We start from the raw sequence: 143,618 nt of genomic DNA on the forward strand, positions 1-143,618 counted from the left end.
ATTCTGATAGCCTGGTTCTTCGGACAAGACGTCAAGACAGGTGAGTGCATCCAAGCACCAAAAACTGTGACGAAAACAGGGAGATCCAAAATTAGTTCAAAGTTCAAAAACGAAAAAACTCACAAGCTGGTTTTCAGGAGTTGGGTCAGAGGCCACGTCGTACCACGACTGGTTAAGGCTCTGGCGTCTTCCATCTGTCAGCGCTCTGCTTAAGAAGCCAGAGGAAGCCGCCTGCAACGAGCTGCAGGTGGGGGCCACGCCCCCTCAGCCAACTAGGCACACCTGAGGAGTAGAGTTAGAGCAGGACAACACAGAGAACCCTGACAGGAACATGATGTACAATGACAATAATAAACATTGTGATTCTGATATATTATTCATCTAGAGTGTGCAAAACAATGTTCTTCCATGTTTATAGTGAAAAAAGGCATTAATATGAAAAGTTCAGTGCAGTGCAAAATAAAAATGTTCAGTTGTATACTATTTAAAGGCATACTATGCAACATTTTTCAGTTAATTAATGTGTTCCATGCCGTTTTGGATGATTAAATGAGTCATCTCAGGTCGAACAAAGGTTTTCTCGGCCGCCCTGGTGGTCTGTGGGGGAAATACCGTACTTGCAATTGCAGGAGCCCTTGGCCCGCACCCACAGGCTCAGAAGTCTGTGCATCGCGAGAGTCGGTCTTGCTTTACGGCGAGAACTGCTACAAGCCCGCAGTGAAAGGCATGCTCGTTGCTAGCGCAGTGGAGATATTTGGGTAGTTATCATGGCGGAACCAGCGAGAAAACAGCGATAGCCCATGTCAGAGCAGGCAAGAAAGAGGAAAATGGCTCTGGACAGAGAGAGGAGTCGTACACGGGTGAACATCGGGCAAGCTTTTTCTGAATGGCGAGAGCTAAAAGAAAAAGAAGGCTGCAAGGCTGACGCGGACCTCGCGTTTCTGCTGATGTGATTGTAAGTAACATTGTAGGGTTTCCCTCACGCTACCGCCTCGCAAACATTCCAAAAATAAAAAATAAAAATAAAAAAATAACTCGATATGCGCGCAAAGCTTGTCTCCCCCCCCCCCCCCCCCCCCCCGCTACACCAGTGGCGCAAAGCTTGTCTCCCCCGCTCCGCCGGTCGCGCCAAGCTTGTCTCCCGCCCGCTCCGCCTGTGGCGCAAAGCTTGTCTCTCTCATCGCACCACCCCCACCCCCCCACCCCGCCGCTCGGCCGGTCGACCGCTAAGCAAATTCCTAGGGGAAACACTGTATTGGAATGGTTTCTCTCTCTCTGTGTGCATGTTCATACTTTCACTGTGTTAGTCATTGTTTGTACTGCCGTTTTTTCGACTTTTGTATTCGTTGCGTTCGCCTGTCTGCTAAGCTCAAAACAACTGTGCCTGGCTTGACTGAGAAACCAGGAGAACAGCTGATTTACGACAGTGCACTGTTACTTTCGCCCTCTGGAGGGAGCCTCGCTGGAAAATCAACCCCGGTTGCATAGTGTTCCTTTAAATGGATTATAAAAAGTTGGGCGACGTTGGTAGTGCAAAATAATGATGCAAGTGTGAGTCCAGTTTAGAGTTCAACAGTCTGATGGTAACAGGAAAAAAGCTACTCCCATAACCAGGACCCACTGTTTTTAATGGTGAAGTTTCTTGTTTGGGCTTGACTTTCTTTCTGAGTGAAACCCTTTAATTATCTCTCAGTTTCCCACAATAAAGCAGAATATTAGTGGTAGATAGGTTGTCCTTTCCATGTCCCAGTTTCCTGGTCATCACATCCACCAGAGTTGACTCAGCACATCCCAAACACATGCAGGCCAGAGCCCAGAGTTACAGGGAAACTAGTGATGAGACAACAAGAGAATGAGATGCAGTACGTGGGGAAAATATGGGGAAAAGTTTAATAAAGAGTGGAAGAAAGATAAAACTGAAAGACTGGATCTGACCTCAGATGGGAGATTTCTCAAAGACATTCTGCTGATTCTGCAAGTGTGAAATATGTACTCACCATACACTGCTAATGCCACTGATCCAAACCACTGCTTTATTCTTTATCTCAGCTTCCATTCTTGACTCCATCAATGAGATTAAAGCGATTTAAACACCAGAACAATGGTTCTACTGGGATCACCAGTTTATTTTTTGGTATTTTAGGTTCAGTTTAAAGCCAGAACCTTCTGCAGAGTTTGTATCAATTTGCAGAGTTTCCATCTCAGTGGAGCTCTAGTCAGGATTCATTTGTTTAAATGTGTCAGATATTACTTTTTTATTACCTAGTGAAAAAAATCAGTTTGATTTCTAGTTTATATTTATTAGAACCAGCTGGGCAGCAGCTTCTTGAGCTCTACCTTCTCATGTTAACATCATGTGTTGAATTGTGTGTCTGCAGCTTGTCAGGCTGTCTGGTCTCAGAGGAAGGCTGTGCTTCTCTGGTCTCTGCTCTGAGCTCCAACCCCTCCCGTCTGAAAGAGTTGGACCTGAGCTACAATCATCCAGGAGACTCAGGAGTGAAGCTGCTGTCGGCTGGACTGAAGGATCCACACTGGCGACTGGAAGCTCTCAGGTATGAAGAAATAAAGCTATGATTGATCAGACTGATCAACCATTGCAGCCATCTGCAGCCACTGGTATGATCCAGTTCCTATCTAACTCAACTCCTCTCTGCGTGCTTAGATGTGGAAACACAGTAAATCTGTAAGCATGATAGCTTCTTTATCACAGGAAAGTTACACACGTGCATCCAGACCAGATATGTCGGAAAAATTTAGAAATACAAAGATCACTAATCATAATCTGAGGATCTGTAAATAAAACTAGCTGCTATAGACAAGTGATGTTCAGAAGGCAGGACTGTGGTGCAGTTTCCAGGCTTACCACCAGGGTGAGCCTGGTGGTGAGTCTGGAACGTTTTGAGTCATGTTAGAAGAGATGTAAAAATGGTGTTTCTGGAAGCAGTGAGGATCTTTACAAGCTGAGTTTTGGAAGCAGTCTATGTGGTATTTCCTTACAGTGTGCATCCTTAAGACTGCTGAGTTTTGTTTTTGTCCAATCAGAATAATTTGTTAAGCAGGTTTATTGTTCTGGATCTTTTCTATCAGCTCATTTAGCTGACAGCAGATATGGCTAACTAAGCTAACTTGTTCCCTTCAGTTGGTGATTCTGATCATGTTTAGTTTCGTTGTTTGCTTGATTTCCACATTATCAGAGATGTAAGCACACGACTGGAAGAAGATAAAACAGTTTTCATTTGTTCTCAGATCTGGTTTTGGCTCCAGGAGTGATGCTGAAAAACTGGTTCATGCATTTGTTACTAGACAGCATGTGGCTGTAATGATTTGTGTGATCTACTAATATGAGGTTGTGATTACATCAGATTATAATTTGTGTTTTTATTTGTTTTTTATAGTTTGTAGGACCACACACATAGAGAGACCTAAATCTGCTCATTACAGAAACCAGAAAGCATCACTTGGCCTGGTCATTGGATCTGGAGTCATCCAGGCATTTAACCAGAGCTCACACTGAGATCACCACCATAGTGAGACTGATATTAATTTTAGAAATTATCATTACAAGTGGAGTAGGGGATCCAGATTTTAGCTGTGTAAACATGAACTAAGATACCTGATGTTAGAACAGACACTGAGGTGGAAATGATGGTGATGGTAAGAGGACTTCCAGCCTGCAGGACTCTGAGCTCCAAAAACAAATGTCAGAATAACATTAGAAAGATGCAAAAAACTGCTCAGCACTAATTATATGGGTTCCAGTGCTTTAAAATCAGTACAACTGTTGACATTCGTTATCAAAAAGTCAACATGCCATTCTAATAAAATATTTACATATTTATTTTGAAAGCTAACTGCCTCATTTCCTTCCTACTTCTTGGTTGAATGAAAATCTCTTTAAATCTAGATCAGCCAGAGTTAAGAATCATTTTGGTCGTAACTTTATTCAGTTTTTATTTTATCACATTTGTGGAGCTAAATCTGGAGCTGCTGAGATTTGGTTCCCTTCTTTCCCTTTGACTCCAGACTAGATGATCCAGGTACGGAGCTGAAACCAGCAGCTCAGAGTTCATGTGTGATTATGGAGAAAATGTCACATCATTCAAGGTGACTTTTCCTCCAAGAAGACAGAAGGTTGTTGTGATGAGATGTGAAAACATGTTGAATGTGTTTAAAAAAGCACAGATGGTTAAAATGTGTAAAAGACAAAATAAATCTGTAACTAGTTTTCTGAATAAGTGAAGATGTTTCAGTGACAGGAAGGAAGAAACAGGAGGAGGATGTTCAATATTTAGAAAAGGTAATCTAACATGCAGAGAAATAAGCAGAGGAACTGATCTAGAATATGTAGTAATAGAGAGAATAATAAATGAGGTTAATTCATTATATTTATCTATTATAATCCTTGTAAAAAAGATAGATCTGCATCAGTTAATGCAGATTAATGGTGGAGATCATCAGTAATATGTGGTGACTTTAGTGCACATGGAATATTATGGGGAGGAAACAGAACAGATGGAAATGGAGAAATAGTAGAAGACCATTTAGAGGATAATAATTTATTCTGCTGAATGATGGAAGATGGACCAGAACAGATGTTCATCCAGGAAATGGATCAGTCCTTGATTTAACACTAGTGTCCAGGAATATTTCAGCTGGTTGTGAAATGGGATTTATTAGACGACTCGTCTGCAGGCAGAGATCATTTAACAGTTTTCTGTAATATTCTCCTCACTAAGAACGGCTCACAAGGAAAATTAAAGGGCCGAGGGTGTTTAATGGTGCTGAATAGGAACTCTAAATATATTTGTGAAAGAGAAGTTCACCAGTTAGATTCACATGATATAACACTTTAAACACACTTTAAATTTCATTTTATTCAGTTTTTAATTTTCTAAACAACAAAAAAATAAAAAGAACAACAACCAGATCATCAAACAGTCTTGGGTCAGAGCTGTGTTGTCATAAAGTCTCAGATCCTCCATCTAACAGTGATCCAATTACTTATTACTACGTTTAGTTTTATTGCATCAGTAACATAACTGCAGGTTCCCAATGCCTATAGAACACATTCATTTAAAGTCTGGTCAGGTTGGTTCTTCTCTCCATTTGGTACCTGGCCCAAACTTTCAGCACCACCAGTTGTAGGATGGAGGTTCTGCCTTCAACCAATCAGTTGATCTGCATTTCAAGGCTGCAGTGAGCAGCAGATTGAAGAGGTAGAACTTTGTTGGTCCCTCTGACCGTCTGAGGTGAGACCCAACAATGCAGAACTGGGTTCTGGTGATGTGTTGGCTTTAAAAGCTGCTTTGAAGCCTCAGATACATCCATTCGGAACACATCCAGCTTGGATCAGGACCATGTAGCCTAGATCAGTGGTTTTCAATAGGTGAGGCATGCCTCCCCTGGGGGGCGCCAAAGAGTCGCAGGAGAGTCGTGAAGAAATATAAGACAGCGCTGCCACTGAACTCTGTGAAACTGGTCATCGGCATCTGAACGGGCTGCATGATCAGTTCTGAGAGTATTTTGGAGAGGAGCCACTTGGAAACCAGTGGGTCAGAAACCCCTTCTCTTTCCCACCCACAGTCTGCGATGAACTGAGCATCCGAGAGGAGGAGGCTCTTGTTGAGCTCAGCTCAAATGTGGACTTAAAACAGAGACTGGTGGAAATGCCGATTACGCGATTGTCGAGAGCGAGTTTCTCCATGTGTCCACCAAAGTCATGAGTCCTGATGCCCTTCACCTCCACTTACCTGTGTGAATGTGGGTTTTCCACTCTCACCCTGATCAGAAACTAATACCGGTCAAGGCTACAAATGCGGGATGACTTGCTGCTGTTTCTTTCTTCTCTACAACCCAACATAGAACAGCTTTGCACATCAAAGTTGCGTCCTCATTGTTCACATTGAGAATGTTTGTTAAAACATGACCCTTATGAACTGTATATGACCTTTTTATTTATGACACCTGTCACCCCCCCTCCTTCCAAAAAATATGATTTATGATTTCCGGACCCCCCCCCCTTTCTTCCTTCCTGACCCCCTCCCCTTTTTATGAGACCTCTCACCCCTATGTGAACTCCCCCTTCCTGACCCCCACCCTGCACACACACACATACACACACACACACTTCCGGCAGAAGCCCCACCCCCGGAAGTCCCCTTCAACCCCGCCCACGACCGCTTCTCTCATGATATAAACCCCTTTTCTCCAGCGTCTATAGTGAATGAATACTTTTCAACATGGCGTCCGGAAGAAGCACCTATGAACCCGTTATCGCCCGTCACGATTTGCCATGATCAGAGCGATTTTTGGCGAGCTCAGCATACTCCTCACAAGGCTACGCTGTTTTTATGCAGAACTCAGATGCCTCCGAGCCATCGTCTGCAAGAACAATAGTCTTTGGAGCCCTATGGAACCCGCGGTAAATGGGGGTACGTCTTCAAATATGAATCTGGGGAAATGTACCTCTATCAAATGGATGATGAAGGTGACGAGCTGCAAACTATCCACTCCTTGGGGATGCTGACATCAAACGATTGGGCTGTTCTGAAACTCATTATGCTTCGGAGACTAGGCCCTGAAGAAGCGAATGCGGCAGCAGGGCCTTCGGTGAGACGAAAAACCAGCTTCATTCGACTAAATCCCCAAGAACCTATTCCTGCAGGGTTCTCTGTGAGAGAAGAAGCCGAGGATGGAATCAAGGATTCCCCCGTAGCTAGACGGGGCAAACGGTCACATCAGCAAGCCGAGGATGGAATCACGGATTCACCCCCTGCTAAACGAGGCAAATGGTCACATCAGCAAGCTGATGACGGAATCAAGGCCTCACCCGCAGCTAAACAGGGCAAGAGGGCGCGTCAACAAGTTGAGGAAGGAATCAATGATTCACCCGCCGCTAAGCGCTGCAAACGAGTGCTGACCGACCTGAATGAAATTGACAATGATTCAGGAAATAGGATCTTCTCAGCTACTTGGCAGTCGAAGACGGGGGTTAACGGTCGATGGTTTTTCCGTGCAAGTCTCAAAAAGGCTCAAGATAAAACACAGACGGTTATGTTCATGCTGGATTATTATAATTCAGAATGTGGGGTCTTCAGGACATTGCTAACCATCCCCTTTGATGCCTGGCGTGACAAGATGATCGGAATAGCAGACTGGATTTCAACGCTGTTTCGCGACTGCCGCAACTGGAAAGACATTTTGGGGGTCAAAAAAGCGCTTGCTTTTCAGACCCGCCCCTCACAACTGCTAATACCACCCCCTTCAACGTTAACCACACCCTTCTCAGTATATAAATACAACCAGCCAGACCGATCGGGACTCCGTGCAACTTCGCTGACAGGACTTCTTACCAGAGAAAGCATCCTCACATCGCTAAAGAGAAACACCATGATCTGGACCGGATCTTGCCCTGAAGGCCTCAACCTACACCAAGAGATCTTTGTTTTAAGGAGTGACAATTCCGAGTTTACTCCCTCACCACCTCAGACGGCGACCCAGGATGAAGATTCACAAGCGGTGGATCTTCCTGCCTCCCCACCGCTTTTCCAAGACTCAGAGCTCCCCTGCAGCCAAGGAGATCCAGCCTCCGCGGTGGAGCACATCCCTGAGAGCCAGACAGATCAGGCCTCAGCGCCACCTGAGGATGACTCAGAGCTCCCCTGCGGCCAGGGAGATCCAGCCTCACCGCCCGCATCGCCATCTGAGAGCCAGATGGATGCGACCTCAGCACCCCCATCGCAACCTAAGGACACCCAGCCAGATGGTGAGAGCGGTGCCGATGAAAACGATGGGTGGATTCGCTTCGGTTTCATCAGAGCGGTGAAAACTGTGGTGTACCATCTTTTGTACCAAGCCATCAACAAGTTCATGCATGATAAATGTTATGGGTGTGCTCACGATCGTCCTAGTCAAAAAGAGCATGAATGCTTAGACAATACTGAGGATGGATTCTTTGAAAGCAACTACTATCGTATAATGCCGCTGCTTTGTAATGAGCGTTTCATCGGAGCCATTCAACACTTTCTAGCCGCACGCAACATTCATCAAAACAACAATGTGTCAGGGTTCTCTGTGTCTTGCTGCTCTAACTCTACTCCTCAGGTGTGTCTAGTTGGCTGAGGAGGCGTGGCCCACACCTGCAGCTCGTTGCAGGCGGCTTCCTCTGGCTTCTTAAGCAGAGCACTGACAGATGGAAGACGCCAGAGCCTTAACCAGTCGTGATTTTGGTGCTTGGATGCACTCACCTGTCTTGACGTCTCGTCCGAAGAAACAGACCAGCAGAACCTATCTGCTCAGATTTTGCTCTGGCGCTCCCCTCATACTTCCTGGATGTTACCCAGCGAGGCCTGAGATCCCCTCTCCCGGGTTCTGTTGGTTCTGTGTTCACTCTGGTCAATCCATCTGTCAACCGTTGCCGATGAGGCTCGCTCAGGATCCCTCGGCAGTTACATCAGCCGTCCTCAGCCACTAGCCGCCTATCTCCAGCAGAGTAAAGTCATAGAGTTCTCCTGACGCTACTTCTCCCCGGTTAGGTCCGCCCAGCCCAATGGTAAGCAGCGCCACTTCTAGCAATTCTCCGGGTTCTCCTTTCAGAGTTACTCACTCCCCCTCTCTTGCAGACTCTCCAGCCGTGACGTTCTGACCCAGCCGAATCACCTGTAGTTCCGTCCGTAGATCTGCCTGTTTCCAAAATAAACATCTTAAAACTGTGCATTGCCTCCCGTTCGTATCTGCATGTGGACTCGTCACCTGAAAACCATGACACAATGCAGTTAATGCTGTCGCACAGGCATATCTGTATGAATTGACGCTTGTCAAGCAGGTGTATGTCCCCATCAATGTTGCATTTGGTCACGCCGTTGAAGAAAGCTCAGAATATAGAGATCAGCTTCTAGCCGCCTTTGATTACTGGCGAGGGTCTTGTTTCATTAGAGTCAGATATCTCTGCAGCAGAGCGTTGTACCTTTTAATTTGTTCATAAGAACTCAGTCCCGGTTCATTCAGTATCTCTCTCATTTTAGAATCCAAATCCTCTTCAGCGGTCTGTCTGATGGAATGGTCCGACGGGGTCAAACGTTTGAACTGATGCGGTGAAACCAGATACAGCTTTTGCGCAGTCCTAAGAGACATTTTTTCTCATCTCCTGATGAGACCTCCCACCAGCTCTCCGATTAAAGGAGCCACAACACTTAACAAGGGCAGAATGAATCCACCTGTTTGATTTTTCAGAACCGACTGCTTGCGTTTTACGTTACCTTTTAAGATGTTCAGAGCTATTTCACACAAGGCTTTGAGAAAGTCGGGTGAGCAGTGAGGAAGAATGTCTTTACGCTTCTTTGCTGTGGCTTGATATAGCGCTCTGAATAAGGGAATGTTCCTTCTTATGCGAGCTGACATGATAAAATTAATTTAATTTCGATACATAGATAGCCGGCCACTGACCTGGGAGCATTCCTGTTCTCAGTCTGAAACGATCTGGGCAAGTGGGAGTCAGATCCACGATTAAATATCCGTGGGGATCTCTGGTGGCGTCTTGAAAACTCTCCATGAAAAAAATTTTCTCTGACGGGAATATTTGACGGGCTAATATATTCAGCTGCAGTTTATCTCTGGGATTCTTAAACAGCACTATATAATTAGCGTTTAAACTAATGGTTCGGCTATACTTCCCTTTATGAAAAATATTATGGGTTAACAAGATAACACTCATATTTTTATGATATCTGTATTGAGTGAAAATTTTCACCACTTCCGGATGGTCTGAAGCCTGGAAAATCACATCGTCTAAAATAACCAAATTATTTTGATCAGGAGGAAACAGATTTTCATCATCAAAAGAATCAGGTAGTCCTTCGATGAATTTAATCTTTTTATTCATTTTTTGCAATTCAGAATACATACTTTGAAAACAGGTGTAAATCCAAACGATATTTACAGGAACAACATCCATAACATGGTTACAATTCTGCAAAACACTTTTAACAAAAAAAGATTTACCACAACCACTCGGCCCTACTATTAGAAGTGAAAAGGGAGTTTTGAATCTAGGATCAAATTCGACCTCCTGTGTTTCACGGGAGAGAGACATTTTATTTAGATTTTTTATTTTTTCTCAGTTAACCTTTAATAACCAAATGGAATAGTTGTACCGTCAGAAAAAAGCCTTCTCTTGTCATATACCACACAGAGCGTTTTCTGAAATGTGGCATTTTGAAGCTGGAAGTTTCTTTTATGCCTTCTGATGGTGTGCTGTGGAGCTTGTAAAACATCCCCTGTAGAACCTTGCAAATAACCTTCAACCAGCTCTTTTACACTGTCAAAATTCACTCTCTCACAGCATTCACGAGTCAGAGTGATACCTTTAAACTTCATCACAACCCGTTTCTGGCTTCTGGTCCAGTAGGCGTAGCTTTTGGGACCTGTGGAAACATATTCGTCTATCGAGTCACCTGAAAGTTCATCAGTCAAGTCACCAAGTAAGTGTCCGAGCTCGAGGGAGGTCTGACCCGGTTTAACCACGTAGATCAGACTGTCCGTGTCAATGTACAGAACTCGCTCTTTAAGTCTTTCGAGACAGGTGTACAATTTCAGACGCGCGTGGGCAGTTGTAAAGGCAGCGATGAAGATATTATTCACCTTGTTGGGTGGAGAGACGCATCGTTTGTTGTATTTCCACTGAACCATACACATTTCATCGTTCAGGAAGTGAAAGTAGCTTACTGTGTATTTACCGGAAAATAGAAAGTTAAAAAACTCTTCGGGCTCGCTGACAATGCTTGTCTGAGCCAAATAATTTCTCTGTGCAAATTTGCCCCAAAAACTGTTCAGACACAATTTTGCCACCTGCCTTTTGGCCGGATTCACCTCAATCTTCCGTACATCTAGCTGGATGCCTTGCTCACATTTGTAGTCTGCCACATATTTCATACGACTTTCCTCATCCGTAGCTTCAGCCGGGAAACCTGAAGCCTCCTGTTTACCCTTGAGAAATGTGTGGATATACGGTTTAAAGATTGAACTGCTCTGTTTTTCAAAATGCCAAACCTCAGTGATATTAGCAAGCTGATATCCCTGCTCAAGAGCCTTGTTGAATTCCACACTTACCCATACACCTGTTAACGCTCTCTCTTCGTCAGAGTGAGTGCAAGGACCCGACTGGTAGTTCATCTCGGCGCAAGCCCGGCATAGTGTGAACACCAGTTTACCGTTAGATGTCTTGTATGGTAGAACGGGGAAAAACAGACCATGAGGCGGGTACACGGTCACCCTGATGAAGCCGAAATAGTTATGAGGATCATCAAAATCTTTGCAAATGATTTTGGGATGGCCTAACGGATAGCTGCAGTTGGCATTCACAAATGGATACAAAGATGTGAAATCTACATAACGTACAGATTCATTCTCTCCGGCCGTGTACCTGAGCCTAAGAGCACAAGTTCGACCCCCAAACAAACCATATCGAGGGCGAAGAGGTACAGGGGTGCTGAAACAGTCCAGAAACCTTTTGAGACCAGAGTGTGACGCCTTCATCAAACTCCAAGTATGTTCCCACATCATCTCCACATGTACCCCATAAACCGATTCCAACACCCTGGCTCTCTCCATGGTAGCATAATGGAAAGTCTCAAAACAGACTCCTCTGAGCGGGCATTTCTGGTCAGCTGGAAAACAGGTGGGACAACCATGATAAAAACATCCATTGAACTCAAACGCAGTTTTTACTCCTCGAATCTCTGCAAATCCATCCACATAATAAGGCCCCACTTTATTTTCACCTCGATAAGAGAATGTTGAATGAAAATGCCCCGTTCAGCAGCTACCCACTCTAGCCACTGAATGGACGCATCCGAAAAAGTCTTGCACTGCCAGCGGTAATCCACGGGGGAAGGTATGGCTAACGTGTTAGGGAGCAGGAAATTTGAAGTAAAAGCTTTAATACAAGCAGATGCTATTGTTATGGACTTTAATGGATCCACATTTGTCACTTTAAAGAACTCTTCTCTGAATTTCACACAAGCCCTGAAAAGAATCTCCACGTCATTTTTGCAATAATAAAGAGCCTCTTTCTGAAAGTCAAAGGGGTGCTTACAGGCCAAGTTGTAACAGCTGGAAAAACGTTCCTGCTCGGCGGGGTTCATGTGTTCCACAGCGTAGAAACTAGGTGGAGGAAGCAGACCTACGTAGTCTAAAGTCTTCTCAGAGGAGAACAAGTGGGGAAAAAACCTTTAGAGTGATCAGTGAAGCCTAATGCTTTTGGCATCTGGCTGAGTTTCATAGTAAGGAATGAGAGACTGTCTATGAATTTAAGACTGTAGTCCCGCTCGGTAAAACAGAGAACTTTACTTCCCTGCGTAATTAAATGTGGTTTAATACCCAACTTAACCATCACACTCAGAATCAAGTAAGAGTCAAATCCTCAGCTGTTGTGAGCTAGAAAAGTATAACCTCTATAACAAGGTCTGCGAAAATGGAGCAGAAGCTCCTTGACACAGTTCAATCCATAGGAATACCAAGTTTCCCCCTTCAAAGTTTTTGCACAAGCAAGATATGGAATGTGTGAACCATACTTATCTGTAAAAGTTTTGAGATCGAGAATTTGTCATTAAGTTCAGCATCAGTCAGACTTGGCTGAATATAACACTGATGACCGTTTAGCGTTACATCAGCACCGGCAGGCACTTTCTCATGACAGATCGGACATTTTATGCAACCCTCGTGAGGTTTGCTCTCTTTGCCGGCTGACAAATCATATAGCTTTTTACAAACAGGACAGAATTTAGTGGTGTCACAGCTACTCACATGCTTGTTGAGTTTGGGCTTCAATCTGGGCACCTTGTTGCTATTAAAACATTGCAGATTACGACATATACGCTTACAGTCTATGCATTGCACAGAACTGTACGGCTGCATCGTACAGTTCGGATCAAGGCAAACCGCACAGTGACCTTCACAGTTATGTCTGTTGATGTTTTGGAAGCCGCTAAAGCAGTAGCTGCAGATGTAATTAGAGCCTGTGAATGCTGTGAGACTTTTAATTCCATAGTAATGATTTTTGAACAGAAACAAAAAAATTGGATTTGAACGATCTGAAAAGTCAGTCTGGAAATTACGAAGCAGTGCATCCTTGCTGTCTTTATAGAAAACGACAATTTTCCTGTTGAGAATATTTTCAAATTTGTGCACATCACCGAAAGTTACTGGAGTCTGCTCGGTCAGACCTGCCATATGCTGCCAAATTGTCCCTTGGTGGACGGCTTCACTGTCTGTAAAAGCCGGATTAAAGAGATGTGCTAGACTTGTTGCAAAACAAAGTTGATTAGAAGAATTTTCAACAATATATAGATGCCGCCGTTTTTTATGGATCAGTTCACAGTCTAACGTTTTAACAACCTTACGTTTTGCACCCCCGCTTGGCGTTCTTACAACCTGAAGGACAATTTCTACGTTGTCGGTTAATTCCTCGTTAGATTGTGTTAAGTCGTCTAAAAATTCCTGAAATGCAGGCAAAATTGAATCGCCTTCGTCATCGACTTGTACGATGGTATGATGAGAAAACCCCTGCCCGCTTAATTCAAGTTGAATAATGTCGTTATGGGAGGTAAGAGGTATAACAGATTCTGCCAAGTCAGCCAGAACATCATAAACCTGTGTGTAAAATTCTACGGGATTAGGAATCTCACCAGGCTGCAAAGCGGTGATGTTTAAAGAGCGTCTTATTTCTGTGACATTGTAGCGGTCACGCTGGATGCTGGATGTAGAGGACTGCTGATTGTGCTCAGAGCTGTTTACAGCTGACTGGCTGGTGCAGGGTTGATCCTGCAGGCCCTGCATGTCTGGCAGTTGATGCGTGCTGGAGGTGGGGTTTTGCAAAACTGTATTAGAAGAACCAGACGGATTATGATTTAAACTACCCCCATGCTGCTGCAGGTGGTGATGAGGAGACTGTTCGCCTGCAGGATTAGGGTTAAATGGCTGAGAGGAGGATGCGTTTAATTGATGGAGGGCTTCTTCTAGCAACGATAAACGTTCAAAATTCCAACCCTGGCCGGCGTGAACCTGTTGTCTATCCGGTGAACCATTACCTTCATGTAAATTAGCAGCCCCAGAGGTATCCTGAACAGGTATATTTTGAAGCTCGTTAACCATTTGCGTGATTTGATTTAAAACATCTGTAACTTGCATCTCAAAGTGTAACGAATCATTTTCCGGGGAGGAGGGTTGAGAGAATGAAACGTTTAATTGTTGGAGGGCTTGTTCTAACTGAGAGGGTGAAGCATTAGGTAGATTCAGAACCCCAGACGTATCATGAACAGGTATATTTTGTAATTCGTTTACAGCTTTCAACATTTCATTTAACGCATTTCTCATTTGCTGGCTACCCATGTTTACAGAGGTCACAATTTTACTTGATTACACTGAGTGGAGTCTTGATGACTGGAACAGCTATTCGAGCTGGATCTGGCAGGATCTCACAAGTTCTCCAGCCTGCATGCAGTAGAGCTGTGCTGCGTCTCCTGACGACGGAATTTGCTCAATAATCGTTGAGGTTTCTGTGATACAAATAAAAAATAGAATATAATTAGATTTTTTAACGTAATCGGGGTTGAATACATTTAATATATCACAAACTAATTCTATGAAAGCTTTGAAATGAAATAATACCCAGAATAATCGTTTTCACTGCACGAGCTTTGATGAATATTCGACCGATGTCTTGTTGCAGCTTCAGGACAGATGAACGGAGGCTGATCAAGCAAGGATGTCTCTGTTCACTTGCTGTACGATGCAATGCAGGCGGCCGGAACAGTTGATCCAGCTGGATCTGGCAGGATCTCACAAGTTCTCCAGCCAGCATGCAGTAGAGCTGTGCTCCGTCTCCTGACGGCGGAATTTGCTCAATAACCGTTGAGGTTTCTGTGATACAAATAAAAAATAGAATATCATTAAGATTTTTAACGTAATCAGGATTGAATACAATTAATATATCACAAACTAACTCTATGAACGCTTTGAAATTAAATAATACCCAGAATAATTCTTTTCAGAGCACAAGCTTTGGTGATTATCCGACGGATGTCTTGTTGCAGCTTCAGGACAGATGAACGGAGGCTGATCAAGCTAGGGGTGGCTCGAGTTACTGCAAACATGAGCATAAAGAATAAATTAATAAATAAATAAAATATAACTACAGAATAAAAATAACAATGACCAACTGAGGGCTTAGCTTACAGCTGGACTAAGGAGCTTCTGCTGCTGGTGGTGGTGTCTGCTCTGGTATGCTTGCCCTGGAAGCTGCTCGCTGAGGGGTGTGACCCTCTAATGGCTCACTGGCTGCGTCTGCATGGGCTGCTGTTACAAACAAACAAATAAATAAAATAAAAAAAATATAACTACAGAATAAAAATGACAATGACCAATTGAGGGCTTAGCTTACAGCTGGACTGAGGAGCTTCTGCTGCTGGTGGTGGTGTCTGCTCTGGTATGCTTGCCCTGGAAGCTGCTCGCGGAGGGGTGAGATACTCTGCACGGGCTACAGCTGAAGAAATTTTATTTATAAAGTTAAATATAAATACTGGATAAAATAGTAATAAACTGCTATTCATTTACCTTCTGGCTGAGGGGTTGAGGTGTGGGAAGGAACGTCTGCAACTAACAGAGATTCAGCCGGTGTATTCTGGGGTACTGAAAGAATCATAAACATACAAAGAGATACTTTTTTTTTTTTTTTTTTTTTCCCAGTGTCCTGTCTAGCAATATGGCAATAGGAATTGATATCTCAATGCCAGATAGAGCTCGACAGATTTTGCTTTTACAAGTGGGGCAAACAGCAACAGATACACTCGAATAACACCTAGATGCCATTACTAAATCATATATATTATTATGTAAGCTGACATGTGTAATGTGATATTTGAAAAAAGAAAGTGAAAAAACATAAATAAATAAATAAATAAATTATAAGATTACTGTATATAAGTGAACACTTAATACCTGGGACCCAGCACCTGTGGGAGATGTGAAAGTGCACTAGTTTAGGTGAAGATTATCCAGAAATAGCTTGATAGTGATTGTGGAGAACCGAAGACCCACCTTCCCCGAGCACAGAGGCAGGCGTCAGGGGACCCGTAACCCCGGACTCCCAAAGGGGTCCCTAAAGCAGGTCGCCCAGGAGGGGCCGACACAGGATATCTGCAACCCCCCCCCCCCAAGGGAGGAGCAGAGACGACCCCGAGGAAATCCCCCAGCCACCGCAATGCCGACGCCCTCAAGAGCCGCGGAGACGAGCCCGTGGGCTCCGCCGGCAGCTAGCCCCGCTGAAGTGGTCCCGGCCATGGGCCCTGAGGGCCAGAGGCCCCAGGGGCGCCCCGCCCCCGCGACGAGGGCCCCGGCCGCCCCCCGGGGGGCCAGGCCCCGCGAAGAGGCCGCCGGGAGTGGGCCGGCGCACGCCCGGGAACCCGCCCCAAACCCGAAGCCAACCAATGCGCCAGGGGGCCAAGGCGCCCGCCAAAGAGATACTTTAAAAACATTCTCTACACGAGGGGGAGGAAAAAAAAAAAAAAAAAAAAAAAACTTCATTTACCGTCCGGCCTGTTAAATTCGGCTAAGGGTAGCTGAATTTGCGCTGTAAACGCTGCTTCAACGAGAATGTCTCGGTGGTTTGTTACTGTCGGGTAAATAAGCAAATACAGTAAACGAACCGAGATACTTTGGAAATGTACAATCAGGGTTAGATTCAGAGTTAAAATAGTTAACTTACGCGTCGTGTGTGAGTCCTGGACGGTTCGATCCGGTGAATTCACAACGTTTCGAACGGGAGACTCAGGCGGGCTGATCACAATGTATGTAGCTTCAAATTGTCCGATCCTCTGACGCGCAGAGCCCGAGGCGTTGTGAAACCCTATTTCACGTCTCCTCTGGCGGCGCAGTCGATTTTGACGTTGCGTTCGCTGTCTGTCCGGTTGAGGCTGAATGCCCGCTAATTCTCCGTGGTACACATTAGGATTGACCTGGTTCGAAGAGCTGGGATATTCGTCTATATAATCATGACCGTTAAAATCTGAAATACAGGAAATAAAATGAAAAAAAAAAATTGTTACATATATAGTGTCAGGGTTATAATAAAATCAACATAAACTTGAAAGATATCTCACCATAGTCGGTCTGAGTAAATTGTATTCCTTCCAACTCTCGAGGCGTAGGCCCTGAAAAATATTATTTTTAAATATATTGTACTAATGCAGACGGAACAGATATTGCTCTATGTAACGTTGGAAAGCTTGGTAAACTCCAGCGCTCCTGAACGTCTCACCGGTAAAAACCCCTGCGTCATTTCGCTAGTGTCACAGGGAAACCCGGAAACAGTCTACAGAGAACTGAACTAGCAAGCTTGCATTCTAAGAGCTAAAAAGTAGCTATTGGTTGTAGATAAAAATAAAACATTTAAACGTTTACTCACGGGGGAAAATGCGGTTATACTCCTGGGATTCAGTCACTCCATCGCGATGTATCTCCGCTGTCGCTGCGTATGTTGAAGATCCGTGAGACATGTTGTAGCAATCAGCTATGCCTCGCGTTGAGACTAGATTGAGACTGAAAGTTTTTAAAACGTTCTTTAAAGGTAAACCCGCCCGCCTCCTAAGGGGGTGTCGCGTCCAGAATTGTAGATCAACGGCGCCTGTATGCTTTGTTAAAGAGGTGAAACGCAGCAGGGGCCGGGTGGAAACCGTTTGATCCTTACCATGGCGGATGTTTCGCCTTGCGTCTAAAAAGTCTGATCTTATTTTATTTCCTGGGCGCATAGTATGCTGATATGCAGATTGATACGCAGCGCGGTGGGACGCAGTCTATTCTCCCACCTCGTCCTATTGTAGGATCCGGTGCTGTATGCCTAAAAGGTGTCAGCAGAGTCGCGTCTCGGCGCCACGCTATTGTGTGACTCAATTTTATTGCTAGAACCGCTGTTTCTAGCAAACACCTGGCCTGGTTGCGGTGGGGTGGAAACAGTTTGATTCTAAGAACACGGTGAAGTGTCCTGCAGGGTTTTACAGATCTGATTGAATAAAGTTCAGACACATTCACGCCTCGAACAGGCGCAATGAGGCTTTAACAAACTGCCCCCATAGACAGAGAGAAAGAGAGAGAGAGAGAGAGAGAGAGAGAGACCTGCTCAAACTTACATAGAGGAGGGAGAAGCAATTGAAGAGAAACCCAATAATTTTATTTATTTAGTCTCATTTTTCTTTTCCGTTGTTCTGTATGAGCTACAGATTTATGTGTATAATCTGTTTATTGTCATCAACCACAGCCCTTCAGTGTCAAGAGCAAAGATTCCTATCCTGCAAATGCAGACTATAAATCTGAAGGTTTATACAACTAAAGTTACACATTTGATAATAAGTAACCCTACAATAAGCACATTTCTTGACCAACCCCATATGCAATAAAGAATAATTAAATAAATAGGCAAATAAATACTTGAAGTAATGTGTGTGTGTGTGTGTGTGGCCTGGCGGCAGGAATGTGTGTGTGTGTGTTCTTACGCACCTATACAACAATGGACCTTGGCGTGGTTACACAGTCACAAAGAGGGGACTACAAAGCAAACAGGGGACATTTTTCAGGTCCCCTGTTTGACATGCTTTAAATCAGGTCCAAATCATCTCTAAATCCCTTTCGGACATTTTTTTAATTTTTGCAAAGAGTGGACCTGAAAGTGTGTGAGTGTTAACGACTATACTCAGCAGTGCCTCTGCTGGATAAGGCATAGTTTAACAACTTATTCACACATGTCGTTTACACACACACACCATTATAATATGAATGGGTTGTGGCCCAAAGGAGTCTTGTAGACTGTAGAGGGTCAATTATGCAAATTACTTAAGAAGGAAGTCTCTTGAAACATAGTTTGATCTTTTTTTTTCTTTTCTTGTGTTTTAGCTAAACTTTGTATTAAAATAAAGCATTCAAAATCAGAAAAGTAAAATTGATTTTGATTCTAAAAATGTCAACAACAAGAAATAGAAACACGACGAGGATAGAATCAGAGATAAAATATTCAGTGAATACCTTTTGTATTAACTAATTATTCAAGAATAATGGCACATCTGACTTTGGCCACAGCTTTAAACCTGCATTTAGAAATGCACATTTTAGATATTGATTCCAATTCCAAAAACAGAGATCACCTTGTCCTGTGTGGAATAATAGAAGTCCACTGTTTGCTGGTACACAATGACACAAGTTCCCTTTTAGATAGCATGGGGTGATACTGACTCTACCAATTGTGTGAAAATAAAAAGAAGCTAACCTACCCCTATAAAACACTATACTTTATTTGCAAAAAGGCATTTTTTACACAATATAAAGGCTGAGTTTTAGTAAATGAGAATTAAGTAAGATACTTTGTTACTTTTTATTATTACAAGTATTTGGCATCTGTCTTTACAGCTTTAAACATGTTTAGTCCTACAGTACTAAAATGACAAGTTTTCACAAGGACTTGATGTCAATATTTTTTTTAATTGTATTTGTGTACTTTGGTATACATGTAGGTTTTTTGGGTTCCTAGCATTGATGCTCAAAATGTCCAGTATAATTCTCAGTACTTTTGATTTTCATCTATGCATCTCTGACAGTGCACTTTTCCAGGCATCTTCATTTCTTTCAGGAAGTATTTGAAATGGCTTTCAACAATGTCTCCCTCAGTCTTTGACCAGGGCCTTCTGGATTTTCCTGTAAACAAATCATTAAAGTTACTAAAGGTATGGATAAATGAAAGTGACATATTATGTCAACAAATGTAAAGAGATTACATATGTACATTTTTCTTTAGTCAATGATTTAACATACCTTTTTTAATTGATTGCAATGAGGATTTATTAATGCCACCCATTTTGTTTTTAGAAATGGCTGCCCCTTCTTCAGGAGGTTCTTCCTCTGAGTGTACTGGAATAACAAATATGGCAATATTTATAATTGACTGAAGTGGTTTGATTTTTATTTAACCAGGATATGGTTCCATTGAGACAACATTTTTCCAATAGTCCTGGCCAAGAGGCATCAATAATTATATACAGAAAAAGTTATATTGTTGAAAGAAAACAACAAACTATAAAACAGGTACATTTTATTTAAATTAGCCTCAAAACCTTGTTGCTTTGAACTAAGAAAGGTTCAGTTAATTTTAATGAAGGAAGTTCTATTAGGAGTGTGCTGAATGATCAAGAGTCTTCTTGCCCAACTCAGTCTGGGCAAGGGACAGAAAAAAGCAGCAAACTGTTAATGAAAATTATACTAGTCGGAATTTCTCAGTGCAATTGGAGTACAGATATAGGATGGCAGAAGTACAAGAAATGCTTTGTAAATGATTGTTATCCAGTGGGAATTACTACCACCAGACAAATCAGGCCATCTTCACGCTGAATATAAATCACAAAGGGGTATTGTCATTTTTCAGTTTGTGTTGAACCTTAGAGAAGAGAGATAAAGGGACTCTAGCATCCTAAGACATTGAGATCTATAAAAGATCTCCATAGTCCAACACAGACATACAAATTACAGTAAAAACTTCCTGTTTATCCACACTAAAAATTATTTCTAGGGGCTCGGCTACCAAGTCAGCTGACATTAAATACAAAGACTCTATTAAATGACATCCCTTAGATTTTCTATTTTCCAAAAATTTGAGTGCTTCAAGTACATCAACAGCAGGGAAAGGTGCCAAATTTTAATCCTCACCAAACAAAACTGGATAGGTTTTCTTTTGTTATGATGCAGCAGAAACAGTCCATTTGGAATAAAATAAAAATCCAAATTGTATAAAATGCCTGTGAAAGAAGCAGAAGGGGTCCTATATCACCCAACAGTTAAGATAAGATAAGATAAGATAAGCTTTATTGATCTCACAATGGAGAATTATTTTTGCCACTAAAGGAGCTGCTCAGCTCCTCTACAGTCTGGTTCAGGGGGTGGAAGGTGTTGTCCATGATGGATGTGAGGTTGGACAACACCCTCCTCTCAGCCACTTCCTCCACAGAGTCCAGAGCGCAGCCCAGGACAGAAGTGGCCTTCCTCACCAGCTTATTCAGCCTCATTCTGTCCCGCTCTGTGCTGCCAGGAGCCCAGCAGACGACAGTGTAGAGAAGAGCTGAGGCCACCACAGAGTCATAAAAAGTTTTTAGCAGGGGCCTGCTCACACCTAAGGACCTCAGCCTCCTCAGGAGGTAGAGGCGGCTCTGGCCCTTCTTGTATAGAGCGTCGTTGTTATGAGTCCAGCCCAGTTTATTGTTGACGTGAACACCCAGGTATTTGAAACTCTCCACAGTTTCTATGTCCTGCCCCTGAATGTTCACAGGTGAGTGAGGTGGGGGTCTTCTCCTGAAGTTGATTACCATCTCCTTGGTTTTGCTGGTGTTTAGACACAGATGGTTCTTCTCCCACCAGTCCACAAAGTCCCTGATTACCGACCGGTCTTCAGCAGCCTGGGGGGTGGGATGCCGTCCGGTCCAGAGGCTTTCCTCTGTTTCAGCCTCGTCAGCTGACCTCTCACCTGCATTGGCGTGATTGTGAGGGGGGAGGCAGGCAGGGCCGAAGGTGTGGATGGGTCGGTCGTTGATAAGAATGGCGGTGGGGGGGGGGGTGGTAGATCTCTGGAGGGCTGGTGGTTGGAGACGTGTGGGGAGTTGATGGCAGGAAGGGGGCCAGTGAGGGGGGAGACAAACCGGGTGAAGAATGTGTTCAACTCATCAGGTAGACGAGGTTGTGATCTGAGCGTCCCAGTGGGGAGAGGGCGGCGGAGGTCTAGGTGTTTTTAACATTGGTATAAAAAAGGTCCAGGGTTTTATTGTCCCTTGTTGTACACGTCACGTACTGGGTGAGCGTGCAGAGGGTGGAACGGAGGGAGGCATGGTTGAGGGAGTTATGCAACATTAATGTAAAAAAGTTTGGAAATTTCTACATAATAAGATTATTGATAAAGGATCATGAAAGTATCAACTCTTGACAATTTTTTTGAATATATTATTACATGCAGTGGAAAATATTAGACATATAACATACCGTTTTGAACTGATGGCAATGAGGGTTTCTTTGTGCCACAAATTTTCTTTGTTAAAGTAGATGCGTTTTCTTCAGAATGTGCTTCCTCCAAGTGTCCTTAAAAAACAGAGGGGAAAAATATTGTGGTTGAAAGTGATTTATTTTCTAATATTCCTCACTACATGCAATGAAATTTTTAGAGTGATATCATTCATACTCATGTCAACTGATGGCAGTGATGATTTCTAGCCAACAATTTTTTTGTTGAATTGGATGCCTTTTCTTCAGAATTTGGTCGCGCTGAAATAACACAGACAGCAATTTTTCGCAATACTCCTCTTGAGCTGCAACATGTTTATAAATACTCATCCCTCAGGTTAGTGCCAGTCATTTCTTGGTGAATACTGAGTATACTCTCTAAGTTATCCATCTCATCTGTTGTTTGTGTACTGGTATATGATGAACAGAGTATGTCCTGTGAAAACATTGGAAGAATTCATAAATATTAGGGAGGCTGGTATTTAACAGGTTCTTGCAATATCTCTCACATTTCTCTCCATGTATCACTGACTAACTGTTAAATAAGTGTTATTAATAGGTGGCAAATAGGTCCTAATAATTTATATTATATATATATACTGTATGCATTTATATCAGAATGTGTAGTTATAAATATATTTTTCCACATGGTAATCCAAAGTATCTGATAATTTTATTTTTATGCATCCATAAAGATTTGTATTTAAAAAGTAATTTGACAAGCTACAAACAATTTGATAAGTTCCAATTTTTTTCACACAATTTACAATTTTTGTGTTCTCTAATTACAGATATGAGTTAAAATTCTGCTGTGTGTCTATCCAAATGCCCTTATTGAGTAGGTACACTTTAGCCAAAACAGAAGTGCATCAGTGGTTACCATGATACGTTCTGCTCAAATAGTGCAGTCAGTAAGGAAGAAGATAGGAAAAGGAGCCTGAATACTTTGTGGCTAGTCTAGCCTAGGAACCTAGGTTCCTAGGCTTGACTAGTCTGACTAGTCTGCCAGTCTGTCGCAGGGCAACACAGAGACAAACAGGACCAACCATTCTCGCACACACTCACACCTAAGGAGAATTTAGAGGAGCCAATTAACCTAACTGTCATGTTTTTGGACTGTGGTAAGAAGCCAGAGTACCCGGAAAGAACCCACGCATGCACAGGGAGAACATGCAAACTCCATTCAGAAAGACCCAGGGTTGGATTTGAACCCAGAACCTTCTTGCTGCAAGGCAACAGTGCTAATCTCAGCACCACTGTGCAGCCCAGATTTTATACAAGATTATACAAAAATCCTTTATACAGACACAAATTCCTATCTATAAACACATAAAGATAAAATTATCACATAGTTTGGTTCACAATGTGGAAAAACTGCAACTACATATTTAAATTTAGAAAGCACAAAATATGAGTGAACTTTGGTCCCTAAGAGTCATATTCAATAAACATGAGCAATTTATACATTACAGTCAAATCTCTGCCAATGATAAGTATTGTCATACAGTAAATAGACGTAATTGTACACACCACTACTTGGGACTTGAAAAAACTTACTGTATGTGTATCTTGTCCTTGGTTTTTTACTTCATGGTGTTGTTCTGTTTGTTCTCCTGGAACATTTTTCTGCTCTGACTGGATCTGGAATGAAAAACACACATTATCCATAGTATTGCAGCAAACAAGAAAAGCACAGCAAAACATTTTATATAAAACCATGCATGAATGCATCCTTACCATTTCACCAATGCATAATTCCTCTGGAGTGTGACTCAGGTGAGTGTCAGTCATTTCTGGGTAAACACAGATAACACTCTGTGAGATGTCTGTGAGATCTTTTCTGGTAGTTGTGGACTGCTATGCGATGAATGGAGTTGGTCCTGTAAAAACATTGGTAGAAATCAAAGTACATACTATTTACCAAATACCATTTAGGCCCCTGACTGCTTTGTGTAATTATCAGTTGTATTTTCTGTGAAAAAATACCCTGTAAATATCAAGTCTGCTATATATTATGTGATGTTACTTTAAAATGTGTTTATTTTTTATTTACAGTAATTTCACCATGGTAACACATTGTGACAGCAAAGTTTTCTTGATTCAGGATTCCTGACATGCTGTGTTTAAAGACATTTTTAAAATCTAGCATTTAAAATATTTTTTTAGTTCATTACAGGTTTCTACTTAGAACATTGATACCACATCTCTGTGTTGAAGGGGGTGGTCACAGTTCTGTAGCAGCACAGCCATTAATCACATTTGCATCAGAACAACAGGCCTGCAAACATGTTTGCACCTCACCCCTCCCCCTTCCCATTCCAGCATGCTTTCAGCTCGAAACAGAAAATAAGTATTGGCACAATGGAAGTATACCATTGTAAGTTTCTGTAAAACAAAAATTTACAAACTAGAGATAAAAACCCCTGGATGGAAAAAAAAACTTTTATGGTCTAATGTATATAATTAACAAATTGCAAAATTATGTTTCCTGACACTCCTAAAAAATTCAGGTGAAAACTAATATTAAATAGGTCCTCTGAATGCATTTGTCTTTATTGAAATGTTTTATCTCTTTTCCAAGACACTTCTTACGTCTGTGGGGTTATTGATAAACCCAGCCTTGTAAGCAGTGGCTTTGATTTCAACAAAGTTTCAACAAAGAAGAACCCATCCAGAGGACCTAATCCTTGTAATTTTACTCACAAATGAAGGTACACAAATACTGGAAATCCTATAAAGCATTAACTTACATTTTTCCACAGTGTTATCCAAAATGTCAGAGGATTTTATCTTTCTACATATATACAGACCTGTACTACCATGACAAACTATGTCTTTAGAACATTTTGGGCAAAACCTTACATGGCAATATATCACATACTGTAATACTAAGCTGGTGTACAAGGGCTGAATTGAAATGTTATACCTGTATAACACAGAAAACTCCAGAGAGTCTGATATACTAATTTAACCAACATACCTTTTTTCCTTGTTGATGAATCTTTTGTAAAATGTGTCTTTATCCCTCCCAGAAGAAGTGAAATGCAAAGCTTCTGTTTCTGGACAAACCCTTTTATGTCTCATTTTTCTCTGAAATATTTAGGAACAATCACATGGCAAGTGGTTAACTAGGGAGAGTTTGTAAAAGATAACAAAGCGATGTATATATGATAAAAACATTCATTAGAAGTTAGTTAAAATGTGAACCTTACCTTGTTGTGGTTTGACAGATGTAGATAAAAAGTTTCAAAAGTAACCTAGGTAAATTTGCCTACCTATTGGAAGGCAAGATGTATACATAATAAGATTAAAATGGCTGCAAAAGGAGAAAAAACTCTCAATTGTGACTTTTGTCGCAACTGTTTCACAAGCCTCAAAAGAAGAAATTCGTCTTCTGCCCTGAATATATACCCACAATCCTGACAACTTGCCTGGACAAGGATTGGTTTTTAGAAATGTGATGTGGATGACCATGACTGGGAACCTGAAACAGAGGGCTCCAATTATGAGGAGTTATAAATTAATATCTAATATATTTGTAGTACATAACATTTCAATTTTTTAATCGAATATCTCTAAAATTTCAAATCCTAAAAAAAACCTAGAAAAACAGAAATTCCAAACCCATTAGGCCCGTTTACACTACACTTTTTTAACCGAGCCGAGACCAGTCCCAGCTCGGTAACCGAGATAACTCTTGTGTGTAAACGGTCAGCAGACTGAACCAGACCGCGCTAACGATAACCGGACCGCGCTAACTGCAGACCAGTTCATCAGCAGGTCTCGGACTGGTTTTTTTGGCCCGGTTCCCTGATAACGAGGAGCGCATGAGCAGACCGCGTCATGCCCTTACAGTCAGCTGACTGTCAGCGGGTTTCCCGGCGTGTCTGGCTGCACGTCCCGATTCACACTCCATTCAGACAAATTTCAGACATTCATAATAATACTAGCTTCCTTACCGTGCCACACGGTTTCCAGTGATGACTCTGCTTATGAACCTCAGCGTCTGTTGTTGTTTCCTGCGTCTGTAAATCCTTATTAGACGTTCATTTGTCTTATCCACGTCCCAAAAGCCGACTGTCTAACAATAACATCCTGAATATTACGGGTGCCGCCATTTTGATTTGCTCGGTCCCGCCTTCAACCCCAGAGAGCGGTAGTACCGCAGATCGCCACTAGGAGGCGAGGAGGAACTGGGATAACCGAGGTTTAACTCTTGTGTGTAAACGGCTGCATTTATCTCAGTTAACTGGACCAAGCTCGGACCGGTCTCGGCATGGCTTGGTTTTTAGGTGTAGTGTAAACGGGCCTATAATTACCAACTGTTAGTGAATCTGCTTGTCTGGATTGGTTTCTAAAAGCTTTAGTCTTGTAAATGTTTCTTCTTTGGGATGGATGTATGGATTGGAATGAAAACACCAGCACATTCCCCCTGTGTTTGGACGTAAAGAGTTGTCTTTTAATTCAGGAATGGTCCTTCGGCACATCAACATTAACATGCCAATTAAAGTACCCTACCTAAAGGTTGCTATTGTTCAGCTGGAGTACTGTAACGGAGGTTGTGGTCACCTTTACCAGAGTGTGAATTGCTTAGAAACTGACTTGATTTTAGACTCTATGCATTGAAAGCTCAAGTCTTAAGCCTCTTCCAAACCTTTTGTTTGGAGTTTTAAACAGTTTGGTCTATATCGCAGTACTGACAAGCAAATCTAAACTTATATTCTTATTTTGTAGTGACCTTGAAAATGTGGCAAATCTTTGCTCATTAGCTCAACAGAAGTTTATCATTTCTGAAAGTTGCTTGAGAACCCTGTTTGCAATTTGTGTTGTGTTTAGGAGCCAGCATAGTGACAATGAAGCAGGTTAGGGGTACTGTAAGAAGGCAAGGCAAGGCAAGGCAAGGCAAATTTATTTATATAGCACAATTCAGTACAAAGACAATGCAAAGTGCTTTACATGATTAAAATATAGCAAAATAAAACAGAATAAAAGCAAGTAGGAATAAAATATAGATAGAGAATAGAACAAAAAAGTGGTGATTCAGTTAACTAGGACAGTTGAAGGCAATTTTAAACAAATGTGTTTTTAATCTTGATTTAAAAGAACTCAGGCTTTCCGCACTTTTACAGTTTTCTGGAAGTTTGTTCCAGATAATTGGAGCATAGGAACTAAATGCTGCTTCTCCATGTTTGGTTCTGGTTCTAGGTATGCAGAGTAGGCTGGAGCCAGAAGACCTGAGTGGTCTGGAGGGTTTATACGCTGATAACAAGTCAGTGATGTATTTAGGAGCTAAGCCATTTAAGGATTTATAGACTAACAGAAGTATTTTAAAGTCAATCCCTGAGATACAGGGAGCCAGTGTAAGGACTTTAGAACTGGGGTTATGTGCTCTACTTTCTTAGTCTTAGTGAGGACGCGGGCAGCAGCGTTCTGGATCAGCTGCAGCTGTCTGATCCACTTTTTAGGCAGACCTGTGAAGACACCGTTGCAGTAATCAATTCGGCTAAAAATAAACGCATGGATTAGTTTTTCTAGATCCTGCTGAGACATCAGTCCTTTAATCCTAGAAATGTTCTTCAGGTGATAGAAAGCCGAACTTGTAACTGTCTTTAGATGCTTAGTGTCTGTAAGAACACAGAGGCAACTTGATGGTCGCGGCTGCCACCATGCTCAATGGGTGTTACCCAAAAACTGCCATGAACCTTTTCTGGCATATAAATATCTCCATTTATAAGATGAAGACATATTTTATTCTGTAGCACAGCTATTTGATAACTGCCATCCAAAAACTTTGGAGCATCAAGCAACAGGTCTTGATAAAGGCATAAATCAAAGTATGGCAGCTACTCCTTAAAGGATATTAGGATAGGATAATATAATAATATGGTCATGACTTCAACAACACATCTAGCACACTTTGAGCATTGCCTGCCATGAAAAACAAGTTTAATTAAAATTGCCTATTTTCTAGCCATCTACAAGAAGCTTGCTGTGGTGGCTAGGAAGCCAAAGAGTACTTTTATGATGCTGTGGGCTTGCTCTATTTTGGACCACCTGAAGAGTCCCCGCTTCATTCTGGAGATCAAGCTGTAGATTCAGGTTCAAACTGGTAAGGTTAAACACCCATTCCTCCCACATAATCTTTTAGCATTTCTTTGTAATAGGGCGTGGGCGTCATGACGTAATGGCGTACCGTGCACGTGACCTCACCATCTCAAGAGCAACGCCCCTTGCCGCTTTGGTAGGACAAACAGGTAGAGAGCGCCCGTAGCCACCAGCCATTACACGCGCAACAGAAACAGCGATATGACCGACTTTGCAGCCGTTAAACTTTCGTAAGACGATGTCCCAGGCGCACGGTTTACTGGTCGAACTGTCGAAGAACACACCAACCTTCAGCTCAAACTTTTGCTTGAGTGTCGAGGGCTTAAAAAGACTGGAAAACGGGCCGAGTTGATCGAACGGTAAGTCGTTGTTGTTTTTTTTCCTGCTCTGCGTTCATGGTGGCGTCTGCCGTTTTTTTTCTGTTTGTAATCACTGTCCAGGAATCGGTATATGTTGCCAATAGGTAGCTACAAAACAACTGTTTACATCTCAGAATCTTTCCCTTAAGAAATTCCAGCTGTACCTCTCCAGCTGAAATGATGACAAAACAAACAATCATGGTCAATTTAGGGACCTAAACCAATATCGCGAGGCAGGATAGACACGCAGACATGACAAAAGTGTAACAAAGGATGGCTCATTTCGTCGTGAGCTGTTCGACGTATGATAAGATTTAAGCTTCAATAAAACACCAAAAAACTCTTACCTGTTCACTACTTGATGTTGCTGGAATTGGGTCAGGATGTTCTTCGGTTGGGCCCTTTCCTCCAACAAAATGCTTGCTACATATGTACGTCAATTTGGTAACTTTTTCCGGGTTGAACTGTTGTGTAGGCCGACCGCACCGGTGTACCCAGCGCACACATTTCTCCTTGGCAGTCTTGAATTTCGGGAAATTAATGGAGAAAACATCCTTCATATGCGGCCGATCAGCGTACCTCGAGTCGCTGTTGCACGTTCCATAGCAACAATGTTTAAAAACCATGGTCTTAGACTTGGAAAAAGCAGTCGTTTTACCGAGTAAAACCAAGGGTAACGCACAGCTCTTTTACAGCGAAACAGCAGAGGACACATCAAGTTTGCCCTACCGCTTACCACGTGATATGACGTCTCGTGATGTCACGTTCTAAAAATAGCATTACTTTGCGTGGCCGCCATGTAGATTGCCTCCTTTACCGCTACTCAGACTGCTGGCTATGACTACCGCGTACTGTACTCCCTTTGCTGTATTGTGGGCTGTAACAGCGCAACACATGATCGCCATGGGAAAAACATAGAAAATGGGTTAACTTTCCACCGCTTTCCTGCCTGGAGGCGCAACCACGGAGTCGTCAGCTCGCTTGGATCGTGGCTTTAAGACGACCGAACATAACTTTCCACAGTATCCCAATGTCAATGAGAGTGTGTTCCCTGCATTTTCATTCTGGTAAGTTAAAGATGCACGGTTTTATTTTATAGCCTACATTGTTTCTTTCCTTCAACCGCGACACCACATACATGCACATAAATACTAAAACGGCAGCGGGAAAAGGCTCAAATATATGAGAAACCCGGAGGGTTTAGGGAGGGTTGGCAGTTAACGTTACTAACTACACCTTTGAAACACATAGCAGCTAGTTAAAAGTACATTACATGCGTGAGTGGTTGTTAGCACTAACGGTTAGCAGTTACTAAACTAGCAGGTGCCAGAGCCTGTCAGAGCACAGCTTACCTTTGTACGAGTTACTGTGTTCCCACTGTTTGCTGGCTTTATGATCTGCAGCTCCTGAACCCATCCATTCGTGAACTGCACATGAGACTCCAAGGACTTGTAGCTTCGGAACTGTTCTGAAGTATAGGCGCTCACACCACAACCAAGGTCAAAATTCCAGTCCCTGGCTTCTCTATTTAATGTGTCCCGGTAAATTCCAGATCCTTTTCAGGATTTAAACATCTTTTTTTTTATCTATTCTTTCTCAACTCTACTTCTACGTCTCTTCGTTCAACGTTGTCAGAGTTATGTTAACGTTCGCGTAGCCATCAACATGGCCGCCACGTGCCACAATGCAATGCGGAACCCAAGCCCTATAGATATGAGAAGTGCTGTCATTCACTGCTTGACTGCTACTCTTGCTAGGGGTGGAGCAGCTGATATAATTATCTCCACCCACAGAAAGATGCACTATTGAACTTTTTGACAAAAATTTAAAAAAGAGGCAATCTTGTTTCAGGCTTTGGAAATCAATCCCAATAATGTTCATTTTATGCTCTTCCTGGTAGCTCAATATTTTCAAATTTGATTTAAATTCTTCCTTAAGAGAAAACATGTTTCATTATGTACCGGTGAACAATATTTCTGTACTGCAGATTGATGAAAAAATACATTGTAAAACTGATTTTTTTTATATTAATAAAATACTATACAATGAATCGTGTGGCTGACCATTTTATTCAAAATATTTATTTAGTACAAAATACTTTTGGCTCGGGGTTATGTTTTTCGCTGTAAAAAATAACAGGTCATATAGAATAGTTATATAAATTTAGGATTTTGGCTGGATTGTAGCATGTGGCTATCGCTGTAGACCATTTAAATGGGGACTTATATCATTATGTGCCAGCCAACAGTGGACTCCTGTCATTTAATGCCATACAAGAGGAGACTGTCTATTCTGTAGGCCTAAAGGAAATTTTAATGACAGCTTGACAGTACAGTAATGCCTCATATATTTATTTGGGTAGCACTTTATTTGAACCTTAATACTAGTAATAGAATATACTACAGCTGTGTGTGAAGAGAGTGCTTTATTGAATGAAATTTCTTATGTTATTGTCTTCACTTTTTTCATTCATGCTATAGTTTGAATGGCAAATAAACTTCTTACTGAAAGGATACCTACTTAACTATTTCCTGAAATTACTATATAAATAAATCACTTTAAAATCAGTACCTTAAACATGGCCAAATACCCTCAAGAAAGTGTTATGGCAATGTGGTTAAAAATAGTAAAGAGGATCTATTCAAAATGTTTACATCAGCATTCCACACATACAAATGGCAAATGAAAGCTGGGACTTTATATTTTACTGCAAAAAAAAAACGGGTTTGTGTAATAATTATAAGTATTATTGGCTGGATTGTGACATGCGACTGTCGCTGTAGACCATTTAAAAGGGGACTTATATCATTATGTGCCAACCAACAGTGGACTCCTGTCATTTAATACCATACAAGAGGAGACTGTCTATTCTGTAGGCCTAAATGAAATTTTAATGACAGCTTGACAGTACATTAATGCCTCATATATTTATTTGGGTAGCACTTTATTTGAACCTTAATACTAGTAACAGAATATACTACACTTGAGCCTATACATTTATTATAGACATATATTATCAAGTTGTGTGTGAAGAGTGTGCTTTATTGAATGACATTTCTTATGTTATTGTTTTCACTTTTTTCATTCATGCTATAGTTTGAATGACAAATAAACTTCTTACTGAAAGGATAACTACTTAACTATTTTCTGAAACTACTATATCAATAAATCACTTTAAAATCAGTACCTTAAACATGTCCAAATACCCTCAAGAAAGTGTTATGGCAATGTGGTTAAAAATAGTAAAGAGGATCTATTCAAAATGTTTACATCATCATTCCACACATACAAATGGCAAATGAAAGCTGGGACTTTATATTTTACTGCAAAAAAAACGGGTTTGCGTAATAATTATAAATATTATTGGCTGGATTTTTGCATGTGAATGTCGCTGTAGACCATTTAAAAGGGGACTTATATCATTATGTGCCAACCAACAGTGGACTCCTGTCATTTACTGCCATACAAGAGGAGACTGTCTAAACTCTAGGCCTAAAGGACATTTTAAAGACAGCTTGACAGTACATTAATGCCTCATATCTTTATTTGGGTGGCACTTTATTTGAACCTTAATACTAGTAACAGAATATACTACACTTGAGCCTATACATTATTATAGACATATATTATCAAGTTGTGTGTGAAGAGAGTGCTTTATTGAATGACATTTCTTATGTTATTGTTTTCACTTTTTTCATTCATGCTATAGTTTGAATGACAAATAAACTTCTTACTGAAAGGATAACTACTTAACTATTTTCTGAAATTACTATATCAACAAATCACTTTAAAATCAGTAACTTAAACATGTCCAAATACCCTCAAGAAAGTGTTATGGCAATGTGGTTAAAAATAGTAAAGAGGATCTATTCAAAATGTTTACATCAGCATTCCACACATACAAATGGCAAATGAAAGCTGGGACTTTATATTTTACTGCAAAAAAACGGGTTTGTGTAATAATTATAAGTATTATTGGCTGGATTTTGACATGCGACTGTCGCTGTAGACCATTTAAAAGGGGACTTATATCATTATGTGCCAACCAACAGTGGACTCCTGTCATTTAATGCCATACAAGAGGAGACTGTCTAAACTCTAGCTTGACAGTATATTAATGCATAATATATTTATTTGGGTAGCACTTTATTTGAACCTTAATACTAGTAACAGAATATACTACAGCTGAGCCTTTGAAGTTATTACAGACATATATTGACAACTTGTGTTATAACAGAGTGCTTTATTGAGATATTTTAAAACAATAAGTTATTGTTTTCACCTTTTACCTCCATGCTATAGTTTGAATGATACATTATATTTATTAGACAAAAAGATAACTATTTTCTGACTTGACTACATCCATGAATTACTTTAAAATTAGTACCCTAAATATGTCCAAATAGCCTTAAGAAAGTATTATAGTCCTTGCTTAAAATTAAAATAAGCACACTGGTTTTATAAAATGTTATATATTTGAAAGACATTATTTTGTTGGTAATACTGCAGCCCTTGATATCAATGCCAAATTACTTCTGAATTACAGTTTAAGCTTTATTTATTTGAAGTGATAGTGTTTTTTTATAAAATGCTTGGATCACAGAGAAAGGTAATCATTCAATAGAAGAAACTGGTGCACAGACAGATCCACTGCATTACAACAGAGGCCCCCTCTTGGATAAGTAGATGTCGTTTAAGAATCTCTTTGTCCCCTCTTTGCAATTTCTCTAAAAAGTAAAAAAAAAAAATTTGAAGGTAATATAGTGTGAAAAGATCTTACAAGAAAATTTTGTATGATATTTATTTTACAATTAAATAACTTGAAACACATGTCCCCACTTGACAGTTTACACTGACAGTGCACTGTTTGCTAGATAGACGTGTATGTGTGTGTGTGTGTGTGTGTGAGGTGGGGGTAAGGAGGGGGGAGTTCACATAGGGGTGAGAGATCTCATAAAAAGGGGAAGGGGTCAGGAAGGAAGGACATTAACTCACTGATCCACTGTGAGTGCCACAATCCAGCCAAAATCCTAAATTCATATAACTATTCTATATGACCTGTTAAAGTACCCACAACTTTTCAAATAATACTGATTAAATTGAAACAGTTTTAATTTATTGACCGTATTTATTACACTGTGACACATTAATCTTTGGGTTTGTTTATCAGTGTAGATCTATAACCTCGTTGGTGAATCAGGCTGAGTTTCATCAAGCCTGTATGGTCTGACATTTCCCCCTCAGCAGGAACACTTAAAGCACTCAGAGGTTCACGCTGCGTCTTTATGCTGATCCAGCTGCTGTTTCCCTCTTTTCAGCTCCATAAACTTCTAGCCTGTTACAGTTTATAACCATCATCACCTTTCACAGCGACAGGTTTCTCATCTCAGTCTCTGCTCTGACCAGACAAATCTCCTCTATTGCTCTCATCAGGGCGCTCTGGTGCGTAATTACCAAGCTGAAGGCTCAGTTTGAAGTTGTTCTCTGAGCGTTTTGTTTGTGGTCAGAGCGGATGGAATAATGACTTTCTGCTTCGCTTTTAGCCCACTTATAGTCTTTATTGGGGAATCCTACAGGAAATATAGCGCTTTTTATACATGGCAGCCCCAGAGTTGATGAGTAAAGATGCAGCTTTTCAAGCTCTGCGTCTCTCTGGTTCCTAAGTGACTGTAGAAAAAAACACTTTTTTTGGTAACGTCTGGTATCAGCATAATTTATACTAATGATATCAGGTTGAGGCGGTGAGGTGGGCAGATTTTACCCCCATTGGTGCTCTGCATGCGAGGAATAAACAGTGGGAAAAATGCATAAATAAATAGTGTAAAGGGCTCCTTTAGAGGGAAGAGGAGGAATAATGGGTCTGAGCTGAAGCCCCTGATGTTACAAGTTCCTTAAAATGACCCTTAAAAGTCCACACCTAAATTACATTTAACGTAATTATGCTCACCTGAATTAAAGAGCAAGGCAGCACTCCATTGAAGCACCGCTGGTTCTGTGTCGTTAAAAACAAAATGGCATGAAACACAGCTACTGACTCTCCTATTGACTTTAATTGGGACATTTTGGTACGAGTGGAAGGACATTAAACGTAGTGATTCACGTTTTGAAGGCTGGCCGCTGATAAAAGCACCTGAGTCTGAGGGAATGGAGGAGAGAGGAGCAGTAAGAGCGTTGAGGCACAGAAATACAGCGCATGTAGTTAAAATAATGCAGAATTAATAAAAACAAACTTATAAAGCAGGTGGCCTAGTATTGGAGTCAGAGCCGTGACTGTGGGAGCTGAGTTTTTTCCACAGGAGAGGAGGACTAAACGGAGCAGAGCGTTTCTGTTAGGATTATTATTCATCTGGCACAAGGAACCTTTTTAGTTTATTATTTGCTCTTTGAGTGAAGCGACCACTGAGTTTGGTCTCCATATTCACAAACATGGAAACAGGCCTGCAACGTAGGGTTAGCTTGGTGTTTGCTGGCTTTAGCTTTAATTAATCAGCATTTAAGCAAATATTATTGAACTGTGATTTTAGATTGACACCCTGAGTGTTTTTATTTTAGTGTTTTATGCAGAGAAGCATTTGTTACCTGTCTTTATTTCATTTAAAGGTCCTAAAGTAGATTTATTTTATTCACCTTTTTTATTTTCCTAAATAAAAGGGGGAACATTAACACTTTATACCAGGGGTGTCCAAACTTTTTTAGTGAGGGCCAAATCCAGAAAACTAACCAAAGGGCCACACTAGAGGTGCCATATTGCCACATGAATACTGTGTGTATTTCTAAGTCAGCTATTAATGTGAAGAACATTGCAGTCAGTGGGAGCAGTGATGCTGTCCTTTGATTGAAGGATGGCTGACATGTCAGCAGAAAGTTTGGTGGTTGAGACACGAAGGACTTCACAGAGATGCTGTCAGTCATTCTGCTTCTCAGTCTGCTTTTGTTCTGATTTAACAGAGAAAATCTTTGTTCACATATGGATGTTGAGCCCAACAGGCTCATCATTGTTTCTGCGTGGCGTCTCATCAGAGGAAACTTGGCATTATCCAAACTCTGAAAGAATTCAGGGAGGGAGAGAAGCTGATGTTGACTCTGCAGAGAATCATCACATTGCATTTCAATCAGTTCTAACTGCAGACTCTCTTCCACTTCTTCTGCATCCACCAGGAAGGAGGTGGAGAACAGCTGGATTTGTTTTTCAGTGACAGAAAAGTCTTGGACACTCTGGTTGAATTCTGTCAGCAGAGATGCAATCACAGACACATATTTCTCCTTTTTAGCAGAAAGGTCGGCCTTTGGAAAAGCAGACGTGATTTCAGACAGAGCAGGGAAGTGTGCAGCATTAAAGCCTCGTAGTTGTGTCTCAAAGAGGCGGAGCTTTACCCAGAAGGCTTTCAGGTGTGCATACAGTTGTGGCACCAGCTGTTCTTTGCCTTGTAGCTTCTTGTTCAGTGTATTCAGACGATGTGTAAGATCAACTAAAGATGCCAGGTCTGCCAGCCACAGAGGGTCACTTAGTTCATGAAGAGGTCGGCCCTTCTCTTTTAAAACCTGCTCCCTTTCTGATCTCAGCCAATCAGAGCGCTGCAGCACAGAGCCGCCCAGCGCACATCAGAGTGGTAGAGTACATCCCCGTATTCAGCATCCACATCAGACAGGAAAGCCTGAAATTATCCGTGCTACAGTCCTCTAGCTCCAGTTATGGTGACAGTTTCTGTGGCTCCATCTAGTGGTGAATCTGAGAAGTGCAGCAGAGCTGAGCTCAAGCTTCTTGTACGGCCATATTGTTATATTTTCAGAATTTGCTACGGGCCAATAAAAAGTGGACCGAGGGCCACAGTTGGCCCGCGGGCCGTAGGTTGGACAGCCCTGCTTTCTACCTTGTGTCAAGTGGTGATTTAGTCTGTGCCTCATTTTTCCAGTGTTCAGTGTTTAGAGCTAAAACCTGATACCGTGCAGAGATCCCAGATAATACTTTGAAGGAAACATTGAAGAGATTGATAGAACCCAGAGCCCACTCACTTCATTTGTGAGGATTAAAGGGCTACAACCAGAACCCATCCAGCTTGGCTCAGAACCAGAACACATGGCTGTGATCTGCTAAGGTCCTCACTAAGACTAAGAAAGTAGAGCACATCACCCCAGTTCTAAAGTCCTTACACTGGCTCCCTGTATCTCAGAGAATAGACTTTAAAATACTTCTGTTAGTTTATAAATCCCTAAATGGCTTAGCACCTAAATACATCACAGACTTGTTATCAGCGTATCAACCCTCCAGACCACTCAGGTCTTCTGGCTCCAGCCTGCTCTGCAGAACCAGAACCAGACATGGAGAAGCAGCATTTAGTTCCTATGCTCCGCTTATCTGGAACAAACTTCCAGAAAACTGTAAAAGTGCGGAAAGTCTAAGTTCTTTTAAATCAAGATTAAAAACACATCTGTTTAAAATTGCCTTTGACTGTTCTAGTTAAACAGTTTTACTGTTTTTAATGTTCTTTTTTGTTACTACATTCTATCCCTACTTGCTTTTATTCTATTTTCTATCTACATTTTATTATTTTGCTATATCTTAATCATGTAAAGCACTTTGTATTGTCTTGTACTGAATTGTGCTATATAAATAAATTTGCCTTGCCTTGCCTTGCCTTATGTGGGTTCTGCAGGTTCTCCAACATAAGATGGGTTATTTAGGTCCATCTTTGCTGTAATTCCTGGAGTTCTGTAGAACCTCCTCCTTATTCTCCACTTAAACTCCCTCTATGTGTCTGAATTTGTAGTCTGATGAGCTTCAGTGCAGATTGTCTCCCAGTCGTCTTCAGAACAAACTGGGCCCGGTTCTTCCTCCCATCTCTGCTGAATTGCTCTATAGTTCTGCTGCTTCATGGACCAAAAAATCCTGTAGAAGATCCAAGATATTTCTTTGCTGCTCTTCCTACCTGGACATCAATCAGAGCTTCTCAATGGGAGATGGAGCTCTGATTTTACTCCTGGTGTGACATCAGGGAGGATCTGAGCTGAGAGCATCTAAAATGATCAGTGTTGGCAGTTTATCTTCACTTTTAAGTCCTTTAAATGTTTTAAACTGGCCGTTAGCAAATAGTTGATAAATGTAATGAAGTTTATATTCTGCCCATTTTAAACTAATATCCAGGTTATTTGGAGCAAAGGACTTCATGTATACCGTAGATGACAGGGAGAGATGGAGGTTGATGTTCCAACGTTTTCTGGATCTTGGTCCATAGTTGAAGTGTTCTGCTTGTCCGTTCTGTTGTTTCCTTAAACTGATAGTCTAGAACCAGCAGGATGTGCAGGGGTAGGTACCTGAGCTCTGCTCAATATGAAGCCAGAGCGTATCTCCATTATTCATGATCCAAGTCATGATGGATTTCATTCATGCAGCAACAATTCAACTCTTTCTGAAAACTAATGAGACATAAAACAATGGAGGTTTTTACCATCCAGACCTTCAGAACCAGTTCAGCTCAATAATTCAGTTGTTTCTATGGAAGATGAACAGATTGGATCTGAAATGATGAAATTCTTCACTTCTAACTGATGTTCCAGCATATCTCTAGAAATTGTAGCTGCAGCTCTCAGATATTTTAGTCTTCATGTCTTCTATCAATGAATCCACTGATTAAAGCAGTAATCTCAGAGACATGTGCTACTCCAGAGGTTCCCAAGGTTTGTTCCTGGAAGCTCCTACTTGGACCTCCAATCCAGGCTCCGCCCCCTTTAGAGAAGATCTTTCTATAGATGAAGCTAAGAGTCACCTTGATGCTGCAGACCTTTGTTCAGGGAGGAGATGTCAGGATGTTTGTGACAGTCTGTTCCAGGCTTTAGTTGTTCTCCTCATGAGGAGCTAAAGTCTCTGACAGGAACGTAGAGCTGAACAGGAGAAGAACTTGAAGCTTTCTTCTTGGTCTGTCTGCTTGCAGCAGCGTGACAATCCAACATTTTAGCCTGACTTCATCTGGAAATATTTCTCTGAGCCTAAATCAGTTTGAAGGTAGGCGAGCTCCTCATCAGAGCTGAGATCTTTTTGTCCTCCATGCTGGAAATGTAGAAGTCCAGCAGCTCCTGATCTGTGATATCAGAGCGTGTCATCATCAGTAGAACGGGACTTCATTTCCCTCTCAAAGCACGTTGGAAATCTGTGTGGAAAGATGCAAACAAAGACTCTCTGGACTGTTTTATCTGCTGGGGGCCTTGTTCCAGAGGCTCCTTGGACACTTTCACAAGCCATTACTGCAGCTGCTGGATTCAGGAAGCTGCATCTTCTTCTTGGTCTCATTGTAAATGTGAGCAGCGCCACCTGGTGGTGCTGATTGGTAGAGGAAGAGCTGAAAGGTTGGAGGTGTTTGTCGGAGGTCTGTGATGATGGAAGCCTCTCCCTGGTTTGTGAGTCTGAGCTCAGAGATCAGATCTTCGATTCTTGGTGAACTCTTTGTTGAATGTGATGCAGCTTCTCCTTTTTAATGTTTGTATTTCTGGATCTTCCAGTGTGGCCACAGCAGATTTCCACAGGGCTCTTTAGTCTTTCATTCCTCCATCTGTGTGTGGGAGTGTGGATGGAACAGGGATCCAGAGTTGGTGTTAGTGTTTAGATTGATTGTATTTTAATGCTGATTATTAAATCAGTTGGAGCTTCCAGAAATGTTGACTTAGTTTCCTGATGTCCTTTTAGGCTTCAGGCTGTTTCTTTAGGTTGTTACTGAGGGATTTCCTTTCTCCTATCTGTTGGAGCTTTTCCTCTGTTTGGACAAATGAGTTGTGCTACAGCGCCACCAACTGTCCTCACTACATCCACTGCAGGTTGTAATGTTTCATCATCATCATCATCATCATCATCATCATCATCAGAGCCCAGGTGTCTGTCTGCTCTCAGCTCTTCTTTCTTTCTCTGGATTTTTACAACAAGTGGACGTGTCCAAATGTTGGACTGGTCTTTTCTCAGTGGAGGACAATGTGTGTCTGAGAGACATGTAATGTCCATGTTTGCTGCTGAAAGAGACTGATGGTCTGACCCCCCTCCTCCTTTCAGGGTGGAGCCTGCTGGAGTCCGATGGTTGACACCAGGTCTGAGGAAGTGTAAGTGTGTTTTTCATTTGATTCATGACAACAAAGCAGCTCACATTCAACCATCTTCAAACTGTCCATCACTCATTCAGGAGTCATCATCAAAGTGTCAATAAATGATCAATAACTGCAGCTGGATTGTCTTTGTTCTCTCCATCAGATTCCTGTCAACTCACAATCGACACAAACACAGTGAGCAGAAAACTCAAACTGTCTGAAGACAGCAGGAAGGTGACATTTGTGGAGGAGCTTCAGTCATATCCTGGTCATCCAGACAGATTTGATGTTCATTATAAGAATCTTCCATTTAAAACAGTTCATCCAAGCAGATTAGGTGATGATCATGTTCCTCAGCTGCTGTGTAGAACTGGTCTGACTGGTCGATGTTACTGGGAGGTCGAGTGGAGAGGAGATGTTTATATATCAGTGAGTTACAGAAGAATCAGGAGGAAAGGAGACAGTAGAGAGTGTTGGTTTGGATTTAATGATCAGTCCTGGTGTCTGAGCTGCTCTGATGTTGATGGTTACCATGTTTATCACAATAACAGAAAAACATCTATCTCCTCCTCCTCCGTCTCCAACAGAGTAGCAGTGTATGTGGACTGTCCTGCTGGTATTCTGTCCTTCTACAGAGTCTCCTCTGACTCACTGATCCACCTCCACACCTTCAACACCACATTCACTGAACCTCTGCTTCCTGGCTTTGGGTTCTGGAGGTCCAGTTCTGGTTCCTCAGTGTTTCTGTGCTGATTGAGTCTAAAGAGTCTCCTCCTGTCAGAGAAAGCCTCTCCCTGTTGAACAGATAGTTCAGTCTGTTCATGTCTGTCTCTTTCACTCAGAAACACGTTTTCACATTCATGGATTCAATCTGTTTCTTTGTGAAACTCTTCTAAATGATTCCTTGGAAACTTCTTCCTCTTCCAGTCCTTTAAAGATGGAAGCTGGGATTATTCCAGGATCCACATGTTGTTTTTCTGCCTGTTTCCAGTCAAAGCTTCATTCTGAATATCAGCATGTTGACTTTCTCTCTTGGTTTTTTACTTTCATTCATCAGTCAGATTTCATTGAAATGTTGGCCAGTTTTTCTCAATCTCTGGACATTATCTGTTTCTGTCGGCTCCTATTTTTCTAAACACTTTTTAGATTCACATGTTAAATCTTCCTTTTGTGTATTTGCTGCAGTTCTACTTCATGTGTTTTAATGTGAAATAAACAGATTTTCTTCTTCTGTGTTTGATTCATTTGCTGCTCATTCTCTTCTGTTCCTCTGATCAATTTTAATATTTCAATAAAACTCTGTCATGATTTGTTCTTGGATGAACAAATCATGAAGACAGAGCGCGCACACACAGAGCTAAAATAGAGAGTTTATTGTAAGAAACATGAATAATGGTATGTGGAACCAGAGATGCAGAACTGAACTGGAGCAGAGGTGTTGTTGTGTGCAGGAGCTGGCAAGCAGGACCAGAAACACGGCAGAGAGGGAACCTTGCTGGTCAGAGTCACAGCAGGATTACAGCAAGGCAGGGTGAATACTAGTGATGGGTCGGGCAACACTGATGCGTCGGTCTCATAGAGCGAAACCCGTGTCGATGTGTGTGTCTCTACGGAAAAGTCACGTGACCGATACAGGCACTGTTTCGAACTGATTGATGAGCCAAACTGTGTTTATAAGGAAGTGCATCTGTCAACGGGATGCATCTCCCAAAACAATCTTGCGTGTTTTGCGAATATACAACTCATCAAAAATTATGGAACTTCCTCAACCAAAAAGAAAGGTTTCTGCTGTGTGGGACCACTTTGATGTCATTTCGGAAAATAAGGTATTTGTTTTAATTTCCTTGTTTCATCCTGTTCCTCTGAGTTTCCACTTGATTTTCTGAATAGAAATTAATTTCAAAGTGACCTTTAGTTTACTGTTCGTGTTATTTTCTGCAGGTTAAATGTCGCAATTGCTCAACAGAGCTTGCATATTTGAATAACAGCACCTCCTCAATGCTGAGGACCAAGCATGAGAACGAAATCCATGATACACCCATGATAAACTCAGGTATACAGGTATTTTACAACTTACTGACTTTGTTTTATTGATAATTCTGATTAATTTATACTTTCTCAATTTTAACCATCAAGCTTCTAGGAAGCAGATGCTAGATGAGGCTGTGCTTGATTTCATTGTGAAGGACTGCCAGCCGCTCACCGTTGTGGAGAATGAAGGGTTCAGGGAGCTGGTTCAGCTCCTTGAGCCCTCATATGTTTTGCCAACCAGAAAGGTTTGTGTGGAAATTATCTAAAGTGGTAGTTTATTTATCAAATTTATTTTAAATATATTGATTTTCTTCTGGTTTGACTTGGTGTAGTTTTCAGACCATCAAACAAATGTTGGGCAAAAAGTACGAGGAGGAACGGGAACGAGTGAAAATGGAAGTACAGCAAGCTGTGGCAGTGAGTATAACCGCTGTGAACATGGAGGCTTACTTAGCTCTAACCTGTCACTACATTAATGAAAATTTGCAGCTGTGTACATCTGTGTTGGGTGTGCAATACTTTCCACAAAGTCACACTGCTGACAATTTGGCCAAAGTAAAAAGGGCCATGATGGAGGACTGGGCCATAACAAAGAAAGTAAAGTGTCTTGTGACCGACGCAGCACCAAACATGATTGCATGCGCTAGACAGCTCCAAATTCGGCACTAAATTTGGATTGCACATAGTCTCAATTTATTAGTTAGAAAATCATGTGATCAGATCCCAACTCTTACATCCATCAGACACAAAGCCAGGCACGTTGTCACATACTTCAGATCAAGCACTACAGCCAAGGAGAAGCTTGCTCAAGAGCAGCAACAGATGGGGCGACCAACCCTGAAACTTATCAATGAGGTGCCAACACGCTGGAACAGCACGTATGAAATGCTGCCAAGGCTGCATGATGAGAAGGAAGCAGTGTGGGTATCTCTGGCCACTCTAAAAACAGATTTGACTCCACTTACAGCTGATGAGTTTACCATCATAGGAGAAACACTTCTTGTGCTTGCTCCTTTCCATCAAGCTACAGTGGAGTTGTCTGCAGAGAGGCGAGTGTCAGGGTCAAAGGTCATCCCAATGATGAAAATGCTCTATATGGCACTTGAGCGTAATGCTTCAACCTCACACACTGACACAGCACGACACCTACATGAACACCTGAAGCTTGGAGTTACAGACACTGCTTCAAACCTGGAGTCATTAGGTGTGTTGACCCCAGATTTAAATCACTTGGGTTCCTCAGTTCCTCTAAGCGCAATGAGGCCCTCTGCAGACTGCGGACAGAATGTGCCTCAATAACTGGAAGCACAAATGAGCCCCAGCCAGGAACATCTTCACAACAGCTGTCTGCCCCACTTCAGGCATGATATTGAGCATTATTTCTTTGTTGTTTGTAAATCATGTACTAAAATGACAATTTGGTTTTGTTGGTGTTTTTTTTTAGATAACCTTTGGAAACATCCCATCCTAGATCCCAGACTCCTATTATATACTGGAAAAACTAAAGACAGTTTATCCAAACCTCTTCCGACAGTCCTTAAAATTTCTCTGCAGTGATCTCAAAAAAGTGTAATAGACTGAATTTCAAAATATTGGAACAAATTTTTTTGAAAAAAAAAAATCTGTAAAGAAAAAATGCCAGTCCACAAGCATCCTCATTCACAACATGTTTACTTAGAGGTTATTACATTATGATACAGGTTCACATTATTTGACTGTATCTAAAATATCAATGATCTTTTAAATTGAAATGAAAATATGAAATAGTACAATGCACCATACAATAAATTAAATTATATTAGTGTATAATAGGTCATCAAATCAGTGTCAGTTAACTCTGTCAACTAGGTTGCCTGTAGTGATTTTTAATGTCCAGCAGGTGTCAGTATTCAGTGACACAGTATGGATACAGTTTGGTAAAAAAGGAAAATGTAATTTTAAAACTAAACTAGTTGAACTGTGAAGCTGATCAGTCCCACTGAGTGGACATCAGTAGTGCAGCTACTAAAACAGCCAGACTTCTGAGCTGCTGCTTAATAGAGTAAATGAGGAACACTTTTAATAACTCAGCGATGACGTTTAATCTCTAAAGTGCATAACTAGCTCTAATAACTGAATTTATTTTCAAAGACAAATGTGCTGAAGAAGTTGATGAGCAAATAATGTTTTTCGATCCTTCCAATGATCAGAAGTATCATTGACCATTGCACCAAAGAAGTTATTGAGGTACTGGTTGGTGAAAGAAACTAGGTGTGGACAGCGTTCTAAAGATAAATTTAAGAACCTCATTAGCTCCACCCACAGGTGATGATGGGTAAAGTTCACTGTTGAAACTATTCCATGGTGATTCGTCTGCATGGTCGACATAGAAAGAAATATGCATCTATTAGCAAGACATTAGAGAAAGACTCTAAGTATGGATTTGAATTTTTTAAATATCTGTTGATGTCAGGAGACAGAAACAGTTTGTCTGGTGGATCAAGTCCGGCAGAGAAAGAGGAAACTCAACTGGCTGCAGATAGATTTACGTCAGTATTTAATAGAAAGAGGACTAAAGTAGATCAAGTCAATATGTTTACAGAGCTTCACTGACAGCGAATCAGAACTGCTCTCTGACGGTCTCATCAGGTCAGGGAAGTCTGAGGCCAAAGGTCAAGGTTCAAGGTCGGGTCCAAAATCTCTTTCCATCCATCGGGTCCAGCAGGAAAAGCCCAGCCTAGGAACTAGAGACGGGCTTTTATCGGACCGCTTCCTTTAAACAATAAATTATTTTGACAGTCAAACTTGATTTTAAACTAAAACGATCGTTCTTCCTGTTTTCTCCAACCGAGCAGCAACAGAATCAAACATCAAAGCTGCGTTTGGAGCTTTAATCCATCACCAGAGAAAACTGGGATGGAGTTTAAATAGGATTTGTTCTCATCATTATTATTATTATTATTATTATAACTACGTAAATAAGATATCAGAGGCTGAGACCTGGACATGCAGACCCGACCACAAGCTGCTTGGTTTCCTGCAGAAATCTGCTTACCTGACTCCGCCAGATAGATTTGCTCCGCATATCCATCTGGAAACCTTCCGTTGAAGTAATTTTGGGAAGGGGCGAAAATACTGGTTAGCTGATTGGCCTATGTTGGTGATAGACGGGCCAAATAAACCAATCAGATTCGTCGTCACACGTAACAGAGCGACGACGAAAACACAACCACAAGCCAAGCTACTCTTGCTGCTGCAGGCAAAGGCTCGTTAGCTCAGCAAAGAAATACTCTGTAATTCCAATAAAACTTGCTCGATAGCCACGCTAACGCTAGTTTCATCGGCTGAAGCCGCCATGTTCTTTAGACTGAACTGTCGCGCTTCTCGTTGCGTCACACCTCAACCCGCCTCAAAGCCAACGCTGATTGGACGTTCGTTTGGTGAACGGCTCCAAATTTTCTTTAACGGAGAGTAGCCAGACTGATCTGCGAGGTGAAACCTTGAAAGCTCGCGAGATCAGGATGGTCTCACGAGGCTAGAAATCTGCAGCAGCAGCTGATGAAGAGGAGGAGGGACGAAGCTGCGGTTCTGACGTCAGAATGAAGGTAAACGTGGCGCCGCCTCCAGCAGGAAACCCAGCAGGTGGATTCATGTCAGGAGAAATGTGGAGCAGCTAAAACCACTGACCTGGTGAAGCCTCTTATTAATGACGACTTCTTCACCTTGTCAGCCGTCTCCTCCATGCTGTCCTCCATCAGACTGGAGTCTTGGTCTTCACCCTGCTGGACGGATGTTTTAGATATCAGGGGTGACTGAGACGTCAGCAGCTACACGGCTAAAGGCGACTCCTTCCCACCTGAAGGTCTTCCAGACTGGCTTCCCAGCCGGTCAGGGAGCTGCTGCTGCTCTGCAGCGTCTTCCTGCTGCAGGAAGCAGGAGGAACGACGGGGAGGAGCCTGGAGATCACAACCTCCACCTGAAACAAAGCCAACAAACTACCTTTCACATTTCTCTCTGTTCTATCCACCTTATTTTTGAACAAGGAAGTAACTCTGGGTCCAACTTCTGTTTTTTTTTGTGCTCCACTTCCGTTTCAGCGCTTCCCTCGGCCAAATAACATTAGCTTGACTGAAATGATAAACTGTTGCAGCAACATTTCCAATAATTGCAGAGCGATGGAAGTGGCAGGTCAGCGCCGCAGCCTTAAACTATTCATGACTGAGAGGATGACATGAAGAAGTGGCCTCTTAGAACTTACCAGGACATTTTAAACCATCTTGGGTCGTCACTTGGTGCAGACGGCTCTGCTATGTGAATGTACCAAGGCGAGCCTCCACAGTGGAAAAGTTAGCACGGTGTTAATGAACAGCAACATGGATGACCTGGTATTCATGGAGGCTGATGTGCGTTCAAGCCAAAGCAAGTCCAGCGTTCACTCTGCTGGATCCTGACTACATCAAGCGGCTCTACCGAGACCTCAGAGCGCTCTGGTGCTGCGGCTCCAGGGGAAGTTCTTCAGTCATGCAGCGGTGATCTTAGGGAAGGTAGGCTGATGAATCGTCTGAGTCAAAAACATAATGGCTGTTTCCCCGTTGTGATTAGATTGCTGCTCAGTTCATTTTACAAAGACAGCAGTGCTAAATGTTTGGGAGTGAACTGATGTTCTAATTGGATATCAAAACTTAAGGCTCAACAACTTGAGGACGTTGAGGGTCTCGTGGTACATGGAGGCACACTGGCTGACGTTGACCACCATGCAGGCCTTGCTGCTGCTGCAGAAGAAGCCCTGCAGGTAGTGGGTCAGCTTGCTCTCCCTTAATGGGACGTGCTGCAGGAGCCTGGAGGCAGCAGACAGCGGGTCACTCAGGACGCTCCAGGACCAGAACTGGTTCCCAGAACCATGAAGGTCCTACCTGGTGTGCTGGTTGTGCTGCAGAGCCTTGATGCATTTGCCCAGAATGAGCAGCGAGGCATGGATGTTTCCAGCTTCCTTCAGGTCCTCTCCTTTGTTCTGGGTCCTGGAGCTGCGCTCAGAGCCTGCCAGGTGGCACAGACACAACCTGCGGGACGTTAACACCGTTAGCACAGCAGACGCTCAGAGACGCTGAGGTGGCGCCGGCTACTCACGCGCTGACGGCGTGGACTGGTGGCGGCTCGCCGTCCTCCACTCTCAGGATGCGGATGGAGAAGATGCTGTGGCTGCAGCAGAAGCTCAGACTTGGAGCCCAGCAGGACCAGAACCTGCAGCCCCATAAATACAGATAATCCCCATAAACACATTTAATAATGGAGCTTTTATTAAAACTAAATTTGTTCCATTAAGAAATGTGATTTTTAGCACTAAACTACTCACAGTAACATTTTATTTTTCAATGTAGTGACATTTATTAATGCTCTTGTGACCTCAGGTACGGTTTCTAAGCCTCCAACCATCTGGTACCAGATCACAGAAGATTTCGTAGGGACTAACAGAGGCACGGATGTAGATTAAATAGAATTTATTAAGTTTACCGTTTCCGAGGAACAAAGATCAATTTCACTGCACCAAAAAGAAATTGCTTTAAAAGTAGAAACTATGCTGGTCTGGAATCCTGAGAGCTGAGAGAATAATTAAAAACCCAATTAAATTAATTAGACTGTATTGGGGGAGAACTACTAAAGAAAACAAACAGAATACACCTTAGTGCCTCCCAACAAAAACACTCACTCCACAAACCCTGGTGAATACAACACAACAGAAAATCTCTCCTCCCACTAGTCTCCTTAAACTAATCTAAATAAAACCAGCACAGGACCCAGGGACAGCATAGGTCCTCCTGTGGGTTAAAACCGGGCCAGGAGACTAAATAAAAACTCTCCCTGCCTTACTAAACTAGGAATAAAACCCTAAAACAGTAGTTAAACCAGCAGCCAAACCAATAACTGAACCAGTAGCTAAAACAGTAGCAGGTCAACCTGCAGACTAAAGAGATCTAAACTAGATCAGCGTCCCCAGCAGCCAGGTGATGATCTACTGCCTTTACCTTCTCTGCAGTAAAACCGATCCACGGTGCTCCGGACGTCGCTCTAGAAATGCGCTGCCTCTGCAGAAAATCAGAACAGGATGGATCCTCCTCAGAGATCTACCTGCTTTTAAATGTAGACGCTCATTACCTGTCTCACCCCAACCAGGTGTGCTCTGTCACCGCCTCTTCCATATATGGGCAAGAGAACCAGCGCACAGCGCCCTACTTCCTGGACAGCAGCCCCGGCTACAATCTGAAGAGACCAAGAGTGGAGAAAAAAAACAGTTAAAGCAGCTGTGCTGTCCTCACCCTGAGTTTTCCTGATTTATTTATTTTTTCAGCAGCTAGACAGCCAGATAACGACGCTCCAATAACCAAACTTCTTTCTCTCTTTAGTTTATTGAAGAGTGACCTCTGACCTCTGCCATCGCTTTAGCCATCGTAAACTGTAACATACCAGGCTTTGGATTAGCAACAAACATTACAAATCAGTCACTCTTGCTGCAAGCTAAAATAAAAACATTTTCATAACTTTAGCGTACAATCATTTACACCTCAGTTAAATAAGGCAAAAAGACAATTATTGTTTTCCCAATTAACCAATATTTACGAACAAATCTCGTCTGAAACACAACGTGAAAGATAGTAATCAGCCCACAACTGCTCGGTGCTCACTGAGCTCTATTATACACTGGATTGATGATTGGCCCTAAAAACTGAAGTCACTGGCCGCCATCTTGCTACTCCCTACTCTCACAGAATCCCACAGGATTTGGTTGAAACAACAAGCAGTTTTCTGGCTGCGTGAAAACGTTTCACAGATAATTCTACAGTCAGTGGATGTACTAACACTACCAGCTACTAGGAAATGAGGTGCTGAAATACTTTACATGTTATTCATATTATATATATATATATATATATATATATATATATATATATATATATATATATATATATATATATATATTTCTGTATTGTTATTTATATTTTTATAAATGTTATATATATATATATATATAATTAAATAAATAAAATGCAAAATATTTCAGCACATGATTTTCTCAGTACTTCATAGTTTTAGAACATAACATAAAAGTATTTGGCATTTGACATTTTAAAAGTTTTAACCCCCCCTGAACATGAGAAAATCCTCGTTATTTGATGCTGTAGCGCACATATTGCCTAGTTACTGGAGGAAAATAGGGAGTACCAATATGGCGGCTGGTGGCTTCACAGCGACTCGTTCTAACAGCGGCTATTAGCACTCCAGTGTATAATAGAGATCAGTGATCAAAACCGACTCATACAAAAAAAACAACCTGTATAGAGCAGCAGCTTTTACATTAAAGTCTTTCTCTTTTTATACATTTACCCAAATCAACTGTACAGTATTTATCCTCTTTTTAATCTTAAATCAATGAACGTGAACCATTCAAATTGACAAAGTATCACATAGAGCTATAAAATTAATTTTTAAACAGCCCACACACACAAAATGGTGTATATGAATTATTTTAAATCACATTTCAATCATGTTTGATAATCATTCATTAAATTACTGTCTCTCAATAACTCAAAAGCACACTGTTGCTTGTTTTAGCTCATAAAACCAGCTCTCTTAACTATATAGCATTAGTTGGCATATAGTAATAGTGCAAATCACATGCAGCAATAGCTCAATTAACACAGATAATTTACACAAAACACAATTTTTTACATCCTCAATTCACTCATATACCTTCATCTGTCTCCAGCTGGTTTTAAACATCGTCTCCAAGCATAACAATATAACAAAGATACTTTCTCCATGAAATCAGTGAGCAATCAGCCAGAATCAGCAGTAGTTAGCATGCTATGCTAAGCGCTAATCATCATTACTCACCGCAGTTTTCACTCGACAAAACACAACAACACGGTGATGTCCCGCAACCAGAAACCCTCCTGGCAGGTGCAGATAATCTCCTAGGATCAATAACTCAAGATATAACACAGTTTTAATCAGTATTTACTTAGTAACTAGTTATATTGACGCCTCCTGTTCTAACTCTCTCTAAACTGCAGTAACGGCATCAGCGCAAAGAGAAAAAAGACAAAAGAAGAAGCGCGTAGAGCTTGTAGTTGTGAATACGCTCCCTGCTGGCAGAAATATGGAACTACAACAGAAACAAACTATTGAATATTACAAAGAATACAAAATTAATATTCTGCTTTTTTTAGATCACAAGGGAAGTGAGGAAAGCTTTTCCAAATATTCCAGCCATCAGCTTTTCTACATCAAAAAGAACCTGGAAAAGGAAAGAGTTGCTCTGGGTGAACAAATACTGACGGCATCAGGAGGACCAGGCAGGGATTTTAGGGCTAAATATTGCCATGTAGAGCTAATATATAGAATATGCAACTAGAGTATATTGCAAAGTGGTAAACCTTGTTTCAGTGTCTAAGCTCTGTTTAGGGAGATGCTACAAAATCTGCTGGCCACGCCCACATTAAGACATTTATGTCATGTGGAATATGAAACGCATGGAAGTGATAAAAGCCGACTATTTGATGACATTTATAGTTACATAGAGACAAAGAAAAAGAAACTTCATGTCCTGTTAAATCCCCAAAGAATGTTTTTTAGCCTGTGGAACAAGCAGTGACCAGGTAATGCTCCACAATAACCACACTAAAATGTTTTCACTTCAATTAGATTTTATTTCTATAGCGCCAGTTCACAACACGTCATCTCAAGGCTCTTTACAAAGTCACATTCAATCAGATCCTAAAAAGTAGCTCTCAGTGTTTCCAGTCCAGAGTGCATGTAGGAGGGAAACATTTGGTACTAAAACGCCTCTCACTGCATGGCAGAAATTGTGGCATTAAGCACATCTGTGGTCAGAAGCTTTGGGCATTACGCCATCCAGTTGAGTCCCAACAGAAACAGTTTATGAAATATGGAACCTGGCAACTTCTCCCCTTCATGATACGCCTTCACTCAAGGCTTTGGATGCAAGCATAGAGACATATGCAGCAGCTTCTTCTTATTATTTGATTATTATTCTGCTTCCACACAAACATGAGTGTCAGCCGCATCTTGGCTGAAGGAAGAATGATGAGGGCGGACTGCAACAAGTTTGGAGTTAACACGGTGAAATCTAGCCAGAGTTGAACTAAACTGGAGCATTAGAAGACAAAAGGGCAGCTAGAGAGAGCAACGGCAACGACATAAAGCAACTGGAATCATTCTAGAGCTCCGTATACGCATGAGGTGTTCACTGTCAACATCTGGTTGAAATCACTAAGGTAGTTGAAAAGATGGCCCAGACAAAAAAGAATTTAAAAGCTGCACCAAGAGGTAAAAAGCTATTTATTCAAGGATTCACAGCACACCTTCATAAATATGAAACCATTTACTATTTACATAAACTGCATTTATTTCACATTTCAAACACACATCACTGTCACATTTAACTCTTCCAAAGAATGTCAAGAATCTTCTTCAAAATGAGCAGAGCTTAAAATGTTGGTCTATATGTAGTAATAAAGATTCTCTGCATGTGTAACAAAGGCAGGTTTTTAGGTTGGCCCTGAAGTGTTAAGCTTTACTGTAAATGTCCCAGCAATAGGTTGGATGATGTGGGCAGAGAAAAACAGCGTAGCTGCATCCCTGTTGCCTTGCTGGCCACATCTAGCTTCAGCAGATCATTTGGTTTTCACAAACTCTGTCACACTTCATTGGGATTGTCTGCAAACTGCATTGCTTCATTGTAAATATGATCTGGATGTTGACAGATAACAATGATCCTGTAGTTTAACACATAGCAGCAGAAGAAAAGGATGGAAGCTTGTTTTCTATGAAGATGTGGTAGTGTGACCTCTGAACATGGAGCTGATCTTAGTGGATGGAACACATGGAACCATAAAGGTGATGTTACCTATTTTCTGCCATTGTAGACTTTGATTCATGGAACAACTGCTCCTTGTGTTCTATGGTAAAAGCAGCCAGAGCCTCCAGTTACAAACTGGCTGAGTAAATGTATTGTTTGGTGCTGATTTTCTGCCGTTTAGTAACTGAATCCTCAGCATGTGGAGCATTTCATGGCGTCATAATGGACGTGTGATCATGCTATATTCAGCTAATCCTCAGCAGGATCTGCAACATGAAAACAGTAGACGGCTTTCAGATTGTCTGCAGGTAACTAAATGCCAGCTTAGTCAGCTACTAAGTCAGATGAAGGCCTGATTGCTCACTCGCATTAGCATTTGTAATTATTTAGTCATTTGTATACCTGTACCTCAGTAACAATGCTTATTCAGAACGTTGTGAATCTGTGAACTGACTTAGTTTTAGAGCATAAAGTAAAAATACAGGTCTAACAGTCATTGAGGGAAAGCAGATCATGAAGGGTTTTAAAATGAAAAAATAATAATATTACCTTTAATTGGATGTTATGGGATGTACTGTTTTAGTGGAATATGTGAAATGAAGCGATTTGTGTTCACATGTTTTATGTGCCATTGTTATAAATATATCAGTATTTAGAATACACTGTAAAAAAGATAATGATGATAATGGTGATGTGGTGAGGGAAAATCCCCAGGGATTACTTCAGGAGAGTTTCCTATGAACATATTACTGAGATAACTTCATCAAAGAAGCAGCTGTGACTTTTAAAAGTCATTTCTCTGTGTTCCAAAGGTAGTAAAGTGATTGGCTGTAGAAGTCAGTGTTTGGATGAAGAACATTTACCTCCACAGAAATCTAGAAAACAATACATGTGAAACTCTTTGAGTTCATTTCATTAAGCTTCCCAGTAGTTGAGCTGATGTGGCGGCCATCTTACCTGGGGCTGACTCCCAGATTTTAATCATTTATTGATTTGATAAAAACTCATTTTCTGGAACATAGCTTGACCCGTTCTGTAGTTGTTCAATAACCAAATGTGACGATGAAAAGATAGCATGAAGCCAGCAAAAGCCACCTCCTTGTCCCCTAATGTGTATATTCTGTAAGTTGTTGTGCAGATCCAGGGACACGTGTGGCAGATGGTTCCATGAGCCGTGCCTAGGCTGACAAGAAGATGTCCTGAAAGCTCTGAGGGAATCCAGCTGGAACCGTCTATTGTGTTGTTGGAACCAAAGTTCTGTGGCAGCAAACTATGGAAATGTTCTTCATCATTTCAACATTTTATACTTACCTGTTTCTAGTTCAGCTTTTTCTGGACCTTGTTTTATTTTCTGTGTAATTAGTATGTACATAGTGTGGCAATGTAAAGCTCAGCAGTTTTGATCAATAGAATTGTAAAGTCACATGTTGATGAGCTTTAAATGTGAAATTCCACATCATATCTTAATGAAATGTGTTGAGTAACATCTGGAGGTGTTCTCCTGTCAAGCTGAATCCAAATTGTCCACTGAACACGTACTAAAGGTTTACTAGCAACATTGACAGCAAGCTAACATGTGAACTGTGGAGCTGGAATGTTCCAGATGCTGGAAAAGTGCAGAAATCAACGTTCCAGAGCCGTTGTTCAGGAACCAGAAGCTGCTCTCAGATCAGTTTTAGTCCAGATGTTTGTGTTGCACTAAAAGCTGAAAAGATGAAAGCCATGAGTTGCTTTTAAAAGCAGAAGCTTCATGTTTCTACTGTGCTGTGTGTGATGTGTTGCCAACAATCAATGAGCTTCATGGAAGGAAAGAACGTCTGAGTCGCTGCTTTGATTTTCTTTTGCAGCTTTTCTCTGACTTCTAACTTCAGCTTTAAGCAACAGTTCTGGTTGCTGCTGAAGCTCAGAAATCTGATCCACACTTGGAGCTTTTTACTAAAAGCCATTTTCCATCAATACACACAGAACTGTTAGAGGCTTTTTCTTTGTGCTTAGAAATCAAATGGAGTTGATTCAGATCAAATGTCTGATGTCCAAGGGAAGGTTGTTTCATAATTCTAGATCTGCTGCAGCTAAAGCTCAGTCACCCTGAGCTTCAGCTTCATCTTTGGCTGACTCAGGATCAGCTGATCAGTGACCTGAGGGAACAGAGGATGTGCAGGATGTACTAGTTCAGACAGCTAATGTGTGGCAAGGCCATTTAGAGCTTTAGAAGCAGATAAAAGCATTTTAAAATGAATCCTAAAATGTTCAGGCAGCCAGTGCAGAGAGACTAAAATAACAGAAATGTGGTCAAAGCTTCATGTTTCATAGAGTCTAGCTGACCACTGATCTAGATGCTCACAGTTCTGGACTAAAAATGATGTTTTCTGTCTGCATGAAGCTGTAGCATATTGTGACTGATGCGCTCATTGATATTATGGACACACTGACTCAGTGAGTGCAGTGAGCCAGGCTCAGCAGCAACATGGAGATTACAAGTCACATGTAGTCAGCATGGATGTTAGGAGATGCTGGAGAACTCTAGAATCTGACCTGTTGGCATCAGATGGAGGAGAAATAATAGTGGCTGAAAATGGATCCTTGAGGAACCCCACGTTTAATTTTTGTTGCTCCAGATTTATATTTATTTACCAAATGACACAAAGTTATCCATGTCTGCCAAATATGGTGTGAACCAGTTTAGCCCAGAACCAGATAATCCAGCCAGTGTTCTAGTTGGATCATCAACATGTTGTGATGAACTGTGTTCAGCAGAACTGAGATCCAGTAGAACCAACAGAGGAGTTCTGGAGCCATTCCAGTCAAGATGAGCATCATTGTAAACGTTTAGCAGTGCAGTCTCTGTGCTGTGGTCTGAAGCCTGACTAGAAATCACTGAAGAGATTCATTTCATCAGAAAGTCATACATTTGTTCATCACAACCATTTTCAATGATCTTTTCCAGAACCAGTGGATTAGTTCTGATCCTGTAGGGACTTATTATCCATGGATCTAGAGTTGGTTTCTCTAACAGAGGTTTGATCTCTGCAGTTTTCAGCCTTTAGAAAACAAACTAACTGGAGGGAAGTATTTACTATCTGTAATATTTCAGGGGCATCACAGCTAAAAACTGCTTTTAGAAACTCAGAGGGAACAAATCCAGGCAGCAAGTTGTGGATTTTCTCTTCTGCTGTGTTTCGGTCAAGAAGACATAATTCAGTTTGTTAAAGTCATTTAGATGCTGTAATGATTGTGGAGGCTCAGGAGACATCAGCAGGTTCTCAGAGGTGGAGATAGATGGTGCTGGTCTCCATCAGGAGGGATGATTGGTGAGCTGTTGGTCAGCCTGTCAACAATAGCAAACAAAGTTCTGCTATTATTAGTGTTTTTATTGCTGAGATCAGAGAAATAGAACTGCCTCGCTGGTTTTAACTCCACAAACTCACATCATGATGGTAAGATCTGTTTCACTTCAATCATTTCTCTGACTGATCAACACTCTGTAGACATGAAGTTCTCTGCATCACTGATGAGGAACCTTCAGGACATCTGAGAACAAGAACAAGGCAGAAACATGGAACTTATTCATGATTATGTGTTTATGAATCATAACACAGATTAAAATAATTCAGGTTAACATTATTTCAGTACAGTGACTACATGTGGGGATAACAGCTCATCACATGTGGGTCAGAAAAATGTCCAACAGTGAAGCAAAGAATCTGGTTTAATAGTGAGGAACACATTCAGACTGATGTTCTAGGCTGAGCAGAAGAACGTCAGAGTTTCTCATGGAGATCCTGCAGGGAGCAGCTTGTCTTCTCAGTCTGTTCCTCAGAGTCAGACTGGTCCCTCTTTCTGGAGAAAAGAACCAGAGTTTCTCTGAATTCACTGTTAGCAGACACTTAAACTGAGTTTTTACATCACCTGCTTTCTAGGTAGCACCAGGTTCTTCAGCAGAACAGCAGAGATGAGTCTGAGAACCAGAAGGCAGTCAGATCTGAACTCCTCCCACTAACCTACCTGTCCTGCCTCCATCACAGCTGAAGCTCCGCCTCCTTCCAGGTAGCAGCTCACCTGTGTCTCAGTGGTTCACATCTTGTTCTTCAGCACTTTGGACCGTCTGAACAAACTGTAAGTTTGCTTTGTTTCCTACCAGAACTTTGTCTTGAGGAACTTTCCTCTTTGTTTCTGCTCTCTGATGTCTGGAGAACATGTTCACTTCTGGTTTCAGCACAAAGTTTCATCTTTGTACTGTTTGAAGACTAATCTACTGGAAGAAATGTATAATTTGGCTTAGTGTGAATTATTTTCTGCTAGATTCAAAAATAATTCACTGTTGTTGTTTTTTTGTTTTTTTTGTTTTTTTTATTTCCTGGTTCTAAACCGTCGTCTGTAGTTCTATAGCTCCTTTTAGTCTTTCCAGTCAAACTGGAATCACTGCATTCCTTCAACATCATCCTTTAGTTTCTGTTTGTTCTCAAAGTCTGGAAACTCAAAAAATGTTTCCAGACTTTACGCTTGATTTAATTTCAGTCTAATTTTCATAGTAATAAAATGAGAACAAAACTTTAATCTTCTTTATTAAACTCCTCCCAGCAGCTAAAATCTAACACATCTGTTTATAGTTCCTTCTCCAAAGTCCTTTAAAAACTAACCATTAATAAAGAATCTGATGCTTTGAGCTCTGATGATCCTCTGCTGCATAAACCATCAGCTGAAATTGTTTTTCATGTTGAACTGAGTCAATGTGATGAACTGAAGCTTCCAGTCAGAGTGAATCAGTGTCAGTGGATGAAATGTTGCTCCATGGCTCCATCTAGTGGACTGATAGTAGAAGTACAGCAGCTGATGGCAGCTTCCTCTGCCTCTCACTGCTGTCTGACTGCATTCAACTGACACTGATATGAAGCAGAGAAGAAGAGCCAATCAGAGGAGGAGCAGCTGATCTTTTTCCAGCACTAATGATGTAAAGGATGATCAGAGTTGATGTGCAGATGAATGATTTGTGTTTCCTCTGCAGGTGAAGGTAGAAAGTGTGTGTGAGCTGATGTGGATGTGAATTCAGCAGCATGGATCAGTGTGAGGACAGAGAGGAGGGAGTCCCTCCCTCTAAAACCACTCTGTGTGGGGAAGCTGAGAGCCAGAGCCACGCTCAGAGGTGAGATCAGCATCTCTAAGTGTCCAGAGCCCTTTTCACACAGCGTTCTCACTATATCAGGCCAGAAGAGACCAAGTGGTCCTGAAGCTGCTGCTGTTCCTCTTTGCTGCTTCATCCAGACTGAACAGAGCAGCTCAGCATGGTACCAGTGGGTTCTGACAAACAGCAAGTCAGTGTTGCACAACCAGCTGAGTGACACCAGCCTGTTGCTTAGAGCTCTGGGTTCCAGCAGGACACATCTGGAAAAACTCACCAACTTCCAGAACATTTCCTGGACCTTGATGACCAACATGTGTTCAACATTATTCATCCTAGAAAGAAGGACGGCTGATCAGACATTTATGGAAGAATCTTTACATTTATTTTCTGTCTGAATACGACCCAGATCATCAGAACCAGATAGTCCCTCTATGTATGTGTTAAAAATAAGTTTTCTTTTTACAGGATTCCTAAGACACTGACACATAAACATCAACCAGAACCAGAACCCAGCTGTGTGTCCTTTAAGAGCGACAGGTCAAAGGATCTTCCTTTTCAATTCAAATCTTCTGGACCTGCATCCTCAGAGAGGTGAGCTGTATCTAACTGCTGTAACTGTGGAAACTGAGTCATTCTGAAATGTTTTTATTCCAACATGTGTTTAACGTGAGCTCAGCTCTTTTTCCCACATTTCTATGTTCATATGTGAAGCGGTGTGTGTTGGATGTTCTCCAGAACCACAGCAGTGAAAGTGGAAAGAATGGATGTTGTTGGAGGCGTCCTGGATGCTGCTACATCATGTTTAACAGCTCTGATCTGTTTGCTTTTGGGCCTCATTGATTAGTCGCCATCATTAAACACTTTTCTCTGCTTAAAGTCAAAGATTTAGTTTGGACTGGAGCTCACTCTGATTGGTTCTGTTCCATGTTAATGAGCTAACTGGACTGTTTAGTCCCTCTCCCAAATTCATAGTGATTGAATCAAACCCAACATGGAACCAACTGGACTTTCTTTCTTTGTTCCTGAACCGTTTTGTCATCGTATCTGAAAGTCTTCCTCAGTTTTAGTGACTGAAGAGTTTCAGTTCTTCTCAGCTGGAGCTGGAACAATCACTGGGATCAGAACCAGAGACTTGGAGTTGTTCCCTCACAGGAGTTTAGAGCTGCAGCTGTTCTTCAGCTCTTAAATATCTCAATGGATTTATTACATTTCAGTTGAGCTTCAGACAAGTTAGAAGAACTGCAGCAACTCATTAAAATGGGTCAGAAATGCTCTGGTCTAAATGCTTCTCTAGATTTTTCTTCAACAGCTTTATTGTTACTTTGGGAAACTAATAAAATCCTGATTTCACTGCAAGGAATCATGTTGTGATATTTTAGCCAATCACCACCCCTAGTATGGACCGGTCTCCTCAGTCGGGGTCTGAGGTTCTGGAAATGACCCGTTACATTTCTTTAAGAGCCAAGAACAGAAACCCAGTTCCTCCCAGTGAGCTCTCAGATGTTCCAGTTCTATTTGCAGACAGAGGTTTGATCCGTTATCTCCAGAAATCAGCTGCCCTGTTCTGATGAAAACACCTTCATGTCTTCATGTCTGGAGTGTTGATGCTGATCAGGAGGTTCTGCTGCTTCCTGGCTCCATGTCAGACTAACAGTGGATCACATTTCCACGACCCGCTGGGAAATAGCTGGTAGAGCCAGTCTGACCCATCAAGACTTGGTTCCTGTGTGCGTTGTGAGAGCAGTTCAGCAGGGAAGGAAAGCTTCATCATGTGGTTGGTGGAACCAAGCTTAGCTGAAGTGGACCATCAGAGGTTCTGCTAGTTCTTAGTGGATCAGCAGGAACATTAAACATCTCCAACTACCTGGATCCTCTGGTTCTCTGCTCACATCCAGATGTCCTTCATGGACCTTTACCTTCTGATTGTCTCTGTGTGGACAGATATAATGTGAGCTCACTGGCTTCCAGGGACCTACAGGATCCATTTTAAAATACTCACCATCAGAACCAGGACAGAACCTTACATGGACACACAGCCACATATCTCAGACCTCCTCCAGGTCCACACCACCTCAGATCTAGTCATCAGAACCTGCTGGATATCCCACACACTGTGGGACTCACATGCTTACAGATTTACTGTGTTTCCACATCCAAGGACGTAGAGAGGAGTTGAGTTAGATAGGAACTGGATCATACCAGTGGCTGCACTCCTCTGAAGACTACTCCCGCTTTCTTTGTTAACCCAGAATGTGTAAAAGTTTAATGTTTTCTTTTTCTCTTGACTCTGTTTCCTGACTGCGTTAATTTAATTTAATCCAATTATATTTATATAACGGCAATTCATGAAACTTGTCATCTCATGGCACTTTCCAAAGTCAGATTCCATCAGATCCTCCAGGTTGGTCAGAAAGTTTCCTCCCTAAGGAAACCCAGCAGGTTGCATCAAGTCTCTCCAAGCAGCTGTTGATGGCTTTGCAGCAATCCCTCACACTGAGCATGTCTGAAGTGACAGTGAAGAGGAAAACTACCCTTTAACAGGGAGGAGAACCTCCAGCAGAACCAGAACCAGGCTCAGTGTGAACGCTCATCTGCCTCCACCCACTGGGGCTTAGAGAAGACAGAGCAGAGACACAGAAAGCACAGAAGCTCACATTGACCCAGGAGTACTTTCTATGTTAGAGAAGACAGAGCAGAGACACAGAAAGCACAGAAGCTCACATTGATCCAGTAATCTGTTTTGTGTTAGATGGTAATAGTGGATGATCTGTCTTCTCTGGATGATGTCACAGCTAACAGAACGCCAGACCAGGTGTACCTTCTATGAAGAGAAAAATGACAGAACAAAAAGTTAAAAGCTGAAATGACGACAAGCAATGCAGATTGGAGAGCAGTAGGAGAACTCAGCGCAGAGAGAGAAATAGACCCTGATGTCCTCCAGTAGCCTAAGCCTATAGCAGCACAACTATGGAGGTCAGGGTAACATGAGCCACTCTAACTATAAGCTTTGTCAAAATGAAAAATTTTAAGCTTAGTCTTAAAAGTAGACGGGGTGTCTGCCTCAAGGACCAAAACTGGGAGTTGGTTCCACAGGAGAGGAGCCTGATAGCTAACGGATCTGCCTCCCATTCTACTTTTAGAGTAACAGTAATAGTAATATCATCTTTATTGTCATTGAAACATACATTACAATGAAATTTGTTCGCTGCTTTAAACCCATCACCCTTGGGGAGCAGTGGGCTGCCATGTGCGGCGCCCGGGGAGCAATCTGGGGTTAAGTGGGGACGTCGTGGCCAAGTGGTTAGAGCAGCGCGTTTGCACTCAGAGAAGGATGCAAGTACCCGGTTCGATCCCCAGTGCCGGCACTCTGGGTCCCTGAGCAAGACCCTTAACCCCAGATTACTCCCCGGGCGCCGCACATGGCAGACCACTGCTCCCCAAGGGTGATGGGTTAAAAGCAGAGATACCACATTTTGTTGCTTTGTACTTGTGACAGTGCAATGACAATACAGTTAAATTATATTCTATTCTATTAAGCGTCTTGCTTAGGGACCCAGAGTGCCGGCACTGGGGATCGAACCGGGTACTTGCATCCTTCTCTGAGTGCAAGCGCACTGCTCTAATCACTTGGCCACGACCTCCCAAAAATTACTGTCACCTCCGTGAGTCGAACTCAGGTCTCTCACATGAAGGGCGGGAGCATTCACCACTGGACTATCGTCGGTATACTCTAAGTCTCCCACACCGGAACTCGATCCCGCAATCTCTTGCATGTAAAGCCTGTACTTTGTGTCTGAGCTATACTGTAGCCATAAAGAGACACTGAGAACCACCAGCAGACCTGCAGTCTGAGAGCGAAGTGCTCTATTAGACACAGAGGGACACAGTGGAAATTAATCCCATGTTGTCTGATAATTTTGCCAATCGAATGCATATATAGTAAAGAGAATTGGTCCAAGGACTGAACCCTGTGGTACTCCACAGGTGATCTTAGAGTTTGAGGAAGATTTATTATTAACATGAACAAACTGGAATCTGTCTGACAGATAAGATTTAATCCAGCCTAATGCTTTCCCCTTAATCCCTACAGTATGCTCAAGTCTTTGTAGGAGAATATTGTGATCAACTGTGTCAAATGCAGCACTGAGATCTAACAGGACAAATACAGACACAAGTCCATTATCTGAGGCCATGAGAATATCATTAGTGACCTTCACTAGAGCTGTTTCAGTGCTATGATGAGCTCTGAAGCCTTACTGAAACTCCTCAAGTAGGTCATTACTTTGTAAATTTTCACAAAGTTGATTAGCAACTACTTTCTCAAGAATTTTAGATAAGAAAAGAAGATTAGATATAGGTTTGTAATTTACTAACTCATCTTGATCAAGAGATGGTTTCTTAAGTAAAGGTTTAATAACAGCTACTTTAAAAGCCTGTGGTAAATATCCATTTACCAAGGATAGATTGGTATCAGTCCCTGAGCAAGACACTTAACCCCCAATTGCTCCCCAGGCGCTGCACAGTGGAAGCCCACTGCTCCCCAAGGGGATGGGTTAAGATGCCGAAGTGAATTTCTCCATTGTGAGATCAATAAAGTTCAATTATTATTATTATTATTATTATTATTATTATTATTATTATTATTATCCGTCCGTCCGTCTTCTTCCGCTTATCCGGGGTCGGGTCGCGGGGGTAGCAGCTTCAGCAGGGAGGCCCAGACGTCCCTCTCCCCAGCCACTTGGGCCAGCTCCTCCGGGGGAATCCCAAGGCGTTCCCAGGCCAGCCGGGAAACATAGTCCCTCCAGCGTGTCCTGGGTCTTCCCCTGGGCCTCCTCCCGGTGGGACGTGCCCGGAACACCTCTCCAGGGAGGCGTCCTGGAGGCATCCTGACCAGATGCCCGAGCCACCTCAACTGGCTCCTCTCGACGTGGAGGAGCAGCGGCTCTACTCTGAGTCCTCCCCGGATGACTGAGCTCCTCACCCTATCTCTAAGGGAGAGCCCAGACACACTACGGAGAAAACTCATTTCAGCCGCTTGTATCCGGGATCTCGTTCTTTCGGTCACGACCCAAAGCTCGTGACCATAGATGAGGGTAGGAACGTAGATCGACCGGAAAATCGAGAGCTTCGCCTTTTGGCTCAGCTCTCTCTTCACCACAACGGATCGGTACAGCGCCCGCTTCACAGCAGACGCTGAACCGTCTGTATTATTATTATTATTATTATTATTATTATTATTATTAAAATAGAGCCACTGATTAAAGGGTATACCTCCTTAAACAGCTTGGTTGGGATCGGGTCTAACATACAGGTAGAAGGTTTAGATGAAGCTAAAATTTTAGATAGCTCAGAAAGCTCTACTGCTTCTAAACAGTTCAGACACTGCGCAGGTTCTAAAGATTCCTTCAGCACTGCCTCACTTACTGAGGACAAGGTAATCATGTTTGGGAGGATGGCAATTATTTTATTTTTAATAGAATCAATTTTATTTATGAAGAATCCCATAAAATCATTACTACTAAGAGCTATGGGAATGGATGGATCAACGGAACTATGACTCTGTGTAAGTTTGGCAACTGTACTGAAGAGAAATCTAGGATTATTTTTGTTCTCCTTAAATAATGATGAAAAATATGCTGTTCTAACTCTGCGAAGGGTCTTTTTATACAACAGTAGACTGTCTTTCCTGATTAGGTAGGATTCCTCTTGGTGTGTAGAGCGCCATTTTGTCTCCAATTTCCTAACATTGTGCTTCAAGGAACGCAGCTCTGAATTAAACCAGGGAGCCAGCTTCCTCTGAATAATCACCTTCTTTTTCAAGGGAGTTACATTGTCTAATGCAGAACGCAATGAGGAAGTCACACCGTTAACAAAGTCATCTTACTGCAAGAGGTATGGAGTGAGAAGGACTTTCTCTACTTGAAAACGAAGCTGGCCTCTACTCATCGTAACTCTCATTACTTCAAAAGCGGAGTCACAGGAAGTGGACTGGCCATTCTTTCCAAACTCCAAATCCATGACACGTTCCTTTATCGCTACTCTTTGAACAGTTACCCTTACATGGCTCACCATGGGGACTGGTTTGGAGGCAAAGCCGGTGGAATGGCCATTCTGAATCTGGCGGCCCTGACTGCAAACGTCTATGTCACACAACTGTATGCAGAATTCAGCAGAGAGAAGGAGTCTTACCTGTCCCACAGAGTGGTCCAGGCCTGGGAGCTGCAGCAGTTTATCCGCCATACGTCTACAGGAGCAGATGTGGTCATTGTGGTAGGTGACATCAACATGCGCCCTCAAGACCTTGGCTGCAGACTACTGATGTCTTACACTGGACTGAGGGACTCTTATGTAGAAACAGCTAAATTTGATGGGTGTGAAAATGGTATGACTTTATTTGCAGATGACCTCTTCATCAGTAAAAATTAGCTCGTCCCCTTTGAAAAAGGTATTTGGATTGACTACATCTTGTTCAAGGGTTCCTCCAAAGCCGCTGTTTATTGTGATTTCATGTCCACCACCAAAGGCTCCGTTCCTGGCCATCTTCTCCCATATTCTGATCAGGAGGCTCTCACTGCCGAGTTATCGCTAGAATCTCACATTCCAGGTCAGACTGGAAGTGACAAGACTCAGGACACTCTTGCAGAGAAGCTAGCTGAGCTGGTTGACACTCTAACCGAGGCACACACAGAAGTCAAAATGGGCTTGCACTGTGCTGAGAGGATGCGCTACACCGCTGCACACACTGGATTGATGGGCTTGGCTCTGCTCTTCCTGGAGCTGGCCATAGCAGCGGTTCCCTGCTTCGCTCTGGGAGCCCAGCAACCTTTCCCTCATATATCCTTCTACCTGCTGGCCGCCCTGTGCTCATCTATCCTGTTGATCACCTATCTGCTGTACATATTTTATACCATGGAGCTGAAGTCTCTCCAGAATGGCACTGCAGTGTAGCTCAGATGGAAAGTGCAAGCTTTGCATGCAAGAGGTCGTGGGATCGATTCCAGGTGTGGAAGACTTGGAGTTTTGTATTGGGGAGTCGTGGCCGAGTGGTTAGAGCAGTGCGCTTGCACTCAGAGAAGGTTGCAAGTACCCGGTTCGATCCCCGGTCCTGGCACTCTGGGTCCCTGAGCAAGACCCTTAACCCCTGATTGCTCCCCAGGCGCCGCACAGTGGCAGCCCACTGCTCCCCAAGGGGATGGGTTAAGATGCAGAAGTGAATTTCTCCATTGTGAGATTAATAAAGTTCAATTATTCAATTATTATTAAGACCAGATGAGGCTGGCTGTAGGTAGTCTGTAAGAAAAGCTTAGAGGGTTTCCTGTAGGTCAGCCTCACAATGTTCCACAAAGGTCCCCAGAGGGGCAACAGCCCTTGGATCTAAAGGAATAACTTCAAACTAAAAGCTTATAGCAAAAAGGCTTTGGAGTCAGCTTTAGTCTGCTCCTCTAAATTTGCTTTTGAGTTTAAGAATAAGGCCCCAGAATGAACTGTGCGTAGGAAACCTTTCTGAAAGTAGTGCAGACACACACTTTGACATTTTTATACTTTATAAAGTCATCTGCAAACTTTTTTATTTCTTCTTCCTCTTGTTGACTTCTTTGTGTCATGTTCATTTCAGTTTTTCTGTCTTAAGGACTTTTACTGTGAAGCTTTTGGTGATTTCATCTGTGAAAACTGCTGGATGAATATTTACTTCCTTCCTAATTGTTCTGGTTCCTCCACAGAGTGGACCAGCAGAACTCAGAGATTCCCAGAGGTCCGTCTGCCCGGCAGCATCAAACCCAGCTGGACTCCATATTTATGGTCTGTACATGTACAACAACTACTTTTCCATCGGTTCTGTTCAGTCGTCTCCATGCTGGACTTTGTGGACCAGTGGACCGTCAGTCTGTCCAACATGGTTCTGATGTTTGCATCCATGATCTCAGTCTGATGTGTCCTTCATATATTATTCTGTTCCAGCTGCTGGAGGACAACATTGTCACTTTTGTGAAGAAGGAGCTGAAGAAGTTCCAGAAGGTTCTGAGTCCAGATGACCCAGACTGCTCAGAGAGTCAGAGAGATGATGAGGAGGTGTTGGAAGGTGAGGATGGAGAGCAAAGGAGGAGCAGCAGAGAAGCACTGATGAAGATCACTCTGAACTTCCTGAAGATGATGAAGCAGGAGGAGCTGGCTGACCGTCTGCAAAGCAGTAAGAGGATTTCTACAAAGATCTAACCTGATGGATAAATCACACATTTACTGATGTCTGAAGAGATGGAATCACATTTATTCACATCATCTTCTTTTCTGATTTCACTTTTTATGTTCATTTAGAACATATTGCTCCAATTCAACATAAACTAAAATCTGGTCTGAAGGAGAAATTCCAGTGTGTGTTTGAGGGGATCGCTAAAGCAGGAAGTCCAACCCTTCTGAACCAGATCTACACAGAGCTCTACATCACAGAGGGAGGGACTGGAGAGGTCAATGATGAACATGAGGTCAGACAGATTGAAACAGCATCCAGGAAACCACATAGACCAGAAACAACAATCAGACAAGAAGACATCTTTAAAGTCCCACCTGGAAGAGATCAACCAATCAGAACAGTGATGACAAAGGGAGTGGCTGGCATTGGGAAAACAGTCTTAACCCAGAAGTTCACTCTGGACTGGGCTGAAGACAAAGCCCACCAGAACATCCACTTCATATTTCCATTCACCTTCAGAGAGCTGAATGTGCTGAAAGAGAAAAAGTTCAGCTTGGTGGACCTTGTTCATCACTTCTTTACTGAAACCAAAGGAATCTGCAGCTTTGAACACTTCCAGGTTCTGTTCATCTTTGATGGTCTGGATGAGAGTCGACTTCCTCTGGACTTCCAGAACCAGGAGATCCTGACTGATGCTACAGAGTCCACCTCAGTGGATGTTCTGCTGACAAACCTCATCAGGGGGAAACTGCTTCCCTCTGCTCGCCTCTGGATAACCACACGACCTGCAGCAGCCAATCAGATCCCTCCTGAATGTGTTGGCATGGTGACAGAGGTCAGAGGGTTCACTGACCCACAGAAGGAGGAGTACTTCAGGAAGAGATTCAGAGATGAGGAGCAGGCCAGGAAGATCATCTCCCACATGAAGACATCAAGAAGCCTCCACATCATGTGCCACATCCCAGTCTTCTGCTGGATCACTGCTACGGTTCTGGAGGACGTGTTGGAGACCAGAGAGGAAGGAGAGCTGCCCAGCACCCTGACTGAGATGTACATCCACTTCCTGGTGGTTCAGACCAAAGTGAAGAAGGTCAAGTATGATGGAGGAGCTGAAACAGATCCACACTGGAGTCCAGAGAGCAGGAAGATGATTGAGTCTCTGGGAAAACTGGCTTTTGATCAGCTGCAGAAAGGAAACCTGATCTTCTATGAATCAGACCTGACAGAGTGTGGCATCGATATCACAGCAGCCTCAGTGTACTCAGGAGTGTTCACACAGATCTTTAGAGAGGAGAGAGGAGGACTGATCCAGAACAAGGTGTTCTGCTTCGTCCATCTGAGTCTTCAGGAGTTTCTGGCTGCTCTTCATGTTCATCGGACCTTCATCAACTCTGGTGTCAACCTGATGGAAGAAACTCAAACATCTAAGGAGTCCTCAGACCCTAAACTAAAGTCTTTTCACCAGACAGCTGTTGATCAGGCCTTACAGAGTCCAAATGGACACCTGGACTTGTTCCTCCGGTTCCTCCTGGGACTTTCACTGCAGACCAATCAGAGACTCCTACAAGGTCTGCTGACACAGACAGGAAGTAGCTCACAGACCAATCAGGAAACAGTTCAGTACATCAAGGAGCAGATCAGTGAGAATGTGTCTGCAGAGAAAAGCATCAATCTGTTCCACTGTCTGAATGAACTGAATGATTGTTCTCTAGTGGAGGAGATCCAACGGTCTCTGAGATCAGGAAGTCTCTCCACAGATAAACTGTCTCCTGCTCAGTGGTCAGCTCTGATCTTCATCTTAGTGTCATCAGCAGAACATCTGGATGTGTTTGATCTGAAGAAATTCTCTGCTTCAGAGGAGGTTCTTCTGAGACTGCTGCCAGTGGTTAAAGCCTCCAACAAAGCTCTGTAAGGACACAGATTGTTGCTGCTTTTATTTATGATAGTGAGAAATCTGCTAATGAGGCAAATATTTACCCCGTTTACACTACCCTTTTATAACCGAGACGAGACCAGTCCGAGCTCGGTAACTGAGATAACTGTAAATACGAGTGTAAACGGTAAGCAGACTGAACTGGACCGCACTAAACATAACCGGACCGCGCTAACTGCAGACCAGTTCCTGAGTAGGTCTCGGACTGGTTTTTTTTGTCCCGGTTATCTGATAACGAAGAGCGCATGAGCAGACGCGTCATCCCCTTACAGTCAGCTGACTGTCTGCGGTTTTTCCGCCGTGTCTGGCTGCACGTCCCGATTCACACTCCATTCAGACAAATTTCAGATATTCATAATAATACTAGCTTCCTTACCATGCCACACGATTTCCACAGATGATTCTGCTTAGCAGTGTGATGAACCTCAGTGTCTGTCGTTGTTTCCTGCGTCTGTAAATCCTTATTAGACATTCGTTTGTCTTATTCATGTCCCAAATGCCGACTCTGTCTGAGCATAACTTCCTGAATATTACGGGCACCGCCATTTTGATTTGCTTTGTCTTCAATCCCAGAAAACAGTAGTACCACAGATCGTCACTAGGAGGCGAGGAGCAACCAAGGAACCGAGATAAGCTTGGTGTGTAAACAGTCGTCAGAACGAGGCTCGGCTTGGTTAACTGATCCAAGCTCGGACTGGTCTCGGCTCGGATCAGTTTAACAAGGGTAGTGTAAATATGGCTATTGATTCATGTTGCTTCAGTTTATTTATAATGAACCAGTTCACAATAAAAGGCAACATAAAGACGTGTAAAATCAGACAGATCCATCAATCTTTCCAAGGAGAACATTGGTGACTGTAAAGAAATCAACAATATTTCTGATGAATTGTTTAATATCAGAATTTTCTCCCTGTCTCCTCAGACTGAGTGGCTGTAACCTCTCAGAGAGAAGCTGTGAAGCTCTTTCCTCAGTTCTCAGCTCCCAGTCCTCCAGTCTCAGAGAACTGGACCTGAGTAACAACAACCTGCAGGATTCAGGAGTGAAGCTTCTCTCTGCTGGACTGGAGAGTCCAACCTGCAGACTGGAAACTCTCAGGTACAAAGTTCTCCATCCTGTTGAGACCAGATTTCTGTTTATTACCTGTTAAAATGTTGTGAGTGAGTGGTGAGTCGGTCGGGTGTAGTCGCTGTTGCTGCCCAGGAGAATCTGGCCAGAGCGCCCAGAATCCACGAGACCCAGCTATGGGACTTCTTTTATGGAGACAGAGATGATCTACTCCCAAATCAACTCACCCATGCCTCTGATGCCAAGGATCCTGCTTCTCCGCCGAAGGCTTCAGTCAAAGTCTCAGCTCCTGCTCAGCCCGCAGCCAAAGACTTAGTTCTTGCCCAGGCGGCCACAGAAAGCCCTGGTCCTGCTTCGCTGGCTGCATCAGAGGAGCCTGCTGCTGAGCATCTGGACGACACAAGTTCAGCGTCCGACGCAAGCGCAGAGCACGCCATTTCGGCGTCCAACAAGGGTGCCCAGGAGGGGTCCTTTGCCAACTTGTGACGCGGGGACCAAGCTCCCATGAGGGGGTCCAGGAGGACCCGCCTCTTCTCAAGCTTCTCAGAAACATGACAAAAATATTTACACACATATTTAACAATCAATACAGTAATATATCTTATATCTGCAAAGACTGTACATTGTACCTCTTAATATTTGCACCGTTTATATGTATGACAGTCTTACATTTTTATATCAGTGCATTGTTTAGACCTGGCTTAAAGCCAGAACCTTCTGCAGAGTTTGTGTCTGTTGGCAGAGTTTCCATCCCAGTGGAGCTCTAGTCAGGATTGATCTGTCTATGTGTCAGATGTTACTTTTTATTACCTACAGAACAAATACTGTTTGATTTCTATTTTATATTTCTTAAATTCAACTGAGCAGAATTTTCTTGAGCACCACTTTCTCGTGTTAAAATAATTTGTAATTGTATGTCTGCAGTTTGTCAGGCTGTCTGGTCTCAGAGGAAGGCTGTGTTTCTCTGAAATCAGCTCTGAGCTCCAACCCCTCCCATCTGAAAGAGTTGGACCTGAGCTACAATCATCCAGGAGACTCAGGAGTAAAGTTGCTGTTGGCTGGACTGAAGGATCCACATTGGAGACTAGAAACTCTCAGGTATGGAGGAAAAAAAAAGGTATAGATGTACTTTATGACAAAGTTAAGACTGATTTATGACCCCAGATCAAAACCTCTTCAATTAAATCCCACCCATCCCCCTCCTACACCTCTTATCACTTGCAGTAATGAAGCACTCACTTAAGCAATGTTATTAAGGGAGAAGTCCAGTCAACAAGGAAAAATCAGTGAATCATTAGCTATACCTAAAACTAACTAATCAATAAGAAAATAAAATTGTAATGCCCATATTTGGGCAATAATGGCCGCCCGACATCACATTCTGTGATGTCTCTGTGCGGTGAGGCACTGCCCTCTACAAGCTAATTCAAAAGGAACTGTTGTACTCAACTGCAATCAACAAAAATGATTTCAGATTTCGAGAAGACGTCATCATTGAAATTCATGAGAGCTATTGTTAAAGCAACAATGCTCACGTGCATGGCAGTTGGATGTAACAATACATCGGGTAAAAGTGGAAAAAACATTATTTTATTTCACCTTTCTGATTCATGATCCACCATGGGTTCTTTTTTTGGATTACCTCCTTGAAAAGAGAGGATTTGGCATTGAACTTCTTGCCAGAGAGAAAACACGTCATCTGTAGCCAACATTTCAAAGAAGAATGTCTTCAAGAAGACATGAGAGCGACACTTTTCGGTAGGTTTTTCTTTGTTATAATGTAGAATTTGCCGGAACATTTGTTTACCCGACCAGAGGGGTGGAGGGATACGAAACACTTGGAAAGAATGATCACTGTTGCGAAGCCCACCTATATTATGCGACTTTGGTCTAATATTTCTAAAGTCGATTGTAAGTTTCATGAGTTGTGGTTTGCAGTTTTTTGGGCTTGTTTCTGAAAGTGAAGTCGATTGTTTGGGCTCTAAACTAAGTGACACTGAAATATCCCTCCGCCTCTTAACGCGCTTCAGCTCATCCTGACAGCAGCAGAGTAAACTCAGAAAGAGCCGCTCTGCCCATATTTTCTGCAGTTCACGGTTGCAATAACTGCTGAAAGTAGATTAGGCGGTGCAGATCACCATTTTGAAGAGATTGGTTCTAAAGATGAGTTTTATACTCATCTTATAACATTGCAGAACCCAACCCATAAACCGTACTTTGAATCTTTCTCAAATGCTTTTGGATCAATCAGCATTGGACACTACTAAATTAAGTTACACTACACACCGTGTAAAGTGGACCATAGTAACCCTCCTTTGATAAAAATAATAGGGGAATGGCAGGTTTTTGGAATGTAGGCAAAACAGAAAAAACATAGCATTGTTCCAATCGTACAACGAATCTGCATACACAGTGTACACTGTGTTCACACATAACCCAGTATGGTAAAGACTAAATCTAATGCCGGCAAAAATACCCCCGATGTTGCAGGCCTGTGCAGATGTCCAGGAATGTAGAAGTCCCACAAACTCCACAGTCCAGAGCCTCTTGACTCAAAAAGCAAAATATTAAAGCACATCTCAGTACCTTGTGTAATCGTGATTTTCCACATATAAATCTGGGCAATACCTCGTCCTGTGTCCAGAAGGACCTCCAAGCGATCCAAAGAAACAGCATTTCAGGAATGATGCAGTTGTGTGGTTTCCAGGTGCTTTCTATGTGCTCCACATCTACTGGCCCTTAGTTCCCACGTTGCCACATTTACTCTGAGCAACGCAGGTGCTGAGTGACTATCTGGAGTCTGTCACTCGTTATCCAGTGCGGTAATCGTCTTCTGCAAGCCCTTTAAGTTTCACTCTAGCAGCGAATAACCAGCTTACAGTAGTCCAGGTTAGTGAACAGCTAGGTTAGCTTCACTCTAACTCTAGAGTAAATGAAGGTTTTACATAGACCAACCAAAGAGACGTTGAAAAATTTCAAAATATATTCTTAATTTATTACAAAAATTGTTAAAAAATTATAAATTGGGTCCCAAAAACTGAGGTCAACATAACAAACTACAACTCAGGAAGTAACACAAAGAACTCAAGCACAAAACTGACCTAACAAACGAGACATGAGGGGAACTTAAATAGTGGCTGATCAGACCACTGCTAATTCACACACGGGGGTAATTAAACACACAAGAATTTAAACAAATACTGGTCAGCACATTACTAAATCTTTAAATTGAATAAATATTAGCATTGAACTAAGTTACAAAAAGAAGCAACATTAAAGAAATGGTAAAATTAAACTAAAGGCCAAATTTTCCCTTCCCCTGCCAAACAAATGGAACGACCCGCTGAGGAAGCTTGACAGCCATATAAGGACATCAGCTGGAGCTGATCTGTATGATTTCAGCAGCAGCTCCAGAGGAAACTGGTAACTCAAAGAAATTAATTTGTTGCATTTAACAAAAAAATACAAGAGAACTGACAAACAAAGTTAACTAAATGTGTGCACTGTAAATAGTTAACTAAAGAGTCAGACTAATGAAAACAGTTTTAAAGATAAGAATCTAAACTACTCAAATCAATATGTAAAGTAATATTAAGGAAGAACAGAAAACCGTTACCCTTCCTGTCTCTGTGTGACAGTTGGGACAGCTGTCACACAGAGACAAAGAAAAACAAGCACACCGTCCCACAGCTTCTCGTCTAAACTCTACTGTGTACTGCTAACTTGCATACTGGATATTATGACTTCTCTTTACGATAAGTCTGAGCTTACTCTCTTCAACACCAGCTAGCTGCTCCTCCTCCGCTGTCTCCTCTCATGCTTAACCCACTTTTTCTCTTCCCCCCCCCCCCCACATCTGTGCTACTTTCACAGACCGTACTCCTGTAGAAAAATAAATTTTCGCCTGCCATTCCCCACAAAATAAGAATAACTTATGACAATCAATGCCAACATATTTATTATTTTATACATCTCTTCTGTTTTTACTATCTGGGTTACAGTCAGATCAATTGTATAGTTTATTTAAATAAGTCTAAAGGTTAATTAGGAATAGTTCAATGCAGTGTCCCACAGTGGAAAGATTCAAGATGATGGTGCAAATCCTGGCAGGGTCCTCATGATGGTCTTGTAGTGGATATTAATAATGATCAATTAAGTGAAAAGAAAAGATGCATCTTTGTCTTTGTAAGTTATTTAATTCAAAGGAAAGAAGTGTTTGAATGTTTCTGTCCCCTAAAGCACTCAGGAAACGGAGTGAAGAGAAAAAGAACACACTAAACTTTTATACATTCTGGGTTAACAAAGAACGTGGGAGTAATCTTCAGAGGAGTGCAGCCACTGGTACGATCCAGTTCCTATCTAACTTAATTCCTCTCTGTGTTCTTGGATGTGGAAACAATCCATCAATGTATCTTTATTGTCAACTACATTTTACATTGTAATTGAAATTATAGTTTCAGTACAACCATCTATCGCATACATCATATACATTTGGGGGGAATGGATGACTGAGGCCTTGCGTGATAAAAGAACGCAGCTGTTAGGAGCATTTCTTCGACTGTCAAGGACACCGCCGTGACGTGGTTTCCTTAGGGCGCTGCCTTTAACTCTATGGAAAGATAGGAGCCACATTTGTGGAGGAAGAGGGGAAAAAGGCATATTTTACACTTTTTACTTTTACAGGGTAGAGTTTGAAATATGTAAAAAAAAAAAGACTCAGCACTAGAAAAGCACATATGGTGAGACAACACTCCAGCAGAGGGTTACATTGGAGGCTCCCAGATTGATGACTAGGGAAAAAAGTGGTACAGGCAGTGTCAATGGGAACCATTAACAATAAAAACGGTAATTTCTCATTTTACGTACAATCTGATGCACTAGTTTCCACCAGATGTTGTCAGCATGATCATGATAGTCACTGAAGTGATGGGTCTGTTTTCAAGTCAGCTGATTGGTATGATTTAGGTGATTACTCGGGTAAATCATAAATTGTTCTTGCTCTACCTTTTCCCCGATAAACACAGGAGGGATAAAAAGAAGAGTGATCCCAATCACCAGTTCTAAAATCTTCAATTTTCTATAAGATAATGCTGCATGTTGATCTTGGCTCAAAGTGGACTGTCCTTTCTACTTTCTTCTGTACTTTTTTAAAAACAGAAACAAGAAACAAAATATAAATCCTACTGCCTCTCCAGAGTGCGCTTTAGGCTGCCCTGTTACCAGCCTTGTACAGGTGGGCGGTCGTTGGAAGCCCCTTTAGGCAGGAGGTTCTGACCCGGATGCTGCTCAGGTGGTGTTCCCTTGAACACTTTGCACTGTGTGGCGTGGATCCAGGTGTTCCTTCCTTGGACCTTCACAGCAGTTTGGGTCACCAGCAGGTTCTGGAACGGACCGGTCCAACGTTTTTCTCTCCAGTGGCTTTTCTGGTGTCTCGGATCAGCACCCACTGTCCTGGCTGAAACTGGTGCAGGATTTATCAGCCACTGGGGTTAATGCAGCTCTCACAGTCTGATGAGAAAGAGAACGTGACAGAACCTTACAATGTTCTGACATGGAGTGTTCAAAATGAGCAGTTGTTAATGTAGATAAGTTAATATTAGGTCTTCCCCCCGCACTTACAGGCCTCCTGAAAAGGATTTCAAAAGGAATGAGATTAGCTCTGGATCTATTTCTTATCTGCATCTACATGAGAACCAGAGAGGTTTTGACCAAGACAAACCGGTTTTTCACATTTAGCCAGTTTGTTCTTCATAGTGCCCTTTTCCTTTTCTACAGCTCCCCCCCCCTGATTGTGGATGATAAGCACAGTGTGTACATAGTTGGAAATCAAGAAGTTCGCTGATTTCTTGCAGAGCTTTGTTTACAAAATGTGTCCCATTATCACTGGAAATGACCTCATGGACCCCCAGAGTGGAAGGATCTCCATCAATAAAGCTTTTCTGACAGCGCTGCTGTCTGCGTGTTTTGTTGGAAAAGCTTCCACATACTTAGAAAACATGTCCACAACCACTAGACAATATTTCTTTCCTTCAGCAGGTGTCAGCTCAATAAAAACCATCAACAGATGCTGGAATGGAAATTATGGAGAGGGATATCCAGCTTGTGGCTGTGCAGAAACCCGTAGACGGGTTGTGAGAAGCACAGATCAAACACTTTTTGCTGTAATTTTTAGCTACCATTGAAAACTCATTTGTGTACCAATATTTTTAACCAAATCCAGCATCGCCCCTCGGGATGCGTGACACAGTCCGTGCGTCGATACCACAGTTTTTCCTTCCACCAACTCACAAGCCTCAGTTAAAGAGATGAGCTCAGCTGTTTGAGCAGAGTAGTGGTGTGGTAATGGATCTGACTGCTAAACACCTGACTAAGAAGATATAACAAACCTGATTCAATTTAAACCTGCAGCAGAATGGTGATGTTAGGCATGTCCAGTAAAATTGAAGAATATTTGAGCCACCTTGCTGCCAGTAAATGAGAAGCCTTTTGTTCCAGGAGGATGATAGAAACAGAATGTGGAACAAAAACTGTCAGAGGGTTGTAGCCAACAATGTCACGTGAGGCTAACACTGCTTTCTCAGCTGCAGCACTAAAGCGCAGCCAAGCAGGTAAACCAGCTGCAACTGCATCACGTTTACTGGAAAATTAAGCCACAAGTCGCAATTTGTCACCATGAGATTGCAACAAAACAGATGACATGAAACCTGAAATTTCATCCACCATTTGAATAAATGGTTTGTCAGAGTTTGGCAAATTCAGCACCGGTGCAGAGGACAAGGCTGCTTTCAGAGCAGAGAAAGCCAGTTCTGCCTCAGACGTCCGTGTGATTCTACCAGCAGCTGCTAGTCCCCGTCCGTGAATTAAAGCAGAAAATGGAGATTCAAGCTTGCAGTAGTTTGGAATGTGAACTCTGCTATAACCTGTCATACCCAGAAATGACATCATTTGCTTCTATGTGATTGGTTTTGGGATTTGTAGAACTGCTTTAATCCGCTTAAGTGACAAGTTCCTGCTTTTATGTGAGAGAACATGGCCCAAAAATGTGACTTCCTCCTGCACAAACTGCATTTAGATTTTGAGACTTTATGGCCTTTTTCATAGAGATGTTTAAGCAGTTTTAAGGTGTCTGTCCTGCATTGACTAGCTGATTCTGCACAGATTAACAAATCATCAATGTATTAAATGAGAAAGTTTCCACAAATCAAAGTCAGGTCCATCAGACACAAGGGAAGTACTATATAAGTCATCTGAGTCATTATGTCACTGTCAGGTGTCACAGCATTTACTGCTGAGACAAAATGTTGAGGCACAGGAGCAGCTGGAAGCTTCCATTCATATGCATACAAAGATTTATCTGGGGCCCAATGTACTGCAGTAAAGTCAGAGTCCTGAGTGTGAACCGTCAGTCCATCACAGGTTAAAGTGATAGTTATGTTCTATCTACACATCAAATCTCTACCCATAACATTTAAAAGACACAGAGGAGACACACACAAAAAAATGCTTCATGGCCATGTCCACGATGGTCAGATCTTCCTCAGAAAAAAGAGTTAGGCCAGCCTTGTGCAGATCAGTGTCTCTTTAGTCAACTTTCTTTTTCTTTCCTACACTGATGACATCACCGCCGATCCCCAGCCTCGCCTCGGTCCTCATGCTGTTGACATCTTCACAGAAGGGGGACAGGAGTCCAGATCCGGGTCAGCCACCTGGAGGGCCTGCAGCTCCGCCTGCAATGGAGCGTATGGACAGGAGGGTAAAGCACCACTAGGTCTATTTAGAGGTGGAAACATGGGGTCATCAGCAGCACCACCAGCATTGTCACGCCTGTTACCCACGTCTCCAGATAAATCCTTTCCCCCTGCCGTCTGTTTCAGTTCAGACTTTCTCTCTCTTCTTGCAGCTTCTGCACTCCATTCATTCCAACATTTTACCCATTTTACCCTCTGATCTAAATCCTCTTTGTTAATCTTTTTCCTATGTTTCTTTTTCTCCCAGTCTCCATCCATCAGCTTTTTAACCTTATTTAACTGATTTATGCTCAACGTTCCACCCTGTGGAAAACCATAATATCTACCTTTCCCCCTCATAATTTTATATAATACAGAGTCTGGAGGAGGGGGAGACACCCCGAGGCCTTTGAGGTTTCAGAACCCATTTTTCTCTAGAGGCAGCACATCTCCTCGTCCTGGCTTTCTCCTTTATGAGGTGTAGAAATGCTAAAACCACCCGCAGAACCCTTTGTTTCACTTTGTCCTGTTGTTTCAAATAGACCAGCCCTGTTCTCCTGACAAGGCGAGGCCCTCACGCTGATCTTCTCACTCTAAAAATGCTGTGAAATTAAATAAGTATTAGGAGTTGATGGTTAATGTGCAATAAAAGGGCTTAGAGTACAGTCTCACCCAGGCATGATCACAGAAGTGTTTTGGATTGGGATCCGATCGGCCAGGAGCTGCTGGCAGGTTTCAGGACTGCCCTTTTTTAAACGTAGGTGGACTGAAGTCTTCAGGCTGGCCAAGCGTCCTCATCCATCATCACACAGTCCGACAACGCCAAATTATAGTGGATATTAATAATTATCAATTAAGTAAGCACACCACTTATTTTTAATCAAGAGAAAAGATGCATCATTGTCTCTCTAAGTTATTTAATTCCAAGGCTAGAAGCATTTAATTGTCTCTGTCCCCTAACTCACAAAGGAAACACAGCGAAGAGAAAAAGAAAACACTAAACTTTTACACATTCTGGGTTAACAAAGAAAGTGGGAGTAATCTTCAGAGGAGTGGAGCCACTGGTACGATCCAGTTCCTATATAACTCACCTCCTCTCTACATCCTTGGATGTAGAAACACAGTAAATCTGTAAGTATGTGAGCTTCTTTATCATGGGAAAGTTATGCAGGTGCATCCAGACCAGATATGATCAGAGTTACATATGTCAATAAAATGTTCCACAACAGTCTGTTGCCCCAGAAATAGTGGAAAGCTGTGTGCTGACCTTGTGCAAGATTGGAGCAGAAAGACTTAAAAAATAGATCAGCCAGAGTTAAGAATCATTTTGATCATAACTTTATTCAGTTTTTATTTTATCACATTTGTGGAGCTAAATCTGGAGCTGCTGAGATTTGGTTCCCTTCTTTCCCTTTGACTCCAGACTAAAAGATCCAGGTACGGAGCTGAAAGCAGCAGCTCAGAGTTCATGTGTGATTATGGAGAAAATGTCACATCATTCATGGTGACTTTTCCTCCAAGATGGCAGGAGGTTGTAGTGATGAGAGGTGAAAATGTGTTAAATGTGTTTAAAGAAGCACAGATGGATAAAATGTGTAAAAGACAAAATAAAACTGTAACTAGTTTTCTGAATAAGTGGAGATGTTTCAGTGACAGGAAGGAAGAAACAGGAGGAGGATGTTCAACATTTAGAAAAGATCATCTAACATGCAGAGAAATAAGAAGAGGAACTGATCTAGAATATGTAGTAACAGAGAGAATAATAAATGAGGTTAATTAATTTAACTATAATAATCCTTGTAAAAAGTTAGATCTTAATCAGTAAATGCAGATTAATGGTGGAGATAATCAGTAATATGTGGTGACTTTAATGCACATGGAATATTATGGGGAGGAAACAGAACAGATGGAAATGGAGAAATATTTGAATAACATTTAGAGGATAATAATTAATCCTGTTGAATGATGGAAGATGGATCAGAACAGATGTTCATCCAGGAAATGGATCAGTCCTTGATTTAACACTAGTGTCCAGGAATATTTCAGCTGGTAGTGAAATGGGATTTATTAGACGACTCGTCTGCAGGCAGAGATCATTACCCAGTTTTCTGTAATATTCTCCTCACTAAGAACGGCTCACAGGGAAAATTAAAGGGCCGAGGGTCTTTAATGATGCTGAATAGCAAGTCTGAATAGATTTGTGAAAGAGAAGTTCACCAGTTAGATTCACACTATGAAACACCTTAAACTTCATTTTATTCAATTTTACATTTTCTAAACAAAAAAAAAAAAAAAGAACAACCAGATCATCAAAGAGTCTTGGGTCAGAGCTGTGTTGTCAAAAAGTCTCAGATCCTCCATCTAACAATTATCCAATTACTAATTACTACCTTTAGTTTTATTGCATCAGTAACATTACTGCAGGTTCCCATCGCCTATAGAACACATTCATTTAAAGTCTTGTCAGGTTGGTTCTTCTCTCTATTTGGTACCTGGCCCAAACTTTCAGCACCACCAGTTGTAGGATGGAGGTTCTGCCTTCAACCAATCAGTTGATCTGCATTTCAAGGCTGCAGTGAGCAGCAGATTGAAGAGGTAGAACTTTGTTGGTCCCTCTGACCGTCTGAGGTGAGACCCAACAATGTAGAACTGGGTTCTGGTGATATGTTGGCTTTAAAAGCTGCTTTGAAGCCTCAGATCCATCCATTCAGAACTCATCCAGCTTGGATCAGGACCATGTAGTTTAGTTAAAAAGAGATGTAGTGAAAAGTCTATGAAGTAAACGCTAATAAACATTAAATAGTTTAAAAAGGGTTAATTAATTTATTCTTTATTAAAATTTCTTCTTTAATAAAAATGTTTATCTTTAAAATATGCTTACAATGTGTTTAAACATCTAAGTGCATAGTTGTAGTTCATTTTAATAACGGTACATGTGAGAAGTGTATTTTCCTACTCAGAGGCAGTCCTTGAATGCATCATAAGTTTGGGTGAGAGAGCGCAGCAGAGAAGCCGAGAGATCCGGTTCTGCGGCCATAAGTCAACATCTCCATGTTAAACTGGCTTGTTTTTGGATTATAAACAGTAATATGTGCCGTGGTTTGTCCCCACAATAATCCACAGTGAGTCAGTGAGCTTAAGTCCGAGGTAGAAGACACTGAAGTTTCTACTCGAAGCTTTTTGGACTGTGTTTAGCCGCTAGCTTAGCATAGCAACTAGCCGATGCTAACAAGCTAGCTAATGGACTCTAGGCTAACTCAGCTGGACCTAGGAGCTTGTAGAGGATCGTTACCCAACCGGACAACGAGAGATTGGACCCAGCTAGAACTCTGAGCCACCCGGAAGCTTTTAGAGGACCTCTGGAAACGTTGGAGACCAGGACCAAAAGTTAAGAGAGAGAATATGTTAATCTTTGGGGATCTGGGGGCGGAGTTTACTGAACCCTGGTCCAGTACACTGATCTCTGTTTATTCACTGGATTGCTGGTATATTGCTATATATTCAACATTTTAAAAGTCTTAAGCCTCCCTGAACATTCCTCCAGTAACATATTCCCTAGTTACTGGAGGAAAATATGGCGGCTGGTGGCTTCACAGTGACGTGTATTATATACGACCAATCCAGTGAATAAATAGAGATCAGTGGTTCAGTCAGCTCCGTCTCATTTTTATCCGACCAGACATGGAAGTAAACGAGTATTTTGTTAAAAAGTGAAAAAGAAGTGTTAACATGTTATTAGTGGGTTAAAACAGAAAAAACCCACAACTGTTAAAGAATACTGAATAAAATGAAGTAGTTTTATTTTATTGACCGTATTATTACACTGTTACACATTAATCTATGGGTTTGTTAATCAGTGTAGATCTATAACCTCATTGGTGAATCAGGCTGAGTTTCATTAAGCCTGTATGGTCTGACATTTTCCCCTCAGCAGGAACACTTAAAGTACTCAGGGGTTCACGCTGCGTCTTTATGCTGATCCAGCTGCTGATGTTTCCCTCTTTTCAGCTCCATGAACTTCTAGCCTGTTACAGTTTATAACCATCATCACCTTTCACAGCCACAGGTTTCTCATCTCAGTCTCTGCTCTGACCAGACAAATCTCCTCTATTGCTCTCCTCAGGGCGCTCTGGTGCTTAATTACCAAGCTGAAGGCTCAGTTTGAAGTTGTTCTCTGAGCGTTTTGTTTGTGGTCAGAGCGGACGGAATAATGACTTTCTGCTTCGCTTTTAGCCCACTAATAGTCTTTATTGGGGAATCCTACAGGAAATATAGCACTTTTTATGCATGGCAACCCCAGAGTTGATGAGTAAAGGTGCAGCTTTTCAAGCTCTGCGTCTCTCTGGTTCCTAAGTGACTGTAGAAAAAAACACTTTTATTGGTAACGTCTGGTATCAGCATAATTTATACTAATGATATCAGTTTGAGGCGGTGAGGTGGGCAGATTTTACCCCCATTGGTGCTCTGCACGCGAGGAATAAACAGTGGGAAAAATGCATAAATAAATAGTGTAAAGGGCTCCTTTAGAGGGAAGAGGAGGAATAATGGGTCTGAGCTGAAGCCCCTGATGTTACAAGTTCCTTAAAATGACCCTTAAAAGTCCACACCTAAATTACATTTAACGTAATTATGCTCACCTGAATTAAAGAGCAAGGCAGCATTCCATTGAAGCACCGCTGGTTCTGTGTCGTTAAAAACAAAATAGCATGAAACACAGCTACTGACTCTCCTATTGACTTTAATTGGGACATTTTGGTACGAGTGGAAGGACATTAAACGTAGTGATTCACGTTTTGAAGGCTGGCCGCTGATAAAAGCACCTGGGTCTGAGGGAAGGGAGGAGAGAGGAGCAGTAAGAGCGTTGAGGCACAGAAACACAGCGCATGTAGTTAAAATAATGCAGAATTAATAAAAACCAAACTTATAAAGCAGGTGGCCTAGTATTGGAGTCAGAGCCGTGACTGTGGGAGCTGAGTTTTTTCCACAGGAGAGGAGGACTAAACGGAGCAGAGCGTTTCTGTTAGGATTATTATTCATCTGGCACAAGGGACCTTTTTAGTTTATTATTTGCTCTTTGAGTGAAGCGACCACTGAGTTTGGTCTCCATATTCACAAGCATGGAAACAGGCCTGCAACGTAGGGTTAGCTTGGTGTTTGCTGGCTTTAGCTTTAATTAATAAGCATTTAAGCAAATATTATTGAACTGTGATTTTAGATTGACACCCTGAGTGTTTTTATTTTAGTGTTTTATGCAGAGAAGCACTTGTTACTTGTCTTTATTTCATTTAAAGGTCCTAAAGTAGATTTATTTTATTCACCTTTTTTATCTTCCTAAATAAAAGGGGGAACATTAACACTTTATACCAGGGGTGTCCAAACTTTTTTAGTGAGGGCCAAATCCAGAAAACTAAACAAAGGGCCACACTAGAGGTGCCATATTGCCACATGAATACTGTGTGTATTTCTAAGTCAGCTATAATGTGAAGAACATTGCAGTCAGTGGGAGCAGTGATGCTGTCCTTTGATTGAAGGATGGCTGACATGTCAGCAGAAAGTTTGGTGGTTGAGACACGAAGGACTTCACAGAGATGCTGTCAGTCATTCTGCTTCTCAGTCTGCTTTTGTTCTGATTTAACAGAGAAAATCTTTGTTCACATCTGGATGTTGAGCCCAACAGGCTCATCATTGTTTCTGCGTGGCGTCTCATCAGAGGAAACTTGGCATTATCCAAACTCTGAAAGAATTCAGGGAGGGAGAGAAGCTGATGTTGACTCTGCAGAGAATCATCACATTGCATTTCAATCAGTTCTAACTGCAGACTCTCTTCCACTTCTTCTGCATCCACCAGGAAGGAGGTGGAGAACAGCTGGATTTGTTTTTCAATGACAGAAAAGTCTTGGAGACGCTGGTTGAATTCTGTCACCAGAGATGCAATCACAGACACATATTTCTCCTTTTTAGCAGAAAGGTCGGCCTTTGGAAAAGCAGACGTGATTTCAGACAGAGCAGGGAAGTGTGCAGCATTAAAGCCTCGTAGTTGTGTCTCAAAGAGGCGGAGCTTTACCCAGAAGGCTTTCAGGTGTGCATACAGGTGTGGCACCAGCTGTTCTTTGCCTTGTAGCTTCTTGTTCAGTGTATTCAGACGATGCGTAAGATCAACTAAAGATGCCAGGTCTGCCAGCCACAGAGGGTCACTTAGTTCATGAAGAGGTCGGCCCTTCTCTTTTAAAACCTGCTCCATTTCTGATCTCAGCCAATCAGAGCGCTGCAGCACAGAGCACGTGAATTTCCCACAGCGACACTAAATCCACTGCAGGTTGTAATGTTTCATCATCATCATCATCATCATCATCATCATCATCAGAGCCCAGGTGTCTGTCTGCTCTCAGCTCTTCTTTCTTTCTCTGGATTTTTACAACAAGTGGACGTGTCCAAATGTTGGACTGGTCCTTTCTCAGTGGAGGACAATGTGTGTCTGAGAGACATGTAATGTCCATGTTTGCTGCTGAAAGAGACTGATGGTCTGACCCTCCTCCTCCTTTCAGGGTAGAGCCTGCTGGAGTCCGATGGTTGACACCAGGTCTGAGGAAGTGTAAGTGTGTTTTTCATTTGATTCATGACAACAAAGCAGCTCACATTCAACCATCTTCAAACTGTCCATCACTCATTCAGGAGTCATCATCAAAGTGTCAATAAATGATCAATAACTGCAGCTGGATTGTCTTTGTTCTCTCCATCAGATTCCTGTCAACTCACAATCGACACAAACACAGTGAGCAGAAACCTCAAACTGTCTGAAGACAACAGGAAGGTGACATATGTGGAGGAGCTTCAGTCATATCCTGATCATCCAGACAGATTTGATGATTCCTCAGCTGCTGTGTAGAACTGGTCTGACTGGTCGCTGTTACTGGGAGGTCGAGTGGAGAGGATTCGTTTATATATCAGTGAGTTACAGAAGAATCAGGAGGAAAGGAGACAGTAGAGACTGTTGGTTTGGATCTAATGATCAGTCCTGGAGTCTGAGCTGCTCTGATCGTCATGGTTACTCTGTCCGTCACAATAACAGAGAAACATCTATCTCCTCCTCCTCCGTCTCCAACAGAGTAGCAGTGTATGTGGACTGTCCTGCTGGTATTCTGTCCTTCTACAGAGTCTCCTCTGACTCACTGATCCACCTCCACACCTTCAACACCACATTCACTGAACCTCTGCTTCCTGGCTTTGGGTTCTGGTCCAGTTCTGGTTCCTCAGTGTTTCTGTGCTGATTGAGTCTAAAGAGTCTCCTCCTGTCAGAGAAAGCCTCTCCCTGTTGAACAGATAGTTCAGTCTGTTCATGTCTGTCTCTTTCACTCAGAAACACGTTTTCACATTCATGGATTCAATCTGTTTCTTTGTGAAACTCTTCTAAATGATTCCTTGGAAACTTCTTCCTCTTCCAGTCCTTTAAAGATGGAAGCTGGGATTATTCCAGGATCCACATGTTGTTTTTCTGCCTGTTTCCAGTCAAAGCTTCACTCTGAATATCAGCATGTTGACTTTCTCTCTTGGTTTTTTACTTTCATTCATCAGTCAGATTTCATTGAAATGTTGGCCAGTTTTTCTCAATCTCTGGACATTATCTGTTTCTGTCGGCTCCTATTTTTCTAAACACTTTTTACATTCACATGTTAAATCTTCCTTTTGTATATTTGCTGCAGTTCTACTTCATGTGTTTTAATGAGAAATAAACAGATTTTCTTCTTCTGTGTTTGATTCATTTGCTGCTCATTCTCTTCTGTTCCTCTGATCAATTTTCAATATTTCAATAAAACTCTGACGCTTGTTTCAATAAAACAGATTTTTTTCTATCAACACTGACTTTCAAAAAGTCCTAATTTACAGTAAAACATTTCCATCTTCTTTCTGACATGTTTTTAAATGACAGATTTTGTTCTTTAGTTGAATAAATCAGCAGCAGAAACTCAAAGCAATGATGAAATGATATTTCTGCTCCATCTTTCCAAACCTTGAAAACACGTTGAGAATGAAAGAAGAGCCGACGCTGACAGTCTGGGACTAAAATCAGCTTCTTTACTTCCAAACTGCTGACTTGGACAGACTGAAGACCAGTTTTTACTTTTCTAGCTAAACTCCTGCGGCACCAAACCAGAAGCTGAACCAACACCAACAACAGAACCACATGGAACATTTCCACATCACAACTTCTTCCTATTCTGGACTTTTAGTTTTACACAGGAAACGTGTGAACGCGCACACAGAGCCGCAGCGTGCACGGCGTCCTGCTGCTCCTCTTAAAGGGACAGTCCCACATTTTCAGCTTCAGGTTCCTGTTCCAACGGTGTCCAGCTCCAGTCCTGGAGGGCCGGTGTCCTGAAACTTTTAGAGGTTCTCTGGTCCATCACGCCTGAATCAAATGGAACAATCAGCTCCTCAGTCTGCAGTCAGGTTCTCCAGAGTCCTGATAATTACCGGATTATTTGACTCAGGCGTGTCGGACCAGGGACACAAATAAAAGTTGCAGGACACCGGTGCTGTGCTAAATTCTGTTCCCGTGTCGGGAGCGCGCATTGCAGCCAGACAGGCGGTGTCGGGAGCGCGCATTGCAGCCAGACAGGCGGGTTTTCACGGCGCTTCTGATCGATTTCTCGTCCACCAGGGGGCGCCACAGGGTTCAGTCCTTGGTTCCTTTTATTGTCTATCTGGGTCTGAACGTGTTGATGCTAATTTGCATCTTTATGCTGATGAGGTTTTTACTGTTGAGCTCTGACAGCAGGAATAAATACTTTGATGACCTTTAACCCCCAGGTGGAGAAACTGGACGTAGGCTAAAGATATTTTTGTTGTATCAAGTTTTCATTCTTTAATGTAAAATCAGCTTAAAGCTGCAACATTTTATCTGGACTGGATTACGGAGATGTTTTCTAAATGAAAGCTTCTTTTTTTTAGCAATAATTTTCTGACCAACTCTGCTGAAAATGCTTTTAAAGGCTTTTTGACATTTGGCAGATTTTTATTTCCAGTTGCTTTGACACTTCAGTGCCCGGTTAGGAACATTTCTCAACAATTCAGGTTGCAATTTATGTTACAGTCCTGCAAAGTGAAATAAAAAATCAACTATTTCAATGTTCTGTTGACTGACGGAGGTAAAAAATGCTTTCAAGCGGGCACTGTGCCATCGTTGCTCTGGGATATCAAGGTCTCATTTCTTTATTTCACATTTGGTCTGGACTCTGAAGACATTTAGGAAGCATAGGTAACCGCCTAGTTAAAAGAGATCTCAGATTTTATTTTTAAAAAGACACCTTTGCAACATTGACCTCATATTAAATCAAACTCTTCGTCTTCTCTTCACCTTTGCTCCCTGCAGCAGTGAGTCTTCAGGACGTTAAATTCATGCTTTTTTTCAAGCTTTCAGCACAAAGTCCTTCATTTATAAACCGTTTTCCTGAAAACTGATGAAACTCCAAAAGAACTTTTCTTATTGACAGAAAAGATGTTGGTTTCACATCAAAGATTAGCATGAAATAAGAAATGACAGCTATTTGTCCATTGAGGCACAACCAGCTGAAACGAGGACAGCTGAACTGCACTGAAGCTTTGACGGTGGAGTCTTTTCCTCAGCCTGGCTGAAGGGAGGGAAGTGGTTGCATGAAGTCAGACAAGATACAGGACAGGCAAGGACTGGCAACAAGGTTTTAACCTGGGTGTACTGTTTATTCAGATTTGTTTTAAAAGTTGAAATTTGACTCTCACACTGCAACTTTAAGATGTAAGCTGCTGATGTCTTCATGGTGGACTCAGCTCATCTCCAGGTTCCTCACATCTCTGAGGTTTCCTCCTGGAGGACGGTCCTCACTGGGAGCTCCATCACTGCTGCCTTCAGCACATCAAACCTCACTGCACAGAAAAGCTCCTCATTTTCTCCATTAATGGACTTTGTTGCTTTCAGCTGCATTTTCCTTCAGACCATTAAAACAGTTTTTATTCTGCAGAATGACTGGAAACTGAGACACTTGTTGTCTTTCAGAGCCCGTCTGGGCCGGGACCCTTCAGGAAGCTTTTATTAGACTTATACGGTTACAGTGAACCCTCGTTTCTCACGGGGGTTACGTTCCTAAAAGAACCCGTGATATGAAGTAGTAACCTTCATTTATTTTTAGGGCTGGGCAACGATTAAAATTAATCGGATTAATCGCCCTGATTAATCGCCCTGATTAATCATGATTAATCGCATTGTATTTACAAACTCCAAGAATGAATTCAAAAGTAGTGTAAAGAGCACTTTTATTTTAATGTTCTGCTGCCATATGAACAAAAGTGTTGTAACATTTGTAGCACTTATCAGTAACACATATTTAGTGTAAAGCTCAACTTAAACATGTAAAACAAAAAATAGCAATAATAATAAATTAAAGCTTATTGCCACTGACAGGGAATTCTCTTTATGGGGAAAAAATCTACCAAAAACAGGCAATTTCTGAGGTAACAGCAGGGAGCAGCATTACCATTTTATGTTCAATACCAAAGTTTAACTTGGCAGTGGTTACAACTAACTTGTTTCTGTCATATTCCATGCTGGAAGAACTTTAAACTGAAATGCTTGCTAACTCGATATGCTTGCGTTGCTTGCGTTTATTTGACGTTGACACGCGGTTTTTTTGTTGTTGCTTTCTCGCGTGCATATCCACCTTATTTTTGACGGAAACATGGAGGCAGCGAGTTGACGTTTGTTTGGGCGAGACTTCCGCCCGCTCACTTCCTGTCAGTGTTTAGCTATCTGAGAAGCGGCTCATGCGGCTACTTCGTCTCAAATTACTCGTCATTATGACTTCGAGGAAGACCGGGATCATTTGTGTGGTTAGAGGTTGTCATAGTAACGGGTGTAAAAGAAAGGTTTACGTGGAGCAGGAGTGTTTTAATCATCGACCGTGTACAAAAGCTGTGGATACGAGGCGCCCTACTTCATTCACCCTCAGCCGAAGAATGAGGAATCCCTTCGCCTGTGGTTAAAAGCTTAAAATCTGAAGAAACCACCGAAGCGACCGTATGTTTTTTTCATTTTGTGGACAAAAGACCAACATAAGACCACATGACGCCAGAAAAGTGTCTGGGCTGCGAAGTTCCATAAAAAAACAAAACCAGGAGACGTCAAGAGGAGAGGAGACAGGTAAGCTAATGTTTTGATATCCTCTCATAACATCAGTTAAATCCCAAACATTACAAAATTAACTGACCAGCAATCTAATCACAACGAGCCAACGGCCAGTATGTTTCTGAATCAGATAATTCATCAGCCTACCTTCCATAAGTCGCCGCTGCATGACTGAAGGCTTTCCCTGGAGCCGCAGCATCAGAGCGCTCTGAGGTCTCGTAGAGCCGATTGATGCAGTCAGAATCCAGCAGCGTGAACGTCGGACTAGTTTTAGCTTGAACGGACATCAGCCTCCATGAATACCAGGTCATCCATGTTGATATTTATTAACACCGATCCAACTCTTTCACTGCGGAGGTTCGCTTCGGTAAAGTCGCACAGCAGAGCCGTCCGCACCAAGTAACGACACAAAACAGGTTAAAATGTCCTCGTACGTTATATGAGGCCACTTCTTTGTATCATCCACTCACTCATGAATAGTTTGAAGCTGTGGCCCTGACCTGCCACTTCCATTGCTCTGCAAGTTTTGACACTGTTGCTGCGACAGTTGATCATTTCAGTCAAACTAATGTTATTTGGCCGAGGGAAGCGCTGAAACGGAAGTGCGGCACACACAAACGGAAGTTGGACAGACCTTCACAAAATAAAAGCATGTGAGCAACATGCGTTAACGCGCGTTAAAGAAAATATCGCCGTTAATAGTCTAATGAGTTAACGCGAAATTAACGCGTTAACTTGCCCAGCCCTAATATATATATATATATTTACATGTTATTGGTTTTGTTACTATTATCATTATTATTATTATCATCATCATTATTAGGGTGGGTTTCCTGGTTTCTTCAGCTGCCGCTGTTCTACCAGCCACTGCTCCAAGGATTTGCCCCTGAAGCACTGGGGCAGAAAGTGGCGCTGCCAAATCGGCTGTGGCCAAACTCTTTTGTTTTTGGCTGCCCACATTTGCTGCACTTGTTAAAAGCCACTTCTCGCACATACTTTCGTTTCTGGCTCCCGGTGGCCTCCTCTTCTGCCCTGCGTCGCCTGTTCCTCTCAGTGAAGCGGGACACAGACGCAGGAGCAGTGGGTGCAGGAGCCACCTGTGTGGCAGGTGTTAAATAAGGAGCCAGGGGAGGAGCAGCCCTGTGATGACCTGCTGCCATCACTGTCGACCCAGGGTTCAATAAAAGAAGCTGAGCTGGGATAGGAAGAGGAACTGCTGGGGTGACGGGCTGCAGGACGGTGGCACTAGCAGGTCGTCTGCCTGGCCGCAGCTTAGGAGCCTTACCTGCTCTGTTTGGCGGGAGGGCAAACTCATGCTGGAGTCCTGAGGGGGACGGCGCTTCGTCCAGCTTCTCCCGCGGAGGAGGCAGCTGTGAGCTGGCCACAACGATGTGGTCCTCTGCAGCAAGGCCCTGGGTGAGGATACTAATCTCCTGCGTGCTCTCCCTTCGATTAAACCTGCAATCAGAAAACTGTCACCATTACAATTAAATGTGATACTTTTATTTCAAATGTCAAAGTAAAAAAAAAATAAGCATTGTGCTTACCACTGTGTCAGAGTCCTCTGATTGAGGACAAAAAGCTGCAGAGAGGTGGCCTCCATCAGGGGGGGGCAGTCCAGCACCAGGTCTCAGATGTGGTGGTAGTCGGTGAGAACTTTGGTCCACCGAGGAAGCCGCACTCCATCCTTTTTTGTTGGGGACTTGTGCAATGAACACAATTTAATGCACAGAGCCTCAACTAGACGACTGGTGCTGGGCCACTGAGCCGGTCCCCCTGGAGGACCAATCAGGCTCCTCTTGACACTGTCCACACCCGGGGTGACGCCCGTATTCTTGGGGGCCTTAAAGCGGCCGTGTGCCAGCTTGGCTTGGTGCCTGGGTTGGTAATTGATCCTCCTCTTGTCCAGGTCAGAGGTCACAGGCAGATGACCTCTGACCTGCTGCTCGTCCAGGTAGAGAGCCTGACGCAGGGTCACCAGGTACTCGGCCAAGTCCTGGACCTTATCCCAGCCTGGGATGCCGTCAGGTCCGAGGACTGCAGCCTGCATGAAAGTATTAAAATACAAAATACATTACAGCATGTAAAATCTCAGTGATGTTGCACTGAAGCTAACGTGTCGTCTACTCACAGGGGCCTGGTCTGCAACGCTGGACCCAGCTGATGCTGCAGGACCAGAGGCTCCAGTTGGCTGGACAGGGCGCTGCAGGGGAGGAGGCAGAGGAGGAGGCAGAGGAGGAGGCAGAGGAGGAGGCAGAGGAGGAGGCAGAGGAGGAGGCAGAGGAGGAGGCAGGGGAGGAGGCAGAGGAGGAGGCAGAGGAGGAGGCAGAGGACTCTGGTTGAGGCGCTGACGTAGATCTCCTCGGCTGGATGTGGACGGTGCAGAGGAAGAGGGGCTGGAGGCCTGCTGGACGCTGCTGTGTTCTGGAGCAAAGAGGACGGGCACGGTCAGGTTCTCGGGTTCCTCCTCCACAAAGCCTTCATCGCGCACCGCCTCATCATCCATCAGCTCCACCAGCCGATCCTCTTCCTCTGGGTTGTCCATTACAGTCAGCGAACGACCAGACTGACTGTAAAGGTACTCCATCCCAAGAAGCTCCCCTGTAGAAGAACGCAGAATACAGATTATTAGTCAAGAATGTGAACTAAGGAAGTATTCAAACATGCACTCCATAGTGGTGGAAAGTAGCAGAGTAAAAAGTGAAAGTAGAAAGTGATGAAACTCCAGGCTCTTTCAGTCTCTGACCTGCTTTAGACTTTGTTTATTCATCAGGAAGAATAAAAACATCTTTTACCACTAAATGTGTTGCTTTGGTTTCTGTGCTTTTAAAATGGAGGATTCCTTTTAGCGCTGCATGTCAGTGTTGGTTGGTGGAAATACGTCGGCATCAGCAAACCATGGATGCATCTCCAGAGAAACCACTAGAACAGTTTTTTCTTCTGCCAACACGTCTGAGTTAAGGTTAATCATTCTTGCCTGTATGTGACCCAGGAGGCTGGTAGCGCTCGTCCAAGCTGAGTCGGTCCATGGCCTCCCTCTCAGCGCTGCTGTAGATCCTCAGCTCACAGCTTCCTCCATGCGGTCCTGGTTCCAGCATCAGACCCTCCAGGAGGTCGGCCTGGAAGTGGGCGTCGCTGGCACTGGTCCCTGCAGGGGAAACCAAGAAGATGACTTTTACTCTCTGCGTTTAAAACAACAACATTAAAAGATAAAATCAGCCACCTGGGATGAAGCGATTTAGATGGAGGTGGAAGGACTCCAAGGAGGTGGAGCCACGAGCACAGCGGTAGCAGCAGAGGTCCACACCACCCTTCTTCAGTGTGCCTGTCTTCAGGTACAGAGAGAAGCCCTCTGGGTCCTGAATACAGGTGATGTGTCTCTGCTGCTCCTTCCAGACCTGCTGAATGCACTCGTGGTCCACCAGTGGTCCTCCCAGAGTGTCCCTCCCCTTCTCACTGTCCATCTCATCGACCAGGGCCTTGATCCTCCTGGCTGTCTCCTCTGCTCCCCTGGTCCTCTTGCAGCAGTGAAGAGCCAACTCCCTCCTGGTGATCATCTGGTCCAGGGCCTTCTCAGAGACTGGACCAACTCCCTGGGCCAGAAGCTGCCCCTGCTTGGCCAGCCTAAGAGCAGCAACATCTGCCGGATCCAGCTCAGAGATGCACCTGGACAGAGTTCATGTTCTCTGTTAGACTTTAGACAATAAATATACAAACAAGATGAAGACTTTACCTGGACAGTCGAGCCATGAATATTCCATACAGCTGATGAGCCTCAGTGGTGACTCCTGCTGCAAAACGCCGCATGAAGTGCCAGATGTCCAGGCGCACCTGAAGCTCCCTCCACTCAGCGAACATGGCCCTGACCTGTGACTGTCCGTGGGGGCTGCAGCAGTCCCGCTCCACATACATTATGACAGGAGGTGCCACTCCTGCCTCCCTGTAGCGCCTCATAAGACCAGCCGCCATGGGCCACAGTCCATGGCCCTCTGCTGCTGTCAGGACCCACACCAGAACCTGGCCGTGCTCGTTGCCCACATTGGTGCACCACCCAGCTGTGTTGGCAGCTGCACCGGCCACTTTCTTGGTAACCTATGTAAAAAAAAAAAAAGTAAAATAAACACACATACACCTATCTATCTAGATATATATCAGGGTTCCTACAGCATAAGGGAAGTTAAATTCAAGACTTTTTAAGACTTTTTAATGCCACTTGAAATAAAAAGTTAAGACCAACTTCACGATAAACAAGATAAACCTGGTTGCGACAACTTCACCCAAATGTTTATTTTAACATAAACCATTACTTTGTGGCCCAGTAGACATGTTTAAAAGTTTGAAAAACATTCCATATAGGAATAACGCTAAAAAACACACAAATTACAGATATATTTTTAACAACTACTGAACTGAATGCACAAACTTTGTTTTGTTCCCTACTAAAATAAACTATAAATCAGTATTAAAAACCACAACATAACCAGTGCCAACTCTTTTTCGCAGCTATGGTCCGGCCGCAACAGTTTTTATTGCTTCCGCTATCGGGACGGAACCAATAATAGTTACATTGAGCCTTTCGGTAAATTAAAAATATATATAATTGTGTCAATTATTTTACTGTTTGGTAAGGATTACAAAAACTAAATCCTATTTATGACCTGGTAACAATTTTAAGACCTAAGAAAGACTGATTTAAGACATTTTAATGCCAATTAAGGCCTTAGTTTTATATTACAGAATTCAATGCCTTTTAAGACTTTTTAAGGATCCGCGGGAACCCTGATATATATATATATATATATATATATATATATATATATATATATATATATATATATATATGAATGAATAAAAGCAATTACAATCATTCACATTTGATTGTTTTTACCTTTTTGGTGGAGTCCATCTTGAGCACGGAGCCAAACACAGAGGTTATTCTGGCCTTTACCTCAGGCAGCCGTGACAGGACGTCCCTGGCGTACACAGCCAGAAGCCACTTGGGTTTAGGGAGGGCCGGGAGGGGCGGGGGGGCAGAGAACACTGGCGGCTCGACCAGACAGGAGTCAGTGAAGGGCTCACAGGCAGCAAAGTAGTCCAGCGTGCGGCGGGTCCACGCTGCGCTGTGCTCCTCTTGCAGCTTCTTGTGAAGCTGCGTGACGCTGTTGCCCTGAGTTCTCTCCCGCATCAGGATGACCACTCTGTAGTCACATGAGTCGCTACGCTACAGACAGGAAAAGAGCTCTGCTCAGTGTTTATTAAAGGGATGCAGGACATTTTCCACCATTTAGTTTAGTGCAGCACAAGCATATTATAGAACATTGCTGTTATCATTAATGTGTCATGCCTGTATGTCAGAAGGGCGGGGAATTTCCTGCTGTGTCCCATGTCCAGCTGTCCCAGGATGTCCAGCTGTCCCAGGATGTCCAGCTGACCCAGGATGTCCAGCTGTCCCAGGATGTCCTCTGACCCAGGATGTCCAGCTGTCCCAGGATGTCCAGCTGTCCCAGGATGTCCAGCTGTCCCAGGATGTCCTCTGACCCAGGATGTCCTCTGACCCAGGATGTCCAGCTGTCCCAGGATGTCCAGCTGTCCCAGGATGTCCTCTGACCCAGGATGTCCAGCTGTCCCAGGATGTCCAGCTGTCCCAGGATGTCCTCTGACCCAGGATGTCCAGCTGTCCCAGGATGTCCTCTGACCCAGGATGTCCTCTGACCCAGGATGTCCAGCTGTCCCAGGATGTCCTCTGACCCAGGATGTCCTCTGACCCAGGATGTCCAGCTGTCCCAGGATGTCCAGCTGTCCCAGGATGTCCTCTGACCCAGGATGTCCAGCTGTCCCAGGATGTCCAGCTGTCCCAGGATGTCCTCTGACCAGGCCGGATACTTCTTCTTGCACCCTTTGCATTCTAGATACTCTGAGGCCATATCATACCACCATCTATGTCCAGCACCTTGACCACAGTGCTGTACAGGCCAGCTGCTGTCAGCCTGTGACTATTGCAAGCTGGCTGGACACAGATGATGGACAACATCTTCAGAGGCATCCAGAGAAACAAAGGGCGGCAGAAGAAGAGATCAGGAGAGGCAGGAGGCTGGGTGAAGGTGGTCGGAGGCTGGGGAGGAGACCACCAGGAGGTGAGCTGTGGCACCAGCTCTGGCTTCCCTGTTTTAGGGTTAGCCCTGAATAAAGCCTTCAGGATCCAGTCCTGCTGGAAAGATGGAAGATGCTCCTTCCAGTGTCCAGGAAGCTCTGCAGGGGGCTGGAACACGGGGCCAGGAGTCCACAGCGCTGGAGGAGCAGGAGGAGGAGGAGCAGGAGGAGGAGGAGGAGCAGCAGGAGGAGCAGGAGGAGGAGGAGGAGGAGGAGGAGGAGGAGCAGGAGGAGGAGGAGCAGGAGGAGGAGGAGGAGGAGGAGGAGGAGGAGGAGGGCCTCTTGAGGCTGGAGTGGAAAAAGTTCCAATTAGTTTGTTGTTAAGCACAGACTGTCACAGCCTTTCTTTTTCAGCACTACCAGACAGCTACAAAGCTACAACGTTTAGTGCAAAGCATGATGGGTAGGAGAGAGACAATATGATGAGGAGAGGGTGAAGTTATGGAAGGAGTCAGTGAAAAGCATTCTGATTTTCACCCATGCACCATTAGGTCAGATACAAGAAGAAAAGTGAGCTGGGATGAGCCAAGTGTGAAACAAAGCAACAGCAACACTAGGAGCTCCTCTAACTCCAACATTGTGCAGCCACTGGGGGGGGGGGGGGGGGGGGGGAGCAGGGGACATGTGAGACGACAACAAGGAGCTTTAGTCGCTGATCGGGATAAAATGAAATAAACATACACCTTTAAATACCCTTTTTGCTTTGAAGAGTGAGTGTAGACTGACACTGGGATCAGAGCTAATTCTCTGTGCAATAAAATAAAAGAACATGTTGGGTCATTTAAAAATACTTATAAACACACATTACTTTGTGAAACGTTTGTGATTCACATACCTTGAGGAAGTTTTTCCTCAGCTTGCGAGGCCACAGTCACCGTCTCCTGGTCGTCTTGCTCCTTAAAAAAATCCCCAGCAGCAGCAACAGCGTCTGTAAAATAATAAAGTGAGCACACGTCGCCAACATCCAGTATCTGCATGTGTGATAATGATGCTCACCACAGTTAAAGAGCTGTCTGCGGGCAGCGGATGTAGACGGAGAGGGGACACGTGGCACTGGAGCTGTCAGAAGTATTTTAATTTTTTTTATTTATATATTTTTTTAATATGACGTATACAACATGAAAATCACCACAGTACTTACAGGGTTTGGCTGGAGAAACAATTTTTCGTGCCAACTGTGAGGGAGACAAATGCTTCCCACGTGCCAGCAGAGCGTTAACGCCGGCAGCCGTCAGGGGCCTGCTCTGAGTGGCAGCAGGTGGAGTGGCAGCAGGTGGAGTGGCAGCAGGTGGAGTGGCAGCAGGTGGAGTGGCAGCAGGTGGAGTGGCAGCAGGTGGAGTGGCAGCAGGTGGAGTGGCAGCAGGTGGAGTGGCAGGTGGAGTGGCAGGTGGAGTGGCAGCAGGTGGAGCGGCAGCAGGTGGAGCAGCAGCAGGTGGAGTGGCAGCAGGTGGAGTGGCAGCAGGTGGAGCGGCAGCGAGGAGGAGGAGGAGGAGGAGGAGGAAGGAGCTGTCACAGTGGGCAGGTGGGCTACAGCTGAAGCCTGCCTCTTCAGCACATAGTCCTTGAAAAGGGCCATGTTGGTGTTTGGCCTGGCCTTTGCTGTCTTCAGGTAGGTGACCAGAGCCTGGGCCTCCTTGCCTGGCTCCTCATACACCTCCTTCATGGACCTGCCCTTGAAGTCGCCAAACTCCACCATCAAACACCCAGAGTCACCGCTCCTCTGGGCCTCCTGGAGCAAGGCCTGTTTCTTCCCATACACCTCCACAGCCTCCCCTATCTCCCTGATCTGGGAGGTGTACCTGAGGAAACAGGTGTTTGCTGGCCGACAGCGGCTCCTCCCTCTCCTCCTCCCCCGTGATGCTGCTGACCAGCTACACCGCGTAACCCAGGGAGTTCTCCAGCAGCCAGCGGAACCTCTGGTTCTGGTGTTTTCCAAACTGGATCTTACAATGAGCCAGAACCAGGAACTGGTCACCAGGATCCCCTCCGTTCTGCCTCACAAAGGCAGCGGCCTCGGCCAGAACCTCCTCCTTACGCCGGGCCCTCCCGGCCACCACCACCGTACTCCTATTTGCCTCCTCAGTCGGCCCCATCAGGAGTCGACCCTGAGGAGTTTTACGCAACACGGGATACGCATACATGATCTAAAAGGAGAGCAGCATAAGCACAATGTGACTGGTAGAAATATCATTTGAAATATTGCACGATCATTACTCTGGATTTTTATGTCAATTTTTACAATCAGTATTTAAAGAACTTACAAATGAGCAGCAGCATTTATTTACCATTTACTGATGCTATAAAGCATCACCAGGTATCAAATATTGTACTATACTGCAAATAAAGTGCATTGTTTTAGGCGGGAATTTAAAAAAAATTATTTTATAATAAACTTTTTTGCAATAAATGTATTAAAGACAAAAATAAGACTTGTTGGTGTTGTAGTAACAATATTATATCAAGTGTAATTTCCATTTGTTTTTAAAACCGCGCTATTTTAGGCGAGAATTAAGTAAAATTAATTAAATTGGGATATTAATAATAATTCTATCAAAAATTAATCAACACTTGTTAATATAATCGTGTTACTTGTTCGTATAATGTTGTTGCTATAATACCAAGTGTAATTTATATTTATTTTCTTGGCGGGAGGTAGACAAAAATCAAAGGAGCCCGCATTTATGATCATTCATAAAGTGATGATCATAACTGTAATCTGAATAGCGCTAAAGCGGGGCGGCCGGCGCGCACAACCTCCGCGAAGCGCGCATTATTACAGCAGCAGCACAGCGCGATCAAGTGTGATCAAGATGCAAACTTGATCACATTCATGTAAAATATTATTATTACTGTATGAAAAAAGCGTGACGGTCGCTGTACAAGCTAGCGACAGACACAACGGCTAAAACCGAGACGGTAACAGAAAGAGTTCGTATCAATCTGCCGTCTTTGCAGCATGCTCGGTATTTGTAATAAACAAAGAGAGAATATTCATATATATTTTAAACTTACCGCTCGCCAAAGTAGTCCAGACAGTTGTCAACGTAAAGATGACTGCGGAGCGTCTTCCTCCGAGCGCTTATGAGGGATCCGGGTGCTGGAAGGCGATTGGTCAAATGTAAGCCCACCAGCGGGGCAGGTGATTGGCCGAGCGCCGGCAGAGGGCGCGCAGCGATTGGCTGGAGTGGGCTTACTTTGCTCGTAGATCGGGAGACAGCAGGACGTAGGAGGAAGGAAGCGGTGGCGCCACACTGACCTCTGCTGGCTGCTTTGAGCTCTGCTCACTCAGCTCCTTGATGACTTTGTCTTTCTCTGCTTGGCTGGACAGCAGCTTCTGCAGCTGCACCTCCAGGGCAGCAACCAGGGCGTCCCTCTCCTTCCTCCAGCTCTCCATGGCCGCCTCCTTCTCCAGCAGCTTGGACTCCTGAGGAGGCAGGAGCAAACGGGTTACTGTTGGGCCCCTCGGCTGTTGGGCCAGCTCCTGGTCTCCTGCTCCTCTTACTAAGAGGCTCTGCTGGCGGCAGTAGCGCTCTCGGTCTTCTGCAAACTTCCTCATTTCCTGGTTCCTCTTGTCTTCTGCCTCTTTGGCTTGACCAATCAGAGACAGCTTCTCCTCCTGCCACCTCCTGCGTTCAGCCTGGCTCTTCTCTGTCAGGATCTGCAGGAAAACATCTTCAGTTTCATGATTTGACTGAACTGATCTGGTCCACATCAGAAAACATCTGGTTCTACCTTTAAGCTCTCCTGAGCTCGTGAAGCTTCATCCTTGGCCAGGTCCAGGTCCTCTGAGGGCCCGCCGGCTCCCTGGTTCTGCTGCAGCACCTTCTCCTTCAGCCTGTTTACCTCTGGAACCACACAGAACCGCTTTAACTCCTCAGACCTCCTGCCGCTCTCACTGACTGTTCTCCAGTTTTCCACAACCTTAAACTATCTTATCGACTTTTCAGCTCCGACCGCGGTAAAATCTCGAGGTCGGGTGTGTTTGCTGACAAACTGTAAATTGTTGGAATTTATGGAGCAGAGGTTTCCTCTGGTTCAAAAGGAAACGTCTTGAATCTGAAGCAGACAACGTTTACAGGCGTGACTCCTGATGCGCTGCTTGGCAGCAGAAACGGGGATGGATGCAGAAAACATTTTAGTCGTGGTTTTACGACGTGTCTCAAAAATCTGGTTAAACTAGTTAAACTGAACTTTAAATCGGACCAGAGCAGCATTTAGGTTAGCATCTTTAAATGATGCTAAATAATTCAGCATTACAAAAATAAAGAAGATTTATGAGTATTTATAGTCAGAGTCGGCTTTTATGTGTATTTTTATGACTGTCATGTTTGGCTGAACAGCCGATGAAGCTGATGAAGATGAAGGTCTGAGTCCCTCATTGCAGAAAAGGATCAGACCTCCTTGTTGACAGTAGCTACGTTTAAATGGACAAAAGTAATCAGAACAAACAGCCAATCGTAATATTATGATCGGATTTGCCTCAATCAGAATGAAATTGTAATCTGGTGGTTTATTCAGACTGATAATCCGATCAACGTTCACATAAACTTGTCAGGATCAAGTTAGTCTGGATGAGGCAGACTGACCAGAGTGGACCCGACGTAAAAGTGACGTATTTCTGCGATGGTGAGGTTTCGATGCAACCTTCCTGTTCGACACAATAAAAGAGCTAAAAAACGTTGCTTTACTCAGTAACGTTTGAACCATTAGAACCTCGTACAAGTCCAGTCTCGGCGCTCAGAAGACTAACAAACTCGTAAAAAACTGCTTTGTTTAGTATTTTGTGTTGTTCAGCAAAGATTGAAGTTCTTCTTCTGTGTTTTTTTTAGGGAAACCTGATAACTGCGCATGTCAGAATCAAAACAGGATGGATCCTCCTCAGAGATCTACCTGCTTTTAAATGTAGACGCTCATTACCTGTCTCACCCCCACCAGGTGTGCTCTGTCACCGCCTCTTCCATATATGGGCAAGAGAACCAGCGCACAGCGCCCTACTTCCTGGACAGCAGCCCCGGCTACAATCTGAAGAGACCAAGAGTGGAGAAAAAAAACAGTTAAAGCAGCTGTGCTGTCCTCGCCCTGAGTTTTCCTGATTTATTTATTTTTTCAGCAGCTAGACAGCCAGATAACGACGCTCCAATAACCAAACTTCTTTCTCTCTTTAGTTTATTGAAGAGTGACCTCTGACCTCTGCCATCGCTTTAGCCATCGTAAACTGTAACATACCAGGCTTTGGATTAGCAACAAACATTACAAATCAGTCACTCTTGCTGCAAGCTAAAATAAAAACATTTTTATAAGTTTAGCGTACAATCATTTACACCTCAGTTAAATAAGGCAAAAAGACAATTATTGTTTTCACAATTAACCAATACTTACGAACAAATCTCGTCTGAAACACAACGTGAAAGATAGTAATCAGCCCACAACTGCTCGGTGCTCACTGATCTCTATTATACACTGGATTGATGATTGGCCCTAAAAACTGAAGTCACTGGCCGCCATCTTGCTACTCCCTACTCTCACAGAATCCCACAGGATTTGGTTGCAACAACAAGCAGTTTTCTGGCTGTGTGAAAATGTTTCACAGGTAATTCTACAGTCAGTGGATGTACTAACACTATCAACTACTAGGAAATTAGGTGCTGAAATATTTTACATGTTATTCATAATATATATATATATATATATATATATATATATATATATATATATATATATATATATATATATATATATATAAATAAAATGCTAAATATTTCAGCACATGACTTTCTCAGTACTTGATAGTTTTAGAACATAACATAAAAGTATATGGCATTTGACATTTTAAAAGTTTTAAGCCCCCCTGAACATGAGAAAATCCTCGTTATTCGATGCTGTAGCGCACATATTCCCTAGTTACTGGAGGAAAATAGGGAGTACCAATATGGCGGCTGGTGGCTTCACAGCGACTCGTTCTAACAGCGGCTATTAGCACTCCAGTGTATAATAGAGATCAGTGATCAAAACCGACTCATACAAAAAAACAACCTGCATAGAGCAGCAGCTTTTACATTAATCTCTTTCTCTTTTTATACATTTACCCAAATCAACTGTACAGTATTTATCCTCTTTTTAATCTTAAATCAATGAACGTGAACCATTCAAATTGACAAAGTATCACATAGAGCTATAAAATTAATTTTTAAACAGCCCACACACACAAAATGGTGTATATGAATTATTTTAAATCACATTTCAATCATGTTTGTTAATCATTCATTAAATTACTGTCTCTCAATAACTCAAAAGCACACTGTTGCTTGTTTTAGCTCATAAAACCAGCTCGCTTAACTATATAGCATTAGTTGGCATATAGTAATAGTACAAATCACATGCAGCAATAGCTCAATTAACACAGATAATTTACACAAAACACAATTTTTTACATCCTCAATTCACTCATATACCTTCATCTGTCTCCAGCTGGTTTTAAACATCGTCTCCAAGCATAACAATATAACAAAGATACTTTCTCCATGAAATCAGTGAGCAATCAGCCAGAATCAGCAGTAGTTAGCATGCTATGCTAAGCGCTAATCATCATTACTCACCGCAGTTTTCACTCGACAAAACACAACAACACGGTGATGTCCCGCAACCAGAAACCCTCCTGGCAGGTGCAGATAATCTCCTAGGATCAATAACTCAAGATATAACACAGTTTTAATCAGTATTTACTTAGTAACTAGTTATATTGACGCCTCCTGTTCTAACTCTCTCTAAACTGCAGTAACGGCATCAGCGCAAAGAGAAAAAAGACAAAAGAAGAAGCGCGTAGAGCTTGTAGTTGTGAATACGCTCCCTGCTGGCAGAAATATGGAACTACAACAGAAACAAACTATTGAATATTACAAATAATACAAAATTAATATTCTGCCTTTTTTAGATCACAAGGGAAGTGAGGAAAGCTTTTCCAAATATTCCAGCCATCAGCTTTTCTACATCAAAAAGAACATGGAAAAGGAAAGAGTTGCTCTGGGTGAACAAATACTGACGGCATCAGGTAGGACCAGGCAGGGATTTTAGGGCTAAATATTGCCATGTAGAGCTAATATATAGAATATGCAACTAGAGTATATTGCAAAGTGGTAAACCTTGTTTCAGTGTCTAAGCTCTGTTTAGGGAGATGCTACAAAATCTGCTGGCCACGCCCACATTAAGACATTTATGTCATGTGGAATATGAAACGCATGGAAGTGATAAAAGCCGACTATTTGATGACATTTATAGTTACATAGAGACAAAGAAAAAGAAACTTCATGTCCTGTTAAATCCCCAAAGAATGTTTTTTAGCCTGTGGAACAAGCAGTGATCAGGTAATGCTCCACAATAACCACACTAAAATGTTTTCACTTCAATTAGATTTTATTTCTATAGCGCCAGTTCACAACACGTCATCTCAAGGCTCTTTACAAAGTCACATTCAATCAGATCCTAAAAAGTAGCTCTCAGTGTTTCCAGTCCAGAGTGCATGTAGGAGGGAAACATTTGGTACTAAAACGCCTCTCACTGCATGGCAGAAATTGTGGCATTAAGCACATCTGTGGTCAGAAGCTTTGGGCATTACGCCATCCAGTTGAGTCCCAACAGAAACAGTTTATGAAATATGGAACCTGGCAACTTCTCCCCTTCATGATACGCCTTCACTCAAGGCTTTGGATGCAAGCATAGAGACATATGCAGCAGCTTCTTCTTATTATTTGATTATTATTCTGCTTCCACACAAACATGAGTGTCAGCCGCATCTTGGCTGAAGGAAGAATGATGAGGGCGGACTGCAACAAGTTTGGAGTTAACACGGTGAAATCTAGCCAGAGTTGAACTAAACTGGAGCATTAGAAGACAAAAGGGCAGCTAGAGAGAGCAACGGCAACGACATAAAGCAACTGGAATCATTCTAGAGCTCCGTATACGCATGAGGTGTTCACTGTCAACATCTGGTTGAAATCACTAAGGTAGTTGAAAAGATGGCCCAGACAAAAAAGAATTTAAAAGGTGCACCAAGAGGTAAAAAGCTATTTATTCAAGGATTCACAGCACACCTTCATAAATATGAAACCATTTACTATTTACATAAACTGCATTTATTTCACATTTCAAACACACATCACTGTCACATTTAACTCTTCCAAAGAATGTCAAGAATCTTCTTCAAAATGAGCAGAGCTTAAAATGTTGGTCTATATGTAGTAATAAAGATTCTCTGCATGTGTAACAAAGGCAGGTTTTTAGGTTGGCCCTGAAGTGTTAAGCTTTACTGTAAATGTCCCAGCAATAGGTTGGATGATGTGGGCAGAGAAAAACAGCGTAGCTGCATCCCTGTTGCCTTGCTGGCCACATCTAGCTTCAGCAGATCATTTGGTTTTCACAAACTCTGTCACACTTCATTGGGATTGTCTGCAAACTGCATTGCTTCATTATAAATATGATCTGGATGTTGACAGATAACAATGATCCTGTAGTTTAACACATAGCAGCAACAGAAAAGGATGGAAGCTTGTTTTCTATGAAGATGTGGTAGTGTGACCTCTGAACATGGAGCTGATCTTAGTGGATGGAACACATGGAACCATAAAGGTGATGTTACCTATTTTCTGCCATTGTAGACTTTGATTCATGGAACAACTGCTCCTTGTGTTCTATGGTAAAAGCAGCCAGAGCCTCCAGTTACAAACTGGCTGAGTAAATGTATTGTTTGGTGCTGATTTTCTGCCGTTTAGTAACTGAATCCTCAGCATGTGGAGCATTTCATGGTGTCATAATGGACGTGTGATCATGCTATATTCAGCTAATCCTCAGCAGGATCTGCAACATGAAAACAGTAGACGGCTTTCAGATTGTCTGCAGGTAACTAAATGCCAGCTTAGTCAGCTACTAAGTCAGATGAAGGCCTGATTGCTCACTCGCATTAGCATTTGTAATTATTTAGTCATTTGTATACCTGTACCTCAGTAACAATGCTTATTCAGAACGTTGTGAATCTGTGAACTGACTTAGTTTTAGAGCATAAAGTAAAAATACAGGTCTAACAGTCATTGAGGGAAAGCAGATCATCAAGGGTTTTAAAATGAAAAAATAATAATATTACCTTTAATTGGATGTTATTGGATGTACTGTTTTAGTGGAATATGTGAAATGAAGCGATTTGTGTTCACATGTTTTATGTGCCATTGTTATAGATATATCAGTATTTAGAATACACTGTAAAAAGATAATGATGATAATGATGATGTGGTGAGGGAAAATCCCCAGGGATTACTTCAGGAGAGTTTCCTATGAACATATTACTGAGATAACTTCATCAAAGAAGCAGCTGTGACTTTTAAAAGTCATTTCTCTGTGTTCCAAAGGTAGTAAAGTGATTGGCTGTAGAAGTCAGTGTTTGGATGAAGAACATTTACCTCCACAGAAATCTAGAAAACAATACATGTGAAATTCTTTGAGTTCATTTCATTAAGCTTCCCAGTAGCTGAGCTGATGTGGCGGCCATCTTACCTGGGGCTGACTCCCAGATTTTAATCATTTATTGATTTGATAAAAACTCATTTTCTGGAACATAGCTTGACCCGTTCTGTAGTTGTTCAATAACCAAATGTGACGATGAAAAGATAGTATGAAGCCAGCAAAAGCCACCTCCTTGTCCCCTAATGTGTATATTCTGTAAGTTGTTGTGCAGATCCAGGGACACGTGTGGCAGATGGTTCCATGAGCCGTGCCTAGGCTGACAAGAAGATGTCCTGAAAGCTCTGAGGGAATCCAGCTGGAACCGTCTATTGTGTTGTTGGAACCAAAGTTCTGTGGCAGCAAACTATGGAAATGTTCTTCATCATTTCAACATTTTATACTTACCTGTTTCTAGTTCAGCTTTTTCTGGACCTTGTTTTATTTTCTGTGTAATTAGTATGTACATAGTGTGGCAATGTAAACCTCAGCAGTTTTGATCAATAGAATTGTAAAGTCACATGTTGATGAGCTTTAAATGTGAAATTCCACATCATATCTTAATGAAATGTGTTGAGTAACATCTGGAGGTGTTCTCCTGTCAAGCTGAATCCAAATTGTCCACTGAACACGTACTAAAGGTTTACTAGCAACATTGACAGCAAGCTAACATGTGAACTGTGGAGCTGGAATGTTCCAGATGCTGGAAAAGTGCAGAAATCAACGTTCCAGAGCCGTTGTTCAGGAACCAGAAGCTGCTCTCAGATCAGTTTTAGTCCAGATGTTTGTGTTGCACTAAAAGCTGAAAAGATGAAAGCCATGAGTTGCTTTTAAAAGCAGAAGCTTCATGTTTCTACTGTGCTGTGTGTGATGTGTTGCCAACAATCAATGAGCTTCATGGAAGGAAAGAACGTCTGAGTCGCTGCTTTGATTTTCTTTTGCAGCTTTTCTCTGACTTCTAACTTCAGCTTTAAGCAACAGTTCTGGTTGCTGCTGAAGCTCAGAAATCTGATCCACACTTGGAGCTTTTTACTAAAAGCCATTTTCCATCAATACACACAGAACTGTTAGAGGCTTTTTCTTTGTGCTTAGAAATCAAATGGAGTTGATTCAGATCAAGTCCTGCTGGGTGCGCTCCATTGAGCCCACCTGAACACCACTGGATGGGAGGAGTGAAGATTTCAGAGCTTTCCCTCTAAAGAAGCACAGCTCTTCACAGCTCTGAGAGACATTTTCTTCACAAATCCCAGTCAGTGGCATCTGCAGACCTGATCACATCCAAACATCCCATTTTTCAGGACTCAATCATTTCATCTGTGCAATTGTTCCAGCTGCTGTGGGAAGAATCCAGCTGTGAACATCTGGAGCTTTAATGTGCCGCTTCTCTCCTCCCAAACATCCAGCCTCCACCTGTGGAGAACAGCTGGAAAACAGCTGCAGGTGGAAAGAAGGAGTTTGGACCAAGCTGCCTCCTCTCTGCTCTTTTCTCTGACTCTGACTTTAAATTCACTTTGATGGTTTGAAATGAAATCAGGGTTTCAACCTGGATCTTCAGAACATCCTCAGCTGATGCTGATTTTAACCAGAGACTGTCGACACTCTGCTCAGCAGCACTAAAATAAGGAGAAATAATTCTCTAGGAGCTCTAGTAATAATCTGCATTAGAACAACGGCTCATTTTAGCAGCAGCAGTGTGCTGATATTAAGGACTACAGTTTACTTTGTTACTTTGATGGATTTTTATCATTATTTGGTGTTAGTTTGTATTTTTAGTGGATTCTTGGTTTTTATCTTGTTTTTCTGTTTCTGTTTTGATGCCATAATTCCACCAAAGCATCAACTAATTGTTGTTTAGTGTTAAAGGGCTAAAAATGGTTAAAGTGCAGATTGTCATGTGATCAGCAGCTCCTTGCAGCTACTGAGCCTCTGACCTGCTGTGGAAGCAGAAAGGATGGACTTAGTTTTTCACTCACTGCTTCAGGGTTCTGCTTCTGGTTCTGTTCACTAAATAATGACCCAATGGAATCTGTGCTGCTGTTGTATTTCCCTCATTTTAAGAGCTGCTGAGGAACAGATGATCTTTTATTCATGTCCTGATAAATGAAAGCTTAGAACTGACTGTGGTTCTGCTCACTTTTTACCATCACTGACATGTTTGGATCATTTAAAAACGCAGCAAATGGGTTTAATAATCAGACATCATGCAGTTTATCTTTTCACCACCAGAGGGAGACAAATCTCCACTTACAACTTTATTAGTTGTGTTCCAGAAACATTTGCGATTGACTGATGGAAAATGTAAAAGGAAAAGTAAATTGTTGTGGAAATTTTAATGCTTACAGTCACTGTGGGTGGTAATGAGAGGTGGTGGTAGAAATATATGATTTTAGGAACTTTAATGATGGAAGTGGTACCAGAGTTAAGATCAGAAATAGATCTGAATCAGCTGTAGACCTAAGTCTTATATCTGAAAACTTTAGCAATTAGATAGATTTAAGAGAATCAACCATTCAAACTGATCAATATCCAATACTAAGTTAAGTGAGTTAAGAGACAGGAAGATATGATAACAAGGATCTTGATAATTTAAATGTTTATGTCTGTGAAGCCATTTTAGGTGCAGCATGACAATCTATCCAAAGAAAAAAAGGTAATATAAGAAAAAAATATTACTAGTGGACAAACAATTGTAAATTTGTAATAAAATCTTGAAATAAAGCTTTTAGATTTTAATTTTAACTCAGAATTTATTGAATATGAAAGGTTACAAGCTCTTGTTAAAAGAACTGTTAAAAGTGCCATAAAAAGGTCTATTGCCGTAATTTTTGTAATTCAGTTGGCAGAGAAACCAACATTTAAAATATCTATAGAATGTCAATTTTTATGTCAGCACGTTTTCTAAGTCTCTCCTTTTAAGCTTCTGACTTGCTGACAGCAGATGACTGTCACTGTCACAAAAAGTGAAAATATTAAAAGCTTAGCTTCCTGTTCCAACGTTACTGTTTTCAGTCTATATCTTGTGTTTTGAAGCCATAGGCTGTTATAGACTGGTCTCAAATATTGTTTATCTATTCCTGTTATAATTCTGTTTTGCTTTTTTTCTGGGTTGTGTTCTTGACTTTTGAAATGTTAACTTTTGGACTAATTAATCTGAGTTTACATACAGTATCATCAGAACTGAAGAAGGCACTCAGGAAAATAAAAGCATATCCAAGTAAAGATCAAATCATCTCCATTATGATCAGTCAGTTCAGTAAATCATCTAAACCAGTTTTATTGGAATAACAGAATCTGGGAAGAAGGTAATTTACCCAAAGCTTGGAAAGCAGCGATTTTGGAACAATCCTGAAAGCAGGCAAAGAGAGATCTGATCCAGGAAGTTATAGATCCATAGCTTTAACTTCTCATGTATGTGAAGTGATGGAGAGAATGATAAATGAATAAATGACAAAAGAAGATTTCAAAGCAGATTTAGAAAAGGTAGAAATACCATGAACCCTGCTCTGTTTGGAGCAGGAAATCAGAAAATCACCATCAGGAAACATTTTCAGCAGAACTTCTCTCCTTTCTCATCAAGACTTTATCAACCTGCCTCTGATATCACTGCAGGCGCTCTGCTGACTGTTTTAGACTGAAAGAAAAACTACAAACCAGGTGAGTTGTGACGTCATCAGCTATGCAAGCTTCCTCACTTTCAGTTAGAACTCACCTGTCCAGGTGAGGCACCCAGTCTGGTTCTACGGTGGTTCTGTTTGGTCTCAGTCTGTTGTTCAGATCTTGTTCTTCAGCACTTTGGACCGTCTGAACAAACTGTAAGTTTGCTTTGTTTCCTACCAGAACTTTGTCTTGAGGAACTTTCCTCTTTGTTTCTGCTCTCTGATGTCTGGAGAACATGTTCACTTCTGATTTCAGCACAATGTTTAATTTCTGCTGTCTCAAGACTAATCTACAGGATTATTAGATTATTGATGAACTGGAACCAAACAACACGATGAACAGCTGATGTTTCTTTGTTTTCTTCACTCAACAAACTGCTTCATGTTTTTATTTCCTGGAATCAAACTCTGGTCTCCCATTAAAGTCAGAGACAACAGCTTCCTGCTGCTTCCTGTGAGTCCTTTCAAAATAAAATGACATTAATGTTAAAACGTGTTTGATTCAGTCAGATTATTTAATAGTTTAGCTTTGATGCAGCAGATAATCCACTTGTAGAGTTTGATGATTGTGAAATAAAATAGTTGTTGATGTTCAGTCAGAGTGAATCAGTGTGAGTGGATGAAATGTTGCTCCATGGCTCCATCTAGTGGACTGATAGTAGAAGTACAGCAGCTGATGGCAGCTTCCTCTGCCTCTCACTGCTGTCTGACTGCATTCAACTGACACTGATATGAAGCAGAGAAGAAGAGCCAATCAGAGGAGGAGCAGCTGATCTTTTTCCAGCACTAATGATGTAAAGGATGATCAGAGTTGATCAGTGCAGATGAATGATTTGTGTTTCCTCTGCAGGTGAAGGTAGAAAGTGTGTGTGAGCTGATGTGGATGTGAATTCAGCAGCATGGATCAGTGTGAGGACAGAGAGGAGGGAGTCCCTCCCTCTAAAACCACTCTGTGTGGGGAAGCTGAGAGCCAGAGCCACGCTCAGAGGTGAGATCAGCATCTCTAAGTGTCCAGAGCCCTTTTCACACAGCGTTCTCACTATATCAGGCCAGAAGAGACCAAGTGGTCCTGAAGCTGCTGCTGTTCCTCTTTGCTGCTTCATCCAGACTGAACAGAGCAGCTCAGCATGGTACCAGTGGGTTCTGACAAACAGCAAGTCAGTGTTGCAGAACCAGCTAGTCCATCTATGGAGGTATTAAAACAAGTATTCTTCTTACAGAATGCTTGAGAGACTGAAATGCAAACATCAACCAGAACCAGAACCCAGCTGTGTGTCCTTTAAGAGCAACAGGTCAATGGAAGACTGCATTGACTTCAAATCTCCAGGACCTCCATCCTCAGAGAGGTGAGCTGTATCTAACTGCTGTAACTGTGGAAACTGAGTCAGTCTGAAATGTTTTTATTCCAACATGTGTTTAACGTGAGCTCAGCTCTTTTTCCCACATTTCTATGTTCATATGTGAAGCGGTGTGTGTTGGATGTTCTCCAGAACCACAGCAGTGAAAGTGGAAAGAATGGATGTTGTTGGAGGCGTCCTGGATGCTGCTACATCATGTTTAACAGCTCTGATCTGTTTGCTTTTGGGCCTCATTGATTAGTCGCCATCATTAAACACTTTTCTCTGCTTAAAGTCAAAGATTTAGTTTGGACTGGAGCTCACTCTGATTGGTTCTGTTCCATGTTAATGAGCTAACTGGACTGTTTAGTCCCTCTCCCATATTCATAGTGATTGAATCAAATCCAACATGGAACCAACTGGACTTTCTTTCTTTGTTCCTGAACCGTTTTGTCACCGTATCTGACAGTCTTCCTCAGTTTTAGTGACTGAAGAGTTTCAATTCTTCTCAGCTGGAGCTGGAACAATCACTGGGATCAGAACCAGAGACTTGGTGTTGTTCCCTCACAGCAGTTTAGAGCTGCAGCTGTTCTTCAGCTCTTAAATATCTCAATGGATTTATTACATTTCAGTTGAGCTTCAGACAAGTTAGCAGAACTGCAGCAACTCATTAAAATGGGTCAGAAATGCTCTGGTCTAAATGCTTCTCTAGATTTTTCTTCAACAGCTTTATTGTTACTTTGGGAAACTAATAAAATCCTGTTTTCACTGCAAGGAATCATGTTGTGATATTTTAGCCAATCACCACCCCTAGTATGGAGCGGTCTCCTCAGTCGGGGTCTGAGGTTCTGGAAATGACCCGTTACATTTCTTTAAGAGCCAAGAACAGAAACCCAGTTCCTCCCAGTGAGCTCTCAGATGTTCCAGTTCTATTTGCAGACAGAGGTTTGATCCGTTATCTCCAGAAATCAGCTGCCCTGTTCTGATGAAAACACCTTCATGTCTTCATGTCTGGAGTGTTGATGCTGATCAGGAGGTTCTGCTGCTTCCTGGCTCCATGTCAGACTAACAGTGGATCACATTTCCACGACCCGCTGGGAAATAGCTGGTAGAGCCAGTCTGACCCATCAAGACTTGGTTCCTGTGTGCGTTGTGAGAGCAGTTCAGCAGGGAAGGAAAGCTTCATCATGTGGTTGGTGGAACCAAGCTGAGCTGAAGTGGACCATCAGAGGTTCTGCAAGTTCTTAGTGGATCAGCAGGAACATTAAACATCTCCAACTACCTGGATCCTCTGGTTCTCTGCTCACATCCAGATGTCCTTCATGGACCTTTACCTTCTGATTGTCTCTGTGTGGACAGATATAATGTGAGCTCACTGGCTTCCAGGGACCTACAGGATCCATTTTAAAATACTCACCATCACATCCAGGACAGAACCTTACATGGACACACAACCACATGTCTCAGACCTCCTCCAGGTCCACACCACCTCAGATCTAGTCATCAGAACCTGCTGGATGTCCCACACACTGTCCTGAAGACCTGTGTGGACAGAACCTTCACCTCCACTTTCTCCAAGCTCTGGGTCACTGTCCCCACCAGCATCACATCTGCTGACAGTGTGGACAGTTTGAAGTCCCAGTTCAAGACCCACTTTTTAAAATGTCCACTGGGAGGTTCTGGTGGTTCTGGTCTTCATCCTTTTATCTCATCTTCCTCTTTTTAACTTATTTGTGTTGTGTTCATTTGATGCTCAGTTTTTCTGTTTTAAGGACTTTTACTGTGAAGCTCTTGGTGATTTCATCTGTGAAAACTGCTGGATGAATATTTACTTCCTTCCTAAATGTTCTGGTTCCTCCACAGAGTGGACCAGCAGAACTCAGAGGTTCCCAGAGGTCCGTCTGCCCAGCAGTATCAAACCCAGCTGGACTCCATATTTATGGTCTGTACATGTACAACAACTACTTTTCCATCGGTTCTGTTCAGTCGTCTCCATGCTGGACTTTGTGGACCGTCAGTCTGTCCAACATGGTTCTGATGTTTGGATCCATGATCTCAGTCTGATGTGTCCTTCATATATTATTCTGTTCCAGCTGCTGGAGGACAACATTGTCACTTTTGTGAAGAAGGAGCTGAAGAAGATCCAGAAAGTTCTGAGTCCAGATGACCCAGACTGCTCAGAGAGTCAGAGAGATGATGAGGTGTTAGAAGGTGAGGATGAAGAGCAGAGGAGGAGCAGCAGAGAGGCACTGATGAAGATCACTCTGAACTTCCTGAGGAGGATGAAGCAGGAGGAGCTGGCTGACCGTCTGCAGAGCAGTAAGAGGATTTCTACAAAGATTTAACCTGATGGATAAATCACACATTTACTGATGTCTGAAGAGATGGAATCACATTTATTCACATCATCTTTAGAAGATCATTTGGTTTCCTTCCTGATTTCACTTTTTCTGTTCATTTAGAACATCTCGTTGCAGTTCAACATAAACTTAAATCTGGTCTGAAGAAGAAGTTCCAGTGTGTGTTTGAGGGGATCGCTAAAGCAGGAAGTCCAACCCTTCTGAACCAGATCTACACAGAGCTCTACATCACAGAGGGAGGGACTGGAGAGGTCAATGATGAACATGAGGTCAGACAGATTGAAACAGCATCCAGGAAACCACACAGACCAGAAACAACCATCAGACAAGAAGACATCTTTAAAGTCCCACCTGGAAGAGATCAACCAATCAGAACAGTGATGACAAAGGGAGTGGCTGGCATTGGGAAAACAGTCTTAACCCAGAAGTTCACTCTGGACTGGGCTGAAGGCAAAGTCCACCAGAACATCCACTTCATATTTCCATTCACCTTCAGAGAGCTGAATGTGCTGAAAGAGAAAAAGTTCAGCTTGGTGGACCTTGTCCATCACTTCTTTACTGAAACCAAAGAAATCTGTAGCTTTGAACACTTCCAGGTTCTGTTCATCTTTGATGGTCTGGATGAGAGTCGACTTCCTCTGGACTTCCAGAACCAGGAGATCCTGACTGATGCTACAGAGTCCACCTCAGTGGATGTTCTGCTGCCAAACCTCATCAGGGGGAAACTGCTTCCCTCTGCTCGCCTCTGGATAACCACACGACCTGCAGCAGCCAATCAGATCCCTCCTGAGTGTGTTGGCATGGTGACAGAGGTCAGAGGGTTCACTGACCAACAGAAGGAGGAGTACTTCAGGAAGAGATTCAGAGATGAGGAGCAGGCCAGGAGGATCATCTCCGACATGAAGACATCAAGAAGCCTCCACATCATGTGCCACATCCCAGTCTTCTGCTGGATCACTGCTATGGTTCTGGAGGACGTGTTGGAGACCAGAGAGGGAGGAGAGCTGCCCAGCACTCTGACTGAGATGTACATCCACTTCCTGGTGGTTCAGACCAAAGCGAAGAAGGTCAAGTATGATGGAGGAGCTGAAACAGATCCACACTGGAGTCCAGAGAGCAGGAAGATGATCAAGTCTCTGGGAAAACTGGCTTTTGATCAGCTGCAGAAAGGAAACCTGATCTTCTATGAATCAGACCTGACAGAGTGTGGCATCGATATCAGAGCAGCCTCAGTGTACTCAGGAGTGTTCACACAGATCTTTAGAGAGGAGAGAGGAGGACTGATCCAGGACAAGGTGTTCTGCTTCGTCCATCTGAGTGTTCAGGAGTTTCTGGCTGCTCTTCATGTTCATCGGACCTTCATAAATCGTGGTCTCAACGTGATGGAAGAAACACAAACATCTAAGAAGTCTTCAATCTTTAAGAAACCTAACCTAAAGTCTCTTCACCAGAGAGCTGTTGATCAGGCCTTACAGAGTCCAAATGGACACCTGGACTTGTTCCTCCGGTTCCTCCTGGGACTTTCACTGCAGACCAATCAGAGACTCCTACAAGGTCTGCTGACACAGACAGGAAGTAGCTCACAGACCAATCAGAAAACAGTTCAGTACATCAAGGAGCAGATCAGTGAGAATGTGTCTGCAGAGAAAAGCATCAATCTGTTCCACTGTCTGAATGAATTGAAGGATCGTTCTCTAGTGGAGGAGATCCAACAGTCTCTGAGTTCAGGAAGTCTCTCCACAGATGAACTGTCTCCTGCTCAGTGGTCAGCTCTGGGTTTCATCTTAGTGTCATCAGCAGAAGATCTGGATGTGTTTGACCTGAAGAAATACTCTGCTTCAGAGGAGGTTCTCCTGAGGCTGCTGCCAGTGGTTAAAGCCTCCAACAAAGCTCTGTAAGGACACAGATTGTTGCTGCTTTTATTTCTGATAGTGAGAAATCTGCTAATGAGGTAAATATTGATTCAAGTTGATTCAGTTTACTTATAATGAACCAGTTCACAACAAAAAGCAACATAAAGACATGTAAAATCAGACAGATCCATCAATCTTTCCAAGGAGAACATTGGTGACTGTAAAGAAATCAACAATATCTCTGATGAATTGTTTAATAGCAGATTTTTCTCCCTGTCTCCTCAGACTGAGTGGCTGTAACCTCTCAGAGAGAAGCTGTGAAGCTCTGTCCTCAGTTCTCAGCTCCCAGTCCTCCAGTCTCAGAGAACTGGACCTGAGTAACAACAACCTGCAGGATTCAGGAGTGAAGCTTCTCTCTGCTGGACTGGAGAGTCCAAACTGCAGACTGGAAACTCTCAGGTACAAAGTTCTCCATCCTGTTGAAACCAGATTTCTGTCCATTACCTGCTAAAACAGTGATGGTATTATTAGTTTATTGACATTATTCATCATTAAAAATGTCCATTTTTGACATTGTTCAAGATTTACAGTATCTGGCCAACAATGTGAAATATTTACACACATATTTAACAATCAATACAGTAATATATCTTATATCTGCAAAGACTTAATGTTTATACTGTTTATATGTTTGACAGTCTTACATTTTCATATTAGTGCACTTCTTAGACCTGGCTTAAAGCCAGAACCTTCAGCAGAGTTTGTGTCAGTTTGTAGAGTTTCCATCCCAGTGTAGCTCTAGTCAGGATTCATCTGTCTATGTCTCAGATGTTACTTTTTATTACCTACAGAACAAAATACTGTTTGATTTCTATTTTATATTTCTTAAAACCAACTGAGAAGTTTCTTGAACTCTACATTATCATGTTCACATCTTGTGTTGTATTGTGTGTCTGCAGCTTGTCAGGCTGTCTGGTCTCAGAGGAAGGCTGTGCTTCTCTGGTATCAGCTCTGAGCTCCAACCCCTCCCATCTGAAAGAGTTGGACCTGAGCTACAATCATCCAGGAGACTCAGGAGTGAAGCTGCTGTCGGCTGGACTGAAGGATCCACGCTGGAGACTGGAAGCTCTCAGGTATGGATGAATAAAGGTATAGAGGTACTTGATGATGAAGTTTGGACTTATTTATGACCACAGATCAAAACCTCTTCAATTAAATCCCACCATCCCCCTCCTACACCTCTTACCACTTGCAGTCATGTAGCCCTCACTTAAGTAATGTTATTAAATAAGTGAGTTTAGGGTTCTTTGTCTCTGTATACCCTCTTACTATTTACTTTGAATCTCTCTCAAATGCTTTTGGATCAATCAGCATTGGACACTACTAAGGGAAATTACACTACACACCATGTAAAGTAGACCATAGTAACCCTCCTTTAATAAAAATAATAATAAAATAAGGGAATGGCAGGCTTTTGGAATTTAGGCAAAACAGAAAAAACATAGCATTATTCCAACCATACAATGAATCTGCATACACAGTGTACACACCAGTCATACTTTACTATGGTAAAGACTAAATCTAATGCCGGCAGAAAATACCCCCGATGTTGCAGGCCTGTGCAGATGCCCAAGAATGTAGAAGTCCCACAAACTCCACAGTCCAAGACTCTTCACCAAAAAGCAAAATATTAAAGCACAACTCAGTACCTTGTATAATCGTGATTTTCCACATATAAATCTGGGCAATACCTCGTCCTGTGTCCAGAAGGACCTCCAAGCGATCCAAAGAAACAACATTTCAGGAATGATGCAGTTGTGTGGTTTCCAGGTGCTCTCTATGTGCTCCACATCTACTAGCCCTCAGTTCCCACATTGCCAGATGTGCGATGCGGGTGCTCAGACTGACTATCTGGAGTCTGTCACTCGTTATCCCGTGCGGTAACCATCTTCTGCAAGCCCTTTAAAGCCGGGCGTACACTGTACGAGTTTTTCCCCTTTTCGGGCCGATTCTTCAGTCGTGCGAGCATTTTTTGAATCGGGCCGAATTTCAGCTTGATCGTACAGGGGGGGAGGAGGGGGGACTGGCTTCTCACGACTACCTCTCGATCAGGAATCGGACGGTCGGTGAACATCAAACATGTTTGAAATTCAGTCGGCCGTCGTGAGGTTTTCGTGAGCGCATCCTGCTGTTCAAGCAGAGCTACGACAGTTTACGAGCCGTTTTTCCTCCAACCTCGCGCAGTGCGCACGCCCAAACAAGTAGATTTAACTGACTATCGTGACATTGTTGATAAACAAAGAGGAAAAGGCTGGGGTGTTAAATGTGCACGGCCGCCAGCTTACCTCAAGTTCTTTCTGTAAAACTGACAGACCGTAGTAGTCACGTTTGCTCAGCCATGTATTTGTCCAAATACGTCGTCGCCTTTTCTTTTTAGGGCTTTCTGCACACATAATTGCACATATTGCCAAAGCAGCGCGTTTCTCTCCGGTAATGTTTACAGTAGCCATCGACACTTCCATCTTCTTCTTCTTCTTCATCTTCTTCTTCTTCGTCTTCTTCTGTCTACATTCGGACGTACAGTATGAGCACTCTGGTCGCGTCCGAGCGTTGCGCCGTACACAGATCGTGAGTGGTGAACTTTTAAACCCCGCGGTTCCGTCGCACAGTTTGAGATGTATATAAGTACCACTACTGAAAAACTCGTACAGTGTATGCCCGGCTTAAGTTCCACTCTAGCAGCAAATCAGCAGCTTACAGTAGTCCAGGTTGCTATTTAATATGTTATACATCTCTTCTATTTTTATTATCTTGGTTACAGTCTGAACAATTGTATAGTTCATTTAAATAAGTCTAAAGGTTAATTAGGAATAGTTCAATGCATTGTCCCACAGTGGGAAGATTCAAGATGATGGTGCAAATCCTGGCAGGCTCGTCATGATGGTCTTGTAGTAGATATTAATAATTATGAATTAAGTGAAAAGAAAAGATGCATCTTTGTCTTTGTAAGTTATTTAATTCAAAGGAAAGAAGTGTTTGAATGTCTCTGTCCCCTAAAGCACTCAGGAAACAGAGCGAAGAGGAAAAGAACACACTAAACTTTTATACATTCTGGGTTAACAAAGAAAGTGGGAATAATCTTCAGAGAAGTGCAGCCACTGGTACAATCCAGTTCCTATCTAACTCAACTCCCCTCTGTGTCCTTGGATTACTTTTACTTTTAATTTTACAGGGTAGAGTTTGAAATATGTAAAAATCCTCAGCATTAGAAAAGCATATATGGTGAGACAACACTCCTGCAGAGGAGACTTGTGTCACGTGTGAGTCTGTTTAGAATTGAGCATCAGTTGTGTGTGTCTGAGTGAGTGTATGCAGTTTGTCCATGAACGCATGGACAAATTGCATATCAGTCATATCAGAAAACTTACAAACCTCTCTTTGGGAAAGAGAGGTTTGTAACAATGTTTGGTTATCAAAAGCATGTGGAAGCAAAGAACACACATAACAACGGTCATTTCTCATTTTCCGTACAGTCTGATGCAATAGTTTCCACCAGTTGTTATCAGCATGATCATGATAGTCACTGAAGTGGTGTCACTGCGAGTCAGCTGATGGGTATGATTTAGGTGATTACTTGGGTTAATCATAAATTGTTCTTGACGTACCATTTCCCCGATAAAGATAGGAGTGATAAAAAGAGTGATCCCAATCACCAGTTCTAATACCTTCAATCTTCTATAATGCTGCATGTTGATTTTGGCTGCGAAGTGGACTGTCCTTTCTTCTGATATTCAGTACTTTTTTTAAAAACAGAAACAAGAAACAAAATATAAATCCCACTGCCTCTCCAGAGTGGCGTCTGCGCTTCAAACTACCCTGTTACCAGCCTTGTACAGGTGGGCAGTCGTTGGAAGCCCCTTTAGGCAGGGGGTTCTGACCCGGATGCTGCTCATGTGGTGTTCCCTTGAACACTTTGTGCGATTCGGCGTGGTTCCAGGTGTTCCTTACTTGGACCTTCACAGCAGTATGAGTCACCAGCAGGTTCTGGAACGGACCGGTCCAACGTTTTTCTCTCCAGTGGCTCTTCTGGTGTCTTGGATCAGCACCCACTGTCCAGGCTGGGACTGGTGCCGGATTTTATCAGCCACTGGGGGTAATGCAGCTCTCACAGCCTGATGAGAAAGAGAATGTGACAGAACCTTACAATGTTCTGACATGGAGTGTTCAAAATGAGCAGTTGTTAATGTAGATAAGTTAATATTAGGTCTTCCCCCCGCACTTGCAGGCCTCCCGAAAAGGTTTTCAAAAGGACTGAGATTAGCTCTGGATCTATTTCTCATCTGCATGTACATGAGAACCAGAGGGAGAGGTTTTGACCAAGACAAACCTGTTTCTTCACATTTAGCCAGTTTGTTCTTCATAGTGCCTTTTTCCTTTTCTACAGCCCCCCCCCCCCCTGATTGTGGATGATAAGCACAGTGTGTACTTAGTTGGAAATCAAGAAGTTCGCTGATTTCTTGCAGAGCTTTGTTTACAAAATGTATCCCATTATCACTGGAAATGACCTCATGGACTCCCACTGTGGAAGGATCTCCATCAATAAAGCTTCTGCGACGGCACTGCTGCCTGCGTGTCTTGTTGGAAAAGCTTCAACATACTTAGAAAACATGTCCACAACCGCTACACAATATTTCTTTCCTTCACCAAGTGTCAGGACATGAAATCCATCAACAGACGTTGGAATGGAAATTATGGAGAGGGATATCCAGCTTGTGGCTGTGCAGGAACCCTAGACGGCTTGTGAGAAGCACAGATCAAACACTTTTTGCTGTAATTTTTTAGCTACTATTGAAAACTCATTTGTGTACCAATATTTTTAACCAAATCCAGCATTGTCCTTCGGGAGGCATGACACAGTCCGTGCGTCGATACCACAGCGTTTCCTTCCACCAACTCACAAGCCTCAGTTAAAGAGATGAGTTCAGTTGTTTGAGCAGAGTAGTGGTGTGGTAATGGACCTGAGTGCTAAACACCTGAATCTGAAGATTTAACAAACCTGACTCAATTTAAACCTGCAGCAGAATGGTGATGTTAGGCATGTCCAATAAAATTGAAGAATATTTGAGCCACCTTTGCCGCTGATAAGTCTTTTGTTCCAGAAGGATGATAGAAACAGAATGTGGAACAAAAACTGTCAGAGGGTTGTAGCCAACAATGGCATGTGGCGCTAACACTGCTTTCTCCGCTGCATCACTAAAGCGCAGCCAACCAGGTAAACCAGCTGCAACTGCATCAAGTTTACTGGAATAATAAGCCACAGGTCACCATATGTCATCAGATTGCAACAAAACAGATGACATTAAACCAGAAATTTCATCCACCATTTGAATCAATGGTTTGTCAGAGTTTGGCAAATTCAGCACCGGTGCAGAGGACAAGGCTGCTTTCAGAGCAGAGAAAGCCAGTTCTGCCTCAGACGTCCGTGTGATTTTATCAGCAGCTGCTAGTCCCTGTCCGTGAATTAAAGCAGAACACAGAGATTTAAGCTTGGCGTAGTTTGGAATGTGAACTCTGCAGTAACCTGTCATACCCAGAAATGACATCATTTGCTTCTATGTGATTGGTTTTGGGATTTTTAGAACTGCTTTAATCCGCTTAAGTGACAAGTTCCTGCTTTTATGTGAGAGAACATGGCCCAAAAATGTGATTTTCTCCTTTACAAACTGCATTTTAGATTTTGAGACTTTATGGCCTTTTTCATAGAGATGTTTAAGCAGTTTTAAGGTGTCTGTCCTGCATTGATTAGCTGATTTGGCACAGATTAACAAATCATCAATGTATTAAATGAGAAAGTTTCCACAAATCAAAGTCAGGTCCGTCAGACACAAGGGAAGTACTATATAAGTCATCTGAATCATTACGTCCCTGTCAGGTGTCACAGCATTTACTGCTGAGACAAAATGTTGAGGCACAGGAGCAGCTGGAAGCTTCCATTCGTATGAATACAGAGATTGATCTGGGGCCCAATGTATTGTAGTAAAGTCAGAGTCCTGAGTGTGAACCGTCAGTCCATCATAGGTTAAAGTGATAGTTATGTTCAATCTACACATCAAATCTCTACCCATAACATTTAAAGGACACAGAGGAGACACAAAAAGAAAAATGCTTCAGCTGCACTCCCTGCTGAGTGGAAAACTTTAAAGGAACAGAGAAACTTTCCCTGTTTCACCTGAAGCAGAGACAGAATGAACATAACGGCCACTGAGCTTTGGAAGCTCCTTGATACATTTAGCAGATAAAATAGGATGAGTTATATCCAAATCAACAACAAAATAATTTTTTCACCCATCACCATCATAGAAAATATTTTCAAAGGTGTTTAATTTAAAGCAGGGGTCTCTGTGTGGAGATCCATGCCTGATGAAACAGCTGTGGTACAATATAAGTCTGTGATGGCCTCTGTGAGCAAACTATGTGAATCAGTAGAAGCAGGAACCATTTCAGCATTCAAACACAGATGTAGTGGTGTGTGTGTGTGTGTGTGTGTGTGTGTGTGTGTGTGTGTGTGTGAGTGTGAGTGTGTGTGTGTGTAGCCTCACACTCCTTAGCAGGTCCCTTCTTAACGAGGTTGACCTCCTGATCCAGGGTCTGATCCCCCATCAGTTGCTGTCATCAGGCTGCTGTGGTTCCTGCAGGCAGTCGTTCTTCCAATGTCCCAGTTGTCCACAGTTGTGACATGCATTAGAACGGGACCACTGTCCACACCCAAGGCCTCTGGCCCGGCATTCATGGCTATGTCCATGATGGTTAGATCTTCCTCAGAAAAAAGGGTCAAGGCAGCCTTGTGCAGATCAGTGTCTCTTTCGTCAACTTTCTTTTTCTTTCCTTCACTGATGACATCACCGTTCTGCAAAGCATGTCTCTTTAACTCAACCTAGCACACCATGACCCCAGTCTGCATACAGAGATTAGATTCTGCAGCAACTTCTTCCCCTCCTCTCTGGGATTAGGGAGGAGGGCAGCTCTGGCCTGGATGTCAGCTGCAATCCTTGGTCTAAACACCAGCTGGGCTTTCTTCGCTCCGGCCACCTCCAGCATGGAAAATTGATGAATCTGTCCTTCCTTTGTTTACTCGCTGTTTCTTTTTTCTTAGCAATGTGAAACCTGGAGAGGAGTCAATAAAAGTAGAGTTCAGTTCAGTTTCTGGCTTTGAGATGACTCTTATGTCTGCTCTGTCTTGGAAGTGACTGGGTCTGATGAGGGAGGAATCCTCCCGTAGTTTTCCACCTGCGGCTCCGTCAGACCCGCCCTGCTTGCTGAGCTCCCCTCACTCCCCAGCCTCGCCTCGGTCCTCATGCTGCTGAGCAGGTTGACATCTTCACAGAGGAGGACAGGAGTCCAGATCCAGATCAGCCACCTGGGGGGCCTGCAGCTCCACCTGCAATGGAGCATATGGACAGGAGGGTGAAGCACCACTTGGTCTATATGGAGGTGGAAACATGGGGTCATCAGCAGCACCACCAGCATTGTCACTCCTGTTACCCACGTCTCCAGATAAATGCTTTACCCTGCCATCTGTTTCAGTTCAGACTTTCTCTCTCTTCTTGTAGCTTCTGCACTCCATTCATTCCAACATTTTACCCATTTTCCCCTCTGATCTAAATCCTCTATGCTAATCTTTTTCCTATTTTTCTTTTAGCTCCAGTCCCCATCCATCAGCTCTTTCACCTTATTTAACTGATTTATACTTAAGTTCTGCCCCGTGGAAAACCAAACTTATCTTCCCAGATTAAAGCACATTCAACATAATCATCTCCACCTTTCCCTCTCATAATTTAATATATTGAAGAGTCTGGAGGAGGGGGAGACACCCCCGAGGCCTTGGAGGTTCCGGACCTCATTTTTCTGCCTGTCTGGGTTTCTCCTTTATGAGGTGTAGAAATGCTAAAACCACCCGCAAATCCCTTTGTTTAGCTTGGTCCTATCGTTACCAATAGACCAGCCCTGTTCTCCTCAGGCCCTCACGCTGATCTTCCCACTTCACCAACTCTGTGAAATTAAATAAGTATTAGGAGATGATGGTTAATGTGCAATAAAATGGCTTAGAGTACTGTCTCACCCAGGAATGTTCACAGAAGTTTTTTGGATTTGGATCCAATCAGCCAGGAGCTGCTGGCAGGTTTCAGGGCTGCCCTTTTGCAACGTAGGTGGACTGAAGTCTTCAGGCTGGCTTAATTATCAATTAAGTAAGCACACCACTTGTTTTTAATCAAGAGAATAGATGCATCTTTGTCTCTCTAAGTTATTTAATTATTATTTAATTATTTAGTTATTATAAATTTAAACGTTAAATGTGTTCAAAAAAGCACAGATGGTTAAAATGTGTAAAAGACAAAATGAAACTAACTAGTTTTCTGAATAAGTGGAGATGTTTCAGTGACAGGAAGAAAGAAACTGGAGGAGGATGTTCAAAAGATATCATCTAACAAGCAGAGAAATAAGTAGAGGAATGATCTAGAATATGTAGTGATAGAGAGAAAAATAAATTAGGTTAATTATATTTAACTATTATAATCCTTGTAAAAAAAATTAGACCTGAATCAGTTTTTGGAGATTATAGGTAGAAATAATCACTAATATGTGGTGACTTTAATGCACATGGAATATTATGGGGAGGAAACAGAACAGATGGAAATGGAGAAATGGTTGAAGAACATTTAGAGGATAAAATAAAGTAGAGAATAAAATTAAATAGTTTTAATTTATTGACCGTATTATTACACTGTTACACATTAATCTATGGGTTTGTTTATCAGTGTAGATCTATAACCTCATTGGTGAATCAGGCTGAGTTTCATCAAGCCTGTATAGTCTGACATTTTCCCCTCAGCAGGAACACTTAAAGCACTCAGGGGTTCACGCTGCGTCTTAATGCTGATCCAGCTGCTGATGTTTCCCTCTTTTCAGCTCCATGGACTTCTAGCCTGTTACAGTTTATAACCATCATCACCTTTCACAGCCACAGGTTTCTCATCTCAGTCTCTGCTCTGACCAGACTAATCTCCTCAATTGCTCTCCTCAGGGCGCTCTGGTGCGTAATTACCAAGCTGAAGGCTCAGTTTGAAGTTGTTCTCTGAGCGTTTTGTTTGTGGTCAGAGCGGACGGAATAATGACTTTCTGCTTCGCTTTTAGCCCACTAATAGTCTTTATTGGGGAATCTTACAGGAAATATAGCACTTTTTATGCATCACAACCCCAGAGTTGATGAGTAAAGGTGCAGCTTTTCAAGCTCTGCATCTCTCTGGTTCCTAAGTGACTAGAAAAAAAAACACTTTTATTGGTAACGTCTGGTATCAGCATAATTTATACTAATGATATCAGTTTGAGGCGGTGAGGTGGGCAGATTTTACCCTCATTGGTGCTCTGCACGTGAGGAATAAACAGTGGGAAAAATGCATAAATAAATAGTGTAAAGGGCTCTTTTAGAGGGAAGAGGAGGAATAATGGGTCTGAGATGAAGCCCCTGATGTTACAAGTTCCTTAAAACTACCCTTAAAAGTCCACACCTAAATTACATTTAACGTAATTATGCTCACCTGAATTAAAGAGCAAGGCAGCATTCCATTGAAGCACCGCTGGTTCTGTGTGGTTAAAAACAAAATAGCATGAAACACAGCTACTGCCTCTCCTATTGACTTTAATTGGGACATTTTGGTATGAGTGGAAGGACATTAAACATAGTGATTCACGTTTTGAAGGCTGGCCGATGATAAAAGCACCTGGGTCTGAGGGAAAGGAGGAGAGAGGATCAGTAAGGGCGTTGAGGCACAGAAACACAGTGCATGTAGTTAAAAAAATGCAGAATTAATAAAAACCAAACTTATAAAGCAGGTGGCCTAGTATTGGAGTCAGAGCTGTGACTGTGGGAGCTGAGTTTTTTCCACAGGAGAGGAGGACTAAACGGAGCAGAGCGTTTCTGTTAGGATTATTATTCATCTGGCACAAGGGACCTTTTTAGTTTATTATTTGCTCTTTGATTGAAGCGACCACTGAGTTTGGTCTCCATATTCACAAGCATGGAAACAGGCCTGCAACGTAGGGTTAGCTTGGTGTTTGCTGGCTTTAGCTTTAATTAATAAGCATTTAAGCAAATATTATTGAACTATGGTTTTAGATTGACACCCTGAGTGTTTTTATTTTAGTGTTTTATGCAGAGAAGCACTTGTTAATTGTCTTTATTTCATTAAACGGTCCTAAAAGGGGGAACACTTTATACCAGGGGTGTCCAAACTTTTTTAGTGAGGGCCAAAGCCAGAAAACTAAACAAAGGGCCACACTAGAGGTGCCATATTGCCACATGAATACTGTGTGTATTTCTAAGTCAGCTTTAATGTGAAGAACATTGCAGTCAGTGGGAGCAGTGATGCTGTCCTTGGATTGAAGGATGGCTGACATGTCAGCAGAAAGTTTGGTGGTTGAGACACGAAGGACTTCACAGAGATGCTGTCAGTCATTCTGCTTCTCAGTCTGCTGTTGTTCTGATTTAACTAAGAAAATCTTTGTTCACATCTGGATGTTGAGCCCAACAGGCTCATCATTGTTTCTGAGGAAACTTGGCATTATCCAAACTCTGAAAGAATTCAGGGAGGGAGAGAAGCTGATGTTGACTCTGCAGAGAATCATCACATTGCATTTCAATCAGTTCTAACTGCAGACTCTCTTCCACTTCTTCTGCATCCACCAGGAAGGAGGTGGAGAACAGCTGGATTTGTTTTTCAATGACAGAAAAGTCTTGAAGACGCTGGTTGAATTCTGTCTCCAGAGATGCAATCACAGACACATATTTCTCCTTTTTAGCAGAAAGGTCGGCCTTTGGAAAAGCAGACGTGATTTCAGACAGAGCAGGGAAGTGTGCAGCATTAAAGCCTCGTAGTTGTGTCTCAAAGAGGCGGAGCTTTACCCAGAAGGCTTTCAGGTGTGCATACAGGTGTGGCACCAGCTGTTCTTTGCCTTGTAGCTTCTTGTTCAGTGTATTGAGATGATGGGTAAGATCAACTAAAGATGCCAGGTCTGCCAGCCACAGAGGGTCACTTAGTTCATGAAGAGGTCGGCCCTTCTCTTTTAAAACCTGCTCCATTTCTGATCTCAGCCAATCAAAGCGCTGCAGCACAGAGCATGTGAATTTCCCACAGCGATACTAAATCCACTGCAGGTTGTAATGTTTCCATCATCATCATCATCATCATCATCATCATCATCATCATCATCATCAGAACCCAGGTGTCTGTCTGCTCTCAGCTCTTCTTTCTTTCTCTGGACTTTTACAACAAGTGGACGTGTCCAAATGTTAGACTGGTCCTTTCTTAGTGGAGGACAATGTGTGTCTGAGAGACATGTAATGTCCATGTTTGCTGCTGAAAGAGACTGATGGTCTGACCCTCCTCCTCCTTTCAGGGTGGAGCCTGCTGGAGTCCGATGGTTGACACCAGGTCTGAGGAAGTGTAAGTGTGTTTTTCATTTGATTCATGACAACAAAGCAGCTCACATTCAACCATCTTCAAACTGTCCATCACTCATTCAGGAGTCATCATCAAAGTGTCAATAAATGATCAATAACTGCAGCTGGATTGTCTTTGTTCTCTCCATCAGATTCCTGTCAACTCACAATTGACACAAACACAGTGAACAGAAAACTCAAACTGTCTGAAGATAACAGGAAGGTGACATGTGAGAAGGAGCTTCAGTCATATCCTGATCATCCAGACAGATTTGATCGTCCTCAGCTGCTGTGTAGAACTGGTCTGACTGGTCGCTGTTACTGGGAGGTCGAGTGGAGAGGAGGAGTTGATATATCAGTGAGTTACAGAAGAATCAGGAGGAGAGGAAACAGTAGAGACTGTGGGTTTGGATCCAATGATCAGTCTTGGAGTCTGAACTGCTATGGTCATGATGGTTACTATGTCCTTCACAATAACAGAGAAACATGTATCTCCTCCTCCGTCTCCAACAGAGTAGCAGTGTATGTGGACTGTCCTGCTGGTATTCTGTCCTTCTACAGAGTCTCCTCTGACTCACTGATCCACCTCCACACCTTCAACACCACATTCACTGAACCTCTGCTTCCTGGCTTTGGGCTCTGGTCCAGTTCTGGTTCCTTATTGAATTTTTTGTCCAGTTCTGGATCCTCAGTGTTTCTGTGCTGATTGAGTCTAAAGAGTCTCCTCCTGTCAGAGAAAGCCTCTCCCTGTTGAACAGATAGTTCAGTCTGTTCATGTCTGTCTCTTTCACTCAGAAACACGTTTTCGCATTCATGGATTTAATCTGTTTCTTTGTGAAACTCTTCTAAATGATTCCTTGGAAACTTCTTCCTCTTCCAGTCCTTTAAAGATGGAAGCTGGGATTATTCCACATGTTGTTTTTCTGCCTGTTTCCAGTCAAAGCTTCACTCTGAATATCAGCATGTTGACTTTCTCTCTTGGTTTTTTACTTTCATTCATCGGTCAGACTTCATTGAAATGTTGGCCAGTTTTTCTCAATCTCTGGACATTATCTGTTTCTGTCGGCTCCTATTTTTCTAAACACTTTTTACATTCACATGTTAAATCTTCCTTTTGTATATTGTAAATATGCAGCAACATTTGTCTCAGGCTCTGGGAGACTTTGTCCCTCTGGGTGTAGTCTTCTTCTTCTTCCTCCACTAAATGGCGTCCAGTGAGCATGGTGGCTGGGTGAGGCACAGGTGTTCTCCATCAGACCTCATCAGCAGGAGGAGAAGAGGAGTCGGCTGCCAGCACTTCTTTACCAGAGTCTTTCCTCACAGTGGTTCTAGCCTGCGTGCTCCTGATCCTGTTCTGGATCAGTTTCCCAGCGCCTGAACCCGCCTGCAGATCTTCCAGAAGACTTCCAGATTCTCAAGTCCCAGCTGGCAGCCTCCGGGCATTTTGGCCTCAGCCCTCCTGCGATGGCGCCCTGCTCACCCTCCACCGTGTTTCCCTACTCCAGATCCAGATCCATCTGAAGACTCACCTGCCTCCTGGAACAGACCCCGCTTATTCCTCCCTGGTGGATCTCCACCTCCACCCCAAGCCTCTGCTGCCCCCGGTCCGAGCTCCCATTTCAGGATTCCTGACAACTTGCATCATTTGTTTCAATAAACCTTTAAAAAACTGTGTTGATCTCCTGTGTGAGTTCTGTATGTGGGTTAAATCGTTGGTAAAAACCATGAAAACTTGGCTCTGGAGGGAAGAACTTGCTGCTTGGTCTGATTTGAAGCAGATTGTCAAATAAAATCTAATTAGAACGCTGAACATTTTATAAAATGGTCCTGACTGAATTGTATTTATAGTCAAATTATGATATGAATAGTTACAGTATAGAGCTTGAATATATTAAACTGCTAGTACTGTTATACCTTTGATTGGTTACATTTATAAAAATGAAAACAGAGCTAGAGAGCTCCTTCAGAGAGAGACTGTTAAATTCTGGGCAAATAAAGGGGCGTTATGACAGATCCTTCTTTCCAGCTGCTGGTATTTATAATTATTACTACTCCCAACAGGCCTAATAAGTATTTACATTAATGCTGTTGGCTGCAGGTTTTCCATTTTTCTGAAAATCGGTTGTTTTATTTATTTTTGTCATTTTTAGATTTCTCAGTGTTTCTGGTCTATGTGGGTTTTCCTTTGCTGTACATTCTACTTTAACTTCTTGGTCTGTGTTTTTTCATAGGTTTTTATTCCTGGGTGTTCCTGTATGCTTTCATTTGCCTTTTTATTTATGCGGCAGGGTTTCCTCCACAAAGGTTCTGCAGCTCAAAGTGGAGCTAATGCTAGCTTAGCACACAGCGCCGTTCAGCTTCTGCTTTTTCTGGCCTTTCTGACTGGGAACATTTCTCAGAACTACACTTTTGTGTTTATGTTTTCTTCACGCTGTTCTCCACATGTTAGAAGTTTTTATTTATGAAGTGTTCCTTATCAAGGCTAGTTCACAAACACAAAATGTGCATTATTAACAAGATAAACTGAGCAGAAAATGTACAAAGAGAGTATATTAAAATGTAAAACAAACAACATAGTGTGAAAAAACAAGCCATTACCATTAGAAGGTTAAAGTTACTTACATACTTAATTTAGAAATGAATCTCTTTGACTTTCAGTGGGAGTGGAAAAGAAAAATATTTGGTTCTGATTTTCTTTAATGAGAAATCATCACAGCTTTAAAGTGTTTTCTTCTTAGGGTTGATGGAAAGAAAGATGAAGTCAGTGTTTCTGATGAACTTATTACATTTTCTGTCTATAAAGTCACAGCCATTTATAATCAAAGATGGTTTTATTGAAGTAACTGCAGAATATGATATCCGTCCGTCCGTCCGTCTTCTTCCGCTTATCCGGGGTCGGGTCGCGGGGGTAGCAGCTTCAGTAGGGAGGCCCAGACGTCCCTCTCCCCGGCCACTTGGGCCAGCTCCTCCGGAGGAATCCCAAGGCGTTCCCAGGCCAGCCGGGAGACATAGTCCCTCCAGTGTGTCCTGGGTCTTCCCCTGGGCCTCCTCCCGGTGGGACGTGCCCGGAACACCTCACCAGGGAGGCGTCCAGGAGGCATCCTAACCAGATGCCCGAGCCACCTCAATTGGCTCCTCTCGACGTGGAGGAGCAGCGGCTCTACTCCTCCACTAGGGGCAGCACATCCTCCCCAACCCGGAGAAGGCACTCTACCCTTTTCCGGTCTAGACCATGGTCTCAGATTTGGAGGCACTGAATAGCAGAGACACAATCCTAAGGCCACCAAAACGGATCCCCTCAACACCTTGGCTGCGCCTAGAAATTCTGTCCATAAAAGTTATGAACAGAATCGGTGACAAAGGGCAACCTTGGCAGAGTCCAACTCCCACTGGAAACGAGTCCGACTTACTGCCGGCAATGCGGACCAGACTCTGACACAGGTCGTACGGAGACCTGACAGCCCTTATTAAAGGGTCCGGTACTCCATACTCCCGGAGTACCCCCCACAGGATCCCTCGGGGGACACGGTCGAATGCCTTCTCCAGATCCACAAAGCACATGTAGACTGGTTGGGCAAACTCCCATGCCCCCTCCAGAATCCTGCTGAGGGTATAGAGCTGGTCCAGTGTTCCACGGCCAGGAAGAAAACCACACTGCTCTTCCTGAATCCGAGATTCAACTATCCGACGGACCCTCCTTTCCAGAACCCCTGAATAGACCTTACCAGGGAGGCTTAAGAGTGTGATTCCTCTGTAGTTGGAACACACCCTCCGGTCCCCCTTTTTAAATAGGGGGACCACCACCCCAGTCTGCCAATCCAGGGGAACTGCCCCCGATGTCCACGCAATGCTGCAGAGCTGCGTTAACCAACACAGAGGTCTTCGAAGTATTCCGCCCACCGAAGCACGACGTCCCGAGTCGAGGTCAGCAGCACACCACCCCCACTGTAAACCGTGTTGGTACTGCAGTGCTTCCCCCTCCTGAGACGCCGGATAGTGGACCAGAATCGCTTCGAAGCCGTACGGAAGTCTTTCTCCATGGCCTCTCCGAACTCTTCCCACGCCCGAGTTTTTGCCTCGGCGAACAGCCGAGCCGCCTGTTGCTTCGACTGCGGGTACACATCAGCTGCTTCCGGAGTCCCACAGGCCAAAAAAGCCCGGTAGGACTCCTTCTTCAGCTTGACGGCTTCCATCACCGCTGGTGTCCACCAGTGGGTTCGAGGGTTGCTGCCACGACATGCACCGACAACCTTGCGGCCACAGCCCCGACTAGCCGCCTCAACAATAGAGGCGCGGAACATGGTCCATTCAGACTCAATGTCCCCCGCCTCCCTCCTCCCTATCATATAGAATATGATATCATGGCTTTAGTTAGTAGAACCACAGCAGGAGGAATTCCAACATTGCAGAACCTGTTTATGAAAGTCTGATTGTTTGATTGGTAATTTAAAGATTTTAAAGTCACATCTCATCAGTAATGTAATCCCAATAGCTTCAAAAATAGTAAGAAGAAAATTATACCAGAGACTTTTGTAATTTTTAATGAAACTCTGTAATCATTTGAGTTTAATAAAACCGTTGATTGGATCAAAATCAATCAGATTTAAGTCTCCTCCTTCTTAATATTTAACTATGTCGCCTCCTGATGTAATGGCATCTGATTCTCCAAATGAAATTAAAGTTTTCCTGATTTAACTTTGAAATCATTTTTATCAGATATTGAACATGAAACAGCTGGATAAATGAGACAATATAAACTTTCCATTTTAATGAGTAGAATACGTCCAAAAATAGATAAATCTTTCTGGAGCCAACTGTTGAGAACAATTTTATTCATCCTGAATAATCATTATTTCACATTTTTCATATTCAAATGCAGACCAGAGGCTTTAGAACATTTTTTATCTCCTTCAGCACCTTTGAAGTTTGTGTTTTGTCTTTTAAGAACAGGGTCATGTCATCTGCTAGTTGAGTAATTACCAGGGAGCTTCCATCACATTTAACGTTTCCATACTTTAATTATTTTTATAAAAGTTGCTAACAACTCCGTCACCATAATAAACATCAGAGGTGAAACAACATTGATGGATTCCTCTTTTAACATCAAAACCTTTAGAAGTTCCTGAAGGTAAAATGCTGATCTATTGATGTCCGTGTAAAGCAGTGATAGTCACTCATTTTTTCGCAGGAGCCATATTGGCAGACTAAGGTCAAGAGGAGAGCCACTGTTACCACAATTTACCAAGTCACTGACATAAATAAACCATTTTACCTAAATACTGGCTACCCCACATTAAAAAACAGCACAGTCAATATATTTTACATTAAAAGTTTATTGAAAATGAATTTAACTCAGGCTAGTGTTTCCATGCTTGGAGCTCCATCAGTACACTTGAAGTTTGGACCAGCTTAGATGGTTTTGATTTTAAAAAAAATCAACAGTGCATTCAGAACATCCTCACCTGTGGTTTGGCCAAGAAGCAGAACTAAGGCCAACATTTGCTCCTTCAAAGTGTTTTCTTTGGGGAAGCTCAGCCAAACACACAGCTGCTCATTATGGCTGATATCCGTGCTTTCATCCAGAGCCATGCTGAAACAGGGCACTGCGCGCAGCTCAGTCAGCAGCTGCTCACCTATGTCCCGTCCACTATCCTCCATCCGTCTCATTATTGTTGAATCAGACAGTTGTAATGCTTTTATTTGATTAACAACTGCATCCTTGTTGTCAAAGTCTGCAAACATTATTTCTGCTGAGGCTAAAAAGCAGTCTTTCACTATCTCAGCGTCCTAGAATGGCTTTTTGGCCCTTGCCTAAATCCCCGCAGCCTGAAAAGATGCCTCTGTTAAAGGCTCTGCTGTAGAAGTTGTCCTGTGGAGAAGGTTTAGTTGTTGCTCAGGCAATGCGCTAAGCTCTGTTATTTTTCTCTTTCTCAGTTCACTGCCAGTTGGGGAACTTTCATTGAATTTTAGATGCCTGGTTTTGAAATGGCGCTCTAAGTTACTTGGTGTGAAACACACACGGGTTTGTTTGCATATTAAGCACAGAGGATTCTTGCTGTGAAGAACAAAGAAAAATTCCTCTGTCCATTTGTCCTGAAACCTTCGCTGCTCGTCTTGTATTCCACGTATCTTGATCTTTTTACTGTGAATGTGCTCCTGCCTGCTTGCCCCCTCTCCCGCGTCATCTTCCTGTTGAATTTCATCTTCCTCGTCCTCTGAATCTTTATCCTCTGTGTTACCTACAACACTGTGGCTCTGTCCATCTGCTTTTTGTCCCTTTTTTAGTAGAAATCCATCCATTTTGCTCATGTAACCTAGTGATGCTGAAGGCCGAGGATGTGCGCTAGCTTCACGTCAGTCATCAAGCGTGGCAGCGTTGTGAACAGGCCGTAAAGAAGACGCTACCACCTAAATATTTATTGCCTTGGCTGTGTTATAGTTTTATACAGGATTATGAGCTGCAAGCTGCCAGATCAGGCATGACGAGCCGCACAAAGAGTATCAGGGGTGTAAAGCTACTGGAGTTGTTTTAAACTTTTCTCCAAAAGCAAAATACTCCAAAGCTTTTTAGATAAAGGGCTGTTCAAGCATAGAAAGCTTAATAAAAATCCAGACAGAAAACGACTCCGTCATCCTCCATCAGATGTTCTTAGTCCAGCAGATCTAGAACCAGTCTCAGCTTGTTGTGGATAGATCTCTCTTTAAGAAAACCAGACTGTGTTTCACTTATAATCTGAGATAAATCATCTTTTAACTGATCTGTGATCAGTGCAGCAGTTTTTTCATCATTCTGTCTAATTCTTCCAGTCTAAAACCAGATTCACAGTTTTCCTTCAAAGCTACATCTATTATTGGGAAATGTTCTTTGATTTTTATCTAGAAAATGTTGGAGTTCATTGGATTGTATTCAGATAAATATAAAGTTGAGTAAAATATGTGAATTTCCTCTCAAATAACTTTATGATCTGTGAATTCTTTGTTGTCTATAATTAATGAATATATGTTCTTTCTCTCTGGCCTATTTTTTTCTAGGTCACTAAAATAAGATGAATTTTTTCACCTTCTTCTTTCCATTTAGTTCCAGATCTGATGTCAGCACCTTGTGCCTTTTTACCATATAGAACATCTCATTGATTTTACATCTGTCGTCTTCAGTCATTTCAGATTTCCTGAATAAATCATTTATGTTACCAGAGCACCAGGATTTTTGTCTCTCCATAAAGAGTTTCCAGGCCATGGACCCAAAATCTCTATGTTTTGTTCCCTGAGCCAGTTAGATATCACCTTTGCTTTATGGCAAGGTGCTCCATCATGCTGGAAAAGGCATTGTTCATCATCAAACTGCTCCTGGACGGTTGGGAGAAGTTGCTCTCGGAGGACATTCTGGTACCATTCTTTATTCATGGCTGTGTTTTTAGGTAAGACTGTGAGAGAGCCGACTCCCTTGGCTGAGAAGCAACCCCACACATGAATGGTTTCAGGATGCTTTACAGTTGACATGAGACAAGACTGGTGGTAGCGCTCACCTCGTCTTCTCCCAACAAGCTGTTTTCCAGATGTCCCAAACAATGGGAAAGGGGATTGATCAGAGAAAATGACTTTACCCCAGTCCTCAGCAGTCCACTCCCTGTACCTTTTGCAGAATATCAGTCTGTCCGTGATGTTTTTCCTGGAGAGAAGGGGCTTCTTTGCTGCCCTCCTTGAGACCAGGCCTTGCTCCAAGAGTGTCCGCCTCACAGTGCGTGCAGATGCACTCACACCTGCCTGCTGCCATTCCTGAGCAAGCTCTGCACTGCTGGTAGCCCGATCCCGCAGCTGAAACACTTTTAAGAGACGGTCCTGGAGCTTGCTGGTCTTTCTTGGGCGCCCTGGAGCCTTTTTGGCAACAATGGAAACTCTCTCCTTGAAGTTCTTGATGATGCGATAGAATGTTGACTGAGGTGCAATCTTTCTAGCTGTGATTCTCTTTCCTGTTAGGCCATTTTTGTGCAGTGAAATGATGACTGCACGTGTTTCTTTAGAGATAACCATGGTTCACAGAAGAGAAACAATGATGCCAAGCACCAGCCTCTTTTTAAAGTGTCCAGTGGTGCCATTCTTACTTAATCATGACAGATTGATCTCCAGCCCTGTCCTCATCACCACCCACACCTGTGTTAATGGAGCAATCACTGAAACCATGTTAGCTGGTCCTTTTAAGGCAGCGCTGCAATAAAGTTGAAATGTGTTTTGGGGGATAAAGTTCATTTTCTAGGCAAATATTGACTTTGCAATTAATTGCTGTTACGTTGATCATTCTTTATAACATTCTGGAGTTTATGCAAATTGCCGTTATAAAAACTGAAGCAGTACACTTTGTAAATATTAACATTTGAATCATTCTCAATACTTTTGGCCATGACTGTACGTGTTTTTAAATGTAGACGCTCATTACCTGTCTCACCCCCACCAGGTGTGCTCTGTCACCGCCTCTTCCATATATGGGCAAGAGAACCAGCGCACAGCGCCCTACTTCCTGGACAGCAGCCCCGGCTACAATCTGAAGAGACCAAGAGTGGAGAAAAAAACTGTTAAAGCAGCTGTGCTGTCCTCACCCTGAGTTTTCCTGATTTATTTATTTATTCAGCAGCTAGACAGCCAGATAACGACGCTCCAATAACCAAACTTCTTTCTCTCTTTAGTTTATTGAAGAGTGACCTCTGACCTCTGCCATCGCTTTAGCCATCGTAAACTGTAACATACCAGGCTTTGGATTAGCAACAAACATTACAAATCAGTCACTCTTGCTGCAAGCTAAAATAAATAAATATATTTATAAATAAATATATATATATATATATATATATATATATATATATATATATATATATATATATATATATATATACACACACACACACATATGTCAATATATGTTTGTGTATTGTTATTTATACATTTATCTTATATATATATTTAAATAAATAAAAAGCAAAATATTTCAGCACATGACTTTCTCAGTACTTGATAGTTTTAGAACATAACATAAAAGTATATGGCATTTGACATTTTAAAACTTTTAAGCCCCCCTGAACATGAGAAAATCCTCGTTATTCGATGCTGTAGCACACATATTCCCTAGTTACTGGAGGAAAATAGGGAGTACCAATATGGCGGCTGGTGGCTTCACAGCGACTCGTTCTAACAGCGGCTATTAGCACTCCAGTGTATAATAGAGATCAGTGATCAAAACCGACTCATACAAAAAAACAACCTGCATAGAGCAGCAGCTTTTACATTAATCTCTTTCTCTTTTTATACATTTACCCAAATCAACTGTACAGTATTTATCCTCTTTTTAATCTTAAATCAATGAACGTGAACCATTCAAATTGACAAAGTAGCACACAGAGCTATAAAATTCATTTTTAAACAGCTCACACACACAAAATGGTGTATATGAATTATTTTAAATCACATTTCAATCATGTTTGTTAATCATTCATTAAATTACTGTCTCTCAATAACTCAAAAGCAAACTGTTGCTTGTTTTAGCTCATAAAACCAGCTCGCTTAACTATATAGCATTAGTTGGCATATAGTAATAGTACAAATCACATGCAGCAATAGCTCAATTAACACAGATAATTTACACAAAACACAACTTTTTACATCCTCAATTCACACATATACCTTCATCTGTCTCCAGCTGGTTTTAAACATCGTCTCCAAGCATAACAATATAACAAAGATACTTTCTCCATGAAATCAGTGAGCAATCAGCCAGAATCAGCAGTAGTTAGCATGCTATGCTAAGCGCTAATCATCATTACTCACCGCAGTTTTCACTCGACAAAACACAACAACACGGTGATGTCCCGCAACCAGAAACCCTCCTGGCAGGTGCAGATAATCTCCTAGGATCAATAACTCAAGATATAACACAGTTTTAATCAGTATTTACTTAGTAACTAGTTATATTGACGCCTCCTGTTCTAACTCTCTCTAAACTGCAGTAACGGCATCAGCGCAAAGAGAAAAAAGACAAAAGAAGAAGCGCGTAGAGCTTGTAGTTGTGAATACGCTCCCTGCTGGCAGAAATATGGAACTACAACAGAAACAAACTGTTGAATATTACAAATAATACAAAATTAATATTCTGCCTTTTTTTAGATCACAAGGGAAGTGAGGAAAGCTTTTCCAAATATTCCAGCCATCAGCTTTTCTACATCAAAAAGAACATGGAAAAGGAAAGAGTTGCTCTGGGTGAACAAATACTGACGGCATCAGGTATGACCAGGCAGGGATTTTAGGGCTAAATATTGCCATGTAGAGCTAATATATAGAATATGCAACTAGAGTATATTGCAAAGTGGTAAACCTTGTTTCAGTGTCTAAGCTCTGTTTAGGGAGATGCTACAAAATCTGCTGGCCACGCCCACATTAAGACATTTATGTCATGTGGAATTTGAAACGCATGGAAGTGATAAAAGCCGACTATTTGATGACATTTATAGTTACATAGAGACAAAGAAAAAGAAACTTCATGTCCTGTTAAATCCCCAAAGAATGTTTTTTAGCCTGTGGAACAAGCAGTGATCAGGTAATGCTCCACAATAACCACACTAAAATGTTTTCACTTCAATTAGATTTTATTTCTATAGCGCCAGTTCACAACACGTCATCTCAAGGCTCTTTACAAAGTCACATTCAATCAGATCCTAAAAAGTAGCTCTCAGTGTTTCCAGTCCAGAGTGCATGTAGGAGGGAAACATTTGGTACTAAAACGCCTCTCACTGCATGGCAGAAATTGTGGCATTAAGCACATCTGTGGTCAGAAGCTTTGGGCATTACGCCATCCAGTTGAGTCCCAACAGAAACAGTTTATGAAATATGGAACCTGGCAACTTCTCCCCTTCATGATACGCCTTCACTCAAGGCTTTGGATGCAAGCATAGAGACATATGCAGCAGCTTCTCATTATTATTTGATTATTATTCTGCTTCCACACAAACATGAGTGTCAGCCGCATCTTGGCTGAAGGAAGAATGATGAGGGCGGACTGCAACAAGTTTGGAGTCAACACGGTGAAATCTAGCCAGAGTTGAACTAAACTGGAGCATTAGAAGACAAAAGGGCAGCTAGAGAGAGCAACGGCAACGACATAAAGCAACTGGAATCATTCTAGAGCTCCGTATACGCATGAGGTGTTCACTGTCAACATCTGGTTGAAATCACTAAGGTAGTTGAAAAGATGGCCCAGACAAAAAAGAATTTAAAAGGTGCACCAAGAGGTAAAAAGCTATTTATTCAAGGATTCACAGCACACCTTCATAAATATGAAACCATTTACTATTTACATAAACTGCATTTATTTCACATTTCAAACACACATCACTGTCACATTTAACTCTTCCAAAGAATGTCAAGAATCTTCTTCAAAATGAGCAAAGCTTAAAATGTTGGTCTATATGTAGTAATAAAGATTCTGTGCATGTGTAACAAAGGCAGGTTTTTAGGTTGGCCCTGAAGTGTTAAGCTTTACTGTAAATGTCCCAGCAATAGGTTGGATGATGTGGGCAGAGAAAAACAGCGTAGCTGCATCCCTGTTGCCTTGCTGGCCACATCTAGCTTCAGCAGATCATTTGGTTTTCACAAACTCTGTCACACTTCATTGGGATTGTCTGCAAACTGCATTGCTTCATTATAAATATGATCTGGATGTTGACAGATAACAATGATCCTGTAGTTTAACACATAGCAGCAACAGAAAAGGATGGAAGCTTGTTTTCTATGAAGATGTGGTAGTGTGACCTCTGAACATGGAGCTGATCTTAGTGGATGGAACACATGGAACCATAAAGGTGATGTTACCTATTTTCTGCCATTGTAGACTTTGATTCATGGAACAACTGCTCCTTGTGTTCTATGGTAAAAGCAGCCAGAGCCTCCAGTTACAAACTGGCTGAGTAAATGTATTGTTTGGTGCTGATTTTCTGCCGTTTAGTAACTGAATCCTCAGCATGTGGAGCATTTCATGGTGTCATAATGGACGTGTGATCATGCTATATTCAGCTAATCCTCAGCAGGATCTGCAACATGAAAACAGTAGACGGCTTTCAGATTGTCTGCAGGTAACTAAATGCCAGCTTAGTCAGCTACTAAGTCAGATGAAGGCCTGATTGCTCACTCGCATTAGCATTTGTAATTATTTAGTCATTTGTATACCTGTACCTCAGTAACAATGCTTATTCAGAACGTTGTGAATCTGTGAACTGACTTAGTTTTAGAGCATAAAGTAAAAATACAGCTCTAACAGTCATTGAGGGAGAGCAGATCATCAAGGGTTTTAAAATGAAAAAATAATAATATTACCTTTAATTGGATGTTATTGGATGTACTGTTTTAGTGAAATATGTGAAATGAAGCGATTTGTGTTCACATGTTTTATGTGCCATTGTTATAGATATATCAGTATTTAGAATACACTGTAAAAAAGATAATGATGATAATGATGATGTGGTGAGGGAAAATCCCCAGGGATTACTTCAGGAGAGTTTCCTATGAACATATTACTGAGATAACTTCATCAAAGAAGCAGCTGTGACTTTTAAAAGTCATTTCTCTGTGTTCCAAAGGTAGTAAAGTGATTGGCTGTAGAAGTCAGTGTTTGGATGAAGAACATTTACCTCCACAGAAATCTAGAAAACAATACATGTGAAATTCTTTCAGTTCATTTCATTAAGCTTCCCAGTAGCTGAGCTGATGTGGCGGCCATCTTACCTGGGGCTGACTCCCAGATTTTAATCATTTATTGATTTGATAAAAACTCATTTTCTGGAACATAGCTTGACCCGTTCTGTAGTTGTTCAATAACCAAATGTGACGATGAAAAGATAGTATGAAGCCAGCAAAAGCCACCTCCTTGTCCCCTAATGTGTATATTCTGTAAGTTGTTGTGCAGATCCAGGGACACGTGTGGCAGATGGTTCCATGAGCCGTGCCTAGGCTGACAAGAAGATGTCCTGAAAGCTCTGAGGGAATCCAGCTGGAACCGTCTATTGTGTTGTTGGAACCAAAGTTCTGTGGCAGCAAACTATGGAAATGTTCTTCATCATTTCAACATTTTATACTTACCTGTTTCTAGTTCAGCTTTTTCTGGACCTTGTTTTATTTTCTGTGTAATTAGTATGTACATAGTGTGGCAATGTAAACCTCAGCAGTTTTGATCAATAGAACTGTAAAGTCACATGTTGATGAGCTTTAAATGTGAAATTCCACATCATATCTTAATGAAATGTGTTGAGTAACATCTGGAGGTGTTCTCCTGTCAAGCTGAATCCAAATTGTCCACTGAACACGTACTAAAGGTTTACTAGCAACATTGACAGCAAGCTAACATGTGAACTGTGGAGCTGGAATGTTCCAGATGCTGGAAAAGTGCAGAAATCAACGTTCCAGAGCCGTTATTCAGGAACCAGAAGCTGCTCTCAGATCAGTTTTAGTCCAGATGTTTGTGTTGCACTAAAAGCTGAAAAGATGAAAGCCATGAGTTGCTTTTAAAAGCAGAAGCTTCATGTTTCTACTGTGCTGTGTGTGATGTGTTGCCAACAATCAATGAGCTTCATGGAAGGAAAGAACGTCTGAGTCGCTGCTTTGATTTTCTTTTGCAGCTTTTCTCTGACTTCTAACTTCAGCTTTAAGCAACAGTTCTGGTTGCTGCTGAAGCTCAGAAATCTGATCCACACTTGGAGCTTTTTACTAAAAGCCATTTTCCATCAATACACACAGAACTGTTAGAGGCTTTTTCTTTGTGCTTAGAAATCAAATGGAGTTGATTCAGATCAAGTCCTGCTGGGTGCGCTCCATTGAGCCCACCTGAACACCACTGGATGGGAGGAGTGAAGATTTCAGAGCTTTCCCTCTAAAGAAGCACAGCTCTTCACAGCTCTGAGAGACATTTTCTTCACAAATCCCAGTCAGTGGCATCTGCAGACCTGATCACATCCAAACATCCCATTTTTCAGGACTCAATCATTTCATCTGTGCAATTGTTCCAGCTGCTGTGGGAAGAATCCAGCTGTGAACATCTGGAGCTATAATGTGCCGCTTCTCTCCTCCCAAACATCCAGCCTCCACCTGTGGAGAACAGCTGGAAAACAGCTGCAGGTGGAAAGAAGGAGTTTGGAGCAAGCTGCCTCCTCTCTGCTCTTTTCTCTGACTCTGACTTTAAATTCACTTTGATGGTTTGAAATGAAATCAGGGTTTCAACCTGGATCTTCAGAACATCCTCAGCTGATGCTGATTTTAACCAGAGACTGTCGACACTCTGCTCAGCAGCACTAAAATAAGGAGAAATAATTCTCTAGGAGCTCTAGTAATAATCTGCATTAGAACAACGGCTCATTTTAGCAGCAGCAGTGTGCTGATATTAAGGACTACAGTTTACTTTGTTACTTTGATGGGTTTTTAGCATTATTTGGTGTTAGTTTGTATTTTTAGTGGATTCTTGGTTTTTATCTTGTTTTTCTGTTTCTGTTTTGATGCCATAATTCCACCAAAGCATCAACTAATTGTTGTTTAGTGTTAAAGGGCTAAAAATGGTTAAAGTGCAGATTGTCATGTGATCAGCAGCTCCTTGCAGCTACTGAGCCTCTGACCTGCTGTGGAAGCAGAAAGGATGGACTTAGTTTTTCACTCACTGCTTCAGGGTTCTGCTTCTGGTTCTGTTCACTAAATAATGACCCAATGGAATCTGTGCTGCTGTTGTATTTCCCTCATTTTAAGAGCTGCTGAGGAACAGATGATCTTTTATTCATGTCCTGATAAATGAAAGCTTAGAACTGACTCTGGTTCTGCTCACTTTTTACCATCACTGACATGTTTGGATCATTTAAAAACGCAGCAAATGGGTTTAATAATCAGACATCATGCAGTTTATCTTTTCACCACCAGAGGGAGACAAATCTCCAGCAATGAAGAGTCCAGTTGGTTCCCAGTTAAAGCAGGTTGTGGTTCCATCAGAGCTGAACAGAACCTGGATCAGCAGAACAACAATGAAGCCATTTAAACAGCAGCAGAGTGTTTGTGTTCACACTGGGAGTCATGAGAAGGCTTCATGTCTTCAGACGTCAGCAGGTGAACTTTCCTCTGACTCCCACTCAGCCAGACCAGTCTGAGCAGTTCCTGCAGCAGGAAGCAACCAGCAGCTCTGTTCTCTGGGCTCATTTCTCCTCAGGACGCCATCAGGAAACATTTTCAGCACAACTTCTCTCCTTTCTCATCAAGACTTTATCAACCTGCCTCTGATATCACTGCAGACGCTCTGCTGACTGTTTTAGTCTGAAAGAAAAACTACAAACCAGGTGAGCTGTGACGTCATCAGATGATCAGAGCTGATGTGCAGATGAATGATTTGTGTTTCCTCTGCAGGTGAAGGTAGAAAGTGTTTCTGAGCTCTAGAACTACACTGAACAGAACTAGAAACATGAACTTGCAGAGAAATAGTTCCTGTTTTGCTGCTTTGAGCAGAGCCGTGCATGGAGCCAACGTGATGTAGCAGAAAGTAGCAGCGTTCACATGCAGCCCTACCCTGAGAAAGGCATCTAGCTTCAACAGACTCGCTCCATCATGTCAGAAGTAATGTGGAACATTTAGATCCAAGACTAAAACTACAGCCAGCTTTATGTTCTGTTCTCCAGTTTTTAGACCCAGTACAATCCCAGCTTTATTTATAGAGCACTGTCAGCACACATTCAAGCAGACATTTTTAGTTGGACCTTTCAGTCGGCTTTGCAGCAGAACCTGGTCCAGTTCAGAAGAAGAAGAAATCTTTATTTGAAGTTACAATTTTACATTACAGTGAAATCTGTCTTCTGCATTTAACCATCCCTTAGGGAGCAGCGGGCAGCTTCTCCAGAACCCAGAGAACAATCGGGGGTTAAGGGTATTGCTCAGGTGTGCTCCAGGTTCTAGCAGCCTTATCAGAACCAAGAGTTCTGCTCTAACTACTGGGCCACCACTCCCCCTCAGTAATTGTTCCCTGAGCTAAGATCTAAAGCTCAGAGACACTCGCTGTCTTCAGTCCAGAACCTCTCACCTCTCTGGTTCTAAAGGCATTAGAAAAGCTGCTGAAGGAGGACCTGATGGAACCGGGTCAGGACAGTTTGGACCTCCTGCAGTTTGCTTCCAGGACGGGTCGAGGACTGGATGGTGAGACAGGGACACTTTGAAAGCTGCTCTGAAACATCTGGAGGAAGCAGAGGACCTTGTTGGTTCCCTTTTTATGGACTTCTCTTCTGCTTTTAATCCCATCCAGCTCCACATTTTAGCAGACAGCTTCCAGAACCTCTAGAACTTGGACTCTGTTCTGATCTGGTGGCTGATGGACTTTTTAACTCTGAGACTTTTTAACAGTGGTTTCTCCTCTGTTCTTTGTTTTCTACACTAATGATGGTCAAAGCCATGGCAGAGGCTGCTACATTATTGGACCTGCAGGAGGTTCTGTCCTTGTGTCCGTTCCCAGCAGTGATCCATCAGAACCGGGTCTCCTGGTGGAGGAAGGTGTCAGATGGAGCAGTTCCTCCTGTTTAAACATCAATGTGGTGAAAACTAAAGAGCTGTGAGTGATGTGAGGAAGAAGCCGACTGTCCTCCTCTGTTTTCAGGAAGAATGCGTCTGTTGAAGGAGTGAAGCTGGAGAAACACCTCTGGACCCAGACGGACAGAACCTCTGAAGCCCACATTGATGCTGTGTGCAGAAAGCAGCGTGCACACAAAGCATCAAGCAGAAGCTGCAGCACTCTGACTGGGAGCTGCCTTGTTTTAATGTGGACCTGATCTGAATGAATCTGCTGGAAGGTTTTCTCTGAGCTGCCGGCACGGCTCACTTCCTGTTAAACACCAGAACCAGCTGCAGGCTGAAGATGTGCAGCTAAACTACTGGATCATTCAGGACGCAGCTACACACTGCCACCATGGAGAAGCAGCCGCTTCCAGCAGCTCTCAGCATTCTGCAGGAGAAGCAGCAGATGAAGCTGGTGTTTAGTGACTGTTGTTTTCTGTCCTGATGTCTTCCTGGCAGCTGCAAACCAAACTGCTCCTTGAAAAGAAGAAAGAAACTTTGAACCTTGAAGCTTCCAGGAACTCCACTGCTGCTCCTGCTGCTGCCCCGCCCTCCTACCTGTCCCACCTCCATCACAGCTGAAGCTCCGCCTCCTTCCAGGTAGCAGCTCACCTGTGTCTCAGTGCTTCACATCTTGTTCTTCAGCACTTTGGAGCGTCTGAACAAACTGTAAGTTTGCTTTGTTTCCTACCAGAACTTTGTCTTGAGGAACTTTCCTCTTTGTTTCTGCTCTCTGATGTCTGGAGAACATGTTCACTTCTGATTTCAGCACAAAGTTTCATCTCTGCTGTCTGAAGACTAATCTACAGGATTATTAGATTATTGATGAACTGGAACCAAACAACATGATGAACAGCTGATGTTCAGATGTGATGTTTAGATGAGCAGAACTCTGTCGACCCAATCAGAGCTTCACGGCTCCAGATGATCCGTCTAAAATCTAAATATCTGGGAGCTTAAAGACAGGAACGTCCTTCATGTTGAGTTAAAACCACCTTTTAACCTCCAACCAGAAACTCTGGACTCTGAGAAAAACATGTGATCTAAAGGTTCTGCTGCTGTTCTGCTAAAGTTACAAAGGTCCACTTGAAACCTGAACCGTCTCTTTAGAGGTTCTGCAGCTCCTTAAACTTTGTGGATCGTCTTAAAATGTGTTTCTGTCCCTTTAAGAACGATGGTTGGTTTGATAAATTCAGAGCGACTGAAGCAGAACTTCTGAGGTTCTGGTTCTGATATTTCTCCAGCCTGTTGTTTATGGCAGCTGTAAAATATCTGCTGTTTAGAGAGCAGATTGAAGAACAGCTGAAGACCTGAAGGTGGGTCCAATCAGACCAGGAAATGTTAACAGCTTTAAAGTTTTCATAATATTTTAGATTTGAATTCATTAAAAGTCAGATAATCCAAACGTTTAACATTGATCTAATAAATCTATGAATAAAACAATAATATTTCCATTAATCAGACTTAAAGGTTGATTTGCTGCTAAAAGTGATCAGTCTGTTGTTCCACAGTGTTTGACCCATGAGGGACAATTATTAGTTAGTATTTTATTTCCTAAATGAAAAGTCTGAGGAGTTTAAGAACTTGTTGGGAACATTGTTTTCATTAAATTCATGTTTCAAACTAAAGTTTCATTAAACAAAGATCTTTGTTCATGAAACCACAGAGAATCTGGAGCTCAAACTGGTTCTGATCCAGTTAATATTAATGGTTCTGGTCCAGTTTCAGGTCCAAGGCTCTGATGTCCACCTTCTTATACTCTGTCACCAGCTGGGATCTTCTGATGGTTTGATTTCTGCATAAAAACTAAAAGAAGTGAGTTTGCTTTTTAATGCTGTTAGTGACACAGGAAGGGATCAGCATGGAGAAATGGACCTGGAGAGGCCTGCTGCTTCACACTGAACTACCCGACCAGATCTAGTGGGTCGGTTCTGAAGCAGAGGCTGAGGCATGGTCTCATATCTGCTCTACAGCTCAACATGTTCTGGTCCTCCTTCTAGCAGAACTCTGAGAACCTGTTGATCCAAAGTTCTGAACTTCAGCTCCAGCTGATGAAGCAGAGGAGTCTGAGCTGGTGCCAACAGGAAGTAGTTCCCTTTTCTTGGCGCTGAGAGATCTTCCTGATGCTTTGGACCCAACGGTACCAGTCATGTGGACCATGGAGCTGCTGTTTATTAACACAGAAGCATCATCAGCTTTGGGACTGAGTTTAATCTGCTGTTAGAAAAACTGTGATATTACTGAGTTCTGATCATTTTAATGAGCAGAGAGAGAAACTGTGGCTAAAATCAATGATTCTGGAGGAACCGGGTCTCCTGGCTGAATGTTGCAGCTTATTTTAAACCCAGAAGTCCTTCCAGGAGTTCGGGATGCTGCTCTAGAACTATCTGGATAAAACATCCTGATTAAATGACTAAAGTTTGGACCAGAACCCAAGAAATGAAGCAGTTCATCTAGAAGTGAATGTTGACCAGTGATGAATGGCTGAATGTAGAAATGAGTGAACAGCAGCAGAGCATCAGAACCAGTTAGTTCACTGTACTGGATCATAGCTACTAGAACCTGCTGTGGTTCTGGATGTTTGGACCTTTAACAAAGGCTGACAGAAGTCCATCTACCATCTGTGGTAAACCCTGATTTAGTCTGTTTTCATCCTCATGTGCAGCTAGTTTCTAGTCTGAACATCAGAGACGGATCCAGGTCCAATCATCTGGTTCCACTTTATCTCTGTTGGACTTTGGGATTAAAAGCTGCTGACGCCTCAGAACCGAGTTCAGGGAAATAAACCATTTACTGCTCTTCCTATCTGATCCACTCTGGTTATTGTGACCTTTGACCTTTATGATCCTGCTTCAGGTGTCTCACTTTTTGCCTCCATTGTTTCAACCTCATGTTGTTTTTCTCCTGCTGCTCACAGGTCCAATAAAGCCCGGACTTCACTGTGGCTCCACTTCTCTGGCTCTGGCTCCATTTTGGTAAATGTGAGCAAATCTTCTTCTTCAGCACCAGCAGCTGATGTTTACAGTGTGAATGTATTTTATATGGAGGGTGTGCCGGGTCAGAGTCCATCTGGTTCTAACAACCAATCAGTTTGCTGCTGACTCGACAGATTACAGCTCCTTAGATCACTCAGGAGGTCCAACAGTCAAAGGTCCGATTTATTAATAGTCACAATAAAACCAGTAAAAGTGGATCTGATTCCTCTAGAGTTTAGCCAAGCAAGGGAACCAAATATTCCACTGAATAAATTTAAATAAATAGAAAATAAATCAATAAATAAAAACACATCAACAAGTCAGATGTGTCAACATAATCTGATCAAGAAAAAAACAAAAATATTTATCAGAGATCTGAATGTTACTACATCTTAGGGGAGCAAAAATGGAGATCTAAGCTTTTCTAGAGATTTGGTGCAGGAATCAAACTCTGGTCTCCCATTAAAGTCAGACACAACAGCTTCCTGCTGCTTCCTGTGAGTCCTTTCAAAATAAAATTACAATGTTAAAATGTGTTTAATTCAGTCAGATTATTAAATAGTTCAGCTTTGATGCAGCAGATATTCCACTTGTAGAGTTTGATGATTGTGAAATAAAATAGTTGCTGATGTTCAGTCAGAGTGAATCAGTGTGAGTGGATGAAATGTTGCTCCATGGCTCCATCTAGTGGACTGATAGTAGAAGTACAGCAGCTGATGGCAGCTTCCTCTGCCTCTCACTGCTGTCTGACTGCATTCAACTGACACTGATATGAAGCAGAGAAGAAGAGCCAATCAGAGGAGGAGCAGCTGATCTTTTTCCAGCACTAATGATGTAAAGGATGATCAGAGTTGATATGCAGATGAATGATTTGTGTTTCCTCTGCAGGTGAAGGTAGAAAGTGTGTGTGAGCTGATGTGGATGTGAATTCAGCAGCATGGATCAGTGTGAGGACAGAGAGGAGGGAGTCCCTCCCTCTAAAACCACTCTGTGTGGGGAAGCTGAGAGCCAGAGCC

At 42.6% G+C, this 143,618-nt stretch overlaps 4 protein-coding genes, 7 long non-coding RNA genes and 1 pseudogene across 21 annotated transcripts; 5 read left to right on the forward strand and 7 right to left on the reverse strand.

The window, feature by feature from the left end:
* Positions 1–19,675: 19,675 nt before the first annotated feature.
* On the reverse strand, positions 19,676–22,146 carry LOC118560470. The gene is made up of 3 exons (XR_004929374.1): positions 22,060–22,146; positions 19,852–19,947; positions 19,676–19,734 (listed from the first exon to the last, which is right to left on the reverse strand). It is a non-coding gene; the product is annotated as an uncharacterized LOC118560470 (long non-coding RNA).
* A 170-nt stretch (positions 22,147–22,316) lies between these two features.
* Positions 22,317–23,842, reverse strand: LOC118560472. Of its 2 annotated transcripts, none has more exons than XR_004929376.1 (3): positions 23,815–23,842; positions 23,635–23,718; positions 22,317–22,338 (listed from the first exon to the last, which is right to left on the reverse strand). It is a non-coding gene; the product is annotated as an uncharacterized LOC118560472 (long non-coding RNA). The 2 variants fall into 2 exon arrangements; XR_004929377.1 differs by lacking the exon at positions 22,317–22,338 and adding an exon at positions 22,499–22,513.
* Positions 23,843–45,161: 21,319 nt separating this feature from the next.
* LOC118560449 lies at positions 45,162–46,524 on the reverse strand. The gene is made up of 3 exons (XR_004929325.1): positions 45,877–46,524; positions 45,475–45,594; positions 45,162–45,397 (listed from the first exon to the last, which is right to left on the reverse strand). It is a non-coding gene; the product is annotated as an uncharacterized LOC118560449 (long non-coding RNA).
* A 13,779-nt stretch (positions 46,525–60,303) lies between these two features.
* LOC118560407 lies at positions 60,304–64,003 on the forward strand (annotated as a pseudogene).
* Positions 64,004–64,345: 342 nt separating this feature from the next.
* LOC118560426 (NACHT, LRR and PYD domains-containing protein 12-like) lies at positions 64,346–82,778 on the forward strand (the record flags this gene model as incomplete). Its single annotated transcript, XM_036131414.1, is given in 8 exon segments — positions 64,346–64,417; positions 64,577–64,805; positions 64,931–66,713; positions 67,661–67,834; positions 68,729–68,902; positions 82,077–82,123; positions 82,272–82,398; positions 82,400–82,778. Coding segments are annotated over 8 exon segments (2,985 nt in total), but the record flags the coding sequence as incomplete, so codon positions are not given.
* Positions 82,779–84,478: 1,700 nt separating this feature from the next.
* On the reverse strand, positions 84,479–85,708 carry LOC118560463. The gene is made up of 2 exons (XR_004929364.1): positions 85,288–85,708; positions 84,479–85,160 (listed from the first exon to the last, which is right to left on the reverse strand). It is a non-coding gene; the product is annotated as an uncharacterized LOC118560463 (long non-coding RNA).
* Positions 85,709–87,498: 1,790 nt separating this feature from the next.
* LOC118560427 lies at positions 87,499–92,156 on the reverse strand. The gene is made up of 8 exons (XM_036131415.1): positions 92,031–92,156; positions 91,575–91,902; positions 90,420–90,778; positions 89,910–90,352; positions 89,664–89,834; positions 88,818–89,287; positions 88,234–88,730; positions 87,499–88,144 (listed from the first exon to the last, which is right to left on the reverse strand). The coding sequence occupies exons 1-7, from the start codon at positions 92,069–92,071 to the stop codon at positions 88,317–88,319; spliced, it is 2,226 nt and encodes a 741-aa protein (XP_035987308.1). The 5' UTR covers positions 92,072–92,156; the 3' UTR covers positions 87,499–88,144; positions 88,234–88,316.
* A 324-nt stretch (positions 92,157–92,480) lies between these two features.
* On the reverse strand, positions 92,481–94,152 carry LOC118560451. Of its 10 annotated transcripts, none has more exons than XR_004929331.1 (5): positions 93,978–94,152; positions 93,833–93,895; positions 93,672–93,764; positions 93,520–93,583; positions 93,085–93,124 (listed from the first exon to the last, which is right to left on the reverse strand). It is a non-coding gene; the product is annotated as an uncharacterized LOC118560451 (long non-coding RNA). The 10 variants fall into 10 exon arrangements; XR_004929332.1 differs by having other exon boundaries at positions 93,106–93,124; positions 93,530–93,583; XR_004929333.1 differs by lacking the exon at positions 93,085–93,124 and adding an exon at positions 93,131–93,424 and having other exon boundaries at positions 93,530–93,583.
* A 496-nt stretch (positions 94,153–94,648) lies between these two features.
* On the reverse strand, positions 94,649–99,487 carry LOC118560441 (kinesin-like protein KIF20B). Its single transcript, XM_036131432.1, has 6 exons — positions 99,433–99,487; positions 97,754–97,858; positions 96,569–96,681; positions 96,339–96,494; positions 96,093–96,260; positions 94,649–94,980 (listed from the first exon to the last, which is right to left on the reverse strand). The coding sequence occupies exons 4-6, from the start codon at positions 96,390–96,392 to the stop codon at positions 94,708–94,710; spliced, it is 495 nt and encodes a 164-aa protein (XP_035987325.1). The 5' UTR covers positions 96,393–96,494; positions 96,569–96,681; positions 97,754–97,858; positions 99,433–99,487; the 3' UTR covers positions 94,649–94,707.
* A 6,203-nt stretch (positions 99,488–105,690) lies between these two features.
* LOC118560477 lies at positions 105,691–106,873 on the forward strand. Its single transcript, XR_004929383.1, has 3 exons — positions 105,691–105,976; positions 106,040–106,134; positions 106,829–106,873. It is a non-coding gene; the product is annotated as an uncharacterized LOC118560477 (long non-coding RNA).
* Positions 106,874–123,194: 16,321 nt separating this feature from the next.
* On the forward strand, positions 123,195–123,783 carry LOC118560446 (neoverrucotoxin subunit alpha-like; the record flags this gene model as incomplete). The annotated part of the gene is made up of 1 exon (XM_036131437.1): positions 123,195–123,783. A coding segment is annotated over one exon (537 nt), but the record flags the coding sequence as incomplete, so codon positions are not given.
* A 14,544-nt stretch (positions 123,784–138,327) lies between these two features.
* On the forward strand, positions 138,328–143,542 carry LOC118560465. The gene is made up of 5 exons (XR_004929366.1): positions 138,328–138,369; positions 140,206–140,296; positions 140,397–140,606; positions 142,545–142,608; positions 143,491–143,542. It is a non-coding gene; the product is annotated as an uncharacterized LOC118560465 (long non-coding RNA).
* The last annotated feature ends 76 nt before the right edge of the window (positions 143,543–143,618 follow it).

Source organism: Fundulus heteroclitus, unplaced genomic scaffold, assembly GCF_011125445.2.
Source record: "Fundulus heteroclitus isolate FHET01 unplaced genomic scaffold, MU-UCD_Fhet_4.1 scaffold_43, whole genome shotgun sequence".
NCBI classification, from domain to species: domain Eukaryota; kingdom Metazoa; phylum Chordata; class Actinopteri; order Cyprinodontiformes; family Fundulidae; genus Fundulus; species Fundulus heteroclitus.

Coding starts and splice junctions, on each gene's coding strand:
- LOC118560427 (XM_036131415.1), bottom strand. CDS start 92,071: ATGGGACACAGCAGGAAATTCCCCGCCCTTCTGACATACAG. Junction 89,288..89,663: donor GCCTCCTGGGTCACATACAG/GCAAGAATGATT, acceptor GTTCTTCTACAG/GGGAGCTTCTTGGGATGGAG. Junction 88,731..88,817: donor GCGTTGCAGACCAGGCCCCT/GTGAGTAGACGA, acceptor ACTTTCATGCAG/GCTGCAGTCCTCGGACCTGA.
- LOC118560441 (XM_036131432.1), bottom strand. CDS start 96,392: ATGAGGAAGTTTGCAGAAGACCGAGAGCGCTACTGCCGCCAGCAGAGC. Junction 96,261..96,338: donor GCCGCCAGCAGAGCCTCTTA/GTAAGAGGAGCA, acceptor CTGCCTCCTCAG/GAGTCCAAGCTGCTGGAGAA. Junction 94,981..96,092: donor GCTCAAAGCAGCCAGCAGAG/GTCAGTGTGGCG, acceptor CTCTCCTTTTAG/ATCATGTATGCGTATCCCGT.